Source organism: Staurois parvus, unplaced genomic scaffold, assembly GCF_062004578.1.
Source record: "Staurois parvus isolate SC_StPar_1 unplaced genomic scaffold, SC_StPar_1.0 ptg000720l, whole genome shotgun sequence".
NCBI classification, from domain to species: domain Eukaryota; kingdom Metazoa; phylum Chordata; class Amphibia; order Anura; family Ranidae; genus Staurois; species Staurois parvus.
Window position 1 is genome coordinate 2,011,124 of NW_028318516.1, and position 133,184 is coordinate 2,144,307.

The 133,184-nt window shown below is 45.2% G+C and overlaps 2 protein-coding genes across 2 annotated transcripts; one reads left to right on the top strand and one right to left on the bottom strand.

Annotated features, from left to right (window-relative positions):
- Positions 1-38,621: 38,621 nt before the first annotated feature.
- On the top strand, positions 38,622-121,185 carry LOC149445490 (uncharacterized). The gene is given in 5 exon segments (XM_089653783.1): positions 38,622-38,627; positions 43,304-43,451; positions 44,679-46,113; positions 51,886-52,009; positions 119,435-121,185. Coding segments are annotated over 5 exon segments (3,408 nt in total). The 3' UTR covers positions 121,130-121,185.
- On the bottom strand, positions 56,203-84,992 carry LOC149445491 (uncharacterized). Its single transcript, XM_089653803.1, has 2 exons — positions 83,755-84,992; positions 56,203-57,140 (listed from the first exon to the last, which is right to left on the bottom strand). The coding sequence occupies exons 1-2, from the start codon at positions 84,935-84,937 to the stop codon at positions 56,488-56,490; spliced, it is 1,836 nt and encodes a 611-aa protein (XP_089509929.1). The 5' UTR covers positions 84,938-84,992; the 3' UTR covers positions 56,203-56,487.
- Positions 121,186-133,184: the final 11,999 nt, after the last annotated feature.

The window sequence follows — 133,184 nt, forward strand, 5'->3', positions numbered from 1 at the left end:
GTGGAATCCTCGGGGATGATAATATTGATGTTAAAGAAGAGTATAAAGAGGAGGATGAGGAGTATGGAGTGATGGAGGAGTTTTCAGAAGGACACAAGGATACGATGGAGCCACCTAATACCAGGAACTCCCCAGAGAGATGTCCACGTCCTCTATATTTCCGGGATTCCACACAGGAAGGTCACACCATCCCTCACTGTTGCAAGGTTGGTGGGATGGAGGATCTAGAAGATCAAGATCTGGACTTGTAAAGATGATGTGTGGATTGTTTATGTGACCTTATATTTTACAGATGATATTCTCTCTCATTTCCTTGATTTAGAGTGGAGATCCCATCGATATAGAATTTGAGGTGAAAGCAGAAGAAGAAGAGGCGTATGTGAGGGATGATCAGCAGTCTATGGAGGAGGATGGAATAACGGGGACATTTATAGAGGAGGACACTCCTACAGAGATCAGCACAGGTGGGTCATGAACACTAAATCCATTCCTCCACCCATACTGCTCACTGATTGGTCCAGAGTAGGGCGGGGACTGGGTGATATCAGCCTGTAATCCCCTGGTCACTTTCCTGAGCTGTGTTCCCCGTCCTGTATTCCTGGATTTCTCTCGGATAATCTTCCTTTTCTGTGCTGCAGACACAATTTATGTCTCTAGACTGGATTTATGGAGGTTCTGGGGTTCAGCTGGCAGCAAAATGTTCATTTTTACCATAAGCATTGCATAATGTAGGCACCCAGGACATGTGACTGGGGTCTCCTGCCTTGTGCCTGACTCTTCCAGGGGACCTTCTCTGTTATCTGCTGGCTGTGCCGGGTGGAGGGATATGTCTGTAGTGTCTCAGCCCCAAGTCACTGAGTGCAGTCCCAGGAGATGGGAGGCAGCGGTGTGGGATCTCTGCAACTTGTCTACAGTAAACATTTAATCTTCCACTGATTACTGAATACAATATTATGAGTCCTGACCATTACACTGTATACTCTGTGTTGTGCATTACATACACAGAAAAAAAATGGCAGTTGACTAGTGCATGACCGCCTACAAAGTGGTTAATTAAATCCCATGCGGAGTAATATTCACTACAAAAGTTCAATGCAATGTTGTATTTATTAGATCACATGGATCATAGAAAGGTTGACATTAACATGGTGAACATGTTGCAATCATAATAAAATCAGAGAATTAAAATGAAAGAACCGTTCAGCGTCTTCACAAACGGCTGTATGGGCAAGAATAGGTCCATATGAGGCAATGGAGTTTCCTTTCTGTATTCATCAGCAATAAAGTTCCATATATATCATCCTAGTTGAGTAAAGTTCTTCTTGGACTGTTCCTTCGTAAAACACAATGAAACTGGATGAACTCCTAGGGAATAAATCATGGAAAAATGATGAATGCAGAGGAAACAAGGGATAGTCATTTTTCATTCACCTAAAAGGATGCACATGCTCAGATAGCCATGTATAGCTCTCCTTCACCTTCTCATTGGCTGTGCCATCATGAATATGTAATGGATGTGAAACCTTCCTGGATAACCAATAAATATTTAAACTAGTGTAGCGCTAAACATTCACTAAAACAAATCCTATACTGTATAATTTATGTGAATAATAGTGATAGAATCCTACATAATACGTACACTCTGTGATTAGTGCTATAAACCTCTCAGTGCTCTTGTGTGCCACTTAATTCATACAAGTATGTTATTATATCCCATAAAACAACACTATTTTATATTTCATTATTATACATACATTTTGTGACAGTGCCACTTCCAAATAAACCAATATCATGTGATGGTGCCACATCAACTTAATCCATAGTCCAATGTTCAAAATCCAAATCAATATGCTCCAAGTGATATCACATATACATGCAGTGTGTCTTTATATATACAGTGCCACTCGTGTAAACACCCTGAAGAAGTCACGAGACCACGTGACGTAATGCGTAGGCACGCTAAGACGCAATTTCCGGTGTCCGGAGTGACGCACTTCCGGTACGGGACGCCATTTTCCAGGTTATCAGGAAGTAAAACACATGTGTGCAGTTTGCCCATACAGGGGAAAGGAAGATTGCTGTACACCAAATGTGAGTTACTCTTTGCTGTTTTTCAATTAAACTCTGGCATATTGGAAATATTACTCTATGGAGGATCTCTCTTTTTTGACTCACTAATATGTGAGTGAGAGTTTACAGAGAATCGCTGGTGAGGATCCTATAAGGCACCAAGGTGAAGGTGTGGAGGAGACCAAATAGGAGGAGTATCAGAGAGGTACCAAACCAGGATTCTTGAGGATCCAGGGTGATCCTAAAGGCTTGTAGGCCCCTAGGGGTCACTGGAAGGAGGTGAGGAGGCATTGCAGCCGAAGTGGAAAGGAGGGTGTTCACACGAGTGGCACTGTATGTATAAAGACACACTGCATGTATATGTGATATATACATGAGTGATAAAGGGGGTGGAGCCCCTCGTCCTATAATCCCCTCATCACTGTCCCTCCTATAAAAGACAGTTCTGGTTGTTTCCTCACTCTCTGACTAAGGTCCATGAATAAAGAAATGACCTGGTAGGAGATCAGAGGAGCCATTTCCTAGTTCCCTTGAGGGTGGAATTGTAAGCTCCTCAGAGACCAAGCTGCCTGATGTGGGCGGAGTCCTGGTTTGGGGGAACCAATCAGCTCCTGTTTAGTAATCCTCTTTGTCTTTCTATTTTAGTCCATGGCCGGGAGATGAGGAAAACCTCCGAGGATTGTCTTACTTTGTCTCCAGACTGGAAAGTAGAAGATGAGGACATCACACAGTATAGTCCAGGAGAAAACCCGGCTCCCTCCAATGTCCATCCGGCACCACCCAGTGTAGATGGACCATCGGATTCCTCGTATCCTGAGGAACCTCAGACTGTGCGGGACCGGGCCGGTCTTCCAACAGAGAAGAGGTTTCCCTGTACTGAGTGTGGGAAGGATTTCTGTTCTAAATACCATCTTAATGTGCATAAAAGATCTCACACGGGGGAGAAGCCGTATTCCTGTCCTGAGTGCGGGAAATGTTTTTCAGTGAAGTTTCGTCTGCACAGACATCAGAGATCTCACACAGGGGAGAAGCCGTATTCCTGTCCTGAATGCGGGAAATGTTTTTCACATAAGACCCATCTTTGCAGACATCAGAGATCTCACATGGGGGAGAAGCCATATTCCTGTCCTGAGTGTGGGAAATGTTTTTCAGAGAAGTCCAGTTTTCACACACATCAGAGGTCTCACAAGAAGCCATATTCCTGTCCTGAGTGCGGGAAATGTTTTTCAGTGAAGTTTCGTCTGCACAGACATCAGAGATCTCACACAGGGGAGAAGCCATATTCCTGTCCTGAGTGCGGGAAAAGTTTTTCAAGGAAGTTCGATCTTTCCACACATCAGAAATCTCACATGGAGGAGAAGCCATATTCCTGTCCTGAGTGTGGGAAATGTTTTTCAGAGAAGTCCAGTTATCACAAACATCAAAGATCTCACAAGAAGCCATATTCCTGTCCTGAGTGCGGGAAATGTTTTTCAGTAAAGTTCCGTTTGTGCAGACATCAGAGATCTCACACAGGGGAGAAGCCGTATTCCTGTCCTGAGTGTGGGAAATGTTTTTTAATGAAGTCCCATCTTTCCACACATCAGAAATCTCACACAGGGGAGAAGCCATATTCCTGTCCTGAGTGCGGGAAATATTTTTCACGGAAGTTCAATCTTGTCAAACATCAGAGATCTCACACGGGGGAGAAGCCACTTTCCTGTCCTGAGTGAGGGAAATGATCCTCACTGAAGTCCTGTCTTCCTGTACATCAGGGGTCCCACACAACCCTGGAGGTGTATTAGTGCCTTGAGTGCGGGAAATGTCTTCTAGATGAATGTTGCTGGACATCCCAGCTCTCATGTGGGGAAGAAGCACCCCCTGATATACACCTCAGATATACTCCATGGCTGATCTTCATCATGGAAGAAACAGTTCATAAGGAGATCAGAGGTCCCCAAAGACATGGATGAAGTGTGGGACCGGCTTGGCCATTGATGGCAGGAGAAGAATAAAAATGTCCTGACCTAGATCACTGGGCTGACTTCTCATTGGGGTGCAGCCTATAAGCTAGAGATGGTCTGCACCTAAATGGAAGGGGGTCTGCTGTGCTGGGGGAGGGTTTTATGGGAAGGCTGGAGGAGTATATAAACTAGGATGGAGGGGGAGGGAAAATTTGATTATAACGGGATAGACAGATCAGACGGGTCAGTACTTATTGGGGTGGAATAGGGAAAGATGGGGGAGGGCTATGGCAGATGATAAGAAGGTTCCCATATTACAAACAACCAGTGGAATTGGTACCATTTGGATGAAAATAAAAAATACAGAAAATCCGTGTGAACAAGGTGTCAGTGAATGAAAGTGTTTGTTCACCAATGCCAGAAGTCTGCCCAGCACAATAGGTGAGTTGGAAGGTTTGGTGCATGAAGAGAACTAGAATTGAATTGGTATTGCTGAATCTTGGCTTCATTCCTCACATGACTGGGCCATTCATATTCCTGGCTAGGTTCTCTTTCGGAGAGATGGGGAAATAGGAAAGGTGGTGGTGTCTGTCTCTATGTGAGAAGTGATCTCAGAGCGAGTGTGAAAGAGGACCTAGTTGATGGAGAGTGTGATGAGGCTGAAGTATTATGGGGGGCGGTACTACAAAGGTCATCATTGGAGTTTGTTATAGGCCTCCTGGTGTTAATGAGAAGGTGAAGACTCAGCTCCTCCCACAGATGGAAAGTGCTGCAAGGGCTGGGACAGTGATAATAATGGGGGATGGTAACTACCCGGAAACTGACTGGTGTAATGATACTACAGGAACAGTTAAAGGACAAAAATGTATAAACCTACTACAGGACAATTTTATGGTACAGTCATAGAGGCCCCAACTAGGAATGATGCTCTGCTGGACCTGGTCATCTCCAACCATGCAGAGCTTATTACAAATGTCCATATAAAAGAACATCTGGGTAGCAGTGACCATAACATGATTTCATTTATTGTTAGCTGTAAACAGCAAGCACATACGGGAAAAATAAAAATGCTCAATTTTAAGAGAGCTAAATTTCCAAGGCTGAGATTGCTCTCCAAGACTTAGACTGGGAGGGAATATTGGCATCGATGAACACAACACAGAAATGGGAGTTCTTCACAAAGACTGTATGTGACCACACTGCAAAATATATTCCCATGGGCAACAAGTATAAAAGGCTACAAATCCAACCTATGTGGCTTACGGCCAAAGTTACAAAAGCTATAGATAATAAGAAAAGAGCTTTTATTAAATATAACAATGAAGGAACGCGATCATCGTTTACACATTACAAAGAATAGAACAGAATATGCAAAAAGGAAATAAAGGCAAAAATTGAAAACGACTGACAGAAAGATATCAGGACGACCCCGAAACATTCCTCCAATATATGAATAGTAGAAAGGTCCGGTCCCAGCATGTAGGCCCTTTACAGAACCATCTAGAGGGGTGACTGGGGACAAAGAGAAGGACAATGTATGAAATCCCTTCTTCAGCTCTGTGTATACAAAGGAGCATGGGGGGGCTCTTGTCCATAATGGGCATGGTACTGACACCCCCCAGATGATCCACATTGGCTCACAATTGATATGATGCAGAAATATTTAGACAGAATAAAGGTGAATAAAGCCCCTGGACCGGATGGCAGACACCCACGGGGCCTTAAAGAATTCAGCTCTGTCATCTCACAGCCATTGTTTCTCATTGTTAGGGACTCTTTAATGACTGGCATAGTACCACTGGATTGGTGTAAGGCCAATGTGGGGCCAATATTTATAAAGGGGACAAAATCTTTCCCAAGTAATTATAGAGCTGTTAGTGTAACTTCTATAGTTGGGAAGATACCGGAGAGTTTAATAAAAGACCACAGAGAGGAGTTCTTGCTGGAAACAAATATTGTAAGCCACAGACAGCATGGATTCATGAAAGACAGAAGTTGTCACACAAATCTGATTGAGCAAAACATTGGACAGAGGGGTGGATGTGGTATACTTGGACAGAGGGGTGGCGGTGGACTTGGTATACTTGGACATAAGGGTGGTGGTGGACGTGGTATAGTTGTGCTAAAAAGTTTACATACCCTTGCAGAAATTGTGAAATTTTGGCATTGATATTGAAAATATGACTGATCGGCCAAAAAATGCTCTTTTAATGAAGGATGATGATCATATGAAGCCAATTATTATCCAATAGTTGTTTGGCTCCTTTTTTAAATCATAATGATAACAGAAATCCCCCAAATGGCCTGGATCAGAAGTCCCCATCCCCGTATCAGAAGTCTCCGCCCCCTGGAATGTTTGGCCTTGGTACAGACACACAAGGTGACAAACACGGGTTAAAATGCTAATTAGAGGTTAATGTCCCACATCTGTGGCTTTTTAAATTGCAATTAGTGTCAGTGTATAAATAGTCAATGAGTTTGTTAGCTCTTACGTGGAAGCACTGAGCAAGCTAGATACTGAGCCATGGGGAGCAGAAAAGAACTATCAAAAGTCCTGCGTAACAAGGTAATGGAACTTTATAAAGATGGAAAAGGACATAAAAAGATATCCAAAGCCTTGAATATGGAAATCAGTGCTGTTCAATCACCTATTAAGAAGTGGAAAGTTCAGGGATCTCTTGATACCAAGCCAAGGTCAGGTAGACCAAGAAAGATTGCAGCCACAACTGACAGAAGAATTGTTCAGGATACAAACGGAAACCCATGGACAACCTCAAAACAAATCCAGGCTGCTCTGGAAAAAGACAGTGCGGTTGTTTTGAAGGAGCACAATATAATGACACTTGAACAAAAATGATCTGCATGAGGGGCGTGTCCGAGCCGCACAGGAAGATGGCTGCCTGAGACAGGAGCTCCTCACACACCATGCTGTAATAGCAACCCGAAACAACATCAGGCATCAGAGATCGCCATGACATAAACAGCAACAGACCTCAGACCTGTAACGCTTACCACCCGCGATGACAAAGGGGAAGAAAATCACCAAGGGACCGAAGAATCTCACAGAGATCTCACAGCCTCACACAGCAGGCAGGCAAGATGGCGCCGCCTCTAACACACAGGAACTGTCAGAGCTGCATCAGGAAGACACATCATTATCTTCATCAGCCTCTGACACAGACAGCTGATCCTCTGTCACCAGTGAAGGAAAAGAGCAAGAGACCAGCTTCATCTCCTCTCCTATCACCGTGTACAAAGGCTCCTGGAAGTAAAAAGAAAAGAGCAAGAGACCGGCTTCATCTCCTCTCCTATCACTGTGTACAAAGGCTCCTGGAAGTAAAAGAAAAGAGCAAGAGACCGGCTTCATCTCCTCTCCTATCACCGTGTACAAAGGCTCCTGGAAGTAAAAGAAAAGAGCAAGAGACCGGCTTCATCTCCTCTCCTATCACCGTGTACAAAGGCTCCTGGAAGTAAAAGAAAAGAGCAAGAGACCGGCTTCATCTCCTCTCCTATCACCGTGTACAAAGGCTCCTGGAAGTAAAAAGAAAAGAGCAAGAGACCAGCTTCATCTCCCCTCCTATCACCGTGTACAAAGGCTCCTGGAAGTAAAAGAAAACAATTCACACTTCTGCTGAAACAACAGATCTGACTGAAGCAATACATTTACTGGCAGAGCTGCCAGCTTCAGACTCCCTTATCACAGCCATTACACTGAAACAGATGCTATTGTCCCTTCATAAAGACATACAATCTGATCTTCAAAAATCTGTACATTTTATTCAAAAACAAGTCACCCAAATTGAAAAACGTACAGATGCAGCAGAAAGGAAAATTCAGGAATGTGTTGTAGCACACCATTACTTGATAGATGCTTATGAGACACAATCACAAGAAATCATAAAAATGAAAAAAAAAAATGGCTGACATGGAAGACCGCACAAGGAGGAATAACGTTAAAATGAGAGGGATCTCTGAATCCGTCACTCCACCAGAGTTATCCATCTACCTGGGGAGACTACTGAAAACACTTCTACCAAACATGATAGAGCCCATAGACTGATGAAACCTAAACATCTGCCACATACCGTCCCTAGAGACGTTATTGCCAGAATACATTCTTTTCATGCTAAGGAAGCACTTATGATAGCTATGAGAAAACTTAAAACACTTCCAGCTCCATATGAAAAATGTGCTATATTTTCGGACATATCAGCCTATACCGCACAAAAACGCAAAGAATTCAAACGCATCACATCAGCTCTAATAACCCATAAAATAAGATATCAGTGGGGATATCCCACAAAAATCTTAGCCAACTTTCAAGGGAAATGAATCCCAATTCTGACCCCTGATGATGGGATAAAAATTCTGGCATCATGGAATATTGCTATACCAGCAGAGCCACAATATATGTGTAAAGAAATGCACACCAAATATCCGCAGACTGGGTTTCAATCCCGACAACCTGAACACTGGGACTTTTGGTCTCTTATCTTTTTCCTATTGGGATGTCTCAGTGCCTACTTCTGCATTAGCAGGGTAGAGTTAGCCCCGATACTTCTCAGGTGTACTACACACTTCACCAGATAATGGGTCTGCTATGCACACTCATACAAGTTTTTGTTTTGTTGATGTTTTCTTATACTTCTTACTCTTTTATATTCTTACTATGCTTATTACATTCTCCTTATCTTCATATTCAGATAACATTTCTATTGATGAATACATCTCAAAAACCAGATACCCTTCAGAGCATGGGGAGGGATGATCAGTGCTGTGTTGGTACCTACAACTTATAACTAAAATACTAGCTACTAGAGCAATTATATAAAACTCAAAAATGGTCATCATAACGTCCTTTAATGTTAAAGGACTTAATAGCCCTTACAAATGCACATCTCTATGGAGAGAATCTTTAAAAACCAGATGTGATATACTGTGTGTACAAGAAACACATTTTAAAAAAATTAACCCACCTACATGCAAACATAGGAAATTCACACAATACTTTTTTGCAAATGCTAATAAAAAAAAACAAAGGAGTAATGATTGCAATAAAAGACACAATAAATATACAAATTCAATCAATATTCTCAGACCCACAAGGTAGATATATTATCTTAGTTGCACATATTGACAATTTCTTAATGACACTGGTAAATGTATATGCACCAAACAAAGGACATAAAACCTTCTTCCAAAGCTTATCAAACAAAATTACTAAGACAAGGAGCTTTAATCATTTGCAGAGATTTTAATGAGGTAATAGATACAAACCTAGACCCCACTAACAAACTACACAGACAATCACATACTCTAACATCATTTATAGAATCAGAAGATCTATATGATACATGGAAATGTCTCCATGGTGACGAAAAAAGACATACTTTTCTCACTCCCAAAATTCACACTCACGGATTGATTTATTTTTAACAGATAAAAGATCTTTACAGCAAATATCTAGAACCGTAATTGGCTCCTTCACATGGTCAGACCATGCCCCGCTCACATCAGAAATGTTTACAATACCATACCCCCAACAACCTCTCTGTATGGAGACTAAACTCAGCCCTAATTACCAACCAACATTATAAATCTCAAATAGAGAAGGAATTACTCTCCTATTTCCATGTCAATAACAATACAGAGGTCGATGATTTTGTTCAGGGGAATGCACACAAGGCATACATGAGAGGAATACTCATCAAATTAGGGGCTTATGAAAAAAAAAGGAAAGCTAAAACAATTACAGACATATTATCACAAATTAAACTCCTGGAATCACAACACAAACAAAACCCAGACCAAATGATTTTATCTCAGCTACGCTCTCTACGAGAGAAACTAAGGCTTCAACTCATGGAGCAATATGACTTCATGATAAAAAAAATTTAAATTTATATCATACATGCAAGCAAATAAAGCAGGACCACATTTAGCAAAACAATTTAAGCGATATCAATCCAAATCTAAAATTGCATATCTAATAGACCCATCTAAGGGAAAACTTATAAATCCACTAGATTTAGCCAATGCTCTTAGTAGATACTATGCAACACTGTATAACATGAAAAACTCTCAAGAATTTACACCTCCTACTAATAACCAAATCAATATGTTTCTGGAGTCACTCCAACTTCCTAAGATCTCCACAGAACATCTAGACTCCTTATCACAACCCTTCACCACCTCTGAAATTAATAAAATAATTCATGAGCTCCCTTCTCACAAATCACCAGGACCTGACGGTTATACCAATGAATATTACAAGACCTTTGCTCCAACCCTTATCCAATATCTACATAAATTTGTTAATAAATTCACAACATCTGAAAATATCCCAAAAGAAACATTAGAAGCCCTTATTATCACACTGCCAAAACCAGGCAAACCTCCCACATCACCAGCCAACTTTAGACCTATATCACTTTTAAATACAGATACAAAAATTTATGCCAAACTACTAGCCAACCGACTTCAATCATTATTAGCAAAACTAATTAATTCAGATCAGGTTGGATTTTTCAACGGACGTCAAGCACCAGACGGCACACGTAGATTCATAAATTTAGCTCAATGGGCAAATTACACACAAACACCATCTCTGCTCATCTCATCAGATGCAGAAAAGGCATTTGACAGAATCTACTGGCCATACCTACAACCGGTACTGGAAAAATTTGGAATAACAGGTTCTTTCAAGAAAGCAATTATGACTTTATATACAGTCAGGTCCATAAATATTGGGACATCGACACAATTCTAACATTTTTGGCTCTATACACCACCACAATGAAATTGAAATGAAACGAGCAAGATGTGCTTTAACTGCAGACTGTCAGCTTTAATTTGAGGGTATTTACATTCAAATCAGGTGAACGGTGTAGGAATTACAACAGTTTGCATATGTGCCTCCCACTTATTAAGGGACCAAAAGTAATGGGACAATTGGCTTCTCAGCCGTTCCATGGCCAGGTGTGTGTTATTTCCTCATTATCCCAATTACAATGAGCAGATAAAAGGTCCAGAGTTCATTTCAAGTGTGCTTTTTGCATTTGGAATCTGTTGCTGTCAACTCTCAAGATGAGATCCAAAGAGCTGTCACTATCAGTGAAGCAAGCCATCATTAGGCTCAAAAAACAAAACAAACCCATCAGAGAGATAGCAAAAACATTAGGCGTGGCCAAAACAACTGTTTGGAACATTCTTAAAAAGAAGGAACGCACCGGTGAGCTCAGCAACATCAAAAGACCCGGAAGACCACGGAAAACAACTGTGGTGGAAGACCGAAGAATTCTTTCCCTGGTGAAGAAAACACCCTTCACAACAGTTGGCCAGATCAAGAACACTCTCCAGGAGGTAGGTGTATGTGTGTCAAAGTCAATAATCAAGAGAAGACTTCACCAGAGTGAATACAGAAGGTTCACCACAAGATGTAAACCATTGGTGAGCCTCAAAAACAGGAAGGCCAGATTAGAGTTTGCCAAACGACATCTAAAAAAGCCTTCAAAGTTCTGGAACAACATCCTATGGACAGATGAGACCAAGATCAACTTGTACCAGAGTGATGGGAAGAGAGAGTATGGAGAAGGAAAGGAACTGCTCATGATCCTAAGCATACCACCTCATCAGTGAAGCATGGTGGTGGTAGTGTCATGGCGTGGGCATGTATGGCTGCCAATGGAACTGGTTCTCTTGTATTTATTGATGATGTGACTGCTGACAGAAGCAGCAGGATGAATTCTGAAGTGTTTCGGGCAATATTATCTGTTCATATTCAGCCAAATGCTTCAGAACTCATTGGACGCCGCTTCACAGTGCAGATGGCCAATGACCCAAAGCAGACTGCAAAAGCAACCAAAGAGTTTTTTAAGGGAAAGAAGTGGAATGTTATGCAATGGCCAAGTCAATCACCTGACCTGAATCCGATTGAGCATGCATTTCACTTGCTGAAGATGATACTGAAGGGAAAATGCCCCAAGAACAAGCAGGAACTGAAGACAGTTGCAGTAGAGGCCTGGCAGAGCATCACCAGGGATGAAACCCAGCGTCTGGTGATGTCTATGCGTTCCACATTTCAGGCTGTAATTGACTGCAAAGGATTTTCAACCAAGTATTAAAAAGTGAAAGTTTGATTTATGATTATTATTCTGTCCCATTACTTTTGGTTCCTTAATAAGTGGGAGGCACATATGCAAACTGTTGTAATTCCTACACCGTTCACCTGATTTGGATGTAAATACCCTCAAATTAAAGCTGACAGTCTGCAGTTAAAGCACATCTTGTTCATTTCATTTCAAATCCATTGTGGTGGTGTATAGGGCCAAAAATGTTAGAATTGTGTCGATGTCCCAATATTTATGGACCTGACTGTACATGCCCAAGTGCTAAAGTATGGTCATCTGGTATACTCTCTGACCCATTTCAGATATCGAATGGTACAAGGCAAGGGTGTCCTTTAACACCTTTAATCTTTGCTTTATGCATAGAACCATTGGCAGAAGCGATACGTATACAACCTGACATTGGAGGTATCAAAATAGGTCACAAAACACATAAAATAGGACTATACGCTGATGACATCATAATTGCTATGACTGACCCCATCATCTCAATAATTGCATTGCAAAAGGTTATCTCACAATTTAGCTTATTATCCATGTACAAAGTAAATGAAGCCAAATCCTCCATGTTGCCGATAGCAATCCCACCTAAACTACATAAACAAATTTCATCAATCTCCCCCTTCTCATGGGCCACATCATCACAAATTACATACTTATGAATAAAATTAACGTCTCCCCACACAAACACATTTAAGATCAACTTTTCCAATCTACTCATTAAAATAACAGAACTATGTAAAGAGTTCTCCAACACCACTATTTCATGGGTTAGGCGAATGGCTATTGTAAAAATGTTTATCTTACCACACATTTTATATTTCTTTTGAGCCATCCCAATATCATTACTATTTTCATCCATACAAAAACTACAATCACTATTAAACACTTACATCTGAGAACACATAAAGGCACAAGTCAAAAAACTGACACTATACACTTCTCGATCAAATTTAGGTATGGGAGCCCCCAATCTACAATTATACCATAAAGCAATAGTGTTGGATCAGACACAGCATTGGTGGACACATCAAATAGACAAACTATGGGTACAGATAGAACAGTCCCTTATCCATAGTGACACTCAAGCCATATTGGGAGCTCTTACTCTCACCCATAGAGCCCCAAGATACTGTCTAGGCATAATCAATGTGACTCTACGTACCTGGGTGTCTATTCTACGAACCTCAAAGGGAAATCGCCCTACAATTAATGGCTTCATTCCTCTACTCTCCATATCATCGATGACACCTGATCTAGAACTTAAATCCTGGTCAAAAGCAGGCCTTAAAAATCTTGCCCAACTCTATGCCAATGGTACCCTACAAACATTTCAACAACTTTCTGAAACATACAAAATTACGCATAAGGACATTTTCAAATATCTAAGAATTCATCATGCATTACGCAACCTGGAATACCAAGAAGATTCTCTCCTCAGATCTTTGACCAACTTTTATGAAAGAATAGATTCTCACAAATGAGGTATCTCATTCATATATAATATCCTTCTTCAACATCGTCACCAAGGAAAATTACCATTGATGCATAAATGGGAACGAGACATTGGGAAACAATTCAAGATTCAACAATGGCAAACAGCAGGAAACTGGACTAGGAAAACTACCAGATGCATTAACCATTGGGAATCAGCTCAAAAGATATTACACAGATGGTACATAACTCCAAAACATTTGGCAGCACGTTCATCCAACCGCTACTCCTGATTATGCTGGAGGAACTGTAACCAACAAGGATCCTTGTACCATATATGGTGGGAATGTCCACAAATTACTCCATTCTGGTCAGATATCTTCACGTTTATAACATCAGTTACAAACTCCTCTCCAATTCCTGATCCAGCCCTGGTACTTTTGGGAATAGTTATAGACTCCTGGCCACCACAGTCCAGAACTGTACTAATGCGTATTTTGATAGCGGCACGATTGAGTATTGCCAGGCTTTGGAAACAAAATACAACACCATCCATTCACATAGTAACTGAAATCCTGAACAAAAACACAGCCTTCGAAAAAACCTTTGCTCCAATACACGACTCATCTGCTAAATTCCGGAAACACTGGGACTTATGGTGCAAAGATCATCGATGTACCGTTACACAAGGAACTACAAGATGTACCAATCAAACACCACTAGAGATACAGCTACTCCACTCTATTATTATCACCCTATTATCCAAAAAAGGAAATATGTAATCATTTCAAATCTCATTCTTTATTCTACTTCTCTCTAATCTCCACTTCTCACAACCTTCCTTTCTTCTCTAAACTAATGACTTACTGAATATTTCAAACAAACAATGTATACTCATCAAAAAAAGAAATGTATTGATGACAGTAATGATTACAAAGTCACATTGTTTATTTTGTAAGATGTTTGAATTTTGTAAGATGTTGAATATGCTCATACTGTTATCTATATCCTTTACAAATCTGTAATACGATATTGCCACAATACTGTTAATTGTTGTAAACAATCAAATGACCAATAAAAAAACAATAGTTATAAAAAACAAAAAACAAACAAAGGGGCCGGGCTGCACAGTGACTTATCACTGTGATAGCCAGATTCTATCACAGCAATCATGTGACCCAGAATCAGGAGTCCCGGGTCCCGATCATTAGAACGGGAGCTGGGGCTCTCAGAGACACCATGGTCTTTGTGCTGGGAGTGTGCAGTGCGGCGCGTTCCCAGCACAAAGACAGGTACTCAAATATGCAGCCCCATGGAAAAAGCCCAGGTCTGTGAGGTGTCAAGGGGTTAAGGAGGTCAGAGAAGTAAGCACAGGTGGGGTGGGAGGACCATCAGAGAGCAAGATCCCTTATGAGCCTTATGCTTATCATCCCTTATGATCCCTATATGTCTGCAGTCTCTGACAGTCTCCTGTACTATGTCTGCAGTCTCTGACCGTCTCCTGTACTATGTCTGCAGTCTCTGACCATCTCCTGTACTATGTCTGCAGTCTCTGACCCTCTCCTGTAGTATGTCTGCAGTCTCTGACAGTCTCCTGTACTATGTCTGCAGTCTCTGACCGTCTCCTGTACTATGTCTGCAGTCTCTGACCGTCTCCTGTACTTTGTCTGCAGTCTTTGACCATCTCCTGTACTATGTCTGCAGTCTCTGACCATCTCCTGTACTATGTCTGCAGTCTCTGACCATCTCCTGTACTATGTCTGCAGTCTTTGACCGTCTCCTGTACTATGTCTGCAGTTTCTGACCGTCTCTTGTAGTATGTCTGCAGTCTCTGACCATCTCCTGTAGTATGTCTGCAGTCTCCTGTAGTATGTCTGCAGTCTCTGACCGTCTCCTGTAGTATGTCTGCAGTCTCTGACCGTCTCCTGTACTACGTCTGCAGTCTGTGACCGTCTCCTGTAGTATGTCTGCAGTCTCTGACCGTCTCCTGTACTATGTCTGCAGTCTCTGACCGTCTCCTGTACTATGTCTGCAGTCTCTGACCATCTCCTGTAGTATGTCTGCAGTCTCTGACCGTCTCCTGTAGTATGTCTGCAGTCTCTGACCGTCTCCTGTAGTATGTCTGCAGTCTCTGACCGTCTCCTGTAGTATGTCTGCAGTCTCTGACCCTCTCCTGTAGTATGTCTGCAGTCTCTGACCGTCTCCTGTAGTATGTCTGCAGTCTCTGATCGTCTCCTGTAGTATGTCTGCAGTCTCTGACCATCTCCTGTACTGTGTCTGCAGTCTCTGACCCTCTCCTGTAGTATGTCTGCAGTCTCTGACCGTCTCCTGTAGTATGTCTGCAGTCTCTGACCCTCTCCTGTAGTATGTCTGCAGTCTCTGACCGTCTCCTGTAGTATGTCTGCAGTCTCTGATCGTCTCCTGTAGTATGTCTGCAGTCTCTGACCGTCTCCTGTAGTATGTCTGCAGTCTCTGACCATCTCCTGTAGTATGTCTGCAGTCTCTGACCGTCTCCTGTACTATGTCTGCAGTCTCTGACCATCTCCTGTAGTATGTCTAGCAGTAAATATAAAGCACAACCCTTTGGTGTGTTGGGGGGCAGTTGAGGCCCCCAGTGTCTCATCAGTTGGCCATCACTGGAGTACATGGGAGTCAGAACAAGTCCTTTGTGGATAAAGTGGATCCATCACTATGAAGGCCTCCTTCACCAGTCCTGCAGTCTCTTCCTCCATCTATAAAGGGATCCATGGTGGCTCTGGGGTGTCTGGAGTTTTCCAGCTGAATGGAGATTTTACATGGAAGTTCTGCGTCACAATGACAAGTCAGGTGATTGGTTGTGGCTGCGGCTCAGTCCCATTGACTTCAATAGACAGGTATGACAGGTGGTGCCACCTGTGAGACTCGGCATGTGCAGGTCAAATTGCCGCACTGTGAAGCTAAGCATGGAGGTCACAGCAATGTGTACTCACCCAATCAACTGCTTTCTTCATTTAGAGGTAGGTGATCAGGGGGCGGGTCTGTGACATCATCCTCTTCTAAGCCCCTCCCATCTGACCGTGCCCATTACTCTCCATGGCATGCCGAGCAGAACTTGGTTTTCATGTGTCTGCGTTGGGCTGATTTGTGGTCACCATGGATTGAATTATTAGGTGTAAACCAGGCAGATGGCTTGTTCTGGGGATTGTCAGTGATCACATGTCCTGTTATATGGATTCAATATCCATCGTCTGACATCCTAACAGGAGTTCTGTCATTTTTCATGATGTCAGGAAAAACATGTCCTCCGTCAGTAAATGTTCATGTTGTGTCAGTAATAAAAGTCACGGAGGGTTGGGAACCCTGCAAGGGGGGCAGAGATATGTGACTGCCTAGTCCAGCCTTTCTCAGCCAGGGTTCCTCCAAAGGGTTCTAGGGCTTCCTTGTCACTTCATTGGGCTGTATATGGAAGTGTCACCGACCAGCCGTTTCTGGATACACAGCTTTGTCATCATTACACACACACCATTTTGTTTTCATTCAATACAATTTTTATTGTAATTTCACTTTCAACAAGATTACAAAAATAATCAGGAAATAGTAAAGGCAGAAATCTGATTGGTCAGGAAGATCCCTTGTCTGGAATGTGGGGGCGGAGTCATTATTATTGGTGTACAGTACAATACACAACGTGTTCCATTATTATAACAAAGTATTGTAGAAAAGATCCCAACATGTGACATGGCTGAATGATTGCTGGTCATGTTAGTTCATCTATTCTCTAAGTGGGGTGGTATCTATTGGGCCAATCCCTTTTACAAACCACACATAATATCGCCCTTCAAAGTCTTTGAACGATTTGCACAAAATCAAAGAGTAGAAATATTTTCCGGTGGATCCCCTCTACCCAGACCCCATATGTAGACATAGAACAACAAGCTGTGTTCCCTCTCGTGCCGCACTCCTCCAACCACCCAAACCCACACAGAAGCCAAGGGAAATAATGAGAGGAAAGTTCCCCCCTAGTTTGGGGCGGAGTTCTCCTTCCCTCCTGTTGGGGGATGGGAGAAGGATGGACTGAAGACAGAGAGACGCTTCGGGGTCACCACTGTTCTGTAGAGCCTTGAAATGAAGGACATCAACTTCAGAAGTTCTTGTTGTCTGTGTAAAGTTCCCCGATAACGAGATCTGGGCTCTCCCGGCTTCTAGCTCTGTAACCCGCTATATCATTATCAGGAAACGCAACTCCGACACCCAAGAAGGGCTGAAGTTGTGTCCTTCATTTCCAGGATCTACTGACCACTCTGCACCCCGACATTTACTGCACTTCATCCATGTCTTTGGGGGCCTCTCATCTCCTTATCAACTGTTCCTTCCATGATGAAGATCAGCCATGGAGTATATCTGAGGTGTATATCAGGGTGTGCTTCTTCCCCACATGAGAGCTGGGATGTCCAGCAACATTCATCTAGAAGACATTTCCCGCACTCAAGGCACTAATACACCTCCAGGGTTGTGTGGGACCCCTGATGTACAGGAAGACGACTGCAGTGAGGAACATTTCCCTCACTCAGGACAGGAAAGTGGCTTCTCCCCTGTGTGACATCTCTGATGTCTGGAAAGATATGACTTCCGTGAAAAACATTTTCCACACTCAGGACAGGAATACGGCTTCTCCCCCGTATGAGATCGCTGATGCGCGTGAAGATTGGACTTTGCTGAAAAACATTTCCCACACTCAGGACAGGAATAAGGCTTCTCCCCTGTGTGAGATCTCTGATGTTTGGAAAGACTGGACTTCTGTGAAAAAAATTTCCCACACTCAGAACAGGAATATGGCTTCTCCCCCGTGTGAGATCTCTGATGTGTGGAAAGATAGGACTTTTCTGAAAAACATTTCCAGCACTCAGGACAGGAATACGGCTTCTCCCCTGTGTGAGATCTCTGATGTGTGTAAAGACTGGTCTTACATGAAAAACATTTCCCGCACTCAGAACAGGAATACGGCTTCTCCCCCATGTGAGATCTCTGATGTGTGTAAAGATTGGACTTCCTTGAAAAACATTTCCCACACTCAAGACAGGAATACGGCTTCTCCCCCGTGTGAGATCTCTGATGTCTGTAAAGATGGGACTTCACTGAAAAACATTTTCCACACTCCGGACAGGAATATTGATTTTCCTTCCTGTGAGATCTCTGATGTATGTGAAGATTGGACTTTTCTGAAAAACATTTTGCACACTCGGGACAGGAATACAGATTCTTACCCGTGTGAGATCTTTGATGTCTGTAAAGACTGGAAATATGTGAAAAACAGTTTCCACACTCAGGACAGGAATACGGCTTCTCTCCCGAGTGAGATCTTTGATGTGTGCAAAGACTGGACTTCACTGAAAAACATTTCCCGCACTCAGAACAGGAATACGGCTTCTCCCCCGTGTGAGATCTTTTATGCACATTAAGACCATGTTTAGAACGGAAACCTTTCCCGCACTCAGTACAGGAGAAGCTCTTCCCTGTTGGAAGGCCGGCCCGGTCCCGCACAGTCTGAGGTTCCTCAGGATACGAGGAATCCGATGGTCCATCTACACTGGGTGGTGCCGGATGGACATTGGAGGGAGCCGGTTTTTCTCCTGGACTATACTGTGTGATGTCCTCATCTTCTACTTTCCAGTCTGGAGACAAAGTGAGACAATCCTCTGAGGTTTTCCTCATCTCCCGGCCATGGACTAAAATACAAAGACAAAGAGGATTACTAGACAGGAGCTGATTGGTTCCCCCAAACCAGGACTCCGCCCACATCAGGTGGCTTGGTCTCTGAGGAGCTTACAATTCCACCCTCAAGGGAACTAGGAAATGGCTCCTCTGATCTCCTACCAGGTCATTTCTTTATTCATGGACCTTAGTCAGAGAGTGAGGAAACAACCAGAACAGTCTTTTATAGGAGGGACAGTGATGAGGGGATTATAGGACGAGGGTCCCCACCCCCTCTATCACTCATCGCCATCTTCCCAACACAAGAAGTACTGCACTTCCTTATTTACTCCATGATTTAGTCATGAAGAACAGCGGGGCTGAGCCCCACCAGAGTCAGAGAGTAAGGATGGGGGAACAACCAAGATGAAGACTGAACTGATCCTGAAGACCACCATCATTGGGGTATTGACTCCTCCCTCAGGAGGAGCAGGAGGTCGTGGGAGGAGCGGAGAGGACGGTTTGGGTGATATTTGGAGACAAGATCGGTGATGTAACTTGGGACAGAGTTATAAATGGCTTTATATGTTGTTAATGTTTTGACTTTTATTCGTTGGGCAATGTGAATCCACTGGAGGGATTGGCAGAGGGTTGGAGGACACTGAATGGAAACCAGTGGAGGGATTGGCAGAGAGGGGTGGAGGACACTGAATGGAAACCAGTGGAGGGATTGGCAGAGAGGGGTGCAGGACACTGAATGTAGGTCGGTGGAGGGATTGGCAGAGAGGGGTGGAGGACACTGAATGGAGAACAGTGGAGGGATGGGCAGAGAGGGGTGGAGGACACTGAATGGAAGCCAGTGGAGGGATTGGCAGAGAGGGGTGGAGGACACTGAATGGAGGCCAGTGGAGGGATTGGCAGAGAGGGGTGGAGAACACTGAATGGAGGCCAGTGGAGGGATTGGCAGAGAGGGATGGAGGACACTGAATGGAGGCCAGTGGAGGGATTGGCAGAGAGGAGTGGAGGACACTGAATGGAGGCCAGTGGAGGGATTGGCAGAGAGGGGTGGAGGACACTGAATGGAAGCCATTGTAGGGATTGGCAGAGAGGGGTGGAGGAAACTGAATGGAGGCCAGTGGAGGGATTGGCATAGAGGGGTGGAGGACACTGAATGGAGGCCAGTGGAGGGATTGGCAGTGAGGGGTGGAGGACACTGAATGGAGGCCAGTGGAGGGATTGGCAGAGAGGGGTGGAGGACACTGAATGGAGGCCAGTGGAGGGATTGGCAGAGAGGGATTGGCAGATACAGAACGGTTAGTAAGGTGGATGAGTCTGGCAGCATCATTCATGATAGACTGAAGAGGGGATAGCCTGCGATGAGGTAGGCCAATGAGGAGGGAGTTACAATAGTCAAGGTGAGAGATATTAAGAGAGTAGTTCAAGATCAGGATGTACCAATATTGGTGTAGAAATGAAAAATAAACTTTAGCTTACTAAAAGCAGTGTGTGCCTCCGGTGACCATACAAAGGGCACTCCTTTCTTTGTCAGCTGTGTAATTGGTGCGATTACCTTAGAGATGTTTCTTATGATCTTCCTGTAAGTTGGCAAATCCAACAAATTGTATTTCCTTCACGTTTCCAGGTACAGGACAATCCACCACTGCCTTGATCTTCTCGGGATCCATGCTCACTCCTTCTGAAGAGATAATAAATCCCTGGATCTGGGTTTGTTCAAACTCACATTTCTCCAGTTTGAAGTCGGTTCTTCCTTAATCTTTCGAATACAGTGCAGACACGCTTGAGATGCTCCTCCAAGTTATCGGAAAGGATGAGAATATCATCAGATATACAATAACAAACTGGTCCAACAGATGTCAAAACACATCATTGATGAAGTGCTGAAAAGTCGCGGGAGCGTTGCATAGGCCAAAAGGAATAACTAGGGACTCGAAGTGCCCATATCTGGTTGTAAAGGTGGCTTTCCATTTGTCTCCTTGATGAATGTATACAAGGTTATATGCCCCCCGTAAGTCAGGTTTTGTAAAGACTTTAGGAGAGCGGAGTCTTTCCAGAATTTCAATGATTAATGGGAGTAAAGGTTTTAATAGTGAAATCGATGGACGCAAAGTGCAATCCTTTTTCTCAACAAAGAACAGGGCTGCCTCTGCAGGAGATGTTGAGGGTCTGAAAAAGCCCTTCTCAAATTCTCATCAAGCCACTCCCTGAGCACCTTTAATTCAGGTTCTGACAGATTGAAAAGGCGGCTGAATGGTATTTCTGACCCTGGAAGCTCAATGGGACAATCGTAAGGGTGAGGAGGAGGTAATTGATCGTCATTCTTTTTATCATGGATATCTCGGAACTCATAGTATTGTGGAGGCAGGTTGTCATATGACTGGGTAGTTACCACATCAACTTGTGATTCCCTGATTGGTAGAAAACGTGTACAACATGGTTCCCTACAATGCTCCTTGCAATGAGGGGACATAAAATGTATAGTCCGTTCTCCCCAATTGGTGGAGGTGTTATGGGTAGAAAATCAAGGAATGCCCAAGATGACAGGAAATTTAGGAGATGTAATCAGCTGAGAGCTGATGGTCTCATAATGGTCAGCCTCAAATTAGAGTACCAGGGGAACCGTTTCATGGGCAACACCGGTCCTAAAGGTGAACCATCAACCGTCTCCATATCAATGGGGCAGAATTGTTTCTTGGGAGATTATTGTTGTTGTGGGCAAATTCTATGTCCATAAAGTTCCGCCCGACCCCAGAGTCCAGCATAGCAGAACATGGAATTTCATGGCCCTCAGTGATAAGATTGATAGGGACAACAAAATGAGACTGTATAGAATCAACTTTTATGTCTTCATAAATCAATGGGGAGATAGACTGGTAATGGAGTATATTTGTTCAGGCACTATACTTGGGGATTTCAACATCCCTGTCAACAATGACAACCCGGCCACATCCCAACTCCTCCACTTAACCTCCTCCTTTGCACTTGCACAGTGCATACAATCCACCACCCACTCCGACAGAAGTATCCTGGACCTTGTCTTCTCCAACCACTGCGCTCCCCACAACCTCACTAACACCCCCTTCCCTCTCTCTGACCACAACCTTATCACCTTCTCTATCTCCTTGTCCTCTAACCCCTACCCGTCTAAATGTCATACTACCACCAGCCGTAACCTCCGCAACCTGAACCCTGCCCCCCTCCACTCTGCAGCTGATCAACTCCATGACAGCATCCTCCCCGTCCTGCCTTTTCCTGGCTATGACCGCCTATAACAATGCGCTGTCAACAGCCCTTGACTCACTAGCGCTTTTAACCACACGCAACATCAGACCCCGACCACTCCAGTCCTGGCAGACTGATCACACCAAAACTCTCAAACGACACAGTCGTGCCCTGGAGCGACTATGGCGCAAAACCAAATCCCAACAAGCCTTCACCCGCTTCAAATCTGCCTTCCACACCTACACCTCCTCCCTCCACACAGCCAAACAAGACTACTTCCTGACCCTCATCAAGGCCCTCTCCTCCAATCCTCGCCGACTCTTCTCCACCTTCAACTCTCTACTCTCGCCACCCCCACCTCACTCATCGCCCTTGAGATTGCCAATCACTTAAAAAACAAAATTGACACAATTCGCAAGGACATCGCCGCAGCTCACACTCCCCCCAAACCCGTCCCCTCTCACACAGCAACCCCCTCATCACCCCTCTCCCTCAACATAACTCCGCAGAGACTTCATCGCTGCTCAAACTCCCTCCAACCCTGTCCCCTTTCACACAGCTACCCCCTCATCACCCCTCCCCCACGGCCCCACCACTGCTCTGACCTCCACCCCACCCAACATATCTCACACTGAAGCCCCCTCAACACTCCACACCTTTGACCTTACTACCATCAAGGTCTCCAAGATCCTCTCTGATGCCAGCCTCACCACCTGCCCCCTCGACCATATCCCCTCACAACTCCTATGACCTCCCTCCCCCTCCATCCTACGCTCCCTCACCCACATCTTTAATCTCTCCCTCTCTTCCAGTGCATTCCCCTCCCCTCTGAAACATGCACACATCACCCCCATACTTAAAAAGCCCTCCCTGGACCCCAATGACCGGACAACCTCAGACCCATCTCCCTGCTCCCATTCACATCCAAACTCTTTGAGCGCCTAGTCTACACCCGCCTATGCTCTCACCTCAACAACAACCTCCTTGACCCCCTACAGTTCGGCTTCCGTCCCCTACACTCCACCGAAACCGCCTTACTCAAACTCTCCAACGACCTGCTAACCGCCAAAGCTAATGGCCACTATTCAGTGCTCCTACTCCTTGACCTCTCTGCGGCCTTCGACACAGTCGACCACCCCCTCCTCAAAAAAAAACTACACTCCCTCGGCCTCAGAGATTCTGCTCTCTCCTGGCTCTCATCCTACCTGTCACAACGCTCTTTCAGCGTTACCTATAATGCTACCACCTCCCCTTCCCTCCCCCTCTCTGTTAGGGTCCCTCAAGGCTCTGTCCTCGGGCCCCTTCTCTTCTCCATCTACACCTCCTCCCTTGGCCAACTCATACACTCTCACGGCTTCAACTACCACCTCTATGCCGACGACACACAAATCTATCTCTCAACCCCCCACCTCACCCCCTCGGTCTCAGCCCAAATCACACACCTACTGAAGGACATATTAGATTGGATGTCACTCCACTTCCTTAAACTGAACCTCTCCAAAACCGAGCTCCTTGTCTTCCCCCCCAGCCCGGACACCACCCCCCATTGACTTCTCCATCACGTCCAACAACGCCTCCATCAAACCCGCCTCGCAGGCCAGAGTACTTGGTGTCATTCTGGACTCCAACCTATCCTTCCAGCCCCAAGTCCAATCTTTAACAAACTCGTGCAGACTCAACCACCGCAACATCGCCAAAATCCGCACGTTCCTAACCCCAGAAACCACTAAACAGCTCATCCACTCCCTCATCATATCACGACTCGATTACTGCAACTCCCTCCTCACTGGCCTGCCTCACCACAGGCTATACCCGCTTCAGTCGATTCTGAACACAGCTGCCTGACTCATTCACCTCTCCAACCGCTCCATCTCCGCCACCCCCTCTGCCAATCCCTCCACTGGCTTCCGATTGCCTAATAGATCAAATTCAAAATCCTAACACTGATGTACAAAGCTGTCCACCATACTGCCCCGAACTACATCACCGACCTAATATCCAAGTACCACCCAACACGCACACTCCGCTCCTCACAAGACCTCCTTCTCTCTAGTTCCCTGGTCTCCTCCTCCCATGTCCACTTCCAGGACTTCTCCAGGGTGTCACCCATCCTCTGGAACTCCCTGCCCCAACCCATCAGACTATCACCTACTCTCCTCTCCTTCAGGTGCACCCTGAAAACCCACCTCTTCAGGGAAGCCTACCCCACCCCCTGATAACTTGCCGACCTCCTCCACTCTTCCTACCACTTCATCCCCCACAGCTATCTCCTCCTGTACCACTATCCCCTCCCTCCTAGATTGTACGCTCGAAAGAGCAGGGCCCTCGATCCCCTCATGTTTTGCATTGTATTGGTATTGTTCTGTCACATGTTCTGTCCCCCTTTGTAATGTACAGCGCTGAGCGAACTATTGGTGCTTTATAAATACTGTATAATAATAATATACTATCAATCGCAGCAATTGTTCTTTTATCTTTGCTGTGACAATTAACTGTGTAATGTCCAGAGTCCCCACAATACAGACATAAGTTCTCCAAATGTCGTCTCTTTCTTTTGAGTAGAAATGGATTACTTAATAGCATCTACCGGCATAGGTTGGATGTGTTAGAATCTGGAGAAACTTTTAGATCCTTCTGAATGAACTGATCAGTAGGAAAACGTATGCCACCATTACTTCCAAACATTTCCAGTCTCTCCTTCCTCCTTTCTGTAAGTCTCTGACCAATTCAGATGCATAATTGGATGAAAGCTTCAAGATCATTAGGAATCTCTACTCTGGTGAGCTCATCATTTACCTGTTCAGAGAGCCCTTGGCGGAACTGATTCTTTTGTGCTGCTGGGTTCCAGGTGGTATCTGAGATCAATCATCAGAATTCAGCTGTGTACTCAGCAAATGAGCGCCTACCCTGCAGTAAACTATGCAGCTTTGCTTCAGCAGTAGCACAATGGTTGGGATCCTCAAAGTCCTGGTTCAGTGCGGTCTTGTCCTATATGGGGAGAGGCCCAAGCTAGGGCTTCCTCAGTCGGGAGGTTTATAACAAACAATACTTTCTGTTTCTCAGAATTAAATGCAGCAGGTTGCATCTGGAAAAAAATGTGGCATTGGTTAAGGAAACCTCTGTAATGGCGTCGGTCTCCATTGAACTTGACTGACAGAGGCATGCCTGTGTTAGCAACATCGCGGGAACATAAGTCCAGCAATCGTCTTTGCAGAGCATGGATTTCCTCCTGTTGCCCCTTTAACACACTTTCCAGAACATTTTTCTTGGTAGGTAACACCGAACTCTTGCAGTTCTGAAAGTTGGTGCCTGAAAGGAGCCACGGTATTTGCTATAGCGGCCTCCATGTTTGGGTCAGATTTTCCTGTGCCGGTCAGAGGTCAGGCTCAGAGACCAGTAGTTATAGCAGAAGACCAACCAACAGGATAGGTATACAGTCAGGTCACCCTGACAGATGACGTGGGCTCACCTGAGGTGCGGGGTCTAAGCACTAACCAGTATCACCAGAGCTCCAGATGGTGGGTATGGGTTTTGCTGCGTGTTAGTACCAGGTCACAGTAGTAGTAGTCAATAAACAAGCCAAGGGTCGGTAACAAGTGGTTGCAGGTTGGGATGAAGCAGAATCATAGACCAGAAACAAGCCAAAGGTCAATAGCAAAGCTACAGACGGTAGCAGGAGAGATAAGAGCAAGATATTGGATGGAGAAGGCACAAAAATCTGCCAACCAGGAAGTGCAGAGACATGGCTTAAATCAGGAAGTTCATGGGAGGAGCAAAGAGTTCAAGGTTCAGCAGAAAACAAAGCAATGGATAAGCAGAGTGCCGTCCATTATATCAGGTAGCTCAGTGAGAAGAATTTCTGCCAGACACAGTAGAGTTCCTGGGTTCAGGTCCAGGCTCTGACAGGTGTCTAGGTTTAGCAGAGGCAATGAATTAATATTTAGCTGAACCCCAGAACCTCCATAAATCCAGTCTAGATACATAAATTGTGTCTGCAGCACAGAGAAGGAAGATTATCCGAGAGAAATCCAGGAATACAGGACGGGGAACACAGCTCAGGAAAGTGACCAGGGGATTACAGGCTGATATCACCCAGTCCCCGCCCTACTCTGGACCAATCAGTGAGCAGTATGGGTGGAGGAATGGATTTAGTGTTCATGACCCACCTGTGCTGATCTCTGTAGGAGTGTCCTCCTCTATAAATGTCCCCGTTATTCCATCCTCCTCCATAGACTGCTGATCATCCCTCACATACGCCTCTTCTTCTTCTGATTTAACCTCAACTTTTAAATCTATTAAATCTTCACCCTAAAATAAGAGAAAATAATATCTGTAAAATATAAACTAACATGAAACTAACTTCAGTTGCAATCATCTACCTGATGATGGTGAGGAATGGTGTGACCTTCCTGTGTGGAATCCCAGGAATACAGAGGACGGGGACATCTCTCTGGTGGGTTCCTGTAGCTGGATGACTCCCCCATGGTGTCCTGGTACAGATCTTTGTGTTCTCTTAGAAGCTCTGACTCCTCAATCCCCCCATCCTCATCCTCCTCCTCTTTTATCTTGTCTTTAACCTCAACTTTAGGATCTCTCAGGTTTCCACTCTGAATATATAATAAAAATGACATCAATGGTAACAATGCAGATAATGTACAGATCCTAATGATACTATCAGTGATTGTTCCTCATCTACCTGATGATGGTGAGGGATGGTGTGACCTTCCTGTGTGGAATCCCGGGAATACAGAGGACGGGGACATCTCTCTGGTGGGTTCCTGGTATTAGGTGGCTCCATCATATCCTTGTGTCCTTCTGAAAACTCCTCCATCACTCCATACTCCTCATCCTCCTCTTTATACTCTTCTTTAACATCAATATTATCATCCCCGAGGATTCCACTCTGAAAGATATAATAAAACATTCATTGTAACAAACATGCTGTGTATAAATCACAACTACCAATAATTTTGGTTAATCTATATGTCCTATGACATCACACTGACCTCACAGCTCCTCCTCCTAATGTCCCTCCATTCAGAGTCAGAGAATCCTATGACAGATAGACTCTGGATGGAGGGACATTGGGAGGAGGAGCTGTGAGGTCAGTGTGATGTCATAGGATTCTCTGACTCTGGATTGAGGGACATTGGGAGGAGGAGCTGTGAGGTCAGTGTGATGTCATAGGACATATAGACGCTGGATGGAGGGACATTTGGATGGGGAGACTTGAGGGGTCCTCTATATTAGGCTCCCATGCAAACCAAATCCTAGTTCTTTACCTTTGACCTTTGACCTTTACCATCCAGAAATCTGTCCGGAATCTGTGGAAGTAAGCTGTCATGTGATCAGGTGACGTGCGGAGGAACGGAGTGTAAATAGCAGACAATTGTCTCCAGAGCCCCTAATGGTGGGGATGGATTTGGCGGCGTGCTGGTGCCAAGTTTCCTCCCCCCAGGGTCACTGCAGGTGTGGAGAAAAGCTGTGTAAGAGGATATGGAGGAGAGATGAGGAGGAGATCCAGGAATCAGGAGAAAGGTCAGGGCAAGCAACAGACGAGCGCATCCAAGAGACCAAGCCGGGGTCACTACACAGAAAATCAATCCAAGGAAACAACAGGCAGGACGAGGAATAGCAAGAAGGAGCTGAGAGACAAATGAGAATATTGCTCAGCCAATGGGAGATGATCTCAGCATGACTTCCATCATGAAGGAGATGAGGGGGAGGGGAGGAAGTCACTGAAGGTGACCATAGATCCATGGAAATTCAGCTGGTTCAGCAGGGATCGCTCACATTTCCATCCATGTGTGGCCACTGCCGCATAAAAGCCACTCCCCCAGCGGCTGCAGCCAATAGCTTCAGTGCTGATCTGTGTATTCTGAGAGCGGAGGAGTCCCCCCATTGTCAGAATACAAGAGTGCAGCGGGGAGGATTCCCCCATCCACCTCCAATGTGTGGATGGGGGAATCACTTCAGTTTTTATGATCATCCCGCTGGCTGAACGATAAAACTGAACCATGTAGGCCAGCTTTGGGAGCAACATATATTATCATCAACTCCTCCCCCTGAAGGGGTTAATCTACATATTACCTTCTCTGCCACCAGATCCAGGAATGTCACCTTTCTACTTCCTCATTCATGGAACTTCCTGTCTGTACCTGACATCACTTCCTGTCTATGCCTGACATCACTTCCTGTATATACATGACATCACTTCCTGTCTTCCATAGAGGCTTGATTTTGCAGTAACATTGATTGCAGTTTTAGTCCTGTAGAACATCTGGTATATGGATACAAAGCCCCCCAGCGGAGAGTGATTGAAGTAGATGCAAAGTGGAAGCGGAGGAGGTAATCTGTATATTAATCTCTTCAGGGGGATGAGTTGATCTTTGCTCTAACACAATGGACGCCGTTTTCCACTCACTCTGACGGGAATACATTAGACCTTGTTTTCTCCCATCTTTGCACTCCCTACAACCTCACAAACACCCCCTTTCCTCTCTCTGATCACAATCTCATCACCTTCACAGTCTCCTCGTCTTCAAACACCTATCCCTCCAAGCAGCAAAGAATTACCCGCAGAAACCTTCACAACTTGAACCCGGCTCCTTTCCACTCTGCAACTGACCAACTCTATGACAGAATCTCTCCCCTGTCCTGCCCTGACCTGGCCGCTGCTGTCTATAACAGTTCACTGTCATCTACACTGGACTCACTTGGTCCTCTAACAACACGAAGCATCCGGCCCCGACCATTACAACCTTGGCAGACTGACCACACCAGACATCTTAAACGACATAGTTGTGTGTTGGAGCGATTGTGGTGTAAAACTAAATCCCAGCAAGCATTCACCCGATATAAATCTGCTTTCTTCACATACAATTCCTCCCTCCATGTTGCCAAACAAGCCGACTTTGTCACTCTTATTAATACCTTGTCATCCAGTCCTCGTCGTCTCTTCTCTACTTTTCTCTCTCTACTTTCTCCACCTCCACCCAGTACCTCACTCACAAGATTGCAAATCATTTCAAAAACAAGATTGATGCAATTCGTAGGGACATCACCACTGCACAGACATCCATCCCACTTAGCATACCTTATACTAAACCTCCCTCAACACTTTCCTCTTCTGACCTCGCTATTACTGAAGAGGTCACTAAGGTTTTCTCAGAAGCCCGTCTCACTACCTGCCCCCTGGATCCTGTCCCCTCACAACTACTACGGTCACCCTCTTCTTCCATCCTAAGCTCCCTCACTCACATCTTCAATCTCTCCCTCTCTACTGGTGCCTTCCCCTCCCCTCTAAAGCATGCGCACATCACTCCCATACTTAACAAGCCCTCCCTGGACCCCACCAACCTGAACTACTTAAGACCCATCTCCCTGCTCCTGTTTACCTCTAAACTCCTAGAACGCTTAGTCTACAATGGCCTGAGCTCCCACCTCACCGACAACAACCTTCTTCACCCTTTACAGTCTGGATTTCGCTCACTACACTCCACTGACACCACCCTACTAAAACTCACTAATGATCTACTAACTGCTAAAACCAATGGCCACTACTCCATACTCATCCCAACCAATGGCCACTACTCCGTACTCATCCCAACCAATGGTCACTACTCCATACTCATCCCAACCAATGGCCACTACTCCATACTCATCCCAACCAATGGCCACTACTCCGTACTAATCCCAACCAATGGTCACTACTCCATACTCATCCCAACCAATGGCCACTACTCCATACTCATCCCAACCAATGGCCACTACTCCATACTCATCCCAACCAATGGCCACTACTCCATACTCATCCCAACCAATGGCCGCTACTCCATACTAATCCCAACCAATGACCACTACTCCATACTAATCCCAACCAATGACCACTACTCCATACTAATCCCAACCAATGGTCACTACTGTGTACTCATCCCAACCAATGGTCACTACTCCATACTCATCCCAACCAATGGCCACTACTCCGTACTCATCCCAACCAATGGCCACTACTCCGTACTCATCCCAACCAATGGCCACTACTCCGTACTCATCCCAACCAATGGCCACTACTCCGTACTCATCCCAACCAATGGCCGCTACTCCGTACTCATCCCAACCAATAGCTGCTACTCCGTACTCATCCCAACCAATGGTCACTACTCCATACTAATCCCAACCAATGGCCACTACTCCATACTCATCCCAACCTATGGTCACTACTCCATACTAATCCCAACCAATGGCCACTACTCCATACTCATCCCAACCAATGGCCACTACTCCATACTCATCCCAACCAATGGTCATTACTCCATACTCATCCCAACCAATGGCCACTACTCCATACTCATCCCAACCAATGGCCACTACTCCATACTCATCCCAACCAATGGTCATTACTCCATACTCATCCCAACCAATGGTCATTACTCCGTACTCATCCGAACCAATGGCCACTACTCTGTACTCATCCCAACCAATGGCCACTACTCCGTACTCATCCCAACCAATGGCCACTACTCCATACTCTTACTACTTGACCTCTCCATGGCCTTTGATACTGTTGACCATCTTCTCCTCCTCAAAAAACTCCTCTCTTGGCTTCCAAGACTCTGCTCTCTCCTGGTTCTCCTCCTACCTATTGCAGCTCTCCTTCAGCATAACCTATAACTCCTCATATATATATATATATCCTCCTCTCCACTTACTCTTTCTGTAGGGGTCCTTCAAGGTTCTTTCCTTGGACCCCTTCTCTTTTCCATCTACACCTCCTCCCTTGGTCACTTGATAAACTCCCATGGCTTTAAGTACCATCTCTATGCTGATGACACACAAATCTATCTTTCTACTCCTCACCTCACCCCTTCAGTCTCCTCCTCACCTCACCCCTTCAGTCTCCTCTCGCATTACTAACCTACTCGCATTACTCCCCCACTATAATGTACAGCGCTGAGCAAACCTTTTAGCGCTATATAAATACTGTATAATAATAGTAATAATACTAAGTGACATATCGGCATGAAAATTATGATACAATTGATGCTGCGCTCCCACACTTGTACTTATATAAATAATTACATCAAAATGAGGTTTCAGTGACACCCCTAGTGAATCCTCCTGAGTGTAATTATCACAAACCCAATTCTTCATATTATTATACAATCTTATACAGTGATGTTTGATAAACCATATGAAATAAAATATAAATGTGCAAAACACATAATAACTCAATACATAAACCCACTTGTGTTCCTAAACAGGATGAAATCACAAACTGGTACTAAACCACACATGATAAAACACTTGGCATAAATGAATGCCCAAAGGTGCAGTGGAATGACAAATGGCACTATTGTGCCTGTAGAAACAACCAATAGGACGGTCAGGATAAATCATCCCTGACTATAGGACAATCTACAAGGACTATAATGAATCCTTCAACATAAATGTGTGACCACCACTCAACAAGTGCCCACATGTACCAAAGTGTAAATTGCCGTGCTCTAGTCCCCAAACTTGGGACTATACTGCTATATAAATAGCAATAAAAAAAAAAATTAAATCAAATATTGAGTGAAGTCACAAATGAAAATCCAGTGACACTCCAAGACTTCTCCAGAGCCTTCCCAATCCTCTGGAACTCTCTATCCCAATATATCTGACTATCACTTATTATGTTCCCTTTTAGGCGATCCCTGAAAACCTATCTCTTCAAGGAAGCCTATCCTGCCTTCAGCCAATAACGGAATCTTCTATTCCTCCTACCAGTCCATCCCCCACAGTTATTACCTTTTGTACCGCCAGCCCCTCCCTCCTAGATTGTAAGCTCCCAGGATCAGGGCCCTCCTAACCCTCTTGTATTGAAATGTATTGTTGCTGTATTGTCTCCCATTTTATTGTAAAGCGCTGAGCAAACTGTTGGTGCCATAAATCCTGTATAATAATAATATAAAATAATCATGATTAATATATCTTGCTCCCAAAGCTGGCCTACATGGTTCAGTTTTATCATTCAGCCAGCGGGATGACCATAAAACCTGAAGTGATTCCCCCATCCACACATTGGAGGTGGATGGGGGAATCCTCCCCGCTGCACTCTTGTATTCTGACAATGGGAGGATTCCTCTGCTCTCAGAATACACAGATCAGCACTGAAGCTATTGGCTGCAGCCGCTGGGGGAGTGGCTTTTATCCGGCAGTGGCCACACATGGATGGAAATGTGAGCGATCCCTGCTGAACCAGCTGAATTTCCATGGATCTATGGTCACCTTCAGTGACTTCCTCCCCTCCCCCTCATCTCCTTCATGATGGAAGTCATGCTGAGATCATCTCCCATTGGCTGAGCAATATTCTCATTTGTCTCTCAGCTCCTTCTTGCTATTCCTCGTCCTGCCTGTTGTTTCCTTGGATTGATTTTCTGTGTAGTGACCCCGGCTTGGTCTCTTGGATGCGCTATATATCTCAGTCTGAAGTGGGGCTTTAATAAAATGGAGACCTGAATGGAGAGGTGAGGAGGATTCTGGGAATATCATTTGATGTGACTATTTGTGTTCAGATGTAGAGTTTTCCTCCTGTGAAGTCTGGAGATCATATGACATCACATTGCCTCCACCTCCCTCCCTGATAGAAGAGAGAAAGAAGAAGAAGATTCTAGAAGTCACCAGAGAGATCACTGAGCTGCTGACAGGAGAGGTGAGCGGTGCCGGGAATTCTGGGACATTCTCCAGTAACAGACAAGGGATGTGTCTGGATGGTGACTGTATCATTGTGTGTGTCAGGTTCCTATAAGGTGTCAGGGTGTCACTGTCTATTTCTCCATGGAGGAGTGGGAGTATTTAGAAGGACACAAGGATCTCTACAAGGACGTCATGATGGACAATCAGCCGCCCCTCACATCACCGGGTAAGAGGAGACTTTATTGTAAAGGAGAGAGCAGTACGGAGGATCCACCTAGATCCCCCATCATCTGATAAACACATAGAAACAATGGATTCAGTCAGTGTGTGTGTTTCCTACAGATGGATCCAGTCATGGGAACCCACCAGAGAGATGTCCCCGTCCTCTGTATTCCCGGGATTCCACACAGGAAGGTCACACCATCCCTCACCATCATCAGGTAGATGATGACAATTATTGGTAGTTGTGATTTATACACAGCATGTTTGTTACAATGAATGTTTTATTATATCTTTCAGAGTGGAATCCTCGGGGATGATAATATTGATGTTAAAGAAGAGTATAAAGAGGAGGATGAGGAGTATGGAGTGATGGAGGAGTTTTCAGAAGGACACAAGGATATGATGGAGACCCCTAATACCAGGAACCCACCAGAGAGATGTCCCCGTCCTCTGTATTCCCGGGATTCCACACAGGAAGGTCACACCATCCCTCACCATCATCAGGTAGATGAGTGACAATTATTTGTAGTTGTGATTTATATACAGCATGTTTATTACAATGATGCATGCAGTAACGAGCCAAGACAATCGAAGATTCTGATAGTGTAGTACTTTTATTATCCACATTAGAATAGTAAACAAATAGCTGAAAATCTTACTCACATGTGTAGTGAGCAGCTGGTAGCAGGGAATTCCAAAATGGCCGCCGGCCGTCCACAGGGGCCATGCAGAGTGACATCACAGGGTATACAGCCCCTCCTAACGCGTTTCGTGCCATTGCACGATTGTCTTGGTTCGTTACTTCCGAGCCCCCCCTCCTTCAAGGCTTATTGGGATGATCTGGTGGCCACATCAGGATTGGTTAGACTCCCCCCGGTGGTGAGACGACTACACGCCCTCTGATATCTGGTGTCCCTGAGGTTGTGATGTTTGCCCAGCTGATGCAGGCCAGATGACCACTCTGTGATCCAGTTCCAGTTTGCAGTAGCCGGATGACCAGGAGTTGGTTAACACTCAAATGCGCATTAAGATTGCGCTCTCTGGTTAGTGCAATCTACACTCATCTCTGCGGGAGGAATATGGTCACAGAAGTCACATACTGTGTCACCTTTTTGTCCTAAAAAATTTTTTTATGTATTATGCACCGCAAGAACACTCTTGTTGAAAGAATTATACTCACCATCATTAATATTCCTGGACTTTTTAGATAATTCTTAAGATCCTTTCTAATATTAAGTGGTGTTCACTTTACTAGTTATCACCTGCACCAAATGATTATTTGCATGCATCATTGTACGTATTAGCGCTGCATGGTTGTTTGATATATATTACTTTTGAGGCTCCTGGTATTTGCCTTTCATGCTAGCCGCTCTCTTGTTGATTATCCAGCGCTCGTATTTTTTCTGTTTCTATGTTTGTTACAATGAGTGTTTTATTATATCTTTCAGAGTGGAATCCTCGGGGATGATAATATTGATGTTAAAGAAGAGTATAAAGAGGAGGATGAGGAGTATGGAGTGATGGAGGAGTTTTCAGAAGGACACAAGGATATGATGGAGCCACCTAATACCAGGAACCCACCAGAGAGATGTCCCCGTCCTCTGTATTCCCGGGATTCCACACAGGAAGGTCACACCATCCCTCACCATTACAAGGTTGGTGGGATGGAGCATCCAGAGCATGGACTCATAGAGACAATGTGGGGAGTTTTTTATGTGATGTAACAATATTAACGCTTATATCTTACAGATGATATTTTCTCTACTTTTCTTGGTTTAGGGTGAAGATCTGATGTATATAAAAGTTGAGGTGAAAGCAGAAGAAGAAGAGGCGTATGTGAGGGATGATCAGCAGTCTATGGAGGAGGATGGAATAACGGGGACATTTATAGAGGAGGACACTCCTACAGAGATCAGCACAGGTGGGTCATGAACACTAAATCCATTCCTCCACCCATACTGCTCACTGATTGGTCCAGAGTAGGGCGGGGACTGGGTGATATCAGCCTGTAATCCCCTGGTCACTTTCCTGAGCTGTGTTCCCCGTCCTGTATTCCTGGATTTCTCTTGGATAATCTTCCTTCTCTGTGCTGCAGACACAATTTATGTATCTAGACTGGATTTATGGAGGTTCTGGGGATCAGCTGGCAGCAAAATGTTGATTTTTAGCACAGGCATTGCTAGGATTCAACCTATGTCTGTAGCCCTTAAATGTCTTCAGTAATTTCTAGCCTCTGAGCTCAGGAGAAATAAAGCTCCGGACACCGAAGTGTGCAAACTAAATCTCTGAAAGTTTAATGCATACTAGCAGTTTTTACAAATTCAGAATGACCAATGATATATTGCACTCTTATCGAGAGAGATAACGACCACAAATGACTGAAGACCACCATATAAGTCAGTTCCGTTTCTACAGAATAGAAACTGAATTCATAAAACAAAGTTGTTACAAGTGACATATAAACACGAAACTACAGGTGAAACTCGAAAAATTAGAATAAGGTGCATTCATTCATTCATTTATTTCAGTGCAGCAACTTAAAAGGTGAAACTAATATATGAGACTCATTCCATGCAAAGCAAGATAGTTCAAGCCGTGATTTGTCATCATTGGGATGATTATGGCTTTCAGCTCATGAAAACCCCAAATCCACAATCTCAGAAAATGAGAATATTCCATGCAATCAATAAAACACGGATTGTACATAGAACAATATCGGACCTCTGAAAAGTAGAAGCTGCATATGTACTCAGTACTTGGTTTGGGCCCCTTTTGCAGCAATTACTGCCTCAATGCGGCGTGGCATGGATGCTATCAGCCTGTGGTACTGCTGAGGTGTTATGGAAGACCAGGATGCTTCAATAGCGGCCTTCAGCTCTTCTGCATTGTTCGGTCCCATGTCTCTCATCTTTCTCTTGGAAATGCCCCATAGATTCTCTGTGGGGTTCAGGTCAGGCGAGTTTGCTGGCCAATCAAGCACAGTAATCCCACGGTCATTGAACCAGGTTTTGGTGCTTTTGGCAGTGTGGGCGGAGCCAAGTCCTGCTGGAAAATGAAGTGAGCATCCCCATAAAGCTCGTCTGCGGAAGGAAGCATGAAGTGCTCCAAAATCTCCTGGTAGATGGCTGCAGTGACCCTGGACATAATGAAGCACAGTGGACCAACACCAGCAGATGACATGGCTCCCCAAATCAACACAGACTGTGGAAACTTCACACTGGACTTCAAGCATCTTGCAGTGTGTGCCTCTCCATTCTTCCTCCATACTCGGGGTCCTTGGGCCTCTCCATTCTTCCTCCATACTCGGGGCCCTTGGGCCTCTCCATTCTTCCTCCATACTCGGGGCCCTTGGGCCTCTCCATTCTTCCTCCATACTCGGGGTCCTTGGGCCTCTCCATTCTTCCTCCATACTTGGGGTCCTTGGTTTCCAAATGACATGCAAAACTTGCTCTCATCAGAAAAGAGGACTTTGGACCACTGAGCAGCAGACCAGGTCTGTTTTTCTTTAGCCCAGGTAAGACGCTTCTGACGTTGTTTGTTGTTCAGGAGCGGCTTGACAAGAGGAATATGACATTTGAAGCCCATGTCCAGGATCCGTCTGTGTGTGGTGGCTCTTGATGCACTGACTCCAGCCTCAGTCCACTCCTTGTGAAAGTCCCCAATACTTTTGAATTGCCTTTTCCTGACAATCCTCTTCCGGCTGCGGTCATCCCTGCTGCTTGTGCACCTATTTCTTCCACACTTTTCCCTTCCACATAACTTTCTATTAATGTGCTTTGATACAGCACTTTGGGAACATCCAACTTCTTCTGCAATTACCTTTTCAGGCTTTCCCTCCTTATGGAGGGTGTCAGTGATGGTGTCAGGTCAGCAGTCTTTCCCATGATTGTGATTCCTACTGAACCAGACTGAGAGACCATTTAAAGGCTCAGGAACCCTTTGCAGGTGTTATGGCTGAATGAGCTGATTAGAGTGGGACACTTTGAGCCGAGATTATTCCACCTTTTCACAATATTCTCATTTTATGAGTTTGTGGATTTGGGGTTTTCATGAGCTGTAAGCCATAATCATCACAATGATGAAAAATCACGCCTTGAACTATCTTGAACTCGGCTCAAAGTGTCCCACTCTAATCAGCTCATTCAGCCATAACACCTGCAAAGGGTTCCTGAGCCTTTATATGGTCTCTCAGTCTGGTTCAGTAGGAATCACAATCATGGGAAAGACTGCTGACCTGACACCATCACTGACACCCTCCATAAGGAGGGAAAGCCTCAAAAGGGAATTGCAGAAGAAGTTGGATGTTCCCAAAGTGCTGTATCAAAGCATTAATAGAAAGTTATGTGGAAGGGAAAAGTGTGGAAGAAAAAGGTGCACAAGCAGCAGGGATGACCGCAGCCTGGAGAGGATTGTCAGGAAAAGGCCATTCAAAAGTGTTGGGGACTTTCACAAGGTCCTGCTCCGGACTTGGCACTACTTTTGAAAAATAGGCTACTGGCCTCGTGTCCTCCATGATCCTGAGTGACCACAGCCACCATGGTTTTACAATTGTCATGAGCATACACTTGAAAATCAATATTGTAATTCACTAAACCCAGAGCAGGAGAGGAAACTAATGAGGACCTCAAGGCTTGGTAGGCATTGGTGGATTCTTCATCCCACTTAATAAGGTCTGAAGCCCTCAGCCTTAGTGTGCTGCCTGACTATGTTGTCATAATGGGAGCAGTCAGGTATCCATTAGAGACAATAGTTGACTATGCCAAGGAAAGAGAGCAGTTACTTTTTAGTTTTTGGGTGGGGCAGATTCGTAATGGCTTGGATCCTGGACTGGCTCACCATTCTGGTGCCTTGTGACAGAGTGAAACCCAAGTAATCCACCAAAGTTTGACAATATTGTACCTTATGCCTTGCCACCTTGTGTCCCTCTGTACTCAGAAAATTTAACAGAGATATACTGTCCTGCCTACAAGACTCCCTGTTGAGTGAACAAAGTAACAAGTCATCCACATACTGAAGTAACGTGGAACCATGGCGGGTGCCCAACCCTTTAAGGATTCTTGGAGGGCCATGGAATATACAGCCTGAGAATCCACATAGCCTTGGGGCAATCTGGCCCAGGTTAACTGTTTGTTGGCCAGAGTAAAACTTAACAGTAGTTTTGTCTATTTGTCAATTGGGATGGAAAAAAAATGCATTGCTTAAATCAATCACAGTATAACACTGCGTATCATGTGGAATGGAGGTAATCAATGAGGGCACATCTGGGGCAATGGGTGCAATTGGAATAATGAGATTGTGAATGGCTCTGAGATCTTACACTAAACGGTAAGTACCATCAATCTCTTCACTGGATTTACTGGGGTGTTGTATGGGGAAACCATAGGTTTCAAAACACTTTCCTTGAGGAGCTTCTCTACTATTCCATCCTCTATCTACTATTCTCTACTATTCCATATACCATCTACTATTCTCTACTATTCCATATACCATCAATCTTTTCTTGTGACAAAGGATACTGCTTTTGGTACACTGGACCAACTCCAGGTTTAGGTCTGGCCTTGTAAGGTGTACAGGGAATATACCCTACATGTAGCTTACTGTTGGCCCAGACTTCAGGCTTCACTTGTCTAAATCTTCCATGCCCACAAAACAGTGAGATGACTCCATGTGCACCCCTCCCTTCTCACTTATCCTGAGTGTGGCCTTGAATTTTCCCAACAGATCTCTGCCTAGCAAATTCACAGGGCATCCTGATATGATCTTGAAAGAATGTTTCACTATGGAACTTTTCCCGTGAGAATCAGAAACACACAAAGGGGGAGTCTCCCAGGTTTTGGCACATGTCCCAGTGATACCAATTGAAGGTTCACATTCTACTCTTGTTCCCTCACAATGATCCTCCCTTAAACTGGACCTGTTAGCTCCCGTGTCAATTAAGAAATCCATTTTTGTGCCATTGACCATTAGTGTAATTTGGGGAAGCTGATCATGGCTAGCAGTCAGTTGGGGTAATGCCAAAAAAGGTGTAATCATAAATATACCTTCTTCATTGACTGCCATGATAACATTCATTTTACTAAGTAAATCTCTTCCTAACAGACTATCTGGGCAATCAGGGATTACAGTAAATTCATGCCAAATAATCTATTCCTCCCTCTTTTGTCAGGGTCCCCTTGCACAAGCAAAGGGGAGTCTTAAAAGTTGGGAGAACTGCTCCACTAATTGCCATCGAAGGTTCACATAAAAAGAGAGGTTCCACATCATTTTCTTCCTTTTTAACTGAACGAGGTGAACCCGTGTCAACTACAAACGCTAATATTTTTCCTGCTACTGTTAGAACCATTAAAGGTTCCTGTTCAGGAGTATGTGAGACAACTGGACATGTGAGGGAGCTATTGCCTTTGGGACAGCCCTATTGTGGACCTTGGTTCTACCAACTGATCGGGTACTTGACGGGTGGATTTCTGCACTTTGTCTCCTGTGGTATGGATTTGTTCCCTCTAAGTTGTGGGCAATCCTTCTTCCAATGACCTTCCTGTCCACATATAAAACACCTGTCATCTTTGGGTCTCCCACCTCCTCTACCTTTATATCCTTCTCTCTCCCTGTTTCCATTTCTACCTCTTTCTCTGGGATTGTAACTATGTTGTAATCCCTGAAAATGTGCTTTGTTGGTGGATTTAGGAACCTCAAAACATCCAGTGGCGTCTTTCTCCATCACTTGCTTTTCAAACGTACTTGCATCCATCTCTATCCAGTCTGAAATAAGCTGTCTTATTAACAGTGTAATTTCAGGTGTGAATCCTGCCATCAAGGTTTGGATATATATATATAATGCCCATTTCTGCACTAACCATATCCATCCCAGCTTCTTCCTTCCAAACTTTCCTCAATCTTTTCCCATGCTCTGTCACCGTCTCTTTTGTCCCTTGCTTACAAGTAACAACAGTTGCTAACGATTTCCTACTTTCCCATATTCTCTCCATCTCGGCTGTCACCTCTTCCCATACTTTTTTCTGAGTGTCTTCTTTCAGCCATGTATGAGTGGCTGCCAGGGTTCCAGGATGAACCAAAACATGTATGGTAGACACCTTTGTCCAGTCAAACCCGAGTCCATGTCATATCGTAAAATTCCATCAATTATTAATTTCATGTCCTGTTGTGAACACTGTCTGCCTCGGGTGGCTCTCTTTAAATAATTTATGCAGGCAGTTGGATTCTTTCTGGGGTCTGGACTATTCTTTATGATGTCATTCATTCGGTCACATCCATGGGTTTAATTACGATATAATTTCCTATCACAATATATGGGAAAGTTAAATTTTGTCCCTCTTTCACTTTTCCTTTACATTGCTTTTCAAAGTCCTGTCATTGGGGGCTGCAGTCCTCTTTGTAGATGTAAGTGTAATGGTTAGTGGACTCTGTGTAATTCTGGTAATTTACCACTCAGGACTGCCATCTGATCTGTCTCCTTCCTCTCTTCTTTGGGACTGCCATGTGATCTGTCTCCTGCCTCCTTCCTTGAGACTGCCATCTGATCTGTCTCCTTCCTCTCTTTCTTGGGACCGCCATCTGATCTGTCTCCTTCCTCGGGACCACCATCTGATCTGTCTCCTTCCTCTCTTCCTTGGGACCGCCCTCTGATCTGTCTCCTTCCTCTTCCTCGGGACCGCCATCTGATCTGTCTCCTTCCTCTCTTCCTCGGGACCGCCATCTGATCTGTCTCCTTCCTCGGGACCACCATCTGATCTGTCTCTTTCCTCTCTTCCTCAGGACCGCCATCTGATCTGTCTTCTTCCTCGGGACCACCATCTGATCTGTCTCCTTCCTCTCTTCCTCGCGACTGTCATCTGATCTGTCTCCTTCCTCTTCCTCAGGACTGCCGTCTGATCTGTCTCCTTCCTCTCTTCCTCGGGACCGCCGTCTGTTCTGTCTCCTTCCTCTCTTTCTAGGGACTGCCATCTGATCTGTCTTCTTCCTCTCTTCCTCAGGACTGCCATCTGATCTGTCTCCTTCCTCTCTTCCTCAGGACTGCCATCTGATCTTTCTCCTTCCTCTTCCTCGGGACAGCCATCTGATCTGTCTCCTTCCTCTCTTCCTTGGGATTGCCATCTGATCTGTCTTCTTCCTCTCTTTTTTGGGGCCGCCATCTGATCTGTCTCCTTCCTTCCTTGGGACTGCCATCTGATCTGTCTGCTTCCTCTCTTCCTCGGGACCGCCATCTGATCTGTCTCCTTCCTCTCTTCCTCGGGACTGCCATCTGATCTGTCTCCTTCCTCTCTTCCTTGGGACTGTGATCTGATCTGTCTCCTTCCTCTTCCTCAGGACTGCTATCTGATCTCTCTCTTTCCTCTCTTCCTCGGGACCGCCGTCTGTTCTGTCTCCTTCCTCTCTTTCTAAGGGCTGCCATCTGATCTGTCTCCTTCCTCTCTTCCTCGGGACTGCCATCTGATCTGTCTCCTTCCTCTTCCTCGGGACTGCCATTTGATCTGTCTCCTTCCTCTCTTCCTTGGGACTGCCATCTGATCTGTCTTCTTCCTCTCTTCCTCGGGACCGCCATCTGTTCTTTCTCCTTCCTCTCTTTCTAGGGACTGCCATCTGATCTGTCTTCTTCCTCTCTTCCTCAGGACTGCCATCTGATCTGTCTCCTTCCTCTTCCTCGGGACCGCCATCTGATCTGTCTCCTTCCTCTCTTCCTTGGGATTGCCATCTGATCTGTCTCCTTCCTCTCTTCCTTGGGGCCGCCATCTGATCTGTCTCCTTCCTTCCTCGGGACCGCCATCTGATCTGTCTTCTTCCTCTCTTCCTCGGGACCGCCATCTGATCTGTCTCCTTCCTCTCTTCCTCGGGACTGCCATCTGATCTGTCTCCTTCCTCTTCCTCAGGACTGCCGTCTGTTCTGTCTCCTTCCTCTCTTCCTCGGGACCTCCGTCTGTTCTGTCTCCTTCCTCTCTTTCTAGGGACTGCCATCTGATCTGTCTCCTTCCTCTCTTCCTCGGGACTGCCATCTGATCTGTCTCCTTCCTCTTCCTCAGGACTGCCGTCTGTTCTGTCTCCTTCCTTTCTTCCTCGGGACCTCCGTCTGTTCTGTCTCCTTCCTCTCTTTCTAGGGACTGCCATCTGATCTGTCTCCTTCCTCTCTTCCTCTGGACTGCCATCTGATCTGTCTCCTTCCTCTGGACTGCCATCTGATCTGTCTCCTTCCTCTCTTCCTCGGGACTGCCATCTGATCTGTCTCCTTCCTCTTCCTCAGGACTGCCATCTGATCTGTCTCCTTCCTCTCTTCCTCGGGACTGCCATCTGATCTGTCTCCTTCCTCTCTTCCTCGGGTCTGTCATCTGATCTGTCTCCTTCCTCTCTTCCTCGGGGCTGCCATCTGATCTGTCTCCTTCCTCTATTCCTCCTACAGCCCCTCCCTCCTCCTCCCAGACTGTACTATCCGGACTCTGTATCTCCACTGCTTGTTCTATGGGAGGCTGTAGTGGTCTATCTGAAATCATCATCCTCTGTCTTTGGTAATGCTGGATATACTTGTGTAGAAGTTGGCGGGGCAGATGCTGGGGGTTAAAGAGTGGAGATTAAAATTCCTTGGCTCTGGAGAGTAACTAGACACATATCTGATCCAGTGAATACCCGCAGATTTCATGTATTTATAGTCCCAGCTTGGGCAAGTTGAAAACCAAGAAAAAGATGTCTTATCTCCTAAACACAGTCCTCTTATCATGTCCATATGAATCTTATCATTAGACCCATCTCTAGGAAAGGGACCACTGCTTTTCATATCCAGGGACCATTCTGCAATATTGTCTGTGAAAGGAACCACATAGTAATCGCCCCACGGTGATACTCTGATCACATATTCTTTACAAGTTAGCCTAGACCATTCCGGATTCTCTTGTCTTTCTTTCTTTTTCTCAGCAATATCACTTAACACTTTATGCGGAAGCCTTGGAATTTTTGGCAGAGATCCCTTACTTTGGATCTTTCCCATACTGGAAGAGGAAACAGCTGTTAGACAAAGCAATAAATGATTACAATATCAGTACTTATTCCCTGAAGCGGAGAGGTTGTCATGCCAGCAAAGCCTTCTCCACAGTTCAGGAGTTTAACCCCTAAAAGTACAAATCCTTGTAATAAACCTGTTCTGAAGAAACACAAATACTACATAGCAGTTCCATAACACACAGCAAATAGGCACTTCTACTTCTAAAATGGCAGAAATAACCGAGGACTCCTGTGAATTCACAATACATCTGCCGAGGCAATTTTCCCCAGAGGCTTCCAAAACCTCTGAATTTCCTTTGAGGACCCACCTCAAGGACTCTCCGTGAGATCCAACAATCTCACATGGAAACTCTGGCTGCTGTCCCGGGGTCTTTAAAGGGGATTTGATCCGGCAAAACTAAGACAAAATAGCTCAGCTTACCTGACCAGCCTCGCCTTTAATCCCGACTTCTGACACCAGATTGTAAGGATTCAACCTATGTCTGTAGCCCTTTAAATGTCTTCGGTAATTTCTGCCCTCTGAGCTCAGGAGGAATAAAGCTCCGGACACCGAAGTGTGCAAACTAAATCTCTGAACGTTTAATGCGTGCGAGCAGGTTTTACAAATGCAGAATGACCAACGATATATTGTAATGACCAATGATGTATTGTAATGACCAGCGAAATATTGTAATGACCAACGATATATTGTAATGACCAACGAAATATTGTAATGACCAATGATATATTGTAATGACCAATAATATATTGTAATGACCAGCGAAATATTGTAATGACCAGCGAAATATTGTAATGACCAACAAAATATTGTAATGACCAACGATATATTGCACTCTTATCAAGAAAGATAACTACCATATTTGACTAAAGACCCCCATATAAGGCAGTTCCATTTCTACAGAATGGGAACTGAATTCATGAAACAAACAGTTGTTACAAGTGACATATAAACACCAAACTAACTTGTTCCCACATCTACAATGGAGGCATTAAACACAATGGATGCCAGTTTATAAGACATTTTTCCCTTACAGGGGGATTTGTACCATCCTGACATTTGGGGGGATCTGTCCTGTCCTGACATTTGGGGGGATTTGAACCAATCAGCTCCTGTCTAGTAATCCTCTTTGTCTTTGTATATTAGTCCATGGCCGGGAGATGAGGAAAACCTCCGAGGATTGTCTCACTTTGTCTCCAGACTGGAAAGTAGAAGATGAGGACATCATACAGTATAGTCCAGGAGAAAACCCGGCTCCCTCCAATGTCCATCCGGCACCACCCAGTGTAGATGGACCATCTGAGTTCTCGTATCCTGAGGAACCTCAGACTGTGCGGGACCGGGCCGGCCTTCCAACAGGGAAGAGGTTCTCCTGTACTGAGTGCGGGAAATGTTTCCATCATGAATACCGTCTTAAAATGCATATACGATCTCACACAGGAGAGAAGCCGTATTCCTGTCCTGAGTGCGGGAAATGTTTTTCAGTGAAGTCCAGTCTTTACAGACATCAGAGATCTCACACAGGGGAGAAGCTATCTTCCTATCCTGAGTGTGGAAAATGTTTTCCAGAGAAGTCCAGTCTGCACAAACATCAGAAATCTCTCAAGGGGGAGAAGCCATTTTCCTGTCCTGAGTGCGGTAAATGTTTTTCAGTGAAGTCTCATCTTTCCAGGCATCAGACATGTCACACAGGGGAGAAGCCGTATTCTTGTCCTGAGTGTGGGAAATGTTTTTCACAAAAGTCCAGTCTGCACAAACATCAGAGATCTCACACAGGGGAGAAGCCGTATTCTTGTCCTGAGTGTGGGAAATGTTTTTCACAGAAGTCCAGTCTGCACAAACATCAGAGATCTCATACGGGGGAGAAGCCATTTTCCTGTCCTGATTGCGGGAAATGTTTTTCACTGAAGTCCCATCTTTCCAGGCATCAGACATCTCACATGGGGCAGAAGCCGTATTCTTGTCCTGAGTGCGGGAAATGTTTTTCATTGAAGTCCTATCTTTACAGACACCAAAAATTTCACACAGAGGAGAAGCCATATTCCTGTTCTGAGTGTGGGAAATGTTTTTCAGAGAAGTCCAGGCTGCAGAAGCATCAGAGATCTCACACGGGGGAAAAACCATATTCTTGTCCTGAGTGCGGGAAATGTTTTTCACAGAAGTCAAGTGTGCACAAACATCACAGATCTCACACGGGGGAGAAGCCGTATTCTTGTCCTGAGTGTGGGAAATGTTTTTCACAGAAGTCCGGTCTTCATAATCATCAGAGATCTCACACAGGGGAGAAGCCGTATTCTTGTCCTGAGTGCGGGAAATGTTTTTCACAGAAGTCAAGTCTTTACAGCCATCAGAGATCTCACATGGGGGAGAAACCGTATTCCTGTCCTGAGTGCGGAAAATGTTTTTCACAGAAGTCCAGTCTTCACACACATCAGAGATTGCACACGGGGGAGAAGCCATATTCCTGTCCTGAGTGTGGGAAATGTTTTTCACAGAAGTCCTATCTTTACACACATCAGAGATTGCACACAGGGAAGTAGTCACTTTTCTGTTCTGAGTGCGGGAAATGTTTTGTAAAACAAGCAGATCTTGTCATGCATCAAAGGTTTCACAAAAGGAAAAAGCTGTATTCCTGTCCTGAGTGCTGGAAATGTTTTTTTGAAAAGTCCAATCTTTACAAACATCAGAGATCTCACACGGGGGAGAAGCCTCTTTCCTATCCTGAGTGAGGGAAATGTTCCTCACTGAAGTCCTGTCTTCCTGTACATCAGGGGTCCCACACAACCCTGGAGGTGTATTAGTGCCTTGAGTGCGGGAAATGTCTTCTAGATGAATGTTGCTGGACATCCCAGCTCTCATGTGGGGAAGAAGCACACCCTGATATACACCTCAGATATACTCCATGACTGATCTTCATCATGGAAGAAACAGTTCATAAGGAGATCAGAGGTCCCCAAAGACATGGATGAAGTGTGGGACCGGGTTGGCCTTTGATAGCAGGAGAAGAATAAAAATGGAGTCCTGACCTGTGATTGGCTGAGTACATTTTGTGGTGGGAGATTTCACAAACACTTGGAGGTCTATGGAGAACAATGTTGAACTGATGTGACCAGCATTCTCCAGCTAGGAGGAGTTTTGGCCTTATTTGATTTCTTATGATCATTGGCTCCATCTAGTGGCCATAATATCATATTGGGCTAGTTTTACTGATGGAGAGATTTCAGAAAAATCACCTCATTGTGGCCACTAGATGGAGCCGGCGATCATAGGAAATCACTGTGTTACTTAACATAGGGCCTGATGTTGTCACAGCTGGAGGAATGATTGTCTCATTGGTCCAATGAATGTTCTATAAATAGAGCCCTTGGTTTCCTTCATCAGACACAGCTCCATACTAATCCCTGAGGTCACACTCCCGCACCCTGAGGTCACACTCCCGCACTCTGAGGTCACACTCCCGCACTCTGAGACCCATAAAACTTTATTTTGGTGGTATTTAATTATTGCTGGAATTTTTTTTTTTCTTGCTATATAAATGAAAATGTCCAAAAGATTTTTATAAAAAGTGTTTTCCTTATAAAATTTTGCAAATAAATAATCTTTCTTAATAAATCGGCCAAAATGTATTCAGATATCTTTTTATTAAAAAAAAATAACCAAAATTAGTTTATAACCAAAAGATATAATTAAAAAAAATTACATTTTTTTTTTTATATTATTATGTTTTTTTATACCCATAAAGGTTGTAAAATCAATAATTTCTCCTTCTTTCCGGCTGCATTCCTGCAGCCATTGAGAAATACTGTGAGAGCTGTGATTGGTCTCAGCTTGTCACATGGTACAAGTCTGTTGTGAATAGCCCTGTACCATGTGACCTCGGTGATCATTCACAGATTTCACTGATAGTCAGCAATGATATCAGGAAGTGACATTCTAATTACTACTATTCATGTGATCACTTATTTTCAGTTCACTGGTCTTCCCAGTGAATGGCTGTGCGGGTAGGGGGGATGTCAGGACAAGTCTCATGATTGGAGGAGAGCAGACTGAGCTCCCAGCACAGTTAGAGAACTGACCACGCTGATCTCTCATGCCTAGTGTGGTCAGGTTTAATAGGAAATCAGAGGGACTGGCAGGATCACCGGGGATCTCACACAAAGGAAGCAATACAGAGAGGAGAGGAGACGTCTTCATACCAGGACATGGGACAGCCGGCACAGATCAGGAATAGGACATGTTGGAGGAACATATTCTTTGAAGGAGAAGTTCAGGCAAAGCTCTTTTGTCTGTACTTCTCCTGTGGATCAGAGGAGTGCAGTTCATTCTGAACTCCTGTGACCCGTTTTCAGGTGAAGCCCGCTGTCAGCTGACGTCACTCAGCCGGTCCAGTCTGGGGAAAGATCCCGAGATCAGAGTCTGGACCAGCCGCACCCTCCCTCTCCCCCTCCACAGCCCAGTGAATGTGGGGGGGGGGGCAGGGCAGAGAGCGGTGATTCCAGATCATCATATACTAAGCAGGATTTGGATCCCGGTGGAGAACTTTCACCCCAAGAAAAAATGAGGATGAGGTCAGCAGAGGAGCCCATAGTAAAGGAGGAAACTCTGAAATGTTTTCTTCAGAAGGTCGGAGTTTACTGGACAAGTGAATGTAAAATACACCATCAACGCGTTTCATGGCTTCAAAGTGTCACTTCATCAGGACAGGTGTAAGAAGACGATATAAAAATAGGGAATGAAGTAACAGTCCAGTATATGGTATTATAAAGACCCGAGTCACATACAATTCATGGACAGGACTGAGATTTATAGCATTCAGGATTTGTATGATGTTACACAAGGTGAAGAGATATATGGAGAGGATGATCAATACATGGAGAAATCAATATATTCTATCATAGAAGGGAATCAATAGATCAATAAATTACATCAACCAATCAATAAGATCCATTTCATGGGATAGATTTATCATTCTGTGCACTGGTTATGTTGGAGGATCAAACCGTGATCACTGGATATTGGAAACATTCCTATTGATCTGATGATTGCTGGCATGGATTCCTGATTGATTATTGCTGGGAATAAAGTCCAATAAACACGCAGATTTGATGGGATTATTGATAGAAAAATCTCTTCATATTCCATGGAATAAATATGTGTAGAATAGTTTGGATTTGATGGAATAAATCTCTATAAAAAGACTTTGTGGGGTTTGTTGGTTCTTTTCTATTCCTCTCTAGGTCTGGATTTCAGGAAGAAGAAACAATTCCTCCAATTTCTAGTGGATGGTGAGGAGGGGAGAGATATGGGGGAGTTTTGTACATACAGGAGGTAATAGAGAGAATCCGGCTAGTAATTGATGAGAGGAGATTTCACTGGAGAGTTCCATTGGTGAGAATTCAGGGCTGGGGGCACTGCTGGGGCCTGGAGGGCTCTGATTGGACCACCAGTACATGTGTCATATTAAACTGGGGGTGTGCACTGCTGGGCCTGGAGGGTTCTGATTGGACCAACAGTACATGTGTCATATTAATCTGGGGGTGTGCACTGCTGGGGCCTGGAGGGTTCTGATTGGACCACCAGTACACGTGTCATATTAATCTGGGGGTGTGCACTGCTGGGCTGGAGGGTTCTGATTGGACCACCAGTACGTGTGTCATATAAATCTGGGGGTGTGCACTGCTGGGCTGGAGGGTTCTGATTGGACCACCAGTACATGTGCCATATAAATCTGGGGGTGTGCATAAATCTCCCACTTTTGGTCTAAGTTCATTGCCAATGTGTATGCAATTGCACTGTGTGTTGGCAGATTGCATGGAGATTGTAAAGTAGCAGATCTGCCAGATGGAGATCTGTTTGTGCTGGCCCAGAAGATCAGTCTGCCGACAAACTGTTGGGTGGTGGCAGGCTACCGTTTGTGGTGTCTGGTGTGGGGGGTGTGTGGACAGTGGAAGAGTGATTAACATCGGGGTGATAGCTTGTAAGATAGCTGGAGGAATCCTAGAAGGGTGTGCCAATTGCTAGACTGCTCCCCAACCCTTAGAGTGCACAAGATTGTATGTAAGATTCATATCTGCCTGTGTGTGGTCAGCCAGCTGGATAGGAGAGTCTCCCTCTAGTGGTGACCAGGGGTAGTGCGGGCTGTGAACCTGTATCATGACCAGTCTTATATGCTCAGAGTCCCCCTCACTCCCTCTGTACCCCAGTCACACATGTGCACGCCTCGGTTATCTAGTCGCTGTGGGCGTGTTTTTATCCCTGACACACCCTATAACTGATGGCCTGGTGGAGCTTCCCCAGTCCTCTAAGGGGCACTCTCCATTCGAGTTACTCTATGGGAATCATCCTCGGGAGCTCCTAGACATAGCCAAGGAAACCTGGGAGGGGGAGCAGACACCCCACAAAAGTGTCATTGAGCATATCTCTCATATGCAGGACAGGATTACAGCGATCACGTCTATTGTAGAAGAACACGAAGTTCACACCCAGGAAGCCCAACAAAGAATATACAATGGGGTTTTCTCATCTGGTGACCGGGTCCTGGTGTTGGTTCCCACTGTTGAAAGCAAGTTCCTGGCTAAGTAAAAGGGTCCTTTGAAGTGGTTAAAAGAGTTGGGGAATTACAAAGTATATGAACCGGATAATAGAAATCCTGAGCAGATATACCATGTACACCTGTTATACCCCTGGAAGGATAGGGTGGCTCTGACTGTGGGGTCTGCCCCTGGAACTCCTGGGAGTACTGAGTCCCCTCTAGTCTCTGAAGTCACAATTCCAGACAGACTGTCTCATTCCCAAAAGCAGGGAGCTAGAGAGTTCCTGATAAGGAGCAGAGACACATTTTCAGAGCTACCTGGTATGACTTCAGTGGTTTAGGATGATATTATTACTGAACCTGGAGTCCGTGACAAACTCAAACCATACCGATTCCTGAAGCCAGGAGAAAGGACATCAGTGACAAAGTCAAGAGGATGCTGGAGCTAGACATCATTGAGGGGTCTAATAGTGACTGGTCTAGTCCTATCATTTTAGTCCCAAAACCAGACGGTACTTTGAGGTTCTGTAATGACTTCAGAAAGCTTACTTCAGTGACAGTCTATCTGGATGACATAGTGATACATAGCACTGAATGGGAATCTCACTTGCCCCATTTCCAGGTGGTCTTGGATTCTCTCTTCAAGGAAGGTTTTATGGCAAAACTTGGGCAGTGGCCATTCTTTGTTCTGTTGAATTGTTGGGGAGGAGACACACTGGACACCTTGGCTGCCATTGTGTTATACGCTGGGTGTCCGGTGCGCTCCTGTACCTTTAACCACTTCCAGACCGGACACTTTTACCCCCTTCCTGACCAGGGCAATTTTCAGCTTTCAGCGCTATCACACTTTGAATGACAATTACGCAGTCATGCAACACTGTACCCAAATTAATTTTTTACCATTTTTTTTAGACAGATAAAGCTTTATTTTGGTGGTATTTATTCACCACTGGGATTTTTATTTTTTTTGCTATGTAATGAAAAAGTCCAAATATTTTGAACAAAAGTGTTTTTTTTATAAAATTTTGCAAATTAATAATATTTCATCATAAATCTTTGCCAAAATGTATTCCGTTATCTTTTTAGCAAAAACACAAAAAAAAAAAGTTTATAACCAAAAATTATAATTTTTAAACATTTTTTTTACATTTTTATTTAATTTTTTTATATTATTATTTTTTATTTTTTTTTACATACTGTCACCCTAGCAGTAGTGTCACCATGGTGACACTGTACTACTTGTGGGGGGTGATGATTTTTTTTTTTTTTTTTACTGATTGCTTTTATACCCATATAGGATGTAAAAGCAATCATTTCTCTTTCTCTCTGTGTGCATTCCTGCACTCATTGAGAAATACTGAGTGAGCTGTGATTGGTCACAGGTTGTCACATGGTACAAGGCTGTTGTGAATAGCCCTGTACCATGTGACCTCAGTGATCATTCACAGATTTCACACATAGTAAGCAATGATGTCAGAAGTGACATCTTGCTTACTACTTTGCATGTGATCACTGATTGGCCAATCAGTGATCACATGATCGGGTCCTCGTACAGAGGTCCCGTCCGACGATCGGTGTTTCACTGTGTCCGGAGGACACAGCGGGCACCGGATCGCAGTGCTGCGCGCTCCCAGGGAGCGCGCACAAGCAGGGTGCGGGGAGGCCGTTCATAAACGGCCACCCGACCCTGTACTGCCACCGTCCGGCCGTTTATATACAACGGCCGGTCGGGAAGTGGTTAAAGAGGGGTGGGCTCCCTCAGGTCCCCCCGCCCTTGGTCTATACATTAAACCCGTTTTTAACGCATACTGTTAGACGGGGTAATTTGGTTTGTTTGCAGGCTGGCTGGCAAGTTGAGCCGGGAACTTTTCTCTTTTGTTGTGTGACATGCGTTGCCCGTTCAAGTGCTCCTTGCTGGGGAGGCCAGTTATAGACTGGGGCAGCGGCCATTTCTTGTCCTATCAGGGTGAGCAAGCCTAGTGCTTGTCAGTCTCCAAAGATGCAGTTTTACAGCTTCCACCAACCTTCCATCTCTCCCAGACATGACTTGTCTGTTCCCAGGTATGAGAGCTCTGACAGCATGTTTCTGGTGAGTATAAATTACACCCAGGGAGAGGCGTGAAACCTGAGCTGGACCAAGGATCAGAGATCCCTAGAAGTGTATGAGAGGAGCCTGGGAGATGTGTGAACCCAGAAGAGGATTTTCCCGGCTCCCTCTGAGACACTCTGCTACATATCCCCCTTGTTTCATCCCCAGGGTTGGCACAGCTGTGGCCCAACAGGAGTGAACCCGGGACCGGCATCTACATTTCCCATCTTAGCCCCTGGTCTGTGTTTTACCATGAAGGGATAATCTTGAGGAGCCAAAAACCACCAGTTCACCCGTCTATTTGTCTCCTTCTTTTGGGCCATCCATTGAGGGGATCATGGTCAGCTATCAGGTCAAACTCACCCTAACAAATAGTATCTTAGAGCATCCAAGGACCACTTTATGGCTGAACATTTCTTTTCAGTTACTGCATATTTCTTTCCATGTTCATTACGTTTGTTTTCTGCTCAGGTACACTACAGGGTGTTCTTCCCCATTGTGTACCTGTGACAACATTGCCCCAATACCAACATCATATGCATCTGTTTGAACCACATAAATCCTTAGAAAAATCAGGGGTGTACAGTACTGGGTGTGCACAAGGGGGCCCTCTTCAGGACTTGGGAAGACTCTTCTGACACTGGGTACCATCTTACCATTACCAAGTCTTTCCCTTTTGTAAGGTCAGCCAGTAGAGATGTTAGAGTTGCACAATTTTGGACAGACCTCCTATAGTGCCAAGGAAGGTTCTGCTTTTTGTTTGCAGGACATGGCCATTCTTAGATGGCTTCTATTTTGTTTTATGACTCCTTGTCCAATAGTGTTGCCCAATTACTTGGTTTTTGCCGTTACTTTGTGGAACATTGTACAGCACCTGTAATCAGCACCAATAAACACTGCACTGTGTGACACCACATCACTGGACTGGTATCTGTCCCTGAAAGTGTGCCCATCCCAGGGAGCTTTGTACCCGCTACCCATCCCCAGCCCACCATTCAGAAACATTGAATTGCAATTTCCACTGCTCTGACCAGTCTTCCAGCAACACCAAATCCTGTTCCATGTTACAGGTATCTCAAAGTTCTATATGTAGTCTGGGGGTCCCTGTGGAAGTCCATGTGTGGACATGTCTACCTATGATAAATGACAGGCTAAACCCACCTGGAGACCTGGGGACACTGTACAGGTTCTATATGTAGTCTGGGGGGTCCCTGTGGAAGTCCATGTGTGGACATTTCTACCTATGATAAATGACAGGCTAAACCCACCTGGAGACTTTCTCCACACCTGGAGTGTGCTGAGTTCTTGGAGAACGTCTACACAGTGTTTCCAGATTGGCTTTATCACCCCAACGAGCTCGCTCCAGTTCATGGATGTCATCATTATGTTTGGAGGATCTCACCAGTCAGGAGCCTTTCCTGTCATCCTACATGTTCCCTTCTGAGGATTGTTCTATCCTTCCAAACAAATGTATGAAATCATGGATGAGTCCTCCTTCTATGTGATCTAGAAGATCTTCAATCACAATGTCTTTATGGATGAAGTGGATGGCCCAGTTTATATATTATTTATTGCTTTACAGCTTTATTCCCTCCAGGATTCATTCTTTATTTATAGAACCATTCAAGGAAGTGTTCTTACTTTGAGAGATCTCCACCACCATTCCTCTGTGACCATTACATCCTTGTCATTTATTTATTTCAGGTACTTATATAGCGCCGTCAATTTACACAGCACTTTACATATATATTGTACATTCACATCAGTCCCTAACCCTCGAAGGATGTACAATCTAAGGTCCCTAACTTACATTCATACATACACATACTAGGGACAATTCAGACATGATCCAATTCACCTACCAGCATGTCTTTGGAGGGTGTGAGGAAACCGGAGTACCCGGAGGAAACCCACGCAGACACAGAGAGAACATGCAAACTCCAGGCAGGTGGTGCCGTGGTTGGGTTTTGAATCGGCGACCATAGTACTGCCAGGCAGAAGTGCTAACCACCTTCAAAACAACCGCACTGTCTTTTTCCAGAGCAGCCTGGATTTTTCTTGTGGTTACCTGTGGGTTTCCCTTTGTATCCTGAACAATTATTCTGTCAGTTGTGGCTGCAATCTTTCTTGGTGTACCTGACCTTGGCTTGGTATCAAAAGGTCCCTGAATTTTCTACTTCTTAGTGGAAGTGATGACTGGCATATTCATGGCTTTGGACATCTTTTTTATGTCCTTTTCCATCTTTATAAAGTTCCATTACCTTGTTACGCTGGAATTTTGATAGTTCCTTTCTGATCCCCATGGCTCAGTATCTAGCCTAGTCAGTGCTTCCACGGAAGAGCTAACAAACTCATTGACTATTTATACACTGACACTAATTGCAATTTACAAAGCCACAGATGTGGGACATTAAGCTCCAATTAGAATTTTAACCCGTGTGTGTCACCTCGTGTGTCTGTACCGAGGCCAAACATTCCAGGGGGCGGAGACTTCTGATCTGGGGGGCGGAGACTTTTGATCTGGGTCATTTCTGTTGTCATTATGATTTCTAAAGGAGCCAAACAACTATTGGATAATAAATGGCTTCATGTGATCATCATCCTTCAATAAAAGAGCAGATCAGTCGTATTTCAATATCAATGCCAAAATGTCACAATTTCTGCCAGGGGATGCAAACTTTTGAGCACAACTGTATGTATATATATATATATATATATATATATTTAATGACATTTATTGCTTACTTATACGTACACAGCTGTATCTTTTTATCAAATTTTTTTATCTGCATTTGTGTTTTGACACGGTGGAGGACCCTGGGGAGGCTGCACTACCAATACCCCCCCAGGTGATCCAAGATATGGAGAGAATTGTCGTTGTTCACCTGGTGATGTCTGCTGGGGCTCATCCTGGGACTAAGGAAAATGGGTCTCCGAGTGTGTCCTCCTGAGAAGCTGTCTGTGGTGGAAGTGAGGGCTGCTGCAGTGGTGGAGGTGAGGGCTGCTGCAGTGGTGGGCTTCTGTGTGTTGTGGCCTTGTGCACCGGCACCATCTTGGCTGGAGGAGTTCACTGCAGAAGAGGGGACTGGCGGTCTGACCGAGGCTGCTGTGTGGGCTTCTTTTTCACCATTAGCACCGACTGTACATCTTGTGTTCCCCCAGCTAGTGCTGCTGTTTCCAAGACCCCTCCTCTGCCCCACTTGCTTCATTTATCTCAGATGGTGGAGGACATGCAGAACGCGGTCAGCACATAACCTGTCCCGGCCCAGCGCATGCGCACTGCGGGTTCAAAGACAATTTCTAGCAAAAATACTGATTGTTACATGGAAACAAAAAGTGTCAGAAATGGCTTGGGGGGGTCAATGTCCTATTCCTGATCTGTGCCGGCTGTCCATGTCCTGGTATGAAGACGTCTCCTCTTCTCTCTGTATTGCTTCCTTTGTATGAGATCCCCGGTGATCCTGCCAGTCCCTCTGCTTCCCTGTCACTTTCATGGTCAGTTCTCCATCCATGCTGAAAACAAAGCCTGCTCTCCTTCAATGATAAGACTTGTCCTGACACCCCCCCTGCTCAGCCATGCACTGGGAAGACCAGTAAACAGAAGTCAATTGTGCTGTTGTTTCTCCTTCCCATATACAGCTGAGATCAGAGGGAATGTGATCACTTATAAAAAGGGGAACAATGTATTTCTAATCTTTTTCTATCTATACACAAATGCTTTTCTTTCATTTTTATGTTTACCTGAACTGGTTGTATTACAAGGTGAAGACTTACATACAGATCACCTTCTATCCTTCCATGTCTACTGTAGTAGGAAGTGTATTAGTATGAATCCATGCCTGAAGAAGGAGAGTAAGGGGTCTGCTGATAGAAATTAATTGGACGAATGTGACACAAATTCATGGAGTCCTTACAGATTCTGGCCATAATTTAACACATTGATTTCCTATGACCGTCAGCTCCATCTAGTGACCATACTGAGGTATTATTCATGAAATACCTCAATCAGTAAAAGTATCTCAATACTGCATTATGGCCACTAGATGGAGCCAAGAATATCAGAGTATGAAATAAAATACGGCCAATATTCATCCAAGCTGGGCGAACGCCGGTCACATTCGTTCAACTCATTCTTTTATTTTTAAATAGATCTCCAAGTGTTTGTGAAATCTCCCACCACAAAATTTTCTCAGCCAATGACAGGTCAGGACATTTTTATTCTCCTCATGATATGTATGGCCAACCCGGTCCCACACTTCATCCATGTCTTTGGGGACCTCTCATCTCCTTATGAACTGTTTCTTCCATGATGAAGATCAGCCATGGAGTATATCTGAGGTGTATATCAGGGTGTGCTTCTTCCCCACATGAGAGCTGGGATGTCCAACAACATTCATCTAGAAGACATTTCCCACACTCAAGGCACTAATACACCTCCAGGGTTGTATGGGACCCCTGATGTACAGGAAGACAGGACTTCAGTGAGGAACATTTCCCTCACTCAGGACAGGAAAGTGGCTTCTCCCTGTGTGACATCTCTGATGGATAGAAAGATTGGACTTCTGTGAAAAACACTTCCCGCACTCAGGACAAGGATACGGCTTCTCCCCTGTGTGAGATCTCTGATGTATGTAAAGATTAGACATATGTGAAAAACATTTCCCGCACTCAAGACAGGAATACGGCTTCTCTCCCGTGTGAGATCTCTGATGTTTGTAAAGGTTGTACTTCACTGAAAAACATTTCCCACACTCAGGACAGCAATATGGCTTCTCACCCGTGTGAGATCTCTGATGTATGCAAAGACTGGACTTCCATGAAAAATGTTTCCCACACTCATGACAAGAATATGGCTTCTCCCCAGTGTGAGATCTCTGATGTGAAACAAGCTCTGATTTTTGAAAAAAACTTTTCCCACAATCAGAACAGGAAAATGGCTTCTCCCCTGTGTGCAGTCTTTGATGTGTGCTAAGGTGAACCTTCTGTGAAAATGTTTTCCCGCACTCAGGACAGGAATATGGTTTCTCAGCAGTGTGAAGCCTCTGATGTTTTTTAAGATTAGACTTTTTTGAAAAACATTTCCCGCACTCAGGACAGGAATATGGCTTCTCCCCCGTGTGAGATCTCTGATGTTCATCAAGATAGCATTTAAAAAGGAAACCCTTCCCGCACTCAGGACAGGAAAAGCTTTTCCCTGTTGGAAGAACAGCCCGGTCCCGCACAGTCTGAGGTTCTTCAGGATACAAGGAATCTGATGGTCCATCTACACTGGGTGGTGCCGGATGGACATTGGAGGGAGCCGGGTTTTCTCCTGGACTATACTGTGTGATGTCCTCATCTTCTACTTTCCAGTCTGGAGACAAAGTGAGACAATCCTCGGAGGTTTTCCTCATCTCCCGGCCATGGACTAAAATACAAAGACAAAGAGGATTACTAGACAGGAGCTGATTGGTTCCCCCAAACAGGACTCCGCCCACATCAGGCAAGATGGGGAACACAGCTCAGGAAAGTGACCAGGGGATTACAGGCTGATATCACCCAGTCCCCGCCCTACTCTGGACCAATCAGTGAGCAGTATGGGTGGAGGAATGGATTTAGTGTTCATGACCCACCTGTGCTGATCTCTGTAGGAGTGTCCTCCTCTATAAATGTCCCCGTTATTCCATCCTCCTCCATAGACTGCTGATCATCCCTCACATACGCCTCTTCTTCTTCTGCTTTCACCTCAAATTCTATATCGATTGGATCTCCACTCTAAATCAAGGAAATGAGAGAAAATATCATCTGTAAAATGTAAGGTCACATAAAAAACTCCACACATTGTCTCCACAAGTCCATGTTCTAGATGCTCCATCCCACCAACCTTGTAATAGTGAGGGATGGTGTGACCTTCCTGTGTGGAATCCCGGGAATACAGAGGACGGGGACATCTCTCTGGTGGGTTCCTGGTATTAGGTGGCTCCATCATATCCTTGTGTCCTTCTGAAAACTCCTCCATCACTCCATACTCCTCATCCTCCTCTTTATACTCTTCTTTAACATCAATATTATCATCCCCGAGGATTCCACTCTGAAAGATATAATAAAACATTCATTGTAACAAACATGCTGTGTATAAATCACAACTACCAATAATTGTCATCATCTACCTGATGATGGTGAGGGATGGTGTGACCTTCCTGTGTGGAATCCCGGGAATACAGAGGACGGGGACATCTCTCTGGTGGGTTCCTGTAGCTGGATGACTCCACCATGGTGTCCTGGTACAGATCTTTGTGTTCTCTTAGAAGCTCTGACTCCTCCATCCCCCCATCCTTATCCTCCTTTTTTATCTCTTCTTTAACCTCAACTTTAGGATCTCTCAGGTTTCCACTCTGAATATATAATAAAAATGCCATCAATGGTAACAATGCAGATAATGTACAGATCCTAATGATACTATCAGTGATTGTTCCTCATCTACCTGATGATGGTGAGGGATGGTGTGACCTTCCTGTGTGGAATCCCGGGAATACAGAGGACGGGGACATCTCTCTGGTGGGTTCCCATGACTGGATCCATCTGTAGGAAACACACACACTGACTGAATCCATTGTTTCTATGTGTTTATCAGATGATGGGGGATCTAGGTGGATCCTCCGTACTGCTCTCTCCTTTACAATAAAGTCTCCTCTTACCCGGTGATGTGAGGGGCGGCTGATTGTCCATCATGACGTCCTTGTAGAGATCCTTGTGTCCTTCTAAATACTCCCACTCCTCCATGGAGAAATAGACAGTGACACCCTGACACCTTATAGGAACCTGACACACACAATGATACAGTCACCATCCAGACACATCCCTTGTCTGTTACTGGAGAATGTCCCAGAATTCCCGGCACCGCTCACCTCTCCTGTCAGCAGCTCCATCATCTTCTTGGTGACTTCTAGAATCTTCTGCATGTTGTGTCTCTCAGGGTTTAGGGAGTCATATGGAGGCACTGTGATGGCCATATGATCACCTGACTTCAATCTCTGTATTGAGGAACCAATAGGAATATCATGTTAGAATCCCATAATCCTCCTCACCTCTCCGGTCAGGTCTGTGTTTTATTAATAGAGATGAGAGTGATGTCATGTGACCTCCCAGAATCCTCCTCACCTCTCCGGTCAGCAGGTAGATGATCTCCAGGGTGAGGTTTAGTATCTTCTCAGTCATGTGACTCCGGTCCTCCTCCATCCTCATTGGTGCCATCATGTGATCTATACAGGTCTCCTTGTAGACGGATAACTTTGGGAAATGAAAGTAAGAATGATTTGGATGGTATTGGTCACACAATAATAGGATGTGGATGTGAGGGGGGAATAGGAGGGTTGCTGGACATTTAAAGTGTAACTAAAGACAGGCCACTTGTTTCATTTTGGATAGAGTAAGGGAGGGTTATAACCTCTGTCAGGTGTTTTTGCAATCTGTGTCCCATTGGGGAGATTTCCCTTCACTTCCTGTCTCTGAGCCAAAACAAGAAGTGAGAGGAAATCCCCCCAAAGTGAGGGAATTCTGCGGTGTCACCAGAACTAGTTTCCCCATTGGACGATTTACTCTCTGTTAGTGTTCTGATGTCTTTGGGACTCTCTTTCACTTTTGGTTATAATGGTCACCGGGACAAATGGGGGCAGAAACCGCAATGAAAACTGACAGATGCTCTAATTCCTCTCTACTCCAAAACTACAAAAAAGTTTTACCTTCAGTTATACCTTAGGAACTACCGCCCCCCACGGGAACACGTTTAGATTAGACTGTTTAGTGTTTAGACCCCAGAACTCTCTTGGTCTGCTGGATCAGAAATCCCCTTTTCTCTGTTGGGTTTGTTTTGTCTCTGAACTGGTTTTGATGAGTTTTAGATCTGCAGACAAGGAATGATAAATGGTTACATAGTCGGTAAGGTTGACTAAAGACACTCGTCCCTCCAGTTCAGCCACATTGTGTGTATCTGCGTGTCTATGGCACCATCCTCTTCCATATCCCTTTACATTGTGTTCCCTAAGAAACACATCTAAAAGGTTTGTGAATGTATCTACACTCCCCGCTGACACACCAACTGTGGAAGGGAGTTCCACATCCTTACCTTTCTACCTATAAAGAACCTAACACACAGTTTAACCACTTTACCACCAGAAGGTATTACCCCTTCATGACCAGGCCATTTTTTTTTTCTGTTCAGCACTGCACTACTTTAACTGGAAATTGCTTGGTCATGCAACACTGAACCCAAATGAAATTTATATCATTTTTTCACACAAATGAAGCTTTACTTTGGTGGTATTTGATCATCACTGGGGGTTTTTATATTATGTAACACACTGCATTGTTACTAATTGCAGATTGTTAAATGGCCACAAGATGGCTGTGCTCTGCAATTCAGTTGACACAGGAAATTGTACAGCAACGCTGAGAACGCTGGGACTTGTATGCTGCAAGCAGGATTTCTTCATTCAGTTCAGCTGACAACTAGAGATTCCAATTAAGTGAGTAAAGGGGCTGGAGCATATAAAAGGGGAGGAGAGGAGAGGCAGGGTGCGTGTGAGAACAGAGTGCTGATCCAGGAGGCCTCAGGCTGGATCAGACTGAATCAGAGGATGGAGAAGGGAATTTCCAGATTGTTGATTGTACAGAGAGGCAGAATAGTCAATCCTGCATGTAGGTGGATCGTGCCATCGCCATTGGCACTGCTATCTCCATGGGAAGACAGCCAGAAAAGGGGCCCCCCAGCAACAAGGACATCATTTCACACCACTACTTTGAAGGACTGGTGAGAGAGTTCCTAACCCACACCACACCACCATGTGATACAGGGTCCATAGTTGTTGTTGCTGGTTACTAAAGTCCAGGATTCTTACAATGCAGACTGCCACATAGACACAGTCTCTGTAGCCCAATCAGTGCTGCGGCCTATCTACACCAGAAGCCCATTGAAGTATCACACACAGTATATCAGCCCTAATAGATTCTGTTGCCTGATTGGCAGGAACTGGAAAAAAGTAAAATCATATTACCTCCGGCCTGTTCTACACAAAGTTCCACTAGGACACTGGGGCTTGTCAATCCACCAAAAGGTAGTGCAGTGTTAGTACTGTCACTGTGCTGCATATGAGAATAATCCTGCATTTCTAGCACCTCAGCAACCTGGGAATGGGGTTGGGTGTGCCTGATCTTAGCAGGGACCTCTTCACCATCATCAGACCTACCTGCTGGGGTGTCACTGCTCTCTACAGGTTCATAATCTGAGCCTGATTCTGATAGTGAGGCTTCCCCTTCACTCTCATCTGTCATGCTGGGAATCCTGTACGCCTCCCTAGGGAACCTTTTTTTGGGCACTAAATTTACAGTTACTTAGTGGTGACTCTGGGAAAAAGAGCTCCTGGCTAGCAATCAGGGACTGCTTGTGTGCTAGAAATAAAATGATCTGCTAGTGGTAGGAGAGATCAGGCTCAGATGTTGATAACACTGTGGTTTTACAGACAATGTATCAGAGATGGCAGTGATCTGAAAAATGATACCGACATTGCATTTGTTGGGGGGGTAAATGCAAGTGGTGGCAGTGATCAGGGCTGATCCTGCTAACACTGCATTTATGGCAACACCATACCATCAGGGACACTAGTATAGTTCTGACCATGACCAGGATACCAGTCCAGAGAAACACTATACTAGTGATCAGCGATTTATAGTGTGACTGATAATGTGGCAGCCAATCAGAGACTGGCAGTAACTGACACTGACTGGGGGGGACACTAACTGATATCACCAATGACACTAATACAGAGATCTGTGATAATACTGTACACTGTCACTGTACTAATGACACTGGTTGGGTGATGGGTGATCAGGAAGGCAATCAAGGGGTTCACTGTGTGCCTAACAAGTGTATGTGTGCTGATTGTACTCCCAGACTGGATGGATTTTCTTCCTGATCTCAGCTCTGAATGGTAAGTGAGATCAGGGAGAAGAAGCAGCCAGATCTTGCTGTGTGATCACTAACACCCTCATCTCTGTGCTGTGGTTGGCCACAATTATCAGCAGGTTCACAGCCACAATCATTGGCTGCAAGCCTGACAACAAACTCATGCTGTGTCCAACCACAGCGTGAGCAGCAAGGGGGGCGGCGTGCACTCCTGTAAACCAGGAAGATGCTGGTAGGCAAATGGATAAACACTTTTCCCTTTGTAAATGTCAGCACTGCTGCAGCACTTTCTGTACATCAGAGATGCCCCTTCACAGGGGGGATTAGGACACCTCCAGGATTAGTACACCTCCCAGGAGTAGGAAACCCCCCAGGATTAGGACAACCCCCCCAGGAGTAGGAAACCCCCCAGGATTAGGACATACCCCAGGGTTAGGATGTCCTTTAGGATTAGGACATCCACCAGGGTTAGGATATTCCCCTGGATGAAGACAACCCCCCAGGAATAGGACAACCCCCAATATTAGGAAACCCCCCAAGATTAGGACACTCCCCAAAAATGTCATTTAACTGCCTCCTGTCTGCCATATAAGGTAATGACAAGTGCAAGGCGGTTCTTTTGTTCTGGGAGGATGTCATATGACGTCCTCTCACTCTAACCATGCGTGTGTGGCTCCGGGAGTGCGCAGCACGGCGATCAGTGGTGTGCTGTGTCCCTTGGACACAGCGGATCACTGATCAATGGAAAGAGCCAAAGATATGATTGAAGAGCCAAAGAGCGATCAGCTATGATTGGACACAATCACAGCTGATCGCATGTAAACAGGGAAATTCCGGTTATTGGCATTTCTTTCCTCTCGGGCTGTCACGCTGACAGAGGAGAGGAGAGCCGGTAATCGGCATTCCTCAGAGGGAACATGTACACTGATCATCAGGGCACTGATGATCAGTGTGCCCTGATGAACAGTGTAGCCCCAGCAGTGCCACCTGTCAGTGTCCATCAGTGCCACCTGTCAGTGCTCATCAGTGCCAGCTGTCAGTGCTCATCAGTGCACATCAATGCCACATATCAGTGCTCATCTGAGCTGCCTTTCAGTGTCACCTACCAGTGCCAGTCAGTGCTGCATATCAGTGCAAGTCAGTGCCGCCTATCAGCGCCCATCAGTGGTGCCTATCCATGCCGCCTATCAGTGTTATATATGAGTGCTGCCTTTCAGTGCCCGTCAGTGTCGCCTGTCAATGTCCATCAGTGCCACCCACCAGTGCCTCCACATCAGTGTCCATCAGTGAAGCCTCTCAGTGCCCATCACTGCAGCCTCATTAGCGCACATCAGTACAGGAGATAAATCACTTATTTACAAAATTTTAGAGCAAAAACTAAAAAAAAAACATTTTGTCCTCAAAATTTTCAGTGTTTTTTGGTTTGTTTAGCAAAAAAAAAAAACTTAGAGGTGATTAAATAACACCAAAAGAAAGCTCTATCTGTCACAAAAAAATGATAAAATTGTCATATGGGTACAGTGTTGCATGACCGCCCAATTGTGATTCAAAGTGTGACAGCATTGAAAGCTGAAAATCGTCCTGGGCAGGAAGGGGGGTGACAGTGCCCGGGAGGGGAAGGGTTATAGGTGTTGGACATTTATAATGTTTCACTTTAACCATTTAAAACCTCCCTGCTCCCGGCCAACTGGATTCCTGCATTGTACATGTCCCTCAGGGTGATTGTCTGACACCCCCTTGTCTATTAGCCCAACTATTGTGCATTGGCTGCCATTGACTTCAGGAAGGATTGAGTTCAGCCAGTTATTATTATTATTATTATTACATGGAGTTTATATAGCGCCAAAGGGTTTGCTCAGCGCTGTACAATAGGGGGGGACAATACATGAAACAGTACAGCAACTACAAACAGCACACGAGGGGTAAGAGGGCCCTACTCTTTCGAGCTTACAATCTAGGAGGGAGGGGGTAGTGGTACAGTAGGAAGTGGCTGAGGGGGATGAAGTGGTAGGAGGAATGAGGGAGGATGGCCGTTAGGTGAGGGTGGGGTAGGCTTCCCTGAAGAGATGGGTTTTGAGGGAGCGCCTGAATGTGAATAGGGAAGGCGACAGTCTGATGGATTGGGGCAGTGAGTTCCAGAGGATGGGGGAGGACCTGGAGAAGTCCTGCAGTCGTGCATGGGAGGAGGAGACCAGGGAGCAGGATAGAAGGAGGTCCTGTGAGGAGCGAAGGGTACGGGTAGGGTGGTACTTGGTGATCAGGTTGGTGAGGTAGTCAGGGGCAGTGTTGTGAATGGCTTTGTAGGTCAGGGTTAGGAGTTTAAATTTGATTGCTTCACTGAGCAACACTGGAACCGAACCCAGGAGAGCTCAGCTCACTCCTATGAGAAGACCACCTCACCACAATGAGGAGAATGTTCCGGCCCCGGAAGTGGGGAATGTTCTGCCCCTGAAGGGGTTCATCTGGGTTCCCACACTATATATGTGTGTATCATCATCTGCTGGAGATAAAAGACATCACAGTGACTATGGAGGAAGAGGACGGGCATGACCAGGGAGGAAGAGGACAGACGTGACCATGGAGAAAGAGGACGGACGTGACTATGGAGAAAGAGGACGGACGTGACTATGGAGGAAGAGGACGGACGTGACTATGGAGGAAGAGGACGGACGTGACTATGGAGGAAGAGGACGGACGTGACTATGGAGGAAGAGGACGGACGTGACTATGGAGGAAGAGGTCGGACGTGACTATGGAGGAAGAGGACGGAAATGACTATGGAGGAAGAGGACGAACATGATGGGGGTTACTGGGTGTAAACAGAACATAACATCTTATTACCTCTTCTGCTGCAACTTCCACCAATGTCTCCTTTGTTCCTGTCTGTACCCAACATCACTTCCTGTCTGTACCTGAGATCACTTCCTGTCTGTACCTGACATCACTTCCTGTCTGTCTTCCATAGAGACTTCCTGTCTGGGTAGAAGTGAGATCCCCACCTTGTGGAGCTCAGAGGAACTGCAGCCCCGAGAAGCATCTGGTAGTGTGACCCCGGCCTTGTGCTGGGTGTGTATGGACTGTAGATCCTTATAGAGGGGTCACCTCCACTCCCACCAAGGGGGACAGAAATATATGACTGCTCGGGGGAGGGGTTTGGGCCCCTTTGATTTTGCAGTAACATTGATGGCAGATTTAGTCCTGTAGAACATCTGGTATATGGATACAAAGCCCCCCAGCTGGGAGTACAGGGTGGAAATGGCTGGTGACCCCCAGATTTGGGCAATGATGTCATCACTATAAATGGATAAAACCCACGCTATGTGTAACAACTCCAAACCTACAAAAACCTTCTAGCGGACTGCTGCTGTAACAAAGGGAAGGATTCCCTGTCATCTAGAAGAGCATTATGTGTCACAGCGCTGTCCTATTGTGTGTGCACAGAAATCATCACAAATACACTACAAATATGTGGAGACATTCAGAGATAACGAGCTCGGGGCTCCAAATCCTATTCTCTGCACATCCACTGCTTCCACTTTACACCCACTTCATTGGTCTTATGGGGTTTATCAATAAATGAAGGAAACTGAACCGTGTGCAAATCCATCCACAACATAAAGTGCTTTGTGCTCAAGATGCTGCTCCCTGCAGATCCTCTGCTTCCACTTTACACCCACTTCATTCATCTCATCAGATTTGCTGCTATAGGAAATCATCTCAAATCCTGTGCAAATCCATGGAGACAGACAATATTGTGTGCTCAGTATAGTGTTCTCTGCAAGTCCACCGCTTCCACTTTGCATCTACTTCAATCACTCTCCACCCTTTACTCCCAGCTGGGGGGCTTTGTATCCATATACCAGATGTTCTACAGGACTAAATCTGCAATCAATGTTACTGCAAAATCAAAGGGGCCAAAACCCCTCCCCCGAGCAGTCATATATTTCTGTCCCCCTTGGTGGGAGTGGAGGTGACCCCTCTATAAGGATCTACAGTCCATACACACCCAGCACAAGGCCGGGGTTACACTACCAGACGCTTCTCGGGGCTGCAGTTCCTCTGAGCTCCACAAGGTGGGGATCTCACTTCTACCCAGACAGGAAGTCTCTATGGAAGACAGGAAGTGGTGTCAATTACAGACAGCACATTTTAGAGGAGAGGTAAATCAGGAGGAAGCAGAGAGTTGACATTCCTGGATCTGGCGGCAGAGGAGGTAATACGTAGATGAACCCCTTCAGGGGGAGGAGTTGATGATAATATATTTGCCCCCAAAGCTGGCCTACATGGTTCAGTTTTATCGTTCAGCCAGCGGGATGACCATAAAAATTGAAGTGATTCCCCCATCCACACATTGGAGGTGGATGGGGGAATCCTCCCCGCTGCACTCTTGTATTCTGACAATTGGGGGACTCCTCCGCTCTCAGAATACACAGATCAGCACTGAAGCTATTGGCTGCAGCCGCTGGGGGAGTGGCTTTTATCCGGCAGTGGCCACACATGGATGGAAATGTGAGCGATCCCTGCTGAACCAGCTGAATTTCCATGGATCTATGGTCACCTTCAGTGACTTCCTCCCCTCCCCCTCATCTCCTTCATGATGGAAGTCATGCTGAGATCATCTCCCATTGGCTGAGCAATATTCTCGTCTGTTGCTTGCCCTGACCTTTCTCCTGATTCCTGGATCTCCTCCTCATCTCTCCTCCATATCCTCTTACACAGCTTTTCTCCACACCTGCAGTGACCCTGGGGGGAGGAAACTTGGCACCAGCACGCCGCCAAATCCATCCCCACCATTAGGGGCTCTGGAGACAATTGTCTGCTATTTACACTCCGTTCCTCCGCACGTCACCTGATCACATGACAGCTTACTTCCACAGATTCCGGACAGATTTCTGGATGGTAAAGGTCAAAGGTCACTCTTCAGTTTAGGAGAGGTAGGACGCATCCAGGAACAATGATTTAGTTTGTATGGAAGCCTCATATAGAGGACCCCTCAAATCTCCCCATCCAAATGTCCCTCCATCCAGAGTCTATATGTCCTATGACATCACACTGACCTCACAGCTCCTCCTCCCAATGTCCCTCCATCCAGAGTCAGAGAATCCTATGACATCACACTGACCTCACAGCTCCTCCCCCAATGTCCTCCATCCAGAGTCAGAGAATCCTATGACATCGCACTGACCTCACAGCTCCTCCTCCCAATGTCCCTCCATCCAGAGTCAGAGAATCCTATGACATCGCACTGACCTCACAGCTCCTCCTCCCAATGTCCCTCCATCCAGAGTCAGAGAATCCTATGACATCACACTGACCTCACAGCTCCTCCCCCAATGTCCTCCATCCAGAGTCAGAGAATCCTATGACATCACACTGACCTCACAGCTCCTCCTCCCAATGTCCCTCCATCCAGAGTCAGAGAATCCTATGACATCACACTGACCTCACAGCTCCTCCTCCCAATGTCCCTCCATCCAGAGTCAGAGAATCCTATGACATCACACTGACCTCACAGCTCCTCCTCCCAATGTCCCTCCATCCAGAGTCAGAGAATCCTATGACATCACACTGACCTCACAGCTCCTCCTCCCAATGTCCCTCCATCCAGTTTATTTTTCTTTTTTTTCCAGTGCTCTTAGGATGTGGGCGGACCCTTTACATCCTCACAGCCAAAGCAGAACTGTTGATCCTTCATTTTATGTAATGATGTCAGAATTCTTATACCTCGGGCTTGACTAAAACACAGACCTGACCGGAGAGGTGAGGAGGATTCTGGGAATATCATTTGATGTGACTATTTGTGTTCAGATGTAGAGTTTTCCTCCTGTGAAGTCTGGAGATCATATGACATCACATTGCCTCCACCTCCCTCCCTGATAGAAGAGAGAAAGAAGAAGAAGATTCTAGAAGTCACCAGAGAGATCACTGAGCTGCTGACAGGAGAGGTGAGCGGTGCCGGGAATTCTGGGACATTCTCCAGTAACAGACAAGGGATGTGTCTGGATGGTGACTGTATCATTGTGTGTGTCAGGTTCCTATAAGGTGTCAGGGTGTCACTGTCTATTTCTCCATGGAGGAGTGGGAGTATTTAGAAGGACACAAGGATCTCTACAAGGACGTCATGATGGACAATCAGCCGCCCCTCACATCACCGGGTAAGAGGAGACTTTATTGTAAAGGAGAGAGCAGTACGGAGGATCCACCTAGATCCCCCATCATCTGATAAACACATAGAAACAATGGATTCAGTCAGTGTGTGTGTTTCCTACAGATGGATCCAGTCATGGGAACCCACCAGAGAGATGTCCCCGTCCTCTGTATTCCCGGGATTCCACACAGGAAGGTCACACCATCCCTCACCATCATCAGGTAGATGATGACAATTATTGGTAGTTGTGATTTATACACAGCATGTTTGTTACAATGAATGTTTTATTATATCTTTCAGAGTGGAATCCTCGGGGATGATAATATTGATGTTAAAGAAGAGTATAAAGAGGAGGATGAGGAGTATGGAGTGATGGAGGAGTTTTCAGAAGGACACAAGGATATGATGGAGCCACCTAATACCAGGAACCCACCAGAGAGATGTCCCCGTCCTCTGTATTCCTGGGATTCCACACAGGAAGGTCACACCATCCCTCACCATTACAAGGTTGGTGGGATGGAGAATCTAGAACATGGACTTGTAGAGACTATGGGGTCCAATCACAAAGCGGTATCTTCCCGTATCCCAGTATGTAGTAAGATGCTGCATTCTGTTTTTTAGTAGTGAATCCTGCGGGTAATTTACCACTGGTGTCCATAGCAACACTTGTAAATAGCTTGTTGTTATGGAGAGGGCAGCCGTCAGTGTACCCAACAACCAGTAAACAAGGAGCAGACGGCTGCCAAGTTCCAGGTCTGGTATGGATTTTGAGGGGAACCCCGATGACAAAATAATACAAAAAGTGTGGTTTCCCCTCCAAAATCAATACCAGACCCTTAGTGAGTGCCCACCTTCCTCCTGAACCATACCAGGCCACATACCCTCAACATTGGGTGGGTGCTTCAGGGCAGGGACGCTCTGCCCTCCCAAAAGCACCTTGTCCCCATGTTGATGGGGACAGGGGTCCCTTCCCCACAACCCTGGGCATTGTAGTGTAGTGTAAAAAATCACTTGAAGATATTTTTGACAAAACAAAAATAAAGAACAATATCCCCCTGATGTAGATCCATCGATGATCCAATCACAATACTCGCTGTCATCGCTGACTCAAAGAAAAAACAAAGCTCTCCTCCTGCTGTCTGACAGCTCCGCCACCTCCCACTTCTAAATAAACTAAGGAGCGCTACCACCCTGTGACATCACTGGGTGGCCTTGCCCTCTTGTGACGTCACCAATACAACATGCCCCGGTCAGTGACGTCACCAATACAACATGCCCCGGTCAGTGACGTCACCAATACAACATGCCCCGGTCAGTGACATCACCGAGTGGCACCGTCCCTTAGTATATTTAGTGGCAGGAGGCAGCAGAGCTGTCAGACAGGGGGGAGTCTTCATTGGGAGCAGAGCTTTTCTTTCCGAGTCAGCGGTGACAGCGATCATCGTGATTGATGATGGATCTACACCGGGGGGACATTTTGCTTTAGTTTTGCTTTTTTAATAAAGGACTTGTCAAAAACTGCCTGCTGTCTTTAACAGAATACTTTTTGGGGGTGAATAATTAGGGGTACCATGTACCCCATACTCATTCACATGGGGTGAGGGATCTGAGGGCCTCCTTGTTATATTTTGTAAGTCCTCTGCCTGCAAACCCCCACAGCCACTAGCCTGGGTTGTGGGGAAAAATCGCTTGTCCCCATCAACATGGACAAGGTGCTCTGGGGGAGCAAAGCCCCCCTGCCCCAGAGCATCCACTGCATGTTAAGGGCACGTGGCCTGGTATGTTTCAGGAGGGGGGGTCGCTTGCTCATTCCCCCCATTCCTGACCTGCTGGGCTGCATGCTCAGATAGGGGTCTGGTATGTATTTCTTTCATTTTGGCAAGGGGTCCCCCTCAAAATCCATACTAGACCCCCCAAAGGGGGGGGACCCCACGCCATTTTCTTAATATTTCATTGCCGGTAATTCTTTTTTTTAGATTTATTGGTTGGTTAGGATGCAGCGGCCGCTCGCTCCCTAACAACCATGTTGTTTACTGGTTGTTAAGGATGCCAGCGGCCGCCCACTCTTTACCAAGCAGTACACATTTCCTGAATGCCGCATGTCTCCACCACTAATTAATGACCGCATGCATTTCATTCTTTATTTCCTTCTGTGAATGTAACGCCTGTTCATGCGGTATTTACTGAGCGTGTTCAGTGTTTGTGGTCAATACCGCAACACGGGATAGGAAATGGACAGTTTCAGGATGGCATGCGGTATTTAGGGGAAATGTACCGACATATCACATGTGATCTGCTTCTGTGAAGGGAGACAATGTGTGGATTTTGTGTGTGATGTCACAATCATAAATCTTACATTTTACAGATGATATTTTCTCTCATTTCCTTGATTTAGAGTGGAGATCCAATCGATATAGAATTTGAGGTGAAAGCAGAAGAAGAAGAGGCGTATGTGAGGGATGATCAGCAGTCTATGGAGGAGGATGGAATAACGGGGACATTTATAGAGGAGGACACTCCTACAGAGATCAGCACAGGTGGGTCATGAACACTAAATCCATTCCTCCACCCATACTGCTCACTGATTGGTCCAGAGTAGGGCGGGGACTGGGTGATATCAGCCTGTAATCCCCTGGTCACTTTCCTGAGCTGTGTTCCCCGTCCTGTATTCCTGGATTTCTCTCGGATAATCTTCCTTCTCTGTGCTGCAGACACAATTTATGTATCTAGACTGGATTTATGGGGATTCTGGGGTTCAGCTGGCAGCAAAATGTAGATTTTCAGCACAGGAGAGAATCTAACTAGGCCCCTGGGGCATATGGTTTGAGTCTCCTTCCCCATGCCCGGGTCTAGTAAGATCTCTGACCGTACAATTCTCCCAGGGTTCCTTGCTCTGTGGTGTGCTGGCTGTGCCGGGTGGAGGGATATGTCTGTAGTGTCTCAGACCCAAGTCACTGAGTGCAGTCTCAGGAGATGGGAGGCAGCGGTGTGGGATCTCTGCAACTTGTCTACAGTAAACATTTAATCTTCCACTGATTACTGAATACAAATATTATAAATTATACAGTGCAGGGGTCAGTACTCATATTGCACTTTGCATACTTCTGACCCCTGCACTATATACTCTGTTGTACATTACATAGTCCTGACCTCTGCACTATATACTCTATGTTGTACATTACATACCCCTGACCCCTGCAGTCCAGTCTTCATCTTGGTTGTTCTCCCCCCATCCTCACTCTCTGACCTCTGGTGGGGCTCAGCCCCGCTGTTCTTCATGACTAAATCATGGACTAAATAAGGAAGTGCAGTACTTCTTGTGTTGGGAAGATGGCGATGAGTGATAGAGGGGGTGGCGACCCTCGTCCTATAATCCCCTCATCACTGTCCCTCCTATAAAAGACAGTTCTGGTTGTTTCCTCACTCTCTGACTAAGGTCCATGAATAAAGAACTGACCTGGTAGGAGATCAGAGGAGCCATTTCCTAGTTCCCTTGAGGGTGGAATTGTAAGCTGCTCAGAGACCAAGCTGCCTGGTGTGGGCGGAGTCCTGGTTTGGGGGAACCAATCAGCTCCTGTCTAGTAATCCTCTTTGTCTTTGTATTTTAGTCCATGGCCGGGAGATGAGGAAAACCTCCGAGGATTGTCTCACTTTGTCTCCAGACTGGAAAGTAGAAGATGAGGACATCACACAGTATAGTCCAGGAAAAATCCCGGCTCCCTCCAATGTCCATCCGGCACCACCCAGTGTAGATGGACCATCGGATTCCTCGTATCCTGAGGAACCTCAGACTGTGCGGGACCGGGCCGGCCTTCCAAAAGGGAAGACGCTCTCCTGTGCTGAGTGCGGGAAGAGGTTCTATTATAAATCCCATCTTAATGAGCATAACAGATCTCACACAGGTGAAAAACCATACTCCTGTCCTGAGTGCGGGAAATGTTTTTCACAAAAGTCTAATCTTAAAACACATCAAAGGCGTCACACAGCTGAGAAGCCATATTCCTGTCCTGAGTGCGGGAAGGGTTTCCATTATAAATCGAAACTAAATGAGCATAAAAGATCTCACACAGGGGAGAAGAAACATTCTTGCCCTGAAGATGACAACATCACACAGTATAGTCCAAGAAAAAATCCGGTTCCCTCCAATGTCCATCCGACACCCCCCAGTGTAGATGGACCATCGGATTCCTCGTATCCTGAGGAATCTCAGACTGTGCGGGATCGGGCCAGCCTTCCAACAAGAAAGAGCTTCTCCTGTACTGAGTGCGGGAAATGTTTCAGTTCTACATCCAATCTTAATGTGCATAAAAGATCTCACACGGGGGAGAAACCGTATTCCTGTCCTGAGTGCGGGAAATGTTTTTCACAGAAGGCCAATCTTTACAATCATCAGAGATCTCACACGGGTGAGAAGCCGTATTCCTGTCCTGAGTGCGGGAAATATTTTTCAGAAAAGTCCAATCTTTACAAACATCAGAGATCTCACACTGGTGAGAAGCCGTATTCCTGTCCTGAGTGCGGGAAATGTTTTTCACGGAAGTCACATCTTTCCAAACATCAGAGATCTTATGCAGGGGAGAAGATGTATTCCTGTCTTGAGTGTGGGAAATGTTTTTTACGGAAGTTGCATCTTTCCACACATCAGAGATCTCACACAGGGAGAAAGCTATATTCCTGTCCTGAGTGTGGGAAATGCTTTTCACAGAAGTCAAGTCTTCACACACATCAGAGATCTCACATTGTGGAGAAGCTGTAATCCTGTCCTGAGTGCGGGAAATGTTTTTCACGGAAGTTGCATCTTTTCAAACATCAGAGATTTCACACAGGGGAGAAGGTAATGCCAGAAACATCATGGGATGCAGAGGGAGTTCAGAGTCAGACAGCAAGGCCCATGAGAGAATGATATTCAGGGGTCATTCGGAAGAGGGTCCAGCAGGACCACGTGTGGGAAAATTTAGTTGGGTTGTCCTGAGATGAAACAATCAACTGTTCCATCTCAGCAATTCTACATAGACGTATGAGCCAATCTCGCACTGTGGGGGGGTGAACAGACCCCCAGAAGACCGGTAGGCAAAGTTTAGCCACATTGAGCATATGCATAGCCAGAGATTTGAAATATAGACGTTTGGTAAACGTAGAGTGGTGGAGGAGTTGGGCCGGAGAGAACTCAATATCAAGGGTAGATACCGAGGAAGTAATCCCATGTACCTCCTGCCAAAAGGGCTGAACCATAGGGCAGTCCCACCAAATATGAAGAAGAGATCCAACAGGAGCCCCACATCTCCAGCAAGTGCTAGGTTTAGATGGATAAAAATGATGGATTCTAGAAGGTGTATTGTACCAACGTGTCGCCAACTTGTATCTGTTTTCTTGAGTCGAAACATTCAAGGAGCACTTATGAGAAAAGGTAAAGATCTGATCCCATTCAGAGGAAGAAAAGTCAATGTTTAAGTCTCTTTTCCATGCTTGGCAGGTCGGAAGAGAGTCAGAGGTTCTATCACCAAGAAGGAGCAGATATGTACATGACACTAGATGCCTCCATGTCTCGGCCTTTGAACAGATTAACTCAAAAGAGGTGAGAGGGCGGACCCATTTATGGCGATATGCGGGAGAGAGAAGAAAGTGCCTAATTTGAAGATAAGCCCGGAAGGGGAAGGAGTGATCTCCCATAATACTTGTCAAGGAAGAACAAGACTTCAGCTGACCTTTGTGACAAAAATGGTTCGCCAATACTTGACTATGTGGCCAGTGTGCTGATGGAAAGGACTTGTGCATACCTAGAGGAAAGACTGGATTGAGGCGGAGAGAAGTTAGTGGGTTGGGGGCGTCCGAATTGGAGGCTGATTTACAGGCTAAACGGAAGATTCTAAGGGAAAGTCCGATAATTGGATGTAGGAGGAGGTCTTGAGGAATGTGTTTGGTCAGGATCCACAGGATCGATGCTAAGTGGGAGGAGGAGTAGGAGTGTTCTAGTTGGACCCACGCTTTGGTGGTAGAATGAATATTCCAAATGATTATCCTAGTGAGATGGCAGGCCCAATGATAAAGTTGTAGGTCTGGTAGTCCAATCTCTCCTTTGGATTTGGGGAGCACAAGTTGAGAGAAAGCTAGGCGTGGGTGCTTGTGATTCCAGAGAAAGAGAGAGCACAATCGTCTGCATGAGACAAAAAAGGCGGGTGGTAGATGGATAGGTAAGGTTTGAAATAGGTAGAGGAGGCGCGGGAGGATATTCATTTTTAGTATTGCCGCCCTACCTAACCAGGAGAAGCATGGGCGATGCCACCTAGTTAGGTCTGCTCGGATGGCACCAAGGATTGGAAGGAAATTTTTGACGTAAAGATCAGAGAGGTTACTCGTAAGCTGTATTCCCAGATAGGTAAGGGAGTTCCTTTCCCATCGAAATGGAAACTGTGACTGACAAAAGGAAAACAGGTCTGGAGGAAGAGTAATGTTTAAGGCATAGGATTTGGAATGATTCATTTTAAGATTCGAAATGTATTGAAAAAAGGACAAATCTTTAAGCAGGTTGGGCAAGGTAATCCGAGGCTCCGTCAGAAACAAACGAATGTCGTCTGCGTAAGCAGCAAGTTTGTATTCCTTATTCACCACAGAACTACCCCTGATATCCGGGTTCAAGCGGAGTTTACGAAGCAATGGCTCTAATGAAATTACAAAAAGAAGTGGGGAGAGAGGGCAACCTTGACGCATTCCATTCCCGAGAGGGAAGGGGTGGGACAAATGCCTATTCACACGGACTTGTGCCTTTGGACCAGAGTATAGTGCCATAATAAAATTGAGCATAATGTCCCATAATCCAATCACCTGTAGGGATGCCCATAAGTAATCCCAGGACACCCTATCAAATATCTTCTCGGCATCTAGGGAAAGAAAAAATCTGGGACTGTGAGAGTTATGAAGTCGGTGGAGAAGGTTGAGGGCCTTGATGGTGTTGTCCCTCCCTTCCCTACCTGGGATGAAGCCCACTTGGTCAAGATCAATCAGAGAGGGTAACAAGGGAAGGAGACGGGTGGCTAAAATCTTTGCATATATTTTATTGTCCACATTTAAAAGAGAAATGGGCCTATAATTGGTAACCAACATCACATCTTTACCTTCTTTGGGAATAACAGTAATATAGGCCTCCAAAAGACGATGATGTTGCGTGGGGGTTGAAGAGAAGGTGTTGAAGGCAGAGAGGAAGAGCCCACTCAGAATATCTATAAACTCCTTGTAATATGCTACTAAAAAACCATCGGGGCCCGGGCTTTTACCAGGTTTCATTTGCTTGACAGCTCGGGAGAGTTCCTCTACCGTGATGTGATGTTCCAAATCCTGAACAGTATCTTCAGGTAAAGCGGAAGGGCTATAGAGGTGAAGAAAGTCAGAGACCAAGGTGGCTTTAGCCTTTTTGGCCTTGGAAGGGCGACGTTCCGGAGGAGGATTGTATAATGTTTTGTAGTATTGCTCAAAGTGAGATGCTATATCTGCATTTGAAGTAGCCAGAGAGCCATCCGAGCCCCTAATCTTAGGGACCGTTAAACTTGACTTTTCCGTCTGGAGGGATCTGGCCTAGAATCTCCCGCTTTTGTTTTCAAACTCATAAAAAAGTTTTTGAGACAAAATGAATCTGCGTTTAACTCCCCCAACATATTATTAGTGTACTATGTGAGGGGTGGTGTCATACAAATACCGGAGATCACACCCCCCCAACATATTATTAGTGTACTATGTGAGGGGCGGTGTCATACAAATACCGGAGATCACCCCCCCCCAACATATTATTAGTGTGCTATGTGAGGGGCGGTGTCATACAAATACCGGAGATCACCCCCCCCCAACATATTATTGGTGTACTATGTGAGGGGCGGTGTCATACAAATACCGGAGATCACACCCCCAACATATTATTAGTGTACTATGTGAGGGGCGGTGTCATACAAATACCGGAGATCACCCCCCCCAACATATTATTAGTGTGCTATGTGAGGGGCGGTGTCATACAAATACCGGAGATCACACCCCCCCAACATATTATTAGTGTACTATGTGAGGGGCGGTGTCATACAAATACCGGAGATCACCCCCCCCCAACATATTATTAGTGTACTATGTGAGGGGTGGTGTCATACAAATACCGGAGATCACACCCCCCCAACATATTATTAGCATGCTATGTGAGGGGCGGTGTCATACAATTACCGGAGATCACACCCCCAACATATTATTAGTGTACTATGTGAGGGGCGGTGTCATACAAATACCGGAGATCACACCCCCAACATATTATTAGTGTACTATGTGAGGGGCGGTGTCATACAAATACCGGAGATCACACCCCCAACATATTATTAGTGTACTATGTGAGGGGCGGTGTCATACAAATACCGGAGATCACACCCCCAACATATTATTAGTGTGCTATGTGAGGGGCGGTGTCATACAAATACCGGAGATCACCCCCCCCCAACGTATTATTAGTGTACTATGTGAGGGGCGGTGTCATACAAATACCGGAGATCACACCCCCCCAACATATTATTAGTGTGCTATGTGAGGGGGGGTGTCATACAAATACCGGAGATGACACTCATACATTTATGAGTTGAAGAACGTAAATTAAATAAAACCATATCATTAATCCAACCATTGATAGAAAACCCAAAATTCCTCATTCAGCCTTTAGATGGCGCTAAGTATCATAGTAATCAGCGCCACCTAGTGTACAAGGGCAACATGTTTCATTTGAAATCAATGGGAAATATTCATCCAGCTCAGCAAATAGACTCCTAACATTCACCATTCCCCATTCACACAGGAGGAATGGACATGAACTCTCACTGAGGGAATTGCTATACAAACATTCTATGAATAGACCCCCAAATGTCAGGAGACGTTTCTATAAAGACGGGAAGTATGGAGCAGAGAAATGAAGAGACCTCCCAGCAATGTTATTACCAGGCTGCAGCTAGGGGGAGCTCTAATGTCACCCCAGCAGAGTGGTCCCATCTAGCCCACATTAACCCTCTCACTGCCAGAGCTGTTTCTGCATGATTTTGCACACATGGGAAAATGCAGATTTTGGTCCTGAAGATGAGATAAACCCCCAAACATCTATTCTGTGACATCAGAGGCCCTGGAGAATAAAATGGTGGTGATTGTTAAGGTGTTCCCCGTACACAGATTCCCCTTCATATCCACCTTTATTTCCTCCTTTCCCCCATTTTCTATGTTGGGATCTTTTCTACAATACTTTGTTATAATAATGGAACACGTTGTGTATTGTATTGTACACCAATAATAATGACTCCGCCCCCACATTCCAGACAAGGGATCTTCCTGACCAATCAGATTCCTTCCTTTATTTCCTGATTCTATGATTACAATCTTGTTAAAAATATAATTACAATAAAAAGTTTATTGAATGAAAAAACAAAATTGTGTTGTGAGTGACAAACGTCTTCATCATAAATTGTTCATAGATGACACATTGAGAGCCTTCCCAGGTCATCAGCATAGAGTGCAGTGGTCAGGAGTATGTCATATACAGCCCTGTGTATAGAGTGCAGTGGTCAGGAGTATGTCATATACAGCCCTGTGTATAGAGTGCAGTGGTCAGGAGTATATCATATACAGCCCTGTGTATAGAGTGCAGTGTGTCAGGAGTATGTCATATACAGCCCTGTGTATAGAGTGCAGTGGTCAGGAGTATATCATATACAGCCCTGTGTATAGAGTGCAGTGTGTCAGGAGTATGTCATATACAGCCCTGTGTATAGAGTGCAGTGGTCAGGAAAATGTCATATACAGCCCTGTGTATAGAGCGCAGTGGTCAGGAGTATGTCATATACAGCCCTGTGTACAGAGCACAGTGGTCAGGAGTATGTCATATACAGCCCTGTGTATAGAGTACAGTGGTCAGGAGTATGTCATATACAGCCCTGTGTACAGAGTGCAGTGGTCAGGAACATGTCATATACAGCCCTGTGTACTCACCCAATCAGCTGCTTTCTTCATTTAGAGGTAGGTGATCAGGGGGCGGGTCTGTGACATCATCCTCTTCTAAGCCCCTCCAATCTGACCGTGCCCATTACTCTCCATGGCATGCCGAGCAGAACTTGGTTTTCATGTGTCTGCGTTGGGCTGATTTGTGGTCACCATGGATTGAATTATTAGGTGTAAACCAGGCAGATGGCTTGTTCTGGGGATTGTCAGTGATCACATGTCCTGTTATATGGATTCAATATCCATCACTCAAACAGGGGCACCCACTACCCACCAAGGACTGCAAACCACCAAGGACCCTAGGCTACTATCCCACCTGGGATTGCAAGTCCATCACCCCTCCAGGGACTACCAGCCCACCACCCTGCCCTCCAGCACGCTATCCCTCTGGAGAAATTCCGGCGACCCAACACCTCCTGACGCCGGGCCCTCATCCCGAAGCTGTGCACTCAACACCTCCCGACGCCGGGCCTCCAGCGCCCCTGATGTGGGGGGCCTACAACACCTCCAATCACCATGTCCCACGGCTCATCCACCACTATGCCCACCGACGCCATGCCACAACACCCACGAACGCTGGCCTACAGCACCCACAGACTGCAACCAGCCAGCTGCCCACCACTCCCTCTCCCCTCCTACGATTGGACACCGATGAACTCCATCATGGCATAACGGACTCTCCCCATCCTCATGTCCTGACCGAAGCCTCCCTCCTATCTGACCCGATCAGCATTCTGCCCACCCTAACATGCCACCTGCACTCCTCCTCCTCGTTCTCTCCTCCATCCCCAAACTTGCCTCCCTCTACCCCCCTACTCCCCCAAAACAGCTCTACATCGCACCCTCACTTCTTTCCTCCCCCCTCTATGGCTCTCACCACCTCCTCCTAATACTCCACTCCCCCACCGACCCACATGCCACCACCAACAGACCCACGCGCTCCTGCACCTCCCGTTCCCATGCCACCTTCCTCACCCTCCTCCTTCTCCTAACCGCCAGTGACATCTCCCCGAACCCTAACCCTCCATCTCCCCACTCCCCCATCCGGCACCCCCCTACTCACGCCAAAAACCGCAACCCTCTCAATCTCATATCTGTCCCCCTCCTCCCCACATCCACCCCTCCCCTCTCGGTTGCACTCCTGAACACCCGTTCGGTTTGCAACAAGCTCACCGCCATCCATGACCTCTTTGTCTCCCACTCCCTCACCCTCCTAGCGGTCACTGAAACCTGGATCCCAGCCACTGACTCCGCCTCCCCTGCGGCCCTCTCCTATGGAGGCCTCGTCTGGACCCACTCACCCAGACCAAGCGGACGCAGAGGCGGAGGGGTCGGTATGCTCCTACCACCGCTGATCACCTTCCAGGTCCTCCCTAACCCCCCCCTCCCTATCCTTCTCATTTGAGGCCCACTGCATCTGGCTCTTCTCTCCCACCCCCCTAAGGATTGCAGTAATCTATCAGCCTCCTGGTTCCGCATCCCCCTTCCTAGACGACTTTGCCGCCTGACTTCCCTTCTTCCTCTCCTCTGAGCTACCGACCATCATTCTAGGCGACTTCAAAATCCCGATCAACGCCAACAGCCCAGCGACTTCCCAACTCCTCCTCCTAACCTCCTCCTTCGCACTCACACAGCACACTCAGTCCTCCACCCACTCCAACAGAAACACCCTGGACCTCATTTTCTCCCACCTCTGCACCCCCCACGACTTCACTAATTCCCCCTTCTCCCTCTCTGACCACCACCTCCTCACATTCTCCATCTCCCCCTCCCTCAACTCCCCCCCCGAAGCGTCTAACCATCACCCGCAACCTCCTCAATCTGGACCCGACCCATCTCCACAGCTTCAACCCTGGCAAAATGACCACACAAAATGTCTCAAACGACGCAGTCGCGCACTGGAGTGCTTATGGCGCAAAACCAGATCACTCACGCGTTCTCCCTCTATAAAGCCGCCTACCTCGCCTACACCACCTCCCTCCACGCCGCCAAGCAAGCCTATTTCATAACCCTTATCAACACCCTCTCCACCTGTCCTCGCCGGCTCTTCTCCACTTTCAAATCCCTGCTCTCTCCCCCCCACCCCCACCCAGCACCTCACTCACCGCCCACGAGATTGCCAATCACTTCCAAAACAAGATTGTCGCAATCCGTAAGGACATTGTCAACTCGCAATCCACATCTCCACCCAGCCTCCCGCCCTTCTTCAACACCTCAACCGTCCCCTCCCCCGACCTCATGGCCACACTACCCCCCACTATACCTAATGCCCCGCACATCATCACCTCCCTAACACTTCGCTCCCTCAGCCCAACTACCCCCGAGGAGGTCTCTAAGGTCTTCACTGAAGCCCGCCCTACCACCTGCCCCCTGGACCCTGTCCCCTCACAGCTCCTCCAGTCACCCCCCCTCCATCATTCGCTCCCTCACCCACATCTTCAATCTCTCCCTCTCCACTGGCACCTTCCCCTCCCTTCTAAAGCACACACACATCACCCCCATACTCAAAAAACCCTCCCTTGACCCCACCAACCTTAGACCCATATCCTTGTTGCCCTTCACTTCCAAGCTCCTTGAGCGCCTGGTCTACAATCGCCTAAGCGCCCACCTCACTGATAACAACCTCCTTGACCCCCTATAGTCCGGCTACTGCCCCCTGCACTCCACCGAAACCGCCCTACTTAAAATCACCAATGACCTGCTAACTGCCAAAGCCAATGGCCACTATTCTATCCTCCTGCTCCTCAACCTCTCTGCAGCCTTCAACACTGTTGACCACCCCCTCCTCCTTGCCAAACTGCACTCCCTTGGCATCAAGGACGCTGCTCTCTCCTGGTTCTCCTCCTACCTTTCCCAACGCTCCTTCAGCGTCACCTACAACACTGCCACCTCCCCCTCCCTCCCCCTCTCTGTCAGGGTCCCCCAGGGCTCTGTCCTCGGGCCCCTCCTCTTCTCCATCTATACCTCCTCCCTTGGCAAACTTATTCACTCCCACGGCTTCAATTACCACCTCTATGCCGACGACACCCAAATTTACCTCTCCACCCCCCACCTCACCCCCTCACTCTCCACCCGCATTGCCCACCTCCTAAACAACATATCAGACTGGATGTCGCTCCACTTCCTCAAACTTAACCTATCCAAAACCGAGCTCCTGGTCTTCCCCCCACCCCGTGCCCCCCCATCTTCTCCATCACTACAAACAACGCCACCATCTCTCCCACCTCACACGCCAAAGTCCTGGGTGTCACCCTGGACTCCCCCCTCTCCTTCCTACCCCACATCCAACTGCTATCTAGATCTTGCAGACTCCACCTCCGCAACACCTCCAAGATACGCACATTCCTCACCCCAGACACCACCAAACAACTCGTACACTCCCTCATCATCTCACGCCTGGACTACTGCAACTCCCTTCTCACTGGCCTACCCAAACGAGCGCTATCCCCACTCCAGTCTATCCTGAACTCAGCGGCCAGACTCATCCACCTCACCAACCGCTCCACATCTGCCTCCCCCCTCTGCCAATCCCTTCATTGGCTCCCAGTTGCGCAACGCATCAAATTCAAACTGCTAACTCTGACCTACAAAGCCATTCACAATGCCGCCCCAAACTACATAACCGACCTGATACCCAAATACTACCCTACCGCTCCTCACAGGACCTCCTACTCTCTAGCTCCCTGGTCTCCTCCTCCCACGCCCGATTGCAGGACTTCTCCAGGCCTTCCCCCATCCTCTGGAACTCTCCACCCCAATCCATCAGACTGTCGCCTACCCTCCTCACCTTCAGGCGCACCCTGAAAACCCTCCTCTTCAGGGAAGCCTACCCCATTCTCACCTAACACCCGACCTCACCTAACAACTAACCTCCTCCACTCCTCCCACCACTCCATCCCCCACAGCCATCTCCTCCTGTGCCACCTTCCCCTCCCTCCTAGATTGTAAGCTCCAAAGAGCAGGGCCCTCGATCCCCTCATGTATTGTACTGTTACTGTCTTGTCTCATGTCCTGTCCCCCTTGCTACTGTACAGCGCTGAGCACACCCTTTGGCGCTATATAAATACTGTATAATAATAATCCTAACAGGAGTTCTGTCATTTTTCAGGATGTCAGTAAAAACATGTCCTCCGTCAGTAAATGTTCATGTTGTGTCAGTAATAAAAGTCCCGGAGGGTTGGGAACCCTGCAAGGGGGGCAGAGATATGTGACTGCCTAGTCCAGCCTTTCTCAGCCAGGGTTCCTCCAAAGGGTTCTAGGGCTTCCTTGTCACTTCATTGGGCTGTATATGGAAGTGTCACCGACCAGCCGTTTCTGGATACACAGCTTTGTCATCATTGCACACACACACACCATTTTGTTTTTGTTCAATACATTTTTATTAGAATTTCACTTTTAACAAAATTGCAGAAAAAAAACATTCAGGAAATAGTAAACGAAGAAATCCGATTGTTCAGGAAGATCCCAGATGTAGAAAAGATCCCAACATAGAAAATGGGGGAAAGGAGGAAATAAAGGCGGATATGAAGGGGAGTCTGTGTACGGGGAACACCTTAACAATCACCACCATTTTATTCTCCAGGGCCTCTGATGTCACAGAATAGATGTTTGGGGGTTTATCTCATCTTCAGGACCAAAATCTGCATTTTCCCATGTGTGCAAAATCATGCAGAAACAGCTCTGGCAGTGAGAGGGTTAATGTGGGCTAGATGGGATCACTCTGCTGGGGCGACATTAGAGCTCCCCCTAGCTGCAGCCTGGTAATAACATTGCCCTCCATCTATTGGACATAATGGGGGATTTTTCCTGAAATACGGCAATCAATAACAGCAGCACAATACCACATTATGGCCACTAGATGGAGCCAAAGGAATCAGAGTATGAAATAAAGTATGCCCAATATTCGTCATGGCCGGGCGAATGTCACTCACATTCTTCAAACTTTTTTTTTTTTCTTTTACTAAACCTCTAAGTGTTTGTGAAAGCTTCCACCATAAATATACTCAGCCAATGAAAGGCGATGACTCCATATTTATTACAGGTACTTCTATAGCACTGTCCATTTATACATAAATTGTTCATTCCCATCAGTCCCCGCCCCCGAGGAGCGTACAATGTAAGGTCCCTAACTCACATTCATACATACACATACTAGGGGACAATAAAGACAGGAGCCAATAAACCTACCAGCATGTCTTTGGCATGTGGGAAGAAACCGGAGTACCTGGAGGAGACCCATGCAGGCACAGGGAGAACATGCAAACTCCAGGCAGGTGGTGCCATGGTTGGGATTCAAACTAATGACCCGAGTACTGCCAGGCAAAAGGGCTAACCACTGAGCTGCTATCAATAGCCAACCCGGTCCCACACTTCATCCATGTCTTTGGGGACCTCTGATCTCCTTATCAACTGTTTCTTCCATGATGAAGATCAGCCATGGAGTATATCTGAGGTGTATATCAGGGTGTGCTTCTTCCCCACATGAGAGCTGGGATGTCCAGCAACATTCATCTAGAAGACATTTCCTGCACTCAGGGCACTAATACACCTCCAGGATTGTGTGGGACCCCTGATGTACAGGAAGACAGGACAGTGAGGAACATTTCCCTCACTCAGGACAGGAAAGTGGCTTCTCCCTCGTGTGACATCTCTGATGTTTGTAAAGATTGGACTTCACTGAAAAACATTTCCCACACTCACAACAGGCATACGGCTTCTCCCCCGTGTGAGATCTCTGATGTGTGTAAAGATTGGATTTCTGTGAAAAACATTTCCCACACTCAGGACAAGCATATGGCTTCTCCCCCGTGTGAGATCTTTGATGTGCGTGAAGATTAGACTTCTCTGAAAAACATTTCCCACATTCAGGACAGGAAAATGGTTTCTCCCCCGTGTGCAATCTCTGATGAATACGAAGACTGGACTTATCAGAAAAACATTTCCCGCACTCAGAACAGGAAAGTGGCTTCTCCCCTGTGTGAGTTCTCTGATGACTGTAAACATGGAACCTCAGTGAAAAACATTTCCCGCACTCAGGACAGGCATATGGCTTCTCCCCCGTGTGAAATCTCTGATGTCTGTAAAGACTGGACTTGTCTGAAAAACATTTCCCACACTCTGCACAGGAATATGGCTTTTCCCCTGTGTGAGATCTCTGATGTCTGTAAAGATCAGACTTCTCTGAGAAACATTTTCTACACTTAGGACAGATATAAGGTCTTTTCCCTGTGTGAGATCTTTGATGCTTAACAAGATCTGATTTTGCTACAAAACATTTCCCACACTCAGGACAAGAAAATGGCTTCTCCCCCTTGTGAGATCTCTGATGTCTGGAAAGATTGCACTTCTGTGAAAAACATTTCCCGCACTCAGGACAGGAATGTGGCTTCTCTCCTGTGTGAGATGTTTTATGCTCATTAAGACGACATTTAAAACGGAAACATTTCCCGCACTCAGGACAGGAATACGGCTTCTCCCCCCTGTGAGTTCTTTTATGCACATTAAGATGGGATTTATAACAGAAACATTTCCCGCACTCAGGACAGGAGAAGTTCTTCCCTGTTGGAAGGGCGGCCCGGTCCCACACAGTCTGAGGTTCCTCAGGATACGAGGAATCCGATGGTCCATCTACACTGGGTGGTGCCGGATGGACATTGGAGGGAGCCGGGTTTTCTCCTGGTCTATACTGTGTGATGTCCTCATCTTCTACTTTCCAGTCTGGAGACAAAGTGAGACAATCCTCGGAGGTTTTCCTCATCTCCCGGCCATGGACTAAAATACAAAGAGGATTACTAGACAGGAGCTGATTGGTTCCCCCAAACCAGGACTCCGCCCACATCAGGCAGCTTGGTCTCTGAGGAGCTTACAATTCCACCCTCAAGGGAACTAGGAAATGGCTCCTCTGATCTCCTACCAGGTCATTTCTTTATTCATGGACCTTAGTCAGAGAGTGAGGAAACAACCAGAACTGTCTTTTATAGGAGGGACAGTGATGAGGGGATTATAGGACGAGGGTCCCCACCCCCTCTATCACTCATCGCCATCTTCCCAACACAAGAAGTACTGCACTTCCTTATTTAGTCCATGATTTAGTCATGAAGAACAGCGGGGCTGAGCCCCACCAGAGGTCAGAGAGTGAGGATGGGGGGAGAACAACCAAGATGAAGACTGGACTGATCCTGAAGACCACCATCATTGGGGTATTGACTCCTCCCTCATTATCACTTTCTGTTTAAGGGTCCAAAGTTGGAGGATGTTATCACATTATTATCACCATGTAAAAGTCTGTGCTCCAATCACATCATCCGATATAAAATGTCCAGCTGGGAGGAAAAGGGTGGAAAATAATTAAGGCCTAAAGTGAAGGAAATGTGTATTTGCTCCCCTGCTGATGCTGAATGTTCGCCCCTCACACAGAAATGATCGGTCTAACAATGGAATGTTCGGTGTAACACTGAGAGACAGAATACAACAACAAATTCAGCAGAAATGCGTCTAACAAATGATGACGGATCTGCATGTTCATGAGGGAAAGAAGGATTTGATCCCCTTCACAAAACATGACTTAGTACTTGGTGGCAAATCCCTTGTTGGCAATCACAAAGGTCAGACGTTTCCTGGAGTTGGCCCCCAGGTTTGCACACATCTCAGGAGGGATTTTGGCCCACTCCTCTTGGCAGATCCTCTCCAAGTCATTAAGGTTTGGTGGCTGACATTTGGTAACTCAAACTTTCAGCTCCCTCCACAGATTTTCAATCGGATGAAGGTCTGGAGACTGGCTAGGCCACTCCAGGGCCTTAATGTGCTTCTTCTTGAGCCGCTCCTTTGTTGCCTTGGCCGTGTGTTTTGGGTCATTGTCATGCTGGAACACCCATCCACCACCCATTTTCAGTGCCCTGGCTGAGGGAAGAAGGTTCTCACCCAAGATTAGACGGTACATTGCCCCGTCCATCATCCCTTTGATGCGGTGCAGTTGTCCTGTCCCCTTAGCAGAAACCCCCCACCCAAAGCAGAATGTTTCCACCACCACGTTTCACAGTTGGGATGGTGTTCTTGGGGTCATAGGCAGCATTCCTCCTCCTCCAAACACGGCGAGTTGAGTTGATGCCAAAGAGCTGGATTTTGGTCTCATCTGACCACAACACTTCCCACCAGTCCTCCTCTGCATCATTCAGATGTTCAGTGGCAGACTTCAGACGGGCCTGGACATGGGCTTTCTTGAGCAGAGGGACCTTGCGGGCACTGCAGGATTTCAGTCCTTGTCGGCGTAGTGTGTTACCAATTGTTTTCTTGGTGACGGTGGTCCCAGCTGCCTGGAGATCATTGACAAGATCCTCACGTGTAGTTCTGGGATGATTCCTCACTGTTCTCATGATCATTGACACCCCACGAGGTGAGATCTTGCATGGTGCACCAGACCTAGGGAGACTGACACTTGTTTTGTGTTTCTTCCATTTGTGAATGATTGCCCCAACTGTTGTCACCTTCTCACCAAGCTGCTTGGCCATAGTTTGGTAGCCCAGTCCAGACTTGTGTAGGTCTACCATCTTGTCCCTGACATCCTTGGACAGCTCTTTGGACTTTGCCATGGTGGAGAGTTTGGAATCTGATGATTTGATTTCTCCTGTGGACAGGTGTCTTTTATACAGGTAACACAATGAGATTAGCAGCACTCCCTTTAAGAGACTGCTTCTAATCTCAGCTTGTTACCTGTATGAGAGACACCTGGGAGCAAGAAATCCTGCTGAATGATAGGGGATCAAATCCTTCTTTCCCTCATGAACATGCAGATCCGTCATCATTTGTTAGACGCATTTCTGCTGAATTTGTTGTTGTATTCTGTCTCTCAGTGTTACACCGAACATTCCATTGTTAGACCGATCATTTCTGTGTGAGGGGTGAACATTCCATTGTTAGACCGATCATTTCTGTGTGAGGGGCGAACATTCAGCATCAGCCGGGGAGCAAATATGCATTTCCTTCACTATATGTAATGTACAACTTACCATATAGGATACAAAAGTTAGGACTAAACAGTATTAGTTTTAATTTTTCAGGATTTCTTCTATATTCATCTGGTGATCTAGCCAGTAAATCTGTTTTATAAAAACTCTACAGCAGAATGTATCAGTTCCAGGGATGAGGCAGACCATTTACCACTGACAGGGGGCTTACAATGATCAGCTTTTATTTATTCATGTAAAACTTTTAACCCAAAAGGAAAAAATTCTGTTTGATGAAACTGATTATGAAGTGTGAGCTGGAGTTTGGCTTCAATTAGTTACTGTTTTTAAATCTGCTAATACATCTAACACTCCCCTCCCCCAGACTGACTGCTGCTGTCTCCACAGTGGGGGTGCTGTGATAGGGGGTGTGTGTTTTACTGGCCAGATCACCAGGTGAAAACAGGGAAAAAAGTCAAAGAAAAGGAATGCAGCCGCCACACCCAATGATTGGTAAGCTGCAATATGGGACATTTGTGGTTTAATATCCCTTTAGTTTGGTTGGTGAAATCTCATCCTATGTCCAGTGATAGCAGTGACATCTACTGGCCACAGTGAGACATCACAAGACAACCTAAACTTAGGGAGAAACCAAGTGAAGAACTATACAATCAGCCTGAGCCAAGTACAGCCCAGCCACAAACTAAACCCACATAGTACCTCTATTCAGGACAAGGGGGGCCACACTAATAAATAGTGTAAGGATCACATCAAATTGGTGTTTAGTAATCAGAGATCACTTACAGGGGTTGTAACCCTCAGACATGGAATATGAACAAACATATCCCTCTACAGTGTGTACTTGTCTCACTCCAGAGCAATAAGAGCCATTTCTGTCTGCTGTCTCCTTCCTCTGCGATCAGCAGCTGAGTCACTTCTGACAAGTCTTCCTGACACCAAGAGAAGAAATGTGAAAGGGGAGAAGCTCCAGCACACAGCCTGTGATTGACAGCCTCAGCTCTGTTCCTGTGTGAAAGGGGTGTGTAACTTCCCTCCAATCATCTTTCAGAGCTCACCTCACTGAGCTCTGCAGAATGTGACTTTATCTCTCTGTCTCTTTTTTCTGACTTCTCAGACAATCTGTTTACATTCTGGGCTTTGAACAGTTGTAGAGAAGATTGCTACAGATAAAAAGGTGCAACATACGTAGGATTTGTTTTATCTCTGTGTATCACCTGAGGCCAGTCACTGCACTGGGTATATGGAGGGATTACAACCACTTTAAATGTCTACTGTAGACAAGTTGCAGAGATCCCACACCGCTGCCTCCCATCTCCTGAGACTGCACTCAGTGACTTGGGTCTGAGACACTACAGACATATCCCTCCACCCGGCACAGCCAGCAGATAACAGAGCAAGGAACCCTGGGAGAAATGTTCTGTCAGAGATCTTACTAGACCCGGGCATGGGGAAGAAGTACCAAATCACACACCCCAGGTGCCTAGGTCTAGTAACGTCTATGGTGAAAATGAACATTTTGCTGCCAGCTGAACCCCAGAACCTCCATAAATCCAGTCTAGATACATAAATTGTGTCTGCAGCACAGAGAAGGAAGATTATCCGAGAGAAATCCAGGAATACAGGACGGGGAACACAGCTCAGGAAAGTGACCAGGGGATTACAGGCTGATATCACCCAGTCCCCGCCCTACTCTGGACCAATCAGTGAGCAGTATGGGTGGAGGAATGGATTTAGTGTTCATGACCCACCTGTGCTGATCTCTGTAGGAGTGTCCTCCTCTATAAATGTCCCCGTTATTCCATCCTCCTCCATAGACTGCTGATCATCCCTCACATACGCCTCTTCTTCTTCTGCTTTCACCTCAAATTCTATATCGATTGGATCTCCACTCTAAACCAAGGAAATGAGAGAAAATATCATCTGTAAAATTTAAGGTCACATACAAATTCCACATATCATCTCCACAAGTCCATGTTCTAGATGCTCAATCCCACCAACCTTGCAACAATGAGGGATGGTGTGACCTTCCTGTGTGGAATCCCGGGAATACAGAGGACGGGGACATCTCTCTGGTGGGTTCCCATGACTGGATCCATCTGTAGGAAACACACACACTGACTGAATCCATTGTTTCTATGTGTTCATCAGATGATGGGGGATCTAGGTGGATCCTCCGTACTGCTCTCTCCTTTACAATAAAGTCTCCTCTTACCCGGTGATGTGAGGGGCGGCTGATTGTCCATCATGACGTCCTTGTAGAGATCCTTGTGTCCTTCTAAATACTCCCACTCCTCCATGGAGAAATAGACAGTGACACCCTGACACCTTATAGGAACCTGACACACACAATGATACAGTCACCATCCAGACACATCCCTTGTCTGTTACTGGAGAATGTCCCAGAATTCCCGGCACCGCTCACCTCTCCTGTCAGCAGCTCAGTGATCTCTCTGGTGACTTCTAGAATCTTCTGTGTCTTCTGTCTTGTAGGGATCAGGGATGGAGGTGGGGGGATGGTGATGGGATTCTGGATTCTCGAGGATCTTGTGGTCATACGATGAGATCTCCTTCTGGTGTCATTGTCGGTAGATTTCTTCATGACTCCTGTACAGTTCTGTGTGATACAAAGATAAGTCTCACTCTCCCATAATCCCTCACTTCTATGGTCAGCTCTAGATTTATTCTCCAGGGATTGGCCACAATGTGCGGACTCAGCAAAGGACAGACATCTCCATCCAATGATACGATGACAATGGGGTCAGATTTATAGCTCCTTCTAGAAGTCATATAATAGTCACTAATGGTTTACTAGTAAGGCTCACTGACCCACCAGGAAATGTCACCCATGGATTTAGTGGTCAGTGGGCGTGGCATGCTGGTAATCATGGGTCTCTCTGATTGGACTAAAGCTGAGATTGTTCTCTTCTATAACCAATGCCGCCATCTTGTGCTATAACCAAATCTCATAGAGTCCGGACACTTTATGTATTCATAGTACTTGTGTGGATGTCGTTATTGATTACAGAACATCAGAAGACTTCAAGTGACTCTGAATCCCTCCCAGTGTACAGCCGAGTCAGAGTTAACCCCTTCATTACACTCACCTCTCCAGTCAGCAGGCTGAGGATCTCCAGGGTGAGCTTCAATATCGTCTCATTCCGGGGAAATTCCTTCCTTACAATCTTCACAAAACCCAAAGTCTGCTGATTGTCCATCATGACGTCCTTGTAGAGATCCTTGTGTCCTTCTAAATACTCCCACTCCTCCATGGAGAAATAGACAGTGACACCCTGACACCTTATAGGAACCTGACACACACAATGATACAGTCACCATCCAGACACATCCCTTGTCTGTTACTGGAGAATGTCCCAGAATTCCCGGCACCGCTCACCTCTCCTGTCAGCTGATGGACCATCATGGTGGTCAGTTCCAGAATCTTCTGCTCTTTCTCCCTCTCAGCTATCAGAGAATGAGATGGAGGCACCATGGTGAGGCTCTGGGTTCTGCTCCATCCTCCTGAGATTGGCTCCCCACTAGACTTCTTCTTTACAACATAATCCTACAGATCAGGAGAAAAATAAAACAATATCAACCACCTGACATCATCTAAATGTGTGCAAAAATAAAATGGTCTATTGACCAGAATAGACAAGAGTGATGTCATGTGACCTCCCAGAATCCTCCTCACCTCTCCGGTCAGGTCGGTGTTTTATTAATAGAGATGAGAGTGATGTCATGTGACCTCCCAGAATCCTCCTCACCTCTCCGGTCAGGTCGGTGTTTTATTAATAGAGATGAGAGTGATGTCATGTGACCTCCCAGAATCCTCACCTCTCCGGTCAGGTCTGTGTTTTATTAATAGAGATCAGAGTGATGTCATGTGACCTCCCAGAATCCTCCTCACCTCTCCGGTCAGCAGGTAGATGATCTCCAGGGTGAGGTTTAGTATCTTCTCAGTCATGTGACTCCGGTCCTCCTCCATCCTCATTGGTGCCATCATGTGATCTATACAGGTCTCCTTGTAGACGGATAACTTTGGGAAATGAAAGTAAGAATGATTTGGATGGTATTGGTCACACAATAATAGGATGTGGATGTGAGGGGGGAATAGGAGGGTTGCTGGACATTGAAGAACTACTCCCCCCATGGGAAGACATTTAGTTTGGACTGTTTAGTGTTTGATGCATATTTGAGGTCCCGGGACCCTCTTGTCTTCCAGATCAGAAATCCCCTTTTCTCTGTTGGGTTTGTTTGGTCTCTGAACTGGTTTTGATGAGTTTTAGATCTGCAGACAAGGAATTATAAATACGATCCTTCCTATGACTTGTTTGCTCTGAGGCAGTGCTGTGAGGTCAATGTCGGATCATCATGAGGTCCAGGAAGGGGAACTTGCTGACTTTTGGCCTAAGTTGCTGGAAAATCAGTCACCTGCTGAGCGACATATCAGACTGGATGTCGCTCCACTTCCTTAAACTGAACCTCTCCAAAACCGAGCTCCTAGTCTTCCCCCCAGCCTGACACCATCCCCCATTGACTTCTCTATCACATCGAATAACGCCACCATCAAACCCGCCCCGCAGGCCAGAGTACTTGGTGTAATTCTGGACTCAAACCTATTCTTCCAGCCCCAAGTCCAATCTTTAACAAACTCGTGCAGACTCCACCTCCGCAACATTGCCAAAATCCACACGTTCCTAATCCCAGAAACCACTAAACAGCTCATCCACTCCCTTATCATATCACGACTCGACTACTGCAACTCCCTCCTCACTGGCCTGCCTCGCCGCTGGCTATCCCCGCTTCAGTCCATCCTGAATACGGCTGCCAGACTCAGTCACCTTTCCAACCGCTCTGTCTCCGCCACCCCCCTCTGCCAATCCCTCCACTGGCTTCCGATTGCGCAACGGATCAAATTCAAAATCCTAACGCTGACGTACAAAGCTGTCCACCATACTGCCCCGAACTACATCACTGACCTAATATCCAAGTACCGCCCAACACGCACACTCCGCTCCTCACAAGACCTCCTTCTCTCTAGTTCCCTGGTCTCCTCCTCCCATGCCCACCTCCAGGACTTCTCCAGGGTGTCTCCCATCCGCTGGAACTCCCTGCCCCAACCCATCAGATTATCACCTACTCTCCTCTCCTTTAGGCGCACCCTGAAAACCCATCTCTTCAGGGAAGCCTACCCCACCCCCTGCTAACTTGCCGACCTCCTCCACTCTTCCCACCACTCCATCCCCCACAGCTATCTACTCCTGTGCCACATCCCCTCCCTCCTAGATTGTAAGCTCGAAAGAGCAGGGCCCTCGATCCCCTCATGTTTTGCATTGTATTGGTATTGTTCTGTCACATGTTCTGTCCCCCTTTGTAATGTACAGCGCTGAGCGAACTATTGGCGCTTTATAAATACTGTATAATAATAATAATAATAATAATAATAATAATAAATAATAATATTTTTGCTATGGATTCATGGACTACACCATCACTGATGTCTAAACCAGCTACTAATCGAGTGAATGCATAGGTCTCTTTCTGAAACTTGAAAGCTAGCTTGTATTGACAACTTTTAGCTAAGGGGATCGAAAAATGACTGTTATCGATTTCCAAAACAAAAAACACTTTGGATTCGGCCTTTAAATGTAACTTGATATTAGAATGATCAGGAACAACTGCTTTGTTATTTGTGATATGTTTATTCAGTGTCCTGAAGTCAACTGACAAGGAATATGAATTGTCAGCATTTTTGATAGGCCAAATACAGTTATTTACCACTGATTGTGTTTTCTTTAAAATGCCAAGTTGTACAAACTCTTGAATAATGGCAGAAAGTGTTCCTATTGATTCTTGTGGTAACTCATACTGATTAAGGGGTATAGGATCTTTTCCCTCAATATTCAATTCTGTATCTTTCAAAGTTCCTATGTCATTTGTAAATTTTGACCACAAACTTGGAAAACGTTGTACCAATTCTTGTAAAGCACAATTACCATCAATATCAGGCCATTTTTGTGCTGTAGACATTTTAGAGTTGAAGCCAACATCACTGTATATAGAAGGATCCATTAACATTGATTTGGGCCTAGATGGATTCCTCCAAATAACTTTGGTCATAATATCAATAATCCACTTCTGCTTATTGATAAAATCAATGCCAAGAATATTCTCGGTGGCATTACTATACCAAATATCAATGTTAGTTTTCACTAGCCCAGGTACATGTTACATTAGGCACCTGTCTAGCAGTGGAATGACCTGTATTATTAAAACCTTTTATTTTACACATGGGTGAATTTGGTTTCACAGGTACGTTTTCTCTGGTAAGGCTAATCTCAGATCCACTGTCAATCAGAAATGTAATCTTTTTACCATTTAGTAAACCTTGTATAAATGGTCTTCCATTGTCATCCAATACAATTGGAGCGACAAATTCTAACGATATTGGGGATGAATGTGGACGTGATTCTATTTTTGGAACTGGTAATAAACCATTTGTGTCTGTGACAGCCCTTCTCACCATGTTGTCAGAATAGTTGTTGCCAGGGCTGAACTAACAACTCATGGGGCCCCCAGGCAAAAGGGGATCATGGGGCCCCTGTGTCCTTGCCCAAACTCAAAAAAGTCTATGAAAAAGGTACCAGGGGCATCTCATGGGGCCCCCTACCGACCCCGAGCCCTCGGGCAGTGCCCGAGTTTCCAAATGGTCAGTCCGCCCCCTGGTTGTTTCTAGTCAAATTATGAATTTGTTTAACTGTTGAGGCATAAGGCAATTCAGTTAAACTTTTATCATTACACAACACAGCAGGTTGTACAAAAGCTGTTTTTTCACTTTTTATTTCCATTTTCTTTATTTGTGAGTCAATTTTAAACTTCCAACAATTCCGTCTGATATGACCTTGTTTATGACAGTGAAAGTATGTGGTGTACTCTGTATGGCTCACTTGCTTGCATCTGTCGTTGTCATTCTTACTGGGACTTGTGGTTCCTGGCATAACTGCAGTCTGACTGTTGTTGTCACTTTGAATCACAGCTACCTCGTAAGTGAGATTGCTATTTTTCAATTTTCTCCGGATTCTGTCAATGAAACTTACTATGTCGTTCAGATTTTGTTTTTCCTCGGCTATGACAACTGTCACTGGGTCAAGATACTTGAATTTCTTTACAAAAGCTTTGATCATCGCTGAGTCTTCCTCATTTTCTACTCCAAATATAATTTTATATGCTTTGGAAAACTTATTTTTAAACTCAAAAGGGTCTTCGTCAGCAGTAGTCTGAAGTAAGTCGAGCATTTCTACAGAAGGTACGTCTTCACCTGTTGAACATAACAGCAATTGTCGCAGTCTGTCTGTCGTGTCATTATGTTTTTTCTGATATTTTTCGTTCACAACAGAATTTTTAATTCGAGACATACATTTAATTGGTAGCCACAACGGAAATAAATAATTTATGTCATGATTTGAAAGCTGATGGCATTTGACATGCATTTCATACATTTCCATGTTGCTGTATATATCTTTATCTGAATCATAAGCAGGGATGTCTTTTAAAACTTTCATTCATTGATTATGTATTTGCAACTTAAGTTTTGCAGTTTTACATAACAATTCTTTATGTTTACTTTGTGTTTCGTCATCAGAGTCAATATCCGAACTTTCAGAGATATCGGACAGTCGTGGCTCTGATCTTGGATCACTCTGTTTGTCATCTGTGTTTATCATGGCAACCTGTTTACTGTCATTCTGCAGTCTTAACAAAAGATTTGTCTTTGAGTCAATTTGTTCCTCAAGATTCTCTATGTAATTACAAAAAATGTCACAGTTTGGGCAACTAAGAGCATCTTGAGACAAATCTTCATGCTTTTCTGTATTCTGTACAGTGCTACATTCTGTCTGTTTTAATGTACAAGCTTTTTTAACAGATAAATCAACATTCAAAATCATTTTGTTGAATATTCTCACTAAATTTAAGATGTTAGATATCTTTTTACGTTGTCTGTGCACAGTAAATCTAGATTTATCTATCTGAATATTGGCCTGTAAACATTCGTTATACATATAGTGCCATAGCTGACTGTCTTCAGGATATAAAGAAACATCTTTAAACTCTAGCTTGCTTTCATTAACTAAGTCATCAATAAATTCCATAATTGTTACTCACCGTAATCAGAAGATTTTCTCGTTTGACCCGGCTCAGTCACTGGACCTCTCGTCCACGTCTGTTTAATCGCCTTTTCTGCTAGGTTCTTTTCACCGTGTTTTTCCCAAGACTTGACAATGACAGAATTGTGCGTTCTCCCCCTGATCAAGGAATGGAAAACCGGAGAAAAAACTTTGGCGGAGGCTGGCTCACCAAAATGTTGGATTTTAGACACATACAATACTTCTTTAGTGTCTTGAGGCGATTATGAATGAAAGAGCCATTGAAATAAAAAATGAAGTGTGATTTTATTCTATCACACAATGGTGTAAAATAACAATGTAAAGCGTATCATGAACAGTTCCATGTAGATAAAACTACTGTAAATATCAAGCAAACGTTTAAAGATAAGTCACCATTATTTGTCATGGCTGTCCTGGCCATGCGCTGTTCTCCATGTTCTTGTCCTTCTCATGTCTTTTTGGGAAGAAACCAGAAATAGATGGAAGTGATGATCTTGTCTTCAGTAAGCACCTGTTCCAGCTTTTCATACGTGTGTGTGCGTGTGTGACAAAATGTCAGTGTTAGTGTGTGAGTGTCTCCCGTCCTCTGTCCCTTATGGACCTTTTATGCAGAATGAGTGTGATAACGAGAGATTCTTAATACCGTGTATGGCATAGAAGGGAGGGGACGACACTCACAGAATGTTTTTGATGGACAGGAACATATGTATGCTGATGTACATAATATTGTAAGCCGATGATGTAACCTCAGCTATTTATATTTAAATGATAATATAACTTCAATGTATAATCACTAATCTATATATACATCAATATTAGAAACGTATACTAAATACACACAGATACTATTAAAATACATTATGTAATAGTAAGTCTATAATGAGTCCTCCTAATGCCTTTGACATTTTACTAGAGACTTCTAACCAGCTATGCCTAAATATAGTCTTCAGCTGGTTTAGCTGCTCTCAGCGAACTCATTCATATTTACTGTCTCAGCGAACTCATTCATATTTACTGTCTCAGCTTAACTTATATATCTTTTGGTCTCAGCTATAGCTATATCTCATCTATTTTACTGAAGAATTAAATATCATCGGTTTAAGGCGACAATTCACACATATTAATATTAATTATGATTAATCATAAAAAAACAAATATTTTGCAATCTTGCCATCAATATAAGTGCCGAATCATAATTTTGATTTCAAACAGCAGGAATTGAAGTTTTGGAAAAACAATGTGAGCAGCCACAGCCATGGCAAGGTTCTGGGTCTTAGAACAAGCCGCTAGTGAAAACGAAAGAGACAACAGTTCCAGACACTCAGTTGTATCTTATGTCTCAGATTCTTCACACATCTCTCCAGAATGTCAACTTCCTGTCACAGCAGCCAAAGTACTCCATCAAAGTCTCTTCTCTGCTCCTCCTGTACCTCAGGATGATTTGCCCTTATACAGTATTCTCCAATACATCAGACTGCAGCATCTCAGCCAGCCGCAGACACTGCTGTGTATTTAACAGACCTTCCATCATAATTTGACCTCCCAGCAAACACACCACTCTACAAACTAACATGCCAATGGACTCTAAGCCAGCTCTGGCATTGAATGCCTTAGCAGCAACATATGTTCCCAAGTCACTTCACGTAAGCCCACCAACCGTCACAACGAACTCTGTTCCACCTGCAATCATTCACCCAAAATCTGAAAACACGGACATGTCACAGCTTGCTAAATACATGCTCTGCAGAGGGCTTGTTAAGACAGGCCTCACCAAGTTTAATGACAAGCCTGAAAATGACAGAGGCTGGAAATCCACTTTTAAGGCCACAATGAGTGACCTAGACATCAATGTCACAGAGGAATTAGATCTACTCATCAGATGGCTAGGTCCCCAGTCCACTGAATGCATCAAGAGACTCAAAGCAGTTCATACTGACAACCCTGCTGCAGGCCTTAATGCTGCTTGGGGCAGACTTGAACATACCTTTGGCAGCCCAGAGGCCATTGAAGATGCTTTATTCAAAAGGTTGCAAAGCTTCCCAAGGATTGCTGCTAACGACAATCTAAAGTTTCAAGAAATCAGCGATGTTCTATTAGAGCTTGAACTTGCTAAGGCTGACATCAACTTACCTGGTCTCAGTTACCTTGACACCAACTTACCTGGTCTCAGTTACCTTGACACCTCTCATGGCATCAAATCTATTGTTCTAAAGCTACCATATGGACTAATGTTCTACCTGCACCTGCTACAGTTCTTGAAAAGACTGATCAAAGCAAGAGAATTGAGGACCCAAATCGCCAATGTCCAATACATAACAAACCACATCCACTTCAGAAATGTATCGGCTTCAGAAAGAAAACCCTCCAAGAACATAAGGAACTTTTGAAGAAATTTGGGTTTTGCTACAAATGCTGTGCCTCCACAGAACACTTTGCAAAGGACTGTAAAGCGATCATCAAATGTATAGAGTGTGTATGACCGTGATGACCATGTGCAAGATCTTCATCAATATTCGCACAACTCTACTACGCTCACAAACAATCTTCCTGAGGCAAGGAGGGGAGCGCCCAGATCAAGCAGCACCTTCCATCCCAGTGTTCTCTACATGTACAGAGGTCTGCAGAGAAGGATTCTGTGACAACTCCTGTGCAAAGATATGCTTGGTCCGTGTATACCCCAAAGGTCAACCTGAAAAGGCCATAGGACTGTGTACTATTCTGGAGGATCAGAGTAACAGATCTCTTACAAGAACACAGTTTTTTGAACTGTTGAACATAACTGGAGATGCTCTGCCTTATACTCTAAGCACTTGTTCCGGCACTACAGAAGTCTTAGGTAGGAGAGCCAGTGGTCTTGTAGTTGCTCCTCTGAATGACAATGTGGAAATATCTTTGCCCACTATCACTGAGTGCAACCAGATTCCAAGCATCAAAGAGGAGATCCCTACTCCTGAAGCTGCTTTTCACCATTCTCACTTAAGGCACATAGCCAACCAAATACCAGCCCTCGATGAAAGTGCCGATATCCTGCTGTTATCTGGTCAAGACATCCTAAGGGTGCACAAAGTTTGTTATCAAATCAACGGTCCACACAATGCACCATATGCTCAGCGTCTGGATCTAGGATGGGTCATCATAGGCAACGCCTGCCTAGACAAGGACAATAGGTCCTACTCAGTCGCTTCCTTTAAAACACATGTCCTGTCAAATGGACGAACAACTTGTTCGGAACAACGACCACATAAATATATTGTGAAAGAAAGACTGTTTAAAAAAGGTGCACAACAGCACATCATACAAGACAATAAGAAAGCTCTTAATCTCTGGGATGACAACATCGGCAACACAGTGTTCGAGGTAACCACTAAAGACAATGAGTTAGCAGCTACCACAGAAGACAAAGAATTCTTGAAAACCATGAGTAAAGAGTTCTACCAAGATGATTCCAACAGTTGGGTAGCACCTCTATCATTTCGTAGCGCAAGAAAGAGACTACCAAACAACAGGGTACATGGAGAATCTTAGTTTGTTTCTTTAAATCGCAGTTTGAACCAGAAGCCTGAGATGAAAAAGCACTTTGAGGACTTTATGCAGAAGGTGTTTGAGAGAGATCATGCTGAGCCTGCACCTCCCCTTAAGGAAGGAGAACAATGTTGGTATCTACCATGCTTTGGTGTCTACCATCCTCACAAGCCTGATCACATTAGGGTGGTCTTTGACTCAAGTGCTCATCATGAAGGTGTCTCCCTCAATGACAATCTTCTCACTGGGTCTAATCTTAACAACAATCTCATAGGAGTCTTACTTCGCTTCAGACAAGAGCCAATTGCTGTTATGTAAAAGTCTGCACTTGGGTAGGCCGGTGAGAAGAGAATTACAGTAGTCAAGGCGTGAGATGATGAGGGAGTGTACTAGAAGTTTGGTGGTGTCAAGGGTGAGGAAGGTACGAATCTTGGCAATGTTGCGGAGATGGAGCCTGCATGTGTTTGTGAGTGATTTGACATGCGGTTGGAAGGAAAGGTTAGAGTCAAGAATGACGCCAAGGACTTTGGCTTGCGGGGCGGGAGTGATAGTGGTGTTGTTGGTGATGATGGAAAGGATGGGGGGGGGTGTTGGCAGGGGGAAAGACGAGGAGCTCGGTTTTGGAGAGGTTGAGTTTGAGGAAATGGAGCGACATCCAGTCTGAGATGTCATTTAGGAGGTGAGTGATGCAGGCGGAGATAGTGGGGGTGAGGAGAGGGGTGGAGAGGTAGCTTTGGGTGTCGTCAGCGTAGAGGTGATAGTTGAAGCCGTGGGAGTGTATGAGTTTTCCCAGGGAGGAGGTGTAGATGGAGAAGAGAAGGGGCCCAAGGACAGAGCCTTGGGGGACCCCAACAGAGAGGGGGAGGGAGGGGGAGGTGGCACCATTGTAGGTGACACTGAAGGAGCGTCGGGATAGGTAGGATGAGAACCAGGAGAGAGCGGTATCTCTGATGCCAAGGGAGAGTAGTTTATTAAGGAGGAGGGGGTGGTCAACTGTGTCGAAGGCCGCAGAGAGGTCCAGGAGAAGGAGGACAGAGTAGTCGCCCTTGGCTTTGGCGTTTAGTAGGTCGTTAATGATTTTGAGGAGGGCAGTTTCAGTGGAGTGTAGGGGACGGAAGCCGGACTGTAGAGGGTCAAGGAGGTTATTGTCTGTAAGGTGGGAGCTTAGGCGATCGTAGACTATGCGCTCAAGGAGCTTGGAGGTGAGTGGCAGCAGGGAGATGGGTCTGAGGTTGTTGGGGTCCGCGGGATCCAGGGAGGGCTTTTTGAGGATGGGGGTGATATGCGCGTGCTTTAGGGGGGAGGGGAATGCGCCATTAGAGAGGGAGAGATTGAAGATGTGGGTGAGGGAGCGGATGAGGGAGGCGGGGGGTGACCGGAGGAGTTGAGAGGGGATAGGGTCCAGGGGGAAGGTAGTGAGGCGGGCTTCTGAGAGGACTTTGGCGACTTCCTCAGTAGTGACAGGGCTGAGGGAGTGCAGTGCAGGGGGGTTATGGTGGGTGGGGCCTTGGGAAAGGTGGGGGGCAGTGCGGTTGTGAGGGCAGAGGAGTGGGGAGATGAAGGGGTGACGGGGGTGGGGAGGCTAGGTGGGGAGGTAGATTGCAAGTTGTCGATGTCCTTATGGATAGCGTCAATCTTGTTGTGGAAATGGGTGGCAATCTCGTGGGCGGTGAGAGAGGTACTGAGTGGAGGAGGGGGGGAGAGAGCAGGGAGTTGAAGGTGGAGAAGAGTCGGCGGGGGCAGGAGGAGAGGGTGTTGATCAGGTTAACAAAGTAGGCCTGCTTGGTGGCGTGGAGGGAGGAGGTGTAGGTGAGAAATGCAGATTTGTAGAGGGAGAATGTATGAAGGGACCTGGTTTTGCACCACAGTCTCTCCAGTGCGCGACTGCAACATTTCTTGGTAGTCTGTCTCAGTCTCTGATATGAAAGACGGGACATTCTGGGTAGTCTGTCTCTCTCTGATATGAAGGACGGGACATTCTGGATAGTCTGTCTCTCTCTGATATGAAGGATGGGACATTCTGGGTAGTCTGTCTCGTTCTCTGATATGAAGGATGGGACATGCTGGGTAGTCTATCTCGGTCTTTGATATGAAGGATGTTACATTCTGGGTAGTCTGTCTCTCTGATGAGAAGGACAGGACATTCTGGGTAGTCTATAAACCATAAACAATGCTGCGCTACATTCATACTAATTTATGTGAATGTGGAATCCAACATCTCAAATCAAAATTGTGACAATAATAATGACAATATAAATCTATACGTACTTACTGATAATCAAAAATATCAAATAAATCACCCAAAAAGATGAAAAACACAAAACTGTATCTATACGTATGTGCATAAAAGAATACACATACATATAATTAAATCACACGTGCATATTGTGAAGTGAAAAAATAACCATAATAATGATACACGCAAAACTCAAAGTCCAAAAATAGAATGTTGAAGGTGAACAAAACAGTAAACGGTGTTTCCAAATAATACTGTAAGTGACCACAGGTGAAACAAATTGTGCAGGTATCTGGGTGTATATAGATCTTATGAATCCAACCACCTTCTGGATTAGCCTCTCACCTCATCCCTTCGACCCTTGCGGATCAAAGAGCAGTAATGGATCCCTCTCACAGATCCTCCAGGCACCAAAGCACTCCAAAACCGCTTTTCAAGATTTAATATTCCCACTCAGGCTCTTCTCCAGGAAAAGTTGAAATATCAATCTCTCAGAATGAGACAAAGGAATCCTCCCATAGTGTAGTATATTTATTATACCATAGGAACATATAATCTCTTATAAAAACGAACTTACGTAGCAGCCAGTCCACATGTGTGTCAGAATGTGGACTGGCTGCTACGTAAGTTCGTTTTTATAAGAGATTATATGTTCCTATGGTATAATAAATATACTACACTATGGGAGGATTCCTTTGTCTCATTCTGAGAGATTGATATTTCAACTTTTCCTGGAGAAGAGCCTGAGTGGGAATATTAAATCTTGAAAAGTGGTTTTGGAGTGCTTTGGTGCCTGGAGGATCTGTGAGAGGGATCCATTACTGCTCTTTGATCCGCAAGGGTCGAAGGGATGAGGTGAGAGGCTAATCCAGAAGGTGGTTGGATTCATAAGATCTATATACACCCAGATACCTGCACGATTTGTTTCACCTGTGGTCACTTACAGTATTATTTGGAAACACCGTTTACTGTTTTGTTCACCTTCAACATTCTATTTTTGGACTTTGAGTTTTGCGTGTATCATTCTTATGGTTATTTTTTCACTTCACAATATGCACGTGTGATTTAATTATATGTATGTGTATTCTTTTATGCACATACGTATAGATACAGTTTTGTGTTTTTCATCTTTTTGGGTGATTTATTTGATATTTTTGATTATCAGTAAGCACGTATAGATTTATATTGTCATTATTATTGTCACAATTTTGATTTGAGATGTTGGATTCCACATTCACATAAATTAGTTTGAATGTAGCGCAGCATTGTTTATGGTTTATATTCACTTGATCACTGGTATATGATTTAATGCTAGCAGCTTCTTTGGGGTTTATACATTTATTTATTTATTTTGGTTTAATTATTTTAAACACACATTTGGAGCGCAGGAGGGTCACACCACCATTCTGGGTAGTCTGTCTCTCTCTGATATGAAGGATGGGACATTCTGGGTAGTCTATCTCGGCCTTTGATATGAAGGATGGGACATTCTGGGTAGTCTATCTCGGCCTTTGATATGAAGGATGGGACATTCCGGGTAGTCTGTCTCGGTCTCTGATATTAAGGATGGAGCATTTTAGGTAGTCTGTCTCTCTCTGATATGAAGGACGGGACATGCTGGGTAGTCTGTCTCGGTCTCTGATATTAAGGATGGAGCATTTTAGGTAGTCTGTCTCTCTCTGATATGAAGGATGGGACATTCTGGGTAGTCTGTCTCTCTCTGATATGAAGGATGGGACATTCTGGGTAGTCTGTCTCGGTCTCTGATATTAAGGATGGAGCATTTTAGGTAGTCTGTCTCTCTCTGATATGAAGGACGGGACATGCTGGGTAGTGTGTCTCGGTCTCTTATATGAAGGATGGGACATGCTGGGTAGTCTGTCTCGATCTCTGATATGAAGGATTGGACATGCTGGGTAGTCTGTTTCTCTCTGATATGAAGGACAGGACATGCTGGGTAGTCTGTCTCTCTCTAATATGAAAGCCAGGACATTCTGGGTAGTCTGTCTCTCTCTGATATGAATGATGGGACATTCTGGGTAGTCTGTCTCTCTTTGATATGAAGGACGGGACATTCTGGGTAGTCTGTCTCGGTCTCTGATATGAAGGACAGGACATTCTGGGTAGTTTGTCTCTCTCTGATATGAAGGACGGGACATTCTGGGTAGTCTGTCTCTCTCTGATATGGAGGACGGGACATTCTGAGTAGTCTGTCTCTCTCTGATATGAAGGACGGAACATTCTGGGTAGTTTGTCTCTCTCTGATATGAAGGATGAACATTCTGGGTAGTCTGTCTCTCTCTGATATGAAGGACGGGACATTCTGGGTAGTCTGTCTCTCTCTGATATGGAGGATGCAATATTTTGGGTAGTCTTTCTCTCTGATATGAAGGACGGGACATTCTGGGTAGTCTGTCTCTCTTTGATATGAAGGACGGGACATTCTGGGTAGTTTGTCTCTCTCTGATATGAAGGACGGGACACTCTGGGAAGTCTGTCTCGGTCTTTGATATGAAGGATGGGAGATTCTGGGTAGTCTGTCTCAGTCTCTGATATGAAGGATTGAACATTCTGGGTAGTCTGTCTCTCTCTGATATGGAGGACGGGACATTCTGGGTAGTCTGTGTCTCTCTGATACGAAGGACGGAACATTCTGGGTAGTTTGTCTCTCTCTGATATGAAGGACGAACTTTCTGGGTAGTCTGTCTCTCTCTGATATGAAGGATGGGACATTCTGGGTAGTCTGTCTCTCTCTGATATGGAGGATGCAATATTCTGGGTAGTCTTTCTCTCTGATATGAAGGACGGGACATTCTGGGTAGTCTGTCTCTCTTTGATATGAAGGACGGGACATTCTGGGTAGTCTGTCTCGGTCTTTGATACGAAGGATGGGACATTCTGGGTAGTTTGTCTCTCTCTGATATGAAGGACGGGACACTCTGGGAAGTCTGTCTCGGTCTTTGATATGAAGGACGGGAAATTCTGGGTAGTCTGTCTCGGTCTCTGATATGAAGGATTGAACATTCTGGGTAGTCTGTCTCTCTCTGATATGGAGGACGGGACATTCTGGGTAGTCTGTCTCTCTCTGATATGAAGGATGGGACATTCTGGGTAGTCTGTCTCTCTCTGATATGAAGGACGGAACATTCTGGGTAGTTTGTCTCTCCTTGATATGAAGGACGGGACATTCTGGGTAGTCTGTCTCTCTCTGATATGGAGGATGCAATATTCTGGGTAGTCTTTCTCTCTGATATGAAGGACGGGACATTCTGGGTAGTCTGTCTCTCTCTGATATGAAGGAAGGACATTATGGGTAGTGTGTCAGATTTTAGAAGTCTCTGTTTTATTATGCATTTTGTTTTATCTTGTGTTCTGTGTCTTTAAGACTTTTCTATCTGTAGTAAAATATCTTTTTTAAACAGTTGGTTGCATGAGAGTTAGGTTTATTGTTTCTTACATTTTTTAGTTCTTTTTGAACTTCCCTGGTATCTCTATAAGGTAGATACAATGCAGGGATGGTTATTAGGAGACATTTCTTGGGGCTGCAGTTCCTCTGAACTCCACAAGATGGTGATCTCATTTCTACTACCCAGACAGGACTTCTCTATGGAATACGGACAGGAAGTGATGTCAGGAACAGACAGGAAGTGATCTGGAATAAAGATAAGACGTTCCCTTTGGTCTGAAGGAGATCGGAGACGTTGCTGGACATGGCAGTAGAGGAGGTAATTATTATTATACAGGATTTATGGCGCCAACAGTTTGCTCAGCGCTTTACAATATAACGAGAGACAATACACCAACAATACAGATCAATACAAGAGGGATAGGAGGGCCCTGCTCCTTGGAGCTTACAATCTAGAAGGGAGGGGCTAGTGGTACAAAAGGTAGTAACTGTGGGGGATGGACTGGTAGGAGGAGTAGAAGATTCCAGTATTAGCTGAGGGCAGGAGAGGCTTCCCTGAAGAGATAGGTTTTCAGGATCACCTAAAAGTGAACAGAGTAGGTGATAGTCTGATAAACTGGGGGAGAGAGTTCCAGAGTATAGGGAAGCTCTGGAGAAGTCCTGGAGATGAGCATGGGAGGAGGAGACAAGGGAGCTAGATAGTAGGAGGTCTTGCGAGGAGCGGAGAGGACGGTTTGGGTGATATTTAGAGACAAGATCGGTGATGTAATTTGGAGCAGAGTTATACATAGCTTCGTATGTTATTGTTAGTGTTTTGAATTTTATCAATTGGGAAATGGGAAGCCAGTGGAGGGATTGGCAGAGAGGGGTGGAGGACACTGAATGGAGACCAGTGGAGGGATTGGCATAGAGGGGTGGAGGACACTGAGTGGAGGCCAGTGGAGGGATTGGCAGAGAGGGGTGGAGGACACTGAGTGGAGGCCAGTGGAGGGATTGGCAAAGAGGGGTGGAGGATACTGGGTGAAGGCCAGTGGAGGGATTGACAGAGAGGGATGGCAGATATGGAGTGGTTAGTAAGGTGGACGAGTCTGGCAGCAATATTCATGATAGACTGAAGAGGGGATAGCCTGCGATGAGGTCAACCAATGAGGAGGGAGTTACAATAGTCAAGGCGAGATATAACAAGGGAGTGAATAAATTGCTTAGTGGTTTCCGAGGTTAGGAACGGGCGTATCTTGGAGATGTTGCGGAGGTGAAGTCTACAAGATTTGGACAGTTATTGGATTTGGGAGTGAAAGGAAAAATGGGAGTCTAGGATTACACCTAGTACCCTGGCATGAGGGAAGGGACTGATGGTTGTATTATTGATCTTTATGGAGAAGTCAGGGGAGGGGGCACAGGCTGGAGGGAATACTAAGAGCTCAGTTTTGGAAAGATTGAGTTTGAGGAAGTGGAGTGACATCCATGCCAATATGTCACTTAGTAGGTTAGTAATGCGAGAAGAGACTGAAGAGGTGAGGAGGAGACTGAAGGGGTGAGGTGAGGAGGAGACTGAAGGGGTGAGGTGAGGGGTAGAAAGATAGATTTGTGTGTCATCGGCATAGAGATGGTACTTAAAGCCATGGGAGTTTATCAAGTGACCAAGGAAGGAGGTGTAGATGGAGAAGAGAAGGGGTCCAAGGACAGAGCCTTGAGGGACCCCTACAGAGAGAGGGAGTGAAGAGGAGGAGGCAGGGTTATCGGTAACACTGAAGGAGCGCTGCGATAGGTAGGAGGAGAACCAGGAGAGAGCAGAGTCTTGGAGGCCAAGAGAGTGTAGTTTTTTTAGGAGGAGGGGGTCAAGTAGTAAGAGTACAAAGTAGTGGCTATTGGCTGGGATGAGTACGGAGTAGTGGCCATTGGTTGGGATGAGTATGGAGTAGTGGCCATTGGTTGGGATGAGTATGGAGTAGTGGCCATCGGTTGGGATGAGTATGGAGTAGTGGCCATTGGTTGGGATGAGTGCGGAGTAGTGGCCATTGGTTGGGAGGAGTGCGGAGTAGTGGCCATTGGTTGGGAGGAGTGCGGAGTAGTGGCCATTGGTTGGGAGGAGTGCGGAGTAGTGGCCATTGGTTGGGAGGAGTGCGGAGTAGCGGCCATTGGTTGGGAGGAGTGCGGAGTAGCGGCCATTGGTTGGAAGGAGTACGGAGTAGCGATCATTGGTTGGGATGAGTACGGAGTAGTGGCCATTGGTTGGGATGAGTACGGAGTAGTGGCCATTGGTTGGGATGAGTACGGAGTAGTGGCCATTGGTTGGGATGAGTACGGAGTAGTGGCCATTGGTTGGGATGAGTACGGAGTAGTGGCCATTGGTTGGGATGAGTACGTAGTAGTGGCCATTGGTTGGGATGAGTACGTAGTAGTGGCCATTGGTTGGGATGAGTACGTAGTAGTGGCCATTGGTTGGGAGGAGTATGGAGTAGTGGCCATTGGCTGGGATTAGTATGGAGTAGCGGCCATTGGTTGGGATTTGTACAGAGTAGCGGCCATTGGTTGGGATGAGTACGGAGTAGTGGCCATTGGTTGGGATGAGTACGGAGTAGTGGCCATTGGTTGGGATGAGTACGGAGTAGTGGCCATTGGTTGGGATGAGTACAGAGTAGTGGCCATTGGTTGGGATGAGTACGGAGTAGTGGCCATTGGTTGGGATGAGTATGGAGTAGTGGCCATTGGTTGGGATTAGTATGGAGTAGCGGCCATTGGTTGGGATTTGTACAGAGTAGTGGCCATTGGTTGGGATGAGTACGGAGTAGTGGCCATTGGTTTTAGCAGTTAGTAGATCATTAGTGAGTTTCAGTAGTCCGGTTTCAGTGAAGTGTAGTGAGTGAAAGCCAGACTGTAAAGGGTGAAGAAGGTTGTTGTCGGTGAGGTGGGAGCTCAGGCGATTGTAGACTAAGCGTTCTAGGAGTTTAGAGGTAAATGGCATCAGGGAGATGAGTCTTAAGTTGTTCAGGTTGGTGGGGTCCAGGGAGGGCTTGTTAAGTATGGGAGTGATGTGCGCATGCTTTAGAGGGGAGGGGAAGGCACCAGTAGAGAGGGAAAGATTGAAGATGTGAGTGAGGGAGCATAGGATGGAAGAAGAGGGTGACCGTAGTAGTTGTGAGGGTACAGGATACAGGGGGCAGGTGGTGAGACGGGCTTCTGAGAAAACCTTAGTGACCTCTTCGGTAGTAGCGAGGTCAGAAGAGGAAAGTGTTGAGGAAGGTTTAGTATAAGATATGCTAAGTGGGATGGATGTCTGTGCAGTGGTGATGCCGCTATGAATTACATCAATCTTGTTTTTGAAATGATTTGCAATCTCATGAGCAGTGAGTGAGGTGCTGGGTGGAGGTGGAGAAAGTAGAGAGTTAAAAGTAGAGAAGAGATGACGAGGACTGGATGACAAAGTATTGATGAGAGTGACGAAGTCGTCTTGTTTGGCAGCATGAAGGGAGGAATTGTATGTGAAGAAAGCAGATTTATATCAGGTGAACGCTTGTTGAGATTTGGTTTTACGCCACAATCGCTCAAGCGCATGACTATGTCACTTAAGATTTCTGGTGTGGTCAGTCTGCCAAGGTTGTAATGGTCGGGGCCTGATGCTTCGTGTTGTTAGAGGAGCAAGTGAGTCTAATGTTGATGAAAGCGAACTGTTGTAGACAGCAGTGGCCAGGTCAGGGCAGGACAGGGGAGAGATTCTGTCATAGAGTTGGTCAGTTGCAGAGTGGAAAGGAGCCGGGTTCAAGTTGTGAAGGTTTCTGCTGGTAATTGTTGGCTGCTTGGAGGGATAGGTGTTTGAAGATGAGGAGACTGTGAAGGTGATGAGATTGTGATCAGAGAGAGGAAAGGGGGTGTTTGTGAGGTTGTAGGGAGTGCAAAGACGGGAGAAAACAAGGTCTAATGTATTCCCATCAGAGTGAGTGGAGGACTGTATGCATTGTGCTAATGCAAAAGATGAGGTTATGTTGAAGAGTTGGGATGTAGCCGGGTTTTTGACATTAATGGGAATGGTAAAATCTCCGAGAATGATAGTTTGTAGCTCAGAGGAGAGAAAGTAGGGTAGCCAGGAGGAGAAATCATCAAGAAAGCGGGACACGAGTCCAGGAGGCTGATAGATCACTGCAATCCTCAGAGAGATCAGAGAAAACAGCCGGATGCAGTGAGTCTGGGAAGAAGAGAAGCATAGAGAGGGAGGGTTAGGGAGGACATGGAAGGTGCTCAGTGAGGATAGAAGCAAACCAACCCCACCACCTTTCTGACCACTGGGTCTGGGTGAGTGGGTCCAGATGAGGCCTCCATAGGGAAGTGCTGCGGTGGAAGCAGAATCTGCTGCTTGGAGTCAGGTTTCTGTAATTGCTACTAGGTTAAGGGAGCGGGAGACAAAAAGGTCATGGACAGAGGTGAGATTATTACAGACAGAGCGGGCATTCCAGAGCACACAAGAAAAAGGGAGGGTGGTTTTTGGGAGCACGGGGACTCCAATTAAATTGAGGGGATTGCGGCTATTCCTGGAAGAAAGAGGGTGCCTGGTGTGGAGGTGAAATACTGGAGGACCAGGGTTTGGGGAGATATCCCCAGAGGTTAGGAGAAGGAGGGTGCCTGGTGCGGGGGTGAGATACTGGAGGACCAGGGTTTGGGGAGATATCCCCAGAGGTTAGAAGAAGGATGCCTGGTGCGGGGGTGAGATAGTGGGAGACCAGGGTTTGGGGAGATATCCCCAGAGGTTAGGAGAAGGAGGGTGCCTGGTGCGGGGGTGAGATAGTGAAGGACCAGGATTTGGGAAGGTATCCCCAGAGGTTAGGAGAAGGAGGATGCCTGGTGCAGGGGTGAGATAGTGGAGGACCAGGGTTTGGGGAGATATCTCTAGAGGTTAGGAGAAGAAGGAGGGTGCCTGGTGCGGGGGTGAGATAGTGGAGGACCAGGGTTTGGGGAGATATCCCCAGAGGTTATGAGAAGGAGGGTGCCTGGTGTGGGGGTCAGATAGTGGAGGACCAGGGTTTGGGAAGATATCCCCAGAGGTTATGAGAAGGAGGGTGCTTGGTGTGGGGGTGAGATAGTGGAGGTCCAGGGTTTGGGGAGATATCCCCAGAGGTTATGAGAAGGAGGGTGCCTGGTGTGGGGGTGAGATAGTGGAGGACCAGGGTTTGGGGAGATATCCCCAGAGGTTAGGAGAAGGAGGTTGAGGAAAATAAGATGGGAGCGGGTTGTACACGAGCGCACATGCCTTCCAGTCCTGGTGTTTGGGTCAGCAGGAGGTGATGAGAGCAGTAGTAGGGAGATGGTAGCAGTGAGGGTGAGATGTACAAGTTTTGGGGTGGAGCAGAGGGGTAAAGAAGTGAGATTTTGGGAACGCAGGAAAGTAATATGAAAAGGAGGAGTAGAGGGGACATATGAAAGGTACGCGGAGTGGGACTCAGACTTGTAGGAGATGTTTCCCGGGGTGTTTGCTTGCAGTCTGTCCAGCATGCAGGAGAGTTTCTTGTTGTATCTTCCTGCTGCTTGAGTTCAACTGCTTCTTAGCACTCCATCAACGCAGAACTCACTCAAAAGCAGCCCCCCCTCAGTGACTGTGCCCCCCCATCAGTGATCTCCCCCCATCAGCTGATCTAAATTTATAGGGAGATGGCCCAATGAGCACTCATCTCCGCCCCAATTAGGAACTGATAAGGATCACATGAATAGGGGGGGATGATTCTCAAACAGACCAGACACAGACTACAGTCATAAAACGGTAATAAGATGTTATGTTCTATTTGAACCCAGTAACCCCCCATCATGTCCGTCCTCTTCCTCCATAGTCATATCCGTCCTCTTCCTCCATAGTTATGTCCATTCTCTTCCTCCATGGTCATGTCTGTCCTCTTCCCCCATAGTCATGTCTGTCCTTTTCCTCCATAGTCATATCTGTCCTCTTCCTCCATAGTCATGTCTGTCCTCTTCCTCCATAGTCACTATGATGTCTTTTATCTCCAGCAGATGATGATACACACATGTTGATGATACGCATCAATATTTAGGACACAAGGATCTCTACAAGGACGTCATGATGGACAATCAGCCGCCCCTCACATCACCGGGTAAGAGGAGACTTTATTGTAAAGGAGAGAGCAGTACGGAGGATCCACCTAGATCCCCCATCATCTGATAAACACATAGAAACAATGGATTCAGTCAGTGTGTGTGTTTCCTACAGATGGATCCAGTCATGGGAACCCACCAGAGAGATGTCCCCGTCCTCTGTATTCCCGGGATTCCACACAGGAAGGTCACACCATCCCTCACCATCATCAGGTAGATGATGACAATTATTGGTAGTTGTGATTTATACACAGCATGTTTGTTACAATGAATGTTTTATTATATCTTTCAGAGTGGAATCCTCGGGGATGAGAATATTGATGTTAAAGAAGAGTATAAAGAGGAGGATGAGGAGTATGGAGTGATGGAGGAGTTTTCAGAAGGACACAAGGAAATGATGGAGCCACCTAATACCAGGAACCCACCAGAGAGATCTCCCCGTCCTCTGTATTCCCAGGATTCCACACAGGAAGGTCACACCATCCCTCACCATTGCAAGGTTGGTGGGATGGAGCATCTAGAACATAGACTTATAGAGAAGATGTGTAAATTTTTATGTGAGTTTTTATTTTACAGATGATATTTTCTCTCATTTCCTTGATTTAGAGTGGAGATCCAATCGATATAGAATTTGAGGTGAAAGCAGAAGAAGAAGAGGCGTATGTGAGGGATGATCAGCAGTCTATGGAGGAGGATGGAATAACGGGGACATTTATAGAGGAGGACACTCCTACAGAGATCAGCACAGGTGGGTCATGAACACTAAATCCATTCCTCCACCCATACTGCTCACTGATTGGTCCAGAGTAGGGCGGGGACTGGGTGATATCAGCCTGTAATCCCCTGGTCACTTTCCTGAGCTGTGTTCCCCGTCCTGTATTCCTGGATTTCTCCTCCAGGGGACCTTCTCTGTTATCTGCTGGCTGTGCCGGGTGGAGGGATATGTCTGTAGTGTCTCAGACCCAAGTCACTGAGTGCAGTCTCAGGAGATGGGAGGCAGCGGTGTGGGACCTACATAGTTACATAGTTAGTCTGGCTGAAAAAAGACATTCCATCTAGTTGAACCATTAAAAATAAAAGTTATAATCCGACACCCACAGCTGATGCACCAGAAGGCAAAAACCCAGCAAAGCACGATCCGATCTCCTCCTGCAGGGGAAAACATTCCTTCCTGACCCCCCGAGAGGCAATCGGATATTCCCTGGATCAACTTTCCCTATAAATGTTATATCCAGTTATATTCTGTGTATCCAAGAAAGAATCCAGGACTTTCCTACAGCAATCCCCCCTTATGTATTATACATGGAGATCATATCCCCCCTTATGTATTATACATGGAGATCATATCTCCCCTTATGTATTATACATGGAGATCATATCCCCCTTATGTATTATACATGGAGATCATATCCCCCTTATGTATTATACATGGAGATCATATCCCCCCTTATGTATTATACATGGAGATCATATCCCCCCTTATGTATTATACATGGAGATCATATCCCCCCTTATGTATTATACATGGAGATCATATCCCCCCTTATGTATTATACATGGAGATCATATCCCCCTTATGTATTATACATGGAGATCATATCCCCCCTTATGTATTATACATGGAGATCATATCCCCCCTTATGTATTATACATGGAGATCATATCCCCCTTATGTATTATACATGGAGATCATATCCCTCCCTTATGTATTATACATGGAGATCATATCCCCCCCCTTATGTATTATACATGGAGATCATATCCCCCCTTATGTATTATACATGGAGATCATATCCCCCCTTATGTATTATACATGGAGATCATATCCCCCCTTATGTATTATACATGGAGATCATATCCCCCCTTATGTATTATACATGGAGATCATATCCCCCCTTATGTATTATACATGGAGATCATATCCCCCTTATGTATTATACATGGAGATCATATCCCCCCTTATGTATTATACATGGAGATCATATCCCTCCCTTATGTATTATACATGGAGTTCATATCCCCCTTTATGTATTATACATGGAGATCATATCCCCCTTATGTATTATACATGGAGATCATATCCCCCCTTATGTATTATACATGTAGATCATATCCCCCTTATGTATTATACATAAAGATCATATCCCACCTTATGTATTATACATGTAGATCATATCCCCCTTATGTATTATACATGGAGTTCATATCCCCCTTTATGTATTATACATGGAGATCACATCCCCCTTATGTATTATACATGGTGATCATATCCCCCCCTTATGTATTATACATGGAGATCATATCCCCCCTTATGTATTATACATGGAGATCACATCCCCCTTATGTATTATACATGGAGATCATATCCCCCCTTATGTATTATACATGGAGATCATATCCCCCTTATGTATTATACATGGAGATCATATCCCCCCCTTATGTATTATACATGGAGATCATATCCCCCCCTTATGTATTATACATGGAGATCATACCCCCCCTTATGTATTATACATGGAGATCATATCCCCCCTTATGTATTATACATGGAGATCATATCCCCCCCTTATGTATTATACATGGAGATCATACCCCCCTTATGTATTATACATGGTGATCATATCCCCCCCCTTATGTATTATACATGGAGATCATATCCCCCCCCTTATGTATTATACATGGAGATCATATCCCCCCTTATGTATTATACATGGAGATCATATCCCCCCTTATGTATTATACATGGAGATCATATCCCCAAATTATGTATTATACATGGAGATCATATCCCCCCTTATGTATTATACATGGAGATCATATCCCCCCTTATGTATTATACATGGAGATCATATCCCCCCTTATGTATTATACATGGAGATCATATCCCCCCTTATGTATTATACATGGAGATCATATCCCCCCTTATGTATTATACATGGAGATCATATTCCCCTTATGTATTATACATGGAGATCATATCCCCCCTTATGTATTATACATGGAGATCATATCCCCCCTTATGTATTATACATGGAGATCATATCCCCAAATTATGTATTATACATGGAGATCATATCCCCCCTTATGTATTATACATGGAGATCATATCCCCCCTTATGTATTATACATGGAGATCATATCCCCCCTTATGTATTATACATGGAGATCATATCCCCCCCTTATGTATTATACATGGTGATCATATCCCCCCTTATGTATTATACATGGAGATCATATCCCCCCTTATGTATTATACATGGAGATCATATCCCCAAATTATGTATTATACATGGAGATCATATCCCCCTTATGTATTATACATGGAGATCATATCCCCCCTTATGTATTATACATGGAGATCATATCCCCCCCTTATGTATTATACATGGTGATCATATCCCCCCTTATGTATTATACATGGAGATCATATCCCCCCTTATGTATTATACATGGAGATCATATCCCCCTTATGTATTATACATGGAGATCATATCCCCCTTATGTATTATACATGGAGATCATATCCCCCCTTATGTATTATACATGGAGATAATATCCCCCCTTATGTATTATACATGGAGATCATATCCCCCCCTTATGTATTATACATGGAGATCATATCCCCCCTTATGTATTATACATGGAGATCATATCCCCCCTTATGTATTATACATGGAGATCAATTCCCCCTTAAGTATTATACATGGAGATCATATCCCCCCTTATGTATTATACATGGAGATCATATCCCCCCTTATGTATTATACATGGAGATCATATCCCCCTTATGTATTATACATGGAGATCATATCCCCCTTATGTATTATACATGGAGATCATATCCCCCCTTATGTATTATACATGGAGATCAATTCCCCCTTAAGTATTATACATGGAGATCATACCCCCCTTATGTATTATACATGGAGATCATATCCCCCCTTATGTATTATACATGGAGATCATATCCCCCCTTATGTATTATACATGGAGATCATATCCCCCCTTATGTATTATACATGGAGATCATATCCCCCCTTATGTATTATACATGGAGATCATATCCCCCCTTATGTATTATACATGGAGATCATATTCCCCTTATGTATTATACATGGAGATCATATCCCCCCTTATGTATTATACATGGAGATCATATCCCCCCTTATGTATTATACATGGAGATCATATCCCCAAATTATGTATTATACATGGAGATCATATCCCCCTTATGTATTATACATGGAGATCATATCCCCCCTTATGTATTATACATGGAGATCATATCCCCCCCTTATGTATTATACATGGTGATCATATCCCCCCTTATGTATTATACATGGAGATCATATCCCCCCTTATGTATTATACATGGAGATCATATCCCCAAATTATGTATTATACATGGAGATCATATCCCCCTTATGTATTATACATGGAGATCATATCCCCCCTTATGTATTATACATGGAGATCATATCCCCCCCTTATGTATTATACATGGTGATCATATCCCCCCTTATGTATTATACATGGAGATCATATCCCCCCTTATGTATTATACATGGAGATCATATCCCCCTTATGTATTATACATGGAGATCATATCCCCCTTATGTATTATACATGGAGATCATATCCCCCCTTATGTATTATACATGGAGATAATATCCCCCCTTATGTATTATACATGGAGATCATATCCCCCCCTTATGTATTATACATGGAGATCATATCCCCCCTTATGTATTATACATGGAGATCATATCCCCCCTTATGTATTATACATGGAGATCAATTCCCCCTTAAGTATTATACATGGAGATCATACCCCCCTTATGTATTATACATGGAGATCATATCCCCCCTTATGTATTATACATGGAGATCATATCCCCAAATTATGTATTATACATGGAGATCATATCCCCCCTTATGTATTATACATGGAGATCATATCCCCCCTTATGTATTATGCATGGAGATCATATCCCCCCTTATGTATTATACATGGAGATCATATCCCCCTTATGTATTATACATGGTGATCATATCCCCCTTATGTATTATACATGGAGATCATATCCCCCCTTATGTATTATACATGGAGATCATATCCCCCTTATGTATTATACATGGAGATCATATCCCCCCTTATGTATTATACATGGAGATCATATCCCCCCTTAATCTCCTCTTCTCAGTAGAGAATACATTCAGTTCCTCTAATCTTTCCTCATAGCTGATCTCCTCCATGCCTCGTATCAGTTTGGTTGCCCTTCTCTGTACTTTCTCCAGTTCCCCAATGTTCTTTTTGTGAATTGGACCCCAAAACTGAACTGCATATTCCAGATGAGGTATTAGTAATGATTTGTACCCGGGGGGGGGGGGGGGAGTGTGGGTGATATCTCTCTCTCTGGAGTCTATACCTTTCCTAATACAAGAGAGGATTTTGCTCGCTTTAGAACCCGCAGCTTTGCATTGCTGCCATTATTAAGCTTGTGATCTACTAGAACCTTCTCCACCATTGACCCCCCAGATTCTTCTTCTCCATTGACCCCCCAGATCCTTCTCCATCATTGACCCCCCCAGATCCTTCTCCATCATTTACCCCCCAGATCCTTCTCCATCCTTGACCCCCCCAGATCCTTCTCCACCATTGACCCCCCCAGATCCTTCTCCACCATTGTCCCCTTCAGATCCTTCTCCACCCTTGTCCCCCCAGATCCTTCTCCATCATTGACCCCCCCAGATCCTTCTCCACCATTGAGCCCCCAGTTGTACCCCCCCTAGTATGTATGATGCATATTCTTAGCCCCCCCCCCCCAGTGCAGAACCTTACATTTATCACCATTAGCCCTCATTGGCCCCATAGTCCCCCAATTACACAGAGCATTGAGGTCGGCTTGTAAGTTGGAGACATCCTGTAAGGACGTTATTCCCCGGCACAGCTTGGTGTCATCTGCAAAGACTGGAATGGGGTTTATAATCTCACACCCCATATTGTTTATATATATATTAATAGGTAAGGGTCCCAACACTGATCCCTGGGGTACCCCACTAATAACACTGAACCCTGGGGTACCCCACTAATAACACTGAACCTTGGGGTACCCCACTAATAACACTGAACCCTGGGGTACCCCACTAATAACACTGAACCTTGGGGTACCCCACTAATAACACTGAACCCTGGGGTACCCCACTAATAACACTGAACCTTGGGGTACCCCACTAATAACACTGAACCCTGGGGTACACCACTGACACCCCCAGACCATTCAGAGTATGAATCATTAACCACTACTCTCTGAATATGATCTTTCAGCCAGTTTTCTATCCATTTACATTCAGATTTTTCCAGCCTGTAGACTTTACCTTACACATTAGCCGTGTGTGGGGAACTGTGTCCAAGTATACCACGTCCACCGCCACCCCTCTGTCCAAGTATACCACGTCCACCGCCACCCCTCTGTCCAAGTATACCACGTCCACCGCCACCCCTCTGTCCAAGTATACCACGTCCACCGCCACCCCTCTTTCCAAGTATACCACGTCCACCGCCACCCCTCTTTCCAAGTATACCACGTCCACCGCCACCCCTCTGTCCAAGTATACCACGTCCACCGCCACCCCTCTGTCCAAGTATACCACGTCCACCGCCACCCCTCTGTCCAAGTATACCACGTCCACCGCCACCCCTCTGTCCAAGTTTACCACGTCCACCGCCACTCCTCTGTCCAAGTTTACCACATCCACCGACACTCCTATGTCCAAGTTTACCACCTCCACAGCCACCCCTCTTTCCAAGTATACCATGTCCACCCCTCTGTCCAAGTATACCACGTCCACCCCTCTGTCCAAGTATACCACGTCCACCCCTCTGTCCAAGTATACCACGTCCACCACCACCCCTCTGTCCAAGTATACGATGTCCACCAACACCCCTCTGTCCAAGTTTACCACCTCCACAGCCACCCCTCTGTCCAAGTTTACCACGTCCACAGCCACCCCTCTGTCCACGTTTACCACCTCCACCGCCACCCCTCTTTCCAAGTTTACCACCTCCACAGCCACCCCTCTGTCCAAGTATACCATGTCCACAGCCCCCCCTCTGTCCAAGTATACCACATCCACCGCCAACCCTATGTCCAAGTATACGACGTCCACCGCCACCCCTCTGTCCAATGATTTGCTCACCTCCAATCTAACCTGTTTCTTGATGGTTTAATCCCAGCTCACCTCTACATGTTGTCTACAGTAAACATTTAAACTTCCACTGATTACAGAATACTAATACTGAGAGTCCTGACCCTTATACTATATAACTTGTACATTACATACTCCTGACCCCTGCACTATATACTCTATGTTGTACATTACATACTCCTGACCCCTGCACTATATACTCTATGTTGTACATTACATACTCCTGACCCCTGCTCTATATACTCTATGTTGTACATTACATACTCCTGACCCCTGCACTATATACTCTATGTTGTACATTACATACTCCTGACCCCTGCACTATAAACTCTATGTTGTACATTACATACTCCTGACCCCTGCACTATATACTCCATGTTGTACATGACATACTCCTGACCCCTGCACTATATACTCCATGTTGTACATGACATACTCCTGACCCCTGCACTATATACTCCATGTTGTACATGACATACTCCTGACCCCTGCACTATATACTCCATGTTGTACATGACATACTCCTGACCCCTGCACTATATACTCCATGTTGTACATGACATACTCCTGACCCCTGCACTATATACTCCATGTTGTACATGACATACTCCTGACCCCTGCACTATATACTCTATGTTGTACATGACATACTCCTGACCCCTGCACTATATACTCTATGTTGTACATGACATACTCCTGACCCCTGCACTATATACTCTGTGTTGTACATGACATACTCCTGACCCCTGCACTATATACTCTGTGTTGTACATGACATACTCCTGACCCCTGCACTATATACTCTGTGTTGTACATGACATACTCCTGACCCCTGCACTATATACTCTGTGTTGTACATTACATACTCCTGACCCCTGCACTATATACTCTGTGTTGTACATTACATACTCCTGACCCTGCACTATATACTCTATGTTGTACATTACATACTCCTGACCCCTGCACTATATACTCTATGTTGTACATTACATACTCCTGACCCCTGCACTATATACTCTTTTGTACATTACATACTCCTGACCCCTGCACTATATACTCTATGTTGTACATTACATACTCCTGACCCCTGCACTATATACTCTATGTTGTACATTTCATACTCCTGACTTCTGCTCTCCCCCTCCCCCCCCCCCCTCCTATATATGCACATAATATGGATTCTCTTTTGTTACACCCATTTCCTCCCAGCTGGACATTTTATATCGGATGATGTGATTGGAGCACAGACCTTTACATGGTGGTAATAATGTGATAACATCCTCCAACTTTGGACCATTAAACAGAAAGTGATAATGAGGGAGGAGTCAATACCCCAATGATGGTGGTCTTCAGGATCAGTCCAGTCTTCATCTTGGTTGTTCTCCCCCCATCCTCACTCTCTGACCTCTGGTGGGGCTCAGCCCCGCTGTTCTTCATGACTAAATCATGGACTAAATAAGGAAGTGCAGTACTTCTTGTGTTGGGAAGATGGCGATGAGTGATAGAGGGGGTGGGGACCCTCGTCCTATAATCCCCTCATCACTGTCCCTCCTATAAAAGACAGTTCTGGTTGTTTCCTCACTCTCTGACTAAGGTCCATGAATAAAGAAATGACCTGGTAGGAGATCAGAGGAGCCATTTCCTAGTTCCCTTGAGGGGGGAATTGTAAGCTCCTCAGAGACCAAGCTGCCTGATGTGGGCGGAGTCCTGGTTTGGGGGAACCAATCAGCTTCTGTCTAGTAATCCTCTTTGTCTTTGTATTTTAGTCCATGGCCGGGAGATGAGGAAAACCTCCGAGGATTGTCTCACTTTGTCTCCAGACTGGAAAGTAGAAGATGAGGACATCACACAGTATAGTCCAGGAGAAAACCCGGCTCCCTCCAATGTCCATCCGGCACCACCCAGTGTAGATGGACCATCGGATTCCTCGTATCCTGAGGAACCTCAGACTGTGCGGGACCGGGCCGACCTTCCAACAGGGAAGAGCTTCTCCTGTACGGAGTGTGGGAAGAGGTTCAGTTCTACATACCATCTTAATAGGCATAAAAGATCTCACACGGGGGAGAAGCCATATTCCTGTCCTGAGTGCGGGAAATGTTTTTTAGTTAAGTCCAATCTTTACATACATCAGAGATCTCACACAGGGGAGAAGCCGTATTCCTGTCCTGAGTGCGGGAAATATTTTTCACAGAAGTCCAATCTTTACACACATCAGAGATCTCACACGGGGGAGAAGCCATATTCTTGTCCTGAGTGCGGGAAATATTTTTCACAGAAGTCCCATCTTTACACACATCAGAGATCTCACACGGGGGAGAAGCCATATTCCTTTCCAGAGTGCGGGAAATGTGTTTTGGTGAAGTCCAAACTTCATAGTCATAAGAGATGTCATACGGGAGAGAAGCCGTATTCTTGCCCTGAGTGCGGGAAACGTTATTTAAATGAGTCCAGTATTTACAGACATCAGAGATCTCACACGGGGGAGAAGCCGTATTCCTGCCCTGAGTGTGGGAAATGTTTTTCAGTGAAGTTCCATCTTTACATACATCAGAGATCTCACACAGGGGAGAAGCCGTATTCCTGCCCTGAGTGTGGGAAATGTTTTTCAATAAAGTCCCATCTTAACACACATCAGAGATCTCACACAGGAGAGAAGCCGTATTCCTGTCCTGAGTGTGGGAAATTTTTTTCAGAGAAGTCCAGTCTTAACACACATCAGAGATCTCACACAGGAGAGAAGCCGTATTCCTGCCTTGAGTGTGGGAAATGTTTTTCAGTGAAGTCCCATCTTTACATACATCAGAGATCTCACACAGGAGAGAAGCCGTATTCCTGCCCTGAGTGTGGGAAATGTTTTTCAGTGAAGTTACATCTTTACATACATCAGAGATCTCACACAGGGGAGAAGCCGTATTCCTGCCCTGAATGTGGGAAATGTTTTTCAGTGAAGTCCCATCTTAACACACATCAGAGATCTCACACAGGAGAGAAGCCGTATTCCTGTCCTGAGTGTGGGAAATGTTTTTCAGAGAAGTCCAGTCTTAACACACATCAGAGATCTCACACAGGAGAGAAGCCATATTCCTGCCCTGAGTGTGGGAAATGTTTTTCAGTGAAGTCCGATCTATACAGACATCAGAGATCTCACACGGGGGAGAAGCCGTATTCCTGTCCTGACTGCGGGAAATGTTTTTCACAAAAGTCCCATCTTTCCAGACATCAGAGACTGCACATGAAGGAGAAGCCACTTTCCTGCCCTGAGTGTGGGAAATGTTTTTCAGTGAAGTTCCATCTTTACAGACATCAGAGATCTCACACAGGGGAGAAGCCGTATTCCTGTCCTGACTGCGGGAAATGTTTTTCACAAAAGTCCCATCTTTCCAGACATCAGAGACTGCACATGAAGGAGAAGCCACTTTCCTGTCCTGAGTGAGGGAAATGTTCCTCACTGAAGTCCTGTCTTCCTGTACATCAGGGGTCCCACACAACCCTGGAGGTGTATTAGTGCCTTGAGTGCGGGAAATGTCTTCTAGATTAATGTTGCTGTACATCCCAGCTCTCATGTGGGGAAGAAGCACACCCTGATATACACCTCAGATATACTCCATGGCTGATCTTCATCATGGAAGAAACAGTTCATAAGGAGATCAGAGGTCCCCAAAGACATGGATGAAGTGTGGGACCGGGTCAGCCATTGATGGCAGGAGAAGAATAAAAATGAAGTCCTGACCTAGAGCACTGGGCTGACTCTCATTGGGGTGCAGCCTATATACTAGAGATGGTTTGCACCTATATGGATGGGGGTCTGCTGTGCTGGGGGAGGGGTTTATGGGAAGGCTGGAGGAGTATATAAACTAGGATGGAGGGGGGAGAATGCAATTATAACGGGGTAGACAGATCAGACCGGGGTCAGTACTTATTGGGGGGTAAAAAGAAAAACTAAAAATCCTCCTGCACTGATATGGAAATCCCCTAACCAATAGCGGCCAACACCCAATGATAATACCAATCAGATCAAGAAAACAATTGAAAATGAATGGTGCAGCGCTAACTACAAAAGTGAATAAAAATAAATGTAACCAAACACTCATAAAGTGCTAATAAATCAACAAACCAAAATATACATAACAATATAGTGCTGATCAGAACCGTGGTAACAACGTGGACAATACTAGTGTATGGGTCACCTCAGTGACCTAAAAATGGTGATAAACACATAATAAAATAGACTGGTGTTAAGTGTCCTTGATAGCAATCAGAAAACCTTTTATAACAAGTACTAATAAGTCCATAAAGTAACAAGTGCAGATAAAATGTGATAAAACACCAGGCAATGTGTTAAACGTGAACACTTCATGCAAGTGCCGGCACACTTTAAATCCACTGCAGCTGCAGTGCCTCCTCACCTCCTTCCTGCGACCCAAAAGGGCCCAACAGGTATTCAGGATCACTCTGGATCCTTTATATCTCCGGCTAATACCTCTCCAGAAAGCCAAGGATCATAAACGGTCTCCTGTTCAGCCTCCAAATGCTTCCTCCTCTGCCTTTTATAAGGATACTCTGTAGGGTATATTACTCACAATCCCAGTGAGTGATAAAAAGATCCTCCATAGTGTAGTATTATTAATAATGCAGTCTTTATTTAAACATAGGAAGTACACTCACATGAACCTGCAGTCCCTTCCTCCTGCTATATGTGGGTATGCTGCATCCATGTGGTACTTCCTGGGTGTACTAAGATGGCGTCCTCCACCGGAAGTGCGTCACTCGTACCGGAAGCTGCGTATCGGCGTTACCTACGTGTTACGTCACGTGGTCTCGTGACTTCCTCGGGGTATCGCCAAGTAGACACAGCTGCTCCTTTTATATTGGCATTGGCGCATATCCCGCCTCCCAAGCTGATAACAAACACGAGGCCATTTTCTAGAAGGCTAAAAATGTAGATATGGCGCATACCTGGTCTCCCAGGCTAATAATTAGCCGTGACCATTGGATGGAAGCCAAAACGGTATTATATATATATATGTTCATAATAAACTAACCTCCATACCCAGGAAAAAGACATTAGATCCAGCTAAAAACCCCAACACAGTCAGGATCCAAAATGATCACTAAAAAAACCTTTATTATTGAAACAACTCTAAATGAATTCTACTAATATTAACTATTTAAAAAAGGGGAATAAACCAGGTGGAAATAAATGTATTCTAACATATACACTCCCCAGAAAGATGAAGTGTATATAAGAATAAAAATAAATAACTATATACGTAAAAATATAAGTATACCCATATCGATATAAAAAACTCAGAACACCTTTTGAAGACAAAAAATAATACCAAAAAAATGATAAATAAAAAATATGTATATAAATAAAATAAAAATGACCACATGTGTATGCAGTATACCCACACATGAACATAGATTGCTACCTAATAAATAACATAATTCCATAAATACAATTACAATAAAAAATAAATAAAATATATATGGAATATATAATAAAATGTATATAAAATATATAGACAGCCAACAATCTAAAAACTAAAATATTTATTAAAAATCACTGATAAAACAATTGAGATCAAACTGAACATTCAACCCTCTAGGGACCATAGTTTTCATATAATAAATCCAACGTGACTCGGCTTGGCTGAGGGATCTAATTGTATTACTGCCTCTCCAGTGTCTCTTACATTTTTCTATCCCCCAGAATTTGATATTACTGGGATCCTTGTTGTGATGTGTGGTACATTGCCTAGAGACATTGTGCTTAGGGAACCCTTCCTAATGTTTTGAACGTGCTCCCTGAGTCTCTTCCATAGCGCTCTTTTAGTTCTGCCAATATATTGTAATCCACATTCACATTCTAAGCAGTATACTACCCCTCTGTTGTGCATGAAATGAAGTCTTTAATGATGAACTCTTGTCCAGTAGTCTTAGCAATACAGTTCTTACGTCTGGTATTTCATCTTCTAGTGGCTATACAGGCGTAGCAATTTCTGCATGGGTAAAAACGTGACTTTATTCTGACTGGGAGGATCTAATACACTCTTAACCACCTTTGATTTCACCGTGGGTGCTTTTCTATACACAAATTTGGGAACAGCTGGTAAAACACCTCTTAAAATGGGGTCTGCCCTTAAAATACCCCAATGTTTGCTAAAAATTCTATTTTTTTGTAATGGATATTAAAATCTAAGATTATTGATAGGTTGTCCTCTGTATTCTCTTCTTTCTTATTATCTTGTAAGAATGTACTTCTATCCCTATTTCCCACTTCTACTATACTCCGGGTGATCTTATCCTTAGGATACCCTTTATCCACAAATCTAGATCCCAACTTCCAAATAATCACTTACTAGGGTACAGTTCCTCCTGACTCTCACAAACTGACCCTTTGGGATATTAAACAACCAAGGGGGGAAATGACAACTCCCCATTGGTATATATCCATTACGATCCACACTTTTAAAATATGTTTTAGTTAAAAATTTTCCATTTATAATTTTAATATTTAAATCTAAAAACTGTATTTCTTCCTTGCTATGTTCCCATGTACAGTTGCAAGAAAAAGTATGTGAACCCCTTGGGATTACGTGGAGATTTGCATGAATTGGGCATAAAATGTGCTCTGAACGTCATCTAAGTCACAACAATAGAAGAACACAGTCTGCTGAACATAATACTACACAAACATTAGATGCTGCCATGGTTTAATTGCACATAACATGTAAACATTCACAGTGCAGGGAGGAAAAAGTATGTGAGGCCCTAGCTTAATGACTTCTCCCAGAGCTAATTGGAGCCAGGAGTGAGCCAACCTTGACTCCAATCAGTGTGATGATATTGGACGTGCTGCTGACAGCTGTCCTGCCCTTAAAAAACACACACCTGTTTTGGGTTTACTGGTTTCAAGAAGCATTGTTTGTTGTGAACCATGCCTCGCAGAAAAGAGCTCTCAGAAGACCTATGATCAAGAATTGTTGACTTGCATGAAGCTGGAAAGGGTCACAAAGGTATCTCCAAAAGCCTTGATGTTCCTGTGTCCACGGTAAGACAGGCTGTCTACAAATGGAGAAAGTTTAGCACTGTTGCTACTCTCTCTAGGTGTGGTCATCCTGTAAAAATGACTGCAAGAGCACAGCGCAGAATGCTGCATGAGGTAAAGAAGAATCCCAGAGTGTCAGCTAAAGACCTACAGAAATCTCTGGCACATGCTAACATTTTTGTTGACACATCTACAATAAGGAAAACATTAAACAAGAATGGAGTACATGGGAGGACACCACGGAGGAAGCCATTGCTGTCCAAAAAGAAGATTGCAGCACGTTTGAAGTTTGCAAAAGAGCACCTGGATGTTCCACAGCACTACTGGCAAAATATACTGTGGACAGATGACACCAAGATTGAGTTGTTTGGGAAGAACACACAACACTATGTGTGGAAAAAAAAAGGCACAGCACACCAACATCAAAACCTCATCCCCACTGTGAAACATGGCGGAGGGAGCATCATGGTTTGGGGCTGCTTTGCTGCCTCAGGGCCTGGACGGATTGTTGTCATTGATGGGAAAATGAATTCCAGAGTTTATCAAGACATTTTGCAGGAAAACGTACGACCATCTGTCCGCCAACTGAAGCTCCGCAGAGGATGGGTGATGCAACAGGACAATGACCCAAAGCATACAAGTCATTCAACAAAACAATGGCTGCAACAGCACAGAATACGCCTTCTGGAGTGGCCCAGTCAGAGTCCTGACCTCAACCCCATTGAAATGCTGTGGCATGACCTTAAGAGAGCGATTCACACCAGACATCCCAAGAATATTGCTACACTGAAACAGTTTTGTGAAGAGGAGTGGTCCAAAATGACTCCAGATCGTTGTGCAGGTCTGATCTGCAACTACAGGAAACGTTTGGTTGAGGTTATTGCTGCCAAAGGAGGGTCAACCAGTTATTAAGTCCAAAGGTTCACATACTTTTTCCTCCCTGCACTGTGAATGTTTACATGTTATGTGCAATTAAACCATGGCAACATCTAATGTTTGTGTAGTATTATGTTCAGCAGACTGTGTTCTTCTATTGTTGTGACTTAGATGATGTTCAGAGCACATTTTATGCCCAATTCATGCAAAACTCCACGTAATCCCAAGGGGTTCACATACTTTTTCTTGCAACTGTAAATCTGATATTCTTATTATTTTCATTCAATTTGTTTAAAAACTTCAATAAGGTGTTTTCCTCTCCTTCCTAAATAATAATCACGTCATCTATATATCTTTTATACACTTTTAACTCCTTCGGATACTCTTGATATACCTCCGTTTCTTCCCAGTGTGCCATAAATATATTGGCTACACTTGGTGCAAAGCGGGCACCCATTGCTACGCCCCTATTTTGTTCATAGTTGGTGTGCTCATGCCAGAAGTAATTGTGACTCAAACCAAATTCAAGACATTCCAATAAAAACTTTCTTTGAGTCCAAGGCAGATGGCTGTACTTCCTGAGCCCCCATCCAACTGTCTCTATAGCATCCTCATGCCCTATGATTGTATACAAGGAAGATATGTCCGCACTTGCTAAATAAATATTTCTTCCTCCTTTGAATTCCTCCAGCACCTGAATCAGATGTTTAGTATCACGTAAATATGCTGTAGTACTTTTTACCACTGGTTGCAAAAATTCATCTATGTAATGTCCCAATCTGGCCCCCACTGACTGTATGCCGTTTACTATGGGTCTGCCCGGTGGTTTTGTGCCATTTTTATGTATCTTCAGAACCGTATATTTTCAATTTTTTCCATGAGAAAGGACTAGAATTGGTCATGTTCCTACTCAAAAGGAAACAAAAAAAGTTGAGGAAATTAGAAGCACAAATTGGTGAAATGAAGGAAAAGACTGTACCATTTAAGGAAACAACAGAGCACCAGCGGCCTAGTACATCCTGGTCTTTCACATACCAGCACTGCAGTATCACTTGGTGATGTGGCAAGTCCCACAGGTGCAGTACAAGCTGGTGCAGTGGCGAGCACAAGTAGTGTCCCGCAGCCACCAAAAAGTTGCACACAGGCCTGTAGAACCCATGGTGTCCTTCCGGATGTGCTTGTAAATGCCGATTAGCAGCCCACAAATTCTGCAGCACTCGTACTTCTCCCATTCACTGCCCAACTCGGAATTCAGGTGGAAACAGCAAATTTAACTACTCCTATCACGTACCTGGTGATGGAGGCCAATGGAGAGAGGGCTTCCCTTGCGGCTAAGTTCCAGACTCCCCTGAAAGTGGGACAGCAGCAGTCAGGCCCAAAGTGGCACAGGTCGCCTGTAGGAGTGCTGGTTGGTGGTCCACTCAGAAGCACAGCTGGTGCACAGAGATAGGTCTGCAGACAGGAGGCACCTGTGCGTGTTGTGTGCAAGCCCTTCTGGGATCTGGATGTTTACGGAGTAGTCGGTTCAAGCCAAGGTCAGGTACCAGGTGGAAATCAGAGCGGACGTAGACAGATGGGAAAGCCAAGGTCATTCACAGAGAAGCGAGAGAGAGAGTATCCGTAAGCCAAGCCGAGGTCAGGTCAGGGGTAAATCAGAGTAGACAGGTCCAGGAGCAAGTCGAGTCGGTAACAGGAGATCACAAGTCAGAAACACAGGAACCAGGAACAGGGCATGGGGAGCTAGAGATCATCCAGCAACCAGAGGAAGTGATGAGCCTCCTTATAAAGGCCATCTGGCACCAGACTGAGGCTGATGTATCCTTCTGCGGCCATGTAGAGTTTTTGCAGAAATGCCAGATCTTCCAGAACTCCTTCCGTGGATGGGACCCTGACAACTCTCTTTGATTTTTGGAGTTGTTTTTCATGGGATATCTGTATGCATTGATTGTGGATCAAAGCAATTTATATGCAGAACAATTTATCACTGCCAACCCAAATTCAAACCTTGCCAGACCATTCGCATGGAAACTCAATACGGTTTCCGAATTAAAACATTTTTTGGGCCTAACCCTGAACATGGGCATTACTAAAGAAAAATGAATTGCGGTTGTATTGGTCCAGAGACTTGATTCATCATATACCGTGTTCTCTGCTGCCATGGCCAGGCATAGATATGAGAGTATAATGTGTTTTATGCATTTCAGCGACAATACACTCTGTCATCCTCGGGGTGACCCTGAATTTGACCGGCTCCACAAAATTCAGCACCTCGCAAATCACCTTAACCAAAAATTTGCAGATGTCTATACTCCCCAGCAAAACATCTGCGTTGATGAGTCCCTCATTCATTTTTCTGGCCGCCTTGCATTCAAACAATTTCTCCCCAGCAAGCGTGCCAGATATGGGGTCAAGATGTAGAAGACCTGTGAGAGGACAACAGGCTATACTTATAAGTTTTGGATGTACAAAGGAAAAGATAGTCACGTGGAGCCCCCTGGATGCCCAGACTACATGGGGAGCAGTGGCAAGATAGTTTGGGACTTGGTGTCATCCTTTCTCCATATGGGGTACCACTTATACGTGGACAATTTTTATTCAAGCGTGACACTATTTAGACATTTGTACAATCTTGGAATTGGGGCATGTGGCACCGTGTGACCTAATGTGTGCCCACCATTAGAAGTGGGTGGATGCAGGGCAGTATATTCTAATGGTGGGCATACCACACACTTTTTCTGGCAGAGATTTCTTCTCTTTTTTTCATTCAGTCCACAGGCTGAATACAAAAAAAAAAAAGAACATAGCATATATACCCAAAAAGGACCTGTGACGTATGGTACATCCCTAGACTTTGAATGGTTATACCAGGATGAGGCCTACAGATGCAGGCATCATCCTGGTATCAATTTTTTCAGCCGGCGATTGGTTTTCATGTAAAAGCAATCCTAGTGGCTAATTAGCTACAGGATTGCTTTTACAACTATGCCCCCCCCCCCCCCCGCTGCCTTCCACGGTCTTCTCGGGCAGTCCCGTGCCATCAGGGGAACCTGAGAATGCAGCCGGTGTTTCTGCCAGCTGACCATAGAGCTGATTGGAGACTAGAATGGTGCCAATCATCTCTATAGTCTAAGAAGTCGGAAGCTACGAGCATTTCATCACTTCAGTTTCGTAGGATATAAACAGCACCATTTGTAAATTGGGAAAGCATCTGATCACCGATGTTGGTTTTATTAGATAATGTAAGGGCAGAGGAGATATCTAGAGTCTGATAGACCCCAGATTTCTCAAAAAAGAATATATGACAATGCCCATTGAAGTTATAGGGGATATTTGCAAAGTACCCTCACCCCCCCACACACCTGCGTTTGTGAGCGATGACCCTGTGCCAGTATGTAAACAGCGGTTGCACCATACATGTGAGGTATCGCCACGAACATCAGATCAAGGGCAGTAATTCTAACACTAGACCTCCTCTGTAAATCTACAATGGTAGCTTGTAAAGGTTTTTAAACGTTACCTATGGATTTTAAAAACATATGCAGTTTGTCGCCATTGCACGGGGCATGCACAGTTTTAAAGCATGTCATGGTTGGTATCTATTTACTTGGCACACCATCATATTTTATATTTTACCAAATAATTGGACAATATATTGTGTTTTTGTGCATTAAAAGTAAAAAAATATATTTTTTTTAAAATTGTGTTTGAAAATTTGCTGCGTGAGTACAATGTGACATAAAAAAATTCAGTACTATGTGACATAAAAAATTGCAGCACCCACCATTTTATTCACTAGGGTGTTTGACAAACAAATTTTTTTTACACAAAATTGTCATTTACATGATTTATTGCTCACACATGCCATGGTTATATGTGGAATTACTCCCCAAAATACATTCTGCTACTTCTCCTGAGTATGGGGGTACCACATGTGAGAGACGTTTTGGCAGTCTAGCCAAGTACAGGACCCCAAAATCCAATAAGCACCTTCAGGCTTTTAAAGGGCTTTATTTCCTCATTACACTTCCTGACTACCTATCACAGTTTCGGAGGCCAGGATTGCACCAAACCCCCCCCCCAAATGACCCCTTTTTGGAAAGTAGACACCCCAAAGAATTTGATAAGAAGCATGGTGAGTATTTTGCAGATCTCATTTGTTGCCACAAGTTTTTGAAAATTGAAGAAAAAAAAACATATTTTTTGTTTTCTTTTTTAATATTTCAAAACCTTGTAAGAAAAAAATTAGATCTGCAAAATACTCACCATGCCTCTTTTTAAATTCCTTGGGGTGTGTACTTTCCAAAAAGGGGTAATTTTGGGGGGTTTGGTGCTATCCTGACATTTCAGGGCCTCCGAAACTGTGATAGGTATTGAGGAAGTGTAATGAGGAAGTTACGCACCTTCAGGCTTTCTAAGTGATCACTGGAATTCAGGCTCCTGTATGTGGCTAGGCTCCCAAAACGTCTCACACATGTGGTACCCCCATACTCGGTAGAAGCAGCAGAATATATTTTGGGGTGTAATTCCACATATACCCATGGCTTGTGTGAGAAATATACAATTTAAATGACAACTTTGGGTTTAAAAAAATATAATTTTCCAAACACTTGTGGAAAACAAAATCTTCCATGGACTCATCATGCCTCTCAGCAGATAGCTTAGGGTGTCTAATTTCCAAAAAGGGGTCATTTGGGGGTGTTTGTACTATCCTGGTATTTTAGCACCTCAAGAAATGTGATGGGCAGTCAGAAAGTGAAAGCTGTAAATTCCATTATCTCTACCATAGTTTGTAGACGCTATAACTTTCACACAAAGCAATCAATATACACTTATTGGGATTATTTTTAACCAAAAACGTAGCAGAATACATTTTGGCCCAAATTTATGATGACATTTTGTTTCTTTTTTTATTTTTTTTTTTGACAGAAATGAGAAAATTAAAAAAAAAAAAAAAAAATTTCAAAACTTTTTTTGTTTATAGCACCGAAAATAAAAAGCGCAAGGTGATCAAATACCAGTGAAAGAAAGCTCTATTTGTGTGAAAAAAAGGACGTAAATTTCATTTATTTACCATATTTCATGACCGCGCAATTGTCAGTTAAACTAGTGCAGCGCTGTACAGCAAAAAAATGGCGTAAATTCCATTATCTCTCCCATAGTTTGTAGACGCTATCACTGTCACACAAAGCAATCAATATACACTTATTGGGATTTTTCACCAACACGTTTTGGGCTAAATTTATGACTAACTTTGAGTTTACTATATATTTTTTATAACCAAAAGTAAAAAATGTTTTTCTTCAAAATTTTCATTCCTTTTTTGATTGTAGTGCGAAAAATAAAAAGTGCACAGGTGATCAAATACCACCAAAAGAAAGCTCTATTTGTGTGAAAAAAGGACGTACATTTCTTTTGGGAGCAGCATTGCATGACCGCGCAATTTTCAGTTGAATTAGTGCAGTGCAGAATATCAAAAAGAGGCGCGGTGAGGAAGGGGGTAAATCCTAAACATGTCCAGCGAAAAAAAAATTTGTCATAAATTTTGGCCAAAGTGTATTCTCCTCCTTGTCTTTGCTAAAAATAAAATCCCAATCCGTGTAAATGAATCGGTTTATGTGAAAGTTATAACATCTACAAATGGCGGGATAGATACTGGAATTGTATTTTTATTACTAGTGTGATAGATATTTTGGGCCTACAGTAATTTTTACCATCATTGTGAACTTTTGATAGAAGTCTCAGTCTCAGTTCCGGCAACTTCCCAGAACTGCACTTTCTAAGTGGACATTGACTGTATATAAGATTTCCCATGTGTTTTATCACCCCAACACCCCCCATGAAGGTTTCCTGTAGAGGTTTATGGCAGTATGGCCACCTGGCTGATGTAAGGAATAAGCCCCGAACCCGTCATTCCTAACACCTCCTAGAGAGTGTTGTCATCCATCTTCCTGCGGGAACTGAATTCAGAGGAGTCATGATCAGCGACAGTCATCCATCTTCCTGCGGGAACTGAATTCAGAGGAGGTATGATCAGCGATTGTCATCCATCTTCCTGCGGGAACTGAATTCAGAGGAGGTACGATCAGCGACTGTCATCCATCTTCCTACGGGAACTGAATTCAGAGGAGGTACGATCAGCGATTGTCATCCATCTTCCTGTGGGAACTGAATTCAGAGGAGGTATGATCAGCGACTGTCATCCATCTTCCTGCGGGAACTGAATTCAGAGGAGGTATGATCAGCGACAGTCATCCATCTTCCTGCGGGAACTGAATTCAGAGGAGGTATGATCAGCGAACGTCATCGATCTTCCTGCGGGAACTGAATTCAGAGGATGTACGATCAGGGACTGTCATCCATCTTCCTGTGGGAACTGAATTCAGAGGAGGTATGATCAGCGACTGTCATCCATCTTCCTGCGTGAACTGAATTCAGAGGAGGTATGATCAGCGACTGTCATCCATCTTCCTGCAGGAACTGAATTCAGAGGAGGTATGATCAGCGATCGTCATCCATTCTTCTGCGGGAACTGAATTCAGAGGAGGTACGATCAGAGACAGTCATCCATTCTTCTGCGGGAACTGAATTCAGAGGAGGTATGATCAGCGACTGTCATCCATCTTCCTGCGGGAAATGAATTCAGAGGAGGTACGATCAGCGATTGCATCCATCTTCCTGCGGGAACTGAATTCAGAGGAGGTACGCTCAGCGACAGTCATCCATCTTCCTGCGGGAACTGAATTCAGAGGAGGTATGATCAGCGATTGCATCCATCTTCCTGCAGGAACTGAATTCAGAGGAGGTATGATCAGTGATTGTCATCCATCTTCCTGTGGGAACTGAATTCAGAGGAGGTACGATCAGTGATTGTCATCCATCTTCCTGCGGGAACTGAATTCAGAGGGGGTATGATCAGCGACAGTCATCCATCTTCCTGCGGGAACTGAATTCAGAGGAGGTACGATCAGTGATTGTCATCCATCTTCCTGCGGGAACTGAATTCAGAGGGGGTATGATCAGCGACAGTCATCCATCTTCCTGCGGGAACTGAATTCAGAGGGGGTATGATTCAGTTCCCGCAGGAAGATGGATGACAGTCGCTGATCATACCTCCTCTGAATTCAGTTCCCGCAGGAAGATGGATGACAGTCGCTGATCATACCTCCTCTGAATTCAGTTCCCACAGGAAGATGGATGACAGTCCCTGATCGTACATCCTCTGAATTCAGTTCCCACAGGAAGATCGATGACGATCGCTGATCATACCTCCTCTGAATTCAGTTCCCGCAGGAAGATCGATGACGGTCGCTGATCATACCTCCTCTGAATTCAGTTCCCGCAGGAAGATCGATGACTGTCGCTGATCATACCTCCTCTGAATTCAGTTCCCGCAGGAAGATGGATGACAATCGCTGATCATACCTCCTCTGAATTCATTTCCCGCAGGAAGATGGATGACAATCGCTGATCGTACCTCCTCTGAATTCATTTCCCGCAGGAAGATGGATGACTGTCGCTGATCGTACCTCCTCTGAATTCAGTTCCCGCAGGAAGATGGATG

Excerpts from the sequence above, each read along its gene's own strand:
- LOC149445491 (XM_089653803.1), bottom strand. The coding sequence starts at position 84,937 with ATGTGGGCGGAGTCCTGGTTTGGGGGAACCAATCAGCTCCTGTCTAGT. Across the intron at positions 57,141-83,754 it reads GAAGTCCAATCTTTACAAAC|ATCAGAGATCTCACACGGGG; the intron begins ATCAGAGATGTC and ends ATCTTGATGAAC.